The following is a 144,179-nucleotide window of genomic DNA, read 5'->3' as shown; positions in this document are numbered from 1 at the left end:
TGTGAAGTATCCAAACAATGATAACGCTTTCATTATGGCTGCTTTAGCCACAGACCTTGAGCTACTACAGTGGGTTGGGTTCCATTTAGAAGTGTCCACTTCATTCGCCTTTCCGTGATTCACAGCTACGTGAAATGTATTACTACTGATATGCAAAACTATTAACTTTTCGCCAAGAGGTGGCAGCTTGATAATGTAAGGTGTAAGCCATTGGTTCCAACGGAGATTTTATTTGGGTCGCCAGCATAGCCTAGTGACAATTTGTGTTGTGTAATAGGCCTAGCATAGCTCATATATAGCTTATAGTTTGTTAACAGTCACGGTTTTGTCATAACTCCCTCTATGCATTTTTGCATTTAGAATAGCTCTAAAACCGGGGGGCGAACACGTCGCAGGGGGGGCGCCAGTGCGTGGATATCTCAATCGCAAAATTAAACAATATTTCTATCGGGCACCTACCATGGACTAGGCTGGGTGAAAATAAAAGATTGCGTCAAAAGATTGAGCTTAACCATGGACCTCATGGTTGCAAAATGCAAGGGAACATGAATCAGCATATTATTTGCACAAACAATAACGGACAGTAGCTCTTCAACTTTGCCCGTTAAAATGTGTATGAACAGTCTCGCAACGCATTTCATGAAGGCCCTTTTGGACATAATACACAAAACATAATACATAAAACAGTTATTTGCACCACTGGGTAAAACGGCATTTTGTTTTAGACTACTGGTATTTAATTTGTGCATTGACAATAAAGCTGAATATCATTTGAACTAGATGACTAAACTTATGCATATGTAGAAGAAGAAACATTCACAAAAATCCATGACCTCTCTTCTTGATAGCTGTTGAAAACTGCATGGAACTGACAGGGATTGTTTTGTTTAATAATAAATAAATAAATACATTATGCTGCTACCTTCTGCTTTTCCCAAATACAATGTAGCCTACAGGTGTACCTTTCATCAGTCCAGTTGCAATGGATGGACTGTGATGAACTGCCCTACTTGTGATTGTTTAGAGATTTTAAAGGTTTTATAACAATGTTACAAATCTATTCACCTTTGCAGCGCCAGTAGGCTACTTTGTGTGCGGAATGTGTGCAAACACACATTCCAAACAAGCATACACAAAAGTTTCAAGAGTGGGGGATGGAGTAGAAGATGGAGACAAATTCATTAATATGATTTATTTTCGCGGAATGGATGTGCAGGACTGAGCGGCGGCCATATTTTGTACCGCTACGCGGTACATCTAGTTAGTATGCATATGCTGCATTGACTCTATGCTGATACTGAAGGTAGCTCTACTTAACTGGCTTAACCTGCCAGTGATGTGATGTGGTAAACCTAAGACAGTCAGCCTGGAGTAGTGTCTTTGCCCTTGCATCCACGGACCATGTGTGTTTGTCGACCATATGCCACACCTAATAATGGACACAGCGCTGGTGGTGAGGGTATGGGTTTGAGAAAGAGAATATGACTATAAAGAAGATCCAAAAGGAATAAACAGAAATTCCTGACCCTGTCCACTTAATCTGCTCCACCTTCTGCATGGCCTAGGCTGCAGTAAGAAACGTTTTTTAAATAGTGGCCCTAAAACGTTAATGGCCCTGGCTCCTGAACCTCCCCATTAGTGATAGCATGTTTTACTACCATATTTCTCTGGAGACTCAGGGCCAATCTCGATTCTCGATTTCCCTCCACCTTTACCTACCTCTTGGCCCTCGAAACAGAGTGGTAAGGGCTAGGGGTAAAAACATACGCCTAGGAAATGAGACACCACTTCAGTCAGTCCAAGGACACACACAAGAGACCCACCTGGGTAAATGACCATACAAAGCTGATTTACAATACTTTTATTAGCCACTCTGGGATTCCTTGCACACACAAACAAACAGATGCAGGAATAAAAACACTCAGACAAAGAATGTGATGCTATCATGCTTTATTCCAAGACATTTCTCAGAACAAAATCTGTAGAACATAACAGGTTCGGTAATGTTAACTAGGTCCACTCCACTACTCATTCCAGTGTGTACATTGCGTAGGACGTGCACTACGTGGTTGCCCAATGTAATACATTGGGTACTTTACAGGGTCATCAGACTTCCACCAGGCCTGCACACAGTCCAATAGACAGACAGACAGACGAAAAGAAAAAAAGATTCATGGCTGCAGTGCATGAAGAACCTTGATTGGTTCTGGAATCCTGAGTCATGAAATAGTCATTTGACAGCATTGTGGGAGTGGCTAATGGCAGAAGGATGATAAGATTCCATCCTTAAGTATTGTGGTTTACTCACCCCATCTCATTATGTTCAAAACATTCTTGTTGTGTAGTCATTGCACGTTTAGAGGCATATCCTAAAATTCTGTGATCTATGTGTTGTGCATGTATGGTGCAGTCAAATGTATATTAGTTTTATGAGGACTTCACGCTATTGTGTGTCCCAGGTAATATTGCAATTCATTCAGAAGTTAATTTTTAACTTTAATTTTCACTATTGGGTTAAGTAAGTGCCTCTTTCAAACATCTGTCTAGCATCACTTTCAACCTCAACTTAAGAATACATTAAGAAGAATTTCACAGTAGGCCTACCAAACAGGAGACTCTTCCAGGCGCTCCATAACGGATATAGGTAACTGTGTGTTCACAGTTGCTTGATGTATGGTTGAATTTTCCACAACATGGTGCATTATTCTCACTGTTGCCGATGTTCTTGCAGTTTTCCAGTCTTTTTGTTATTTCATTCATGTCATGTGCCAGTGAATCATCTTGGTAATTATCAACTTTGCGGGGGGTTTGGCTGTCTGCTTTCAAATATGAGATTACACATTTCTCTGTTGGAAACATCAGACATTGTGAAAACAATCACAAATTAAAACATTGACAATGGAAGGATTATTGACCTTATAAAATATATGCTACTTTACAATCTCCTACACCTTTATAGAAAACAACACATTAGATAAATGACTGGTTTCCATGATAGGCATTACACCAAGTATTATTAAGCAATAAATCTGCATCATTGATCATGAGTTCATTATGTCCTATATAAATAGCCTATTCAGCCAGTCTTGACCAGATTATGACAGAACCCCCTCAATCCACCATCAAAGGCATTTAAGAGAAATACCCAAGTACATTGCCCAACATTCAGAATGATCATTGTGAGTAAAATAATGACTAAGATTATGCTCTGTTCACTTGTAACAGAGAGTTTGGGCTGTGTGACCAAGAATCTGGGAGTTTAGGCTGTGTGACAGAATCCATCTATTTTTGTAAGGGACCGTTCAGTATTTATGGAATGGACCACCGGAGGAAAATAGGGGAGGGTCATGTCTTTTTATTCTTTGTTGAGGGGAGGTTCACCCAACTTTTTTTAGACTAGGAGTGGGGGGGGGGTCACCCAACTTTTGTAATCATGAAAACAGCAACATTTCAAAGTGGCCTGTTTGGTCCGTATTTTTCCATGTAGCTCTCAGTCTCAGTCTTCACACTTCGGGCACCCCCTCTGCACACCATGTTTACCCCTCATTCCCTTCTTTCTTGCAGAGAAGCAAGATAAAGGCCTCGTGCTGCGGCTTTCGTAGACTCAATGGAGACTGAGGGACATCTAGGCATTAGCAAAGGTTCTAGAGGGAATGTGATTTCTGGCGCCATATTACGTTCTCTTTCGTTCCACAGCTGTGAACATTGAACATTGAAAATAAGGGAGATGCCCTGGGTTTCTCACCCAAAATACGGGAAAATGTCAACATTCGTCCCCATTAACGTTGGAAGGGTTGCAGTTGTAGCAACAAAGTAGCCTACTTTATTCACGCCTAACAGCCTATTACAGTCATTTGGTCAACTTTACACAGCCCTAAAAAGGCTGCATTTACCTTTGGCTTACTTTAGTACCGTGTAACGTTAAAGCATAGGCTATCTACCAATTGACCTTGTTCCTGCCCAATCTCTAGCTTTGCTGTCTCCATCCTTTCTGTTTTTGTTGTTTGCAAAAATATATAGTATTTATTGGTAAACAGCAACAAGTGCAATTTGTTAATCGCTGTCATTCTCTCTCCTGCGCAAACAAAAATGTGTTAGGCCTAAGTTCCAAGTAGCCTATAGTGCGTAATTCTGCTTCATAAAGTTGAACAAAAACATTTGGTTATTTCACAGAAAAATATAAATAGCCAGTTTATGGTCTACAGTGCAGAGTTGGTAAGTTATGGTAGGCCAACTTGGAGTGAACATAGAAACAGAGAAAATTCTCTGAGTAGCTGATGGTAGGCAGGTGCGCACGTAGATGTACGGCCGAACACTATGCAAGCGCCAATGAATCGTGCACGACAATCACGCCGTTAAACTTAAATAGGTTAACATCACTAAGTTCGCCTTCAAGCAAGGAAAACGATGATTTGAAGACATCTGTTTCGTTGGAAGGGCGAGGGGGTAGCAACAGGGCAACACAGACACAGGCCTGATGGCAGGGATAATGTTATGAGAGTATAAAATATGAGATATTCTACGGGAAAATATTAAAACGGCAAGACAGCGGGGGAAAAGTTAAAATACGTAATAAACACGGAAAAAGTTGGCATGCATTGTTTCGGTCCCTGTGCACAGGATTATTTGTGACATTAATAATCACATATGATTATTTGTGAAATTGTGCAAACAGATGCAACACATTTGAAAAGGAAGGACTGGTAGCATGCAAGCTCCCGGGAGAGATTGATTTAAGAACGTTATCACAGTGTGTCTTCATGGCGCAAAGCAGTGCTGGAAGACAGCGACAATTGGCAGGGGAGGGTCATGTCTTTTTTGACAATTCTGTCGGAGGGTCATTGAAAAATTTCTAGCAGGCAAGGGAGGGTCATGCAACTTTTGACTGAAGCACTCAAAATCCCTCCGGTGGCCCCTTAAATAAATAACGAACAGTCCCTAATACAGTTTAATTGATTCTCATAGAGAGAAGGGTTGGGATGTTAGAGTAATAAAAATGTATAGCAAATGGAAAATGCTCAATGCATGAAAGAAAATATGGGTTTACTGTATTTCAGTATGCCTACAAACATGCACCTCTGGTTGTTCTGCATCCATACTTCCTGCCAGAAGCAAAAGACAAGCTGCAGACAGGAAATTCATCATGGCAACAATGAGTGGGAACTGGAATAAACAGTAATAGTAGTATCAACAGTAATAAACACACATTCATGATGATAGTATTCTTTATTTTTTAAGTTATATAAAAAGTAATTATATCCCATAAACGGCAATGATTCCTACCATCATAAATGAATAGCTTAACACCGTGTGAACAGTCTAGCACCATACGAATGGTGTTGCAGCATCCTTTCAGTGTCAACAATGTAAGCAACAACATACAAGCAGTCTAGCACCATTCTATGTATAAAAACATACTGAGTCTATCTGCACCTGTGTAAACCAATAGCAGTCAAGTCAACACACCAACAGTGCATCAACTTACTAACAGTATAGCCCCATACCAACAGTGGGTTAATCTGGAAAAAGTGTCTCTGAAATCTAATGTCACCTTCCCAACAATGTCCTGTCAGTGAGCATACTTTGTTCCCATAAAAACATGCAGCCCAATTTCTCCGTTTACTGCTTCACTGTCTTCTATTATACAAACGTATGCATTCTACTTTTATACTCACTTACTTATGCATTCTAATATGCTCAGTCTTATTTACAGAATCTTAAAATGCTCAGTCATGCAGCATCACTAACTGCATCCTAATATGGTCACCCTTACTCTGTTGTCAGGCCCCTGGTGTGCTCGAAGATGGAAATGATGTTAGAGGAGTCTCACTTACCTGTGGTCCAGAAGACAAGTGAATGCAGAGCTTTAGGCTAGGTACCAGGATATTTAAGAGCCCTACTTATCATAAATCAGCCAATCACCATCCTCAAATATCACCACGTCCCCGCGGTTACTGTACTGTAACTAAGGCTATAACTATGAGAGTAAAAATTATTTTGTGATTAAAAAAAATTGATAATGAAACAATGCAAAACAAATTAAAACAAAATAGAATTTAATATATAATTGGCTTATTGTAGTTTTCCCCCTCAGTTTGCACAGTAGTTGCTATACCACTTTGCTATAGCACTTAGCCTACAGTGTGTTTCTTCACTTGAAATACCACAAGTCAATGGAAGTGTCCCGTCGTGAACATGGTGTGGCTGAGACGACTGGAAAATACTCATGGCATTAAAACATTTCCTGCACGTCGTCTAAAAACTACCCATAGCATTCAAATGCTGTATACAGTCCATAGCAATTAAATTTGTATGCAATCCTCGCAAGAGGCTGGCGACCACTGTCGGTCCACTGGGGGCATGGCTGGCGGTCCACTGGCATTTTGCTCATCGGTTCGCTGGCAGGTTGCAGACAAATTGCCCAATATTTTGCCACTATTGGTCTAAAATCTTTTGCATTTTTTTTCAGTTATACTCCATATATCATTTTATCACATTTTCTAAATATTGATGACAAGTTAAATACCAAAGTACCAATGATCTAGATGCATTCACATCATCTTTGGGGCCATTATTACAGCTCCTGTTTTCCTGAAAAACCCTTTCAATGTACACGTGTGTGACAATGAACACTGATAACTCTTCAACCGTTTACAATAAGAACTGAACACATCTCCAAATGCAAATAACATAGAAGCTATAAATGATCAGACACGGCTACAATATTCAAATTGACATGGTTCATGGTCGCTGATGTCTCCTCACACAATGGATGGAGTAGCAGTTTAGCCTTATCAGCAAATTTGAAGCTTGGTGCGTATCAGTGACATTTTTGGACATCATCTGGTAAGTACTCTAATCCAGCTTTTGCCCACACAAAATGCCTCATGTCTCTCCTGCAAAATATCAAAATGCAAATGATACAGAAGATAAGAGGTTTTATCTTACCGCAGTAGCCAACGTCCAAGACTTCATCAGGGAAACGTTAGTGCAATGCTTGTGTTGGGAGAAGGTATCAGCAGAAGCGCTCCTAGGCAATTGCAGGATATCTTTCACCTCTTGGTCAGGACCGAAATTTGAGAAATAGCCCATAAATGTGGTAGGCATTTTTGAGGAAAAGTATGTGTTGTTTCTACATGATTGTTAGATTCTGAATCCATTTCTGTTGTACAACAAGGTGCAAAACTCACTGCATAATATGTGTTTGTTTTTGTGTGCTTCTGTGTGTGTGTGTGTGTGTGTGTGGGGGGGGGGTGATAATGTGGTGTGTGTGTCGGTGTGTGTTTGTGTTTATCTCTGTGTGTGTGTATGTGTGCCTGCATGTGTGTGTTTTTATGTGTATATGCCTGTGGGTGCACTCGTGTGTGTGTGTGCGTGCGTGTGTGTGTGTGTGTGTGTGTGTGTGTGTGTGCATATATCAGGAATTTGAGGTGAGGTGAAGCCAGGGCTGGTTATCCCTATACGCACACTACGCAAGTTGCGTAGGGCCCTGCATCCACCATCACTGGATATTGCACCCCTCCCCCACATGGCGATCACGAACAATGAGGTGACAACGACCTCAGTCAACAGCCATCAGACACACAGATCCCAGATGCACCCCTCCCCCTCCCCTCCCCTTACACCTCCCATCATCACAACAGCTCAAGTGAGAGCTCAACTAAAGAAACTGTATAGTATAAGTATATATACTCTTTTGATCCCGTGAGGGAAATTTGGTCTCTGCATTTATCCCAATCCGTGAATTAGTGAAACACAGCACACAGTGTACACACAGTGAGGTGAAGCACACACTAATCCCGGCGCAGTGAGCTGCCTGCATCAACAGCGGCGCTCGGGGAGCAGTGAGGGGTTAGGTGCCTTGCTCAAGGGAACTCCAGCCGTGCCTACTGGTCGGGATTTGAACCGGCAACCCTCCGGTTACAGGTCCGAAGGGCTAACCAGTAGGTCACGGCTGCCCCCAGTGCGCATCAATAAAGCAGCGGGGCCTGACAGACTATGTCCAAGACTACTCAAGGCCTGTGCTGCTGAACTGGGGGAGCTACTGAAGCACATCTTCAATTTGAGCCTACGCTTGGACAAGTTCCAACACTGTGGAAGACATCATGTCTCACCCCTGTCCCTAAGAAGCCACACCCCAGTGAGCTTAACGACTACAGACCTGTCGCTCTTACATCACATGTGATGAAAACAATGGAGCGGTCTTAGGTATGCTCAGACCCCAGGTACGCCATGCACTAGACCCGTTACAGTTTGCATACCAGGAGAAAGTGGGCGTGGACGATGCCATCACTTATCTTTTACACAGGACACATTCTCACCTAGACAAGGGGAAAAGTGCTGTGAGAATCATGTTCTTTGATTTCTCAAGTGCTTTTAACACCATCCAACCCCTCAGACTGGGAGACAAGCTCTTGCAGACGGGTGTGGATGCTCACCTGGTAACCTGGATTACAGATTACCTGACCGAGCGACCACAGTTCGTCAGACTGAAAAACTGTCTCTCTGACACTGTGATCAGCAGCACCGGAGCGCCACAGGGAACTGTGCTCTCTCCAGTCCTGTTCACCCTGTACACATCTGACTTCTGCTACAACACGAGTCATGCCACATGCAGAAGTTTTCTGACGATACTGCAATTGTGGGGTGTATCAGGAACGGGCAGGAGGAGGAGTACAGGATCCTGGTGGAGGCTTTTGTGCAATGGTGCAAACTCAATCATCTTCACCTCAACACTTCAAAGACCAAGGAGATGGTGGTGGATTTCCGCAGGTCTAAGCCCACTCTGCTACCAGTCCACATTAATGGGGTAAATGTGGAGGTGGTAAGCACCTACAAGTACCTGGGTCTCCACCTAGACAATAAACTGGACTGGTCAGCCAACACTGACGCACTCTACAAGAAAGGGCAGAGCAGGCTGTACTTCCTGAGGAGGCTGCGCTCCTTCAATGTATGCAGCAAGCTCCTCAGGATGTTCTACCAGTCTGTTGTTGCCAGCGTCCTCTTCTATGCAGCAGTATTCTGGGGAGGAAGCACAAAGAAGAAGGTTGCGGGGCGAATTGACAGGCTGGTAAGGAAAGCTGGCTCTGTAATGGGAGCTGAACTGGAGTGCATCACTTCAATATCTGACAAAAGGACCCTGAACAAACTGATCAACATCTTGGACAATGAGTGTCACCCACTCCACAGCACTATTGTTAAGCAGAAGAGCCTGATCAGCTGGAGACTTCGCTCACTGCCTTGCACAACAGACAGACTGAGAAAGTCATTTGTCCCCAGGGCCATTGAACTGTTCAATGCTTCACTTAAGGGAAGAGGAGAGATAGACTTCTCTGCATAGTCTGTCTGCCTCTTCACCCCCTCCATGTTTGGATACTGTCTGTCCACAAGCCACTTTTTACCACTAGCCACTTTTTACCACTGTCTTTCTGCCTCACTGTTTGCGTGCTATATTAGCACATTAGCACATATGCATAACCCCTCCCTCCATGCCACAGCCGAGCTGTGGCCACACTTATACCTTTTCTTAAAATAGCTATATAGATATATAGATATATATAGACGTTATTTCTGCATTGTTGCACTGTTGGACTTACTCATTTGCACTATCACCATGACCACTATCACCACTGCACTATCACCATGACACTCACTCACACAGAGCACCTTACCTTACCTTACCTTACTATGCACAGAGAATCACAGGCTCAGTCCCTGCCTCAGTCATTACCAGCGCCTCTTGATTGATTAATCACCACTATGTGGATACTGTTTTTAGAATTGATTTAGATTAAGTGTTAGTTAGTATAATTTGTATTTTAGTATATTTAGTATATTCTTTATCTTCTACTGTCCTTATTGCTTAGTTGTGTTTTTTATAATATATACTTTAATTACTTTTTCTGCTGTTAATGAATGTGTGTGTGTTGTCTTTATGCTACTGAGACCTTGAATTTCCCCTGGGGATCAATAAAGTATCTATCTATCTATCTATCTATCTAAGTTAATGAAGGCCCCGTCTCCCCTTGAGTCTAGCTAGTGACAGACAAGTATACAGTCATACATTAGGAAGATAAACATGAAACCGAATTAGCATTCAGGGCATGAAAAACGGAAGAAACTTAACGAGTTTGAACAGCGGGAACAGCAGTCGGGTAAACGTGTGTTCTTTCCATGGTTTGATACACGCATCTCTCCAGCGCGTGTTGCTGGCCTAGCCTAGGCCTACCTAACAGGGAAGTGAATATATCTGTCTGCGGCTTGCTTGCCAGCCTTTCCCAGTCATAGTACTTCGCAATGTTGTGAAATAATCGCATGTTCCCTTTGTTGAACGCGGGCGACTGGCTACATTAAAAAAAAAAATGGAAAGTAGAATGTATGGGATGTAATGCATGGGCAATAGATGCACTTCGTAAATTAGCCCTATATGAAGTATTAAAATGATTGTTTCACGTAGTCTACGTTTTAAAAAAATATTGACGGGAATCAGGGGAGCCAGTTCAGTAGCCCATGTCTTTGGCGAATAGCCTATTACAGACACACAGGTGAAGAACAGTCAGCCTCAGCCAGAAGGCTACTAGCCTTCAGATCCTTACAAAAAATGACTGCATTACTTCAAGTGTCAAACTGCAAATTACTGAGCATCAAAACTGTGTTGGGAACAGTGCAGGGAATGCAGTATTTTGGACATGAAAATACTAGGCTACTACACTGCAGCCTACTATAACTGAACTGTACTTCAAAAAAACTGCAGTTATTTTTTTGTAAGGGGATATGTACAGCAAGTATCAAAAGCAAACAGCCCCCTGATACTGGGCATTTAAATAGCTGTGAAGGTCCTTTAAGGGGGAAAACACTATATTTGGTAACTTCCGTAGACATCCAAAATGGGGTGGGATGATTGTATTGGGAGCACTGAGGTGTCAGATAATATTAAACAATACATTTTGGCCCTTGGAGTTCAGGCAGGAGGGCCCCTTAGCAGGATTTTGCCTAGGGCCCCATGGAGGTCTGATCCGGCACTGGGTGAAGCACACACTAACCCGGAGTGAGCTGCCTTGCTGCAGCGGCTTTGGGGAGCAGTGAGGGGTTAGGTGCCTTGCTCAAGGGCACTTCAGCCGTGGATGTGGGCATGGGAGAGCAGTGCTCAACCACTTCCCCCGCCCACATTTTTCCTACTGGTCGGGGCTCGAACCGGCAACCCTCCAAGCCCCAATATACCGGATCTCATTATATGGGCATTAGCCTATTGGGTTCCACGTTACAGACGGAGACAACGTAAGGTACAACGGTATGTCGTTGATGAAGATTGGACATAGACCTCTGAAGTTCGCCTACAAAAAAGATCCAAAACGGCCATCTTTGCCCATATAAGGAGATCCGGTTGTTAATTGAAGCTAACTACCTATGGCAAATTGCATTGCAAGTTAGCTCTGGAGTAGCAAAAATCTAAGTGTGCCGCCTTCACTTACCGGAGATAACAGTATCCACTCGAAGGCAGAGGACAAAAGTGTGTTCAGGAAAACGTCTGCATTTCAGACTTTTTCATCCCCACGAGACTTTAACAGGTGCGATTATTCAAAATCCCCATGTTATTTTCCCATAGGAAAAATCGCCAGATACCGGATGTCAAAGATGGCAGCTTTTTTGTAGGCGAACTTCAGAGGTCTATTCCCTCAGAGGAAAATAAGTTGTTCGGGAACGCGCTTCACTTCACCTCGTTATAAGCGCAAATTTATTTAATTGGTTGGGATAACATTTTGGGAATGGTGGTAGAAGTTTGCCGTCTCTGAAGTCCTCGGTTATTTAATGTGATGTTCATATGTGATAATAAACTATGCGAATCAATATTGAGTCACTTTAGGCTACACAAATAATGATCCCTAAATGCTATATTTGGACAGGTTGTATTACGCAATAGGCTATCCAACGAAAATGACTTTAGGCCTAATTAAGTAGACATGGGATGTAAGAAACTTGTGGATAGCTAAAAATATATGCTGCACCCTGTGTGAATTTGCAGCTTGTTAAACCTAGGCTACATTTGCAGGCAGACGAAATAAAGCCAACGCAAGTTAAACTTAAAGCGCACATCCCTTGTGGTTCAAGCAGGCAGAGTCTGCAACTGTTGTTGGATATTTGGCTTTTGCCTCGACTGACAGCCTGGCCATTTGAATCAAATGCATAGCCTAATAATGTCAATGTTGCAAGAAAGCAAACTAAATAAATCATTGATATTTGTTTAGTTCTAAATCACTTGGGGAGACATAGGTTACATGATCCAGACGTTGCGTTGTCATGGACTACAGGTAGGAACTACAACCTGTGCGTTTTAAAATAGTTTTCGGTTTTTCCCAGGCTAGGTTCTCCCTACAACCAGTAGGCAAATTGGGTTCCCCTTGCTCTGTCTCTTTCGTTGCTCTGATTGTTTTTCAGTCTCTCCAATTGCGGCAACTGTTCGCCTGTCTGACATTTCTGTATGGGTGCTTCTTCGCAGGCACGTTCTTCCAGGAAAGTGTAGCCTACATAGACTACAAAATACAGCACAGCCTGTGGTCGCCGTATGTACAGTAGCCTAACCAGTGGTCATTCATTCATATCGCTTTCAGAAGCAGTTCCGATCACGTAATTCCCATTACGAAGGGCATCTAGGTCAAAATATGGCGGAAGGTTGTCCTTAAGACAAATTCCAGTGCATATGCTAGGCTACAACACAGCATTTTGATGTGTCATCGAGGCTTTTCGTCTAGCAAAGACGGCGGCGCCACTTTTAACTTTAACCTGGTTACAAAGTTGTGTTGATGTGTTAAAGGGCAGATATAATTGCATAGCACTTCGTCTTTGTTTCGATGTGAGAAGATGAATTTACTAAATAGCTTTTGTCGTAAGTTAAGATGTAGGGAACAATTTGTTTATCAACTACAATCCAAATGTACAAAATCGATTTGGTGGCACCAGATTCGAAAGAAAAGTTCTCTTCCACAAAATTTCACCTCATACGAGATTCTACGGCAGCTTTACAACCCTCACATTCCTGAGTTTTTTAACTTTGCCAAAGATGTGCTGGATGAGTGGGAGGCCAAAGAGAAGGTGGGGAAACATCAAGAAGCATGTTATGTGTTCTAAATACTATTTTCATGTAAAATAAGTAGGCTAAATATGTAGGCGCTTTCATATTTTGTCCCGAATCACGGGCTGGTGTTGAATAGATAGCCTACAGTTTTTCTCCATTGTTCCCTGGGTTCGTTTGTGTTCACATAGCAGCATTTATTATCGGACAATTGATAAAACAAACCCAAGTGAAATTAACGTTGGTCTACAAACAAACACATATGTGCATCTGTCACATATGTGCGTGTGTTTGTTTGTGCGTCCAAAGTCTAGGCTTCTCCCGTTTTCGCACATAGGCTAACTCCGGTAAAGTTACCGCGCGCCGTCTCGCTATCCGGAGAAATAATCTTTGGTCACCGCTTACCGATTTCCTGTTACCATTGACTTCCATTTAACACATGTAGGCCTAAACAAAACGTCAATTATGTGGTTAAGCAGTGAGGTTGTGTTGTGTGTCAGGTCGTGTTGGATGCCCCCACAGAATTTACTTTTACACTGGCATGCATGTCATGGATTATAGCCTACCAGCTGGACCAGTGTATCACATTTGCCAACATTCTTCTCTTATTATCTTGCCTCTGTGTCACATTACTTTGATTTTGTTTTAATAACTGGAGAAATGTTTCATAGCCCTACATGCGAAGGAAGGAGAGAGAGAGAGAGAGAGAGATAAAATCACAGCCAGTTAGTCTTTCCCTTGTTGAGAGATCAATAGCTCTCTTTTTGTAACTGAACAGGTCAATATGACATTGAAGAGATGCTGAATAACATATGTAGCCTAGCTAGCCTACTTTATCTTCCTGTGCAACGGTTTGAGTGTATGGATGTGGTTTTATTTGTAATAGGTGCATCAATTCCTATCTGTCATCTCCTTATGGTTCAGTCTTACACACAGACAGCAAAATGTGATCATTTCTTTTACGGACAGTTCATGGTCCTGGTGACAGGCTGTTGATATTTGAGCTGAGCTCAACTACTTGCAACAACTAGTCAAATAAGACCACCGTACATGAGAGTGTATGGATTGGTCTGAGCCACTGCTTGTTCCCCATTTACAGAGTTACGTGCAATAGACCAGTAAAGTTCCCTTGAGCACACTGAAAAATTCAGCTGGAGGACTGTAAGGTGGCTAACTGTCAGACTTTTGGATGTATAATGGCAATGTCACTTTAAAACATGATATTAGACACTAACAGTAAAAGAGCGTACATGTATAAATCTACCCTCATTTGTTACGTTGTAGCGGGGAGAGAAGTCAGGGCAGCCTGCTCTCTGGTGGGTGAATGACAGAAGAGAGGAGATCAGGTGGAGTTTTGAGGAGTTGGGGTTCCACTCCAGATGCCTTGCCAACATTCTCTCAGAGGAGTGCCAGCTTCAGAGAGGGGACAGGGTGCTCCTGATACTACCCAGAATTCCAGAGTGGTGGCTGGTCAACATTGCTTGTCTGAGAACAGGTAAGCCATTAACAATATTTTATTCTCTCTGTTATCTCTTTTAACACTAACTGTCTGAGATCATGCATGACGTTTGCTCTAATCTTCACTTCAGAATCAGTATGTACCGGTGTAGTATTTGTGCTCAAAAAAGCTTTTACATCTATAACAATCATGCAATAAAGATATATTAAATATGAAATATCATATTAAAAATTCAATATCTAGTAATTAATATAGTATAATCTTCTTAGATTCCTTACTTTTTTCAGGTGTGTTCATTTGTGTAAATTTCAGAGACCCTGTTTTTGCTGAATTACTGAAGCTAAGCAGGTGTGGACTTGGTTCTTGAATTGGAGATCTCCTTGGAAAACTAATTTGCTGCTGGAAGTGATGTTGGTGGGTGGCTAGTATGTGGGACTCTTTCCTCTGGCCAAAAATTGATCTGGGGCATGCAGTGAGGGGGACACTGTGCTGTAGATGCCATCCTTCGGATGAGACGTTAAAGCTGTAGCTGGCAAGATTTTTTTTTATCATATTCGCTGAAACCGACACTATGCTCCAACAACATAAATCAGCCAGTTTTAGAAAAAAAAAACACTTCTACCTCCACCTAGAGCCTGTTATTTGTTTTGCAAAAATCCACAGCTCCCGGTTCTTCTGGTCCAGTCAGAGCAGGGCTGTGTGAGATCTGACTGTCAATCACAGTCTGGTGTAGTCTGGTGCGCACTGACGAGCACAAACTCGATTGCTCGGTGGTAATGGGGGAGAGACATGAGAGTTGTAAACATTCAAAATTTTCGCTAAGTCTCTTCAATCTGTGAGACTTGCCAACTGCAGCTTTAAACCCTGACTCACTGTGGTCATTAAAGATCCCACGACACTTGTTGCAAAGAGTAGGAGTTTCCCTGGTGTCCTGACTAAATTCCCAACCGGGCTCGTTCAGTCTGGCCTCCTAATTATTCCCCCAGTCATTTATTCCCTCACTCTCCACCTCAAGCTGGTGGGTGGTGAGCATTCTGGCGCATAATGGCTGCCGTGCATCACCCAGGTGGGTGCTACACATTAGGGATGGCTAGTGAGGTTCCCCCTTTACTGTAAAGTGCTTTTACAGTGGGTGCCTTGATAAAGCGCTTTAAAAATGCAAGTTGTCGGTGTTGTTGTTGTAAATTTGACAGGCGGAAAAAAATATAAACAAATATAGACTTAAGAAAAAACTTAAAAGAAGTTAGAAGACTTTACATACTGACTTTCCACATACTCGACCTTTAAGATTGTTTAGAAAATACTCTGTGGTTTGTCTTACATTTCAGAATGACTGATTTATCAACTGGGAAGTGAAACATGAAATGGAACTTTAAACCTAAATCCATGCTTCTGCTTTCAATGATTCCCACGTGTGTCTCTACACAGTCATTCTGCCCTTCCAGAAGTCATGCTTTGTCGAAAGTAACCTCTCTGCATGTTGTGTTGTTGTTCTTCAGGTACGGTTCTCATTCCCGGTACCTCTCAGCTCACTGCCCGGGACATCCTCCACCGCCTGCAGACCTCCAGGGCCAAGTGCGTGGTCACGGACGAGTCTCTGGCCCCTCTGCTGGACTCGGTGGCTCCACAGTGCTCCTCTCTTCAATCCAAACTCCTTGTGTCCCCAAGAAAGAGAGAGGGATGGCTCAACTTTGGAGAGCTCTTAAGGTGGCCAGTAGTGATGTATTATAAGGCTGTGTGTTCATATGCACATATGTCTATGTCAGCCTAAAACTCTTCAGCACGATTCAAAACAAGCCTTTCTTTAATTGAATCAGCTGAAGAAGAGGAGGAGGAACGCAATAACTATCCTTGACTTTGAGTGTGTTTCCTTGTCTTTTCATCAAAGGAGAGCGTCGGGAAACCATGTTTGTGTGAACACAAAAAGCGATGAGGCCATGACAATATTCTTCACCAGCGGCACCACAGGCTCTCCTAAAATGACCCAGCATAGTCACTGTAGCTATGGAATAGGCCTCACTGTCAATGGCAGGTAATTAATTGCTTAATATATCTTTTTAATCCATCTAGGGCTGTGACAATTAATCGATTAACTGGATAGTTGTCAACTATTGCATTAATCATCAACTATTTTGTTAATTGTTAATTGGGTTGTGTCATTTTTTAAGGAAACTTTGCGTTACTAAGCCTACTCCTTTATTACAGTGAAAAAAAATATATTTGGTGTGTGGACTACACAGGGCATTTGAAGACATATTCTTGGACTTGGGAAAGTCATCAACATTCATTCAACATTTCTAGCATTTCAATGATTAAAGGTACACTATGCAGGTTTAGGTATTTTTGGCAACTGTAGAGCTCCCTTTAGAGTCTCAATATATTTATATTTTACTCTGCTGTTGTAAATAGCAAACTTCTTGTGACTTATCCCCCCTATACACAATGAAAATGCTTTTGTTGTGGAGGTGAAGGATTAACAACAGGCAAAAACTATCTCCGAAGAGTTATATCTACTGACAAGGTAATGTTTCATGATTCTCGCGAGATTTGTCGGGCTGCCATTCTTGAAGTTCCATGGCTGGTTTTCTCGGTAGTGACTCGCTACATCTATGCTGTATAGCTAGAGGTGAACGATTCGCCTATTGCAAGTTTGTTTACCATGAAATTGGCTTCGTAAAGGTTATATTAAGGTGAAAATCTTGTATAGTGTACCTTTAAACAATTACACGATTAATCAGTAAAATAAGCGATACATTAGCATACTTTGCAATGACTCTGCGTCTGAAGGTACTGGCTCGACCTGACGCACAGAGATGTGATGTGGAACACCTCAGACACAGGCTGGGCCAAGTCAGCCTGGAGTAGCGTTTTCGCCCCCTGGATCCAGGGAGCATGTGTGTTTGTCCACCATATGCCACGTTTCGAGTCATCAACAGTTCTGGAGGTAAGGGTGATCCCGAGGGTCTGAAAAAAGAGACTCAAAAAAGTGAGAATTTGTTCAGTTTGATGATGAGCTCTTTTGTACTGTGTGCTAAAATACACCATGAGTAACTGTGAAATATTTGCTGCTAACTCGTTCAATATTTTTTTTGAACCAGACTCTGTCCAGTTATCCTATAACTACCTTCTGCACTGCCCCCACTGCCTATCGCATGTTGGTTCAAGAGGACATGTCCAGGTACATATTACTGCCCACACAAGTCATGTCATTATTTAAACAGACCAAGAGACAGTGTGGCTGTCATCCAGAAATGTTAGCACTAAGTATGTCCACATCTGCTTGAGCAGGTTCAGCTTCCCCAGCCTGCAGCACTGCCTGTGTGCTGGCGAGCCCATTAACCCGGAAGTGATGGGCAAGTGGAGAGAGGCCACGGGACTGGACATTTACGAGGGATACGGACAGACAGAGACAGTAGGTCTTCTCACTGGGGGCTTCCTCATACACTAGAGAAGATGGGGAATTGAGAGTGTGCATACAGATCTGCAGTTTCATGACCGGCTGTGTATTTCCTGCATAAGACAGAATGGTAAAATTGGTTTTAGCATCTAGTAAAGCACAAACAGAGGCTGGTTAAGTCAAGTCAAGTCAAGTCAGATTTATTTGTATAGCGCATTTAACATGCACAGAGTGCAACCCAAAGCGCTCCACATATAAGACATTGTCATTGACACAGACTAACAAAGACAATAGATGCCGGACGGAGCGGCGTAGTCGCCAGCGTACCCGTGACACCAAGACATACATTTAAGAAATAACAAACACAATAGATGCCGGACGGAGCGGCGTAGTCGCCAGCGTACCCGTGACACCAAGACATACATTTAAGAAATAACAAACACAAAAGATGCCGGACGGAGCGGCGTAGTCGCCAGCGTACCCGTGACACCAAGACATACAAGACATACAACAAACAAATTAATAAATAAAATAAATAAAAATTACAAATAAAATTAGTCCAATTTCCAACCAGCTGAAAATGTCCAAGGGCAAAGATGACCCGCGTGAAAACGATGCAACACCAACAAAGTTCTTTATAACTTTGGTTAACATCAATCAAAAGCTGGATGATACATATAGGGTGTAGCTGGGTATGGAGTTCCTACATAAAATAACATGGTTTTTTTTGGGTTAAATCTGGCATATCCCCTGGCTGTGCTCATAATACAGTAACACCCATTTTATTTATGTCACAAGGTGTTAATTGCTGGGACTTTCAAGGGGATGAAGATCAAGCCTGGATCTTTTGGCAAACCTTCGCCAGCATACGATGTACAGGTAGAGCAATGGTCTGAATGCAACACAAATGTTTTCTCAGACGAATGTGGGATGTACTTATAAATAACCTTATAAACCATGGGTTACATCCTGTAACAAATTTGAAATATGACTCCTATATCACCGTTCATGACCATCTTGACTGACAGGTATTAAAAGAAAAAAAGCAGAATGGCATTACATAATTTATGTTGTATAGTGATATTTCATTGGTGGATGTGATGATCATTTGCTTGCTTGTTTGTATGCTTTTCTGTCTTGAGGTCATAGATGATGAAGGAAATATTGTGTCTCAGGGGAAGGAAGGACATTTGGCCATCCGAGTGAGACCTCACAAGCCTTTCTCCCTGTTCACCGAGTACACGGTAACACCCTCTGGGCTACATACAACACTGCATCACCTTACCTTCCTTAGGATCCTTAAAGGTACACAGTTTAGAACATGACCAGTAGAGGGCACTATTCAGTTTCACTATATGATTGTGTGTTGTTTGTGTGTGTTTGAGTTCACCCTGGTCAGATGTAAACAATATATCTCTCCAGATAAATTAGTTTATGCTTAATGAATGTATTAGGATGTCTGGGAACATATACAGTATCAGTCTGTGGGCTAAAACGCAGAGTTCTCCATCTGTTCCTCTCTTCCCCATCCTCAGGACGATGCCCAGAGGACAGCAGAGTGCTTCAGAGGAGACTTCTACCTGACCGGAGATAGAGGACTCCAGGACGAGGATGGCTACCTGTGGTTTGTGGGGAGGGCAGATGACGTCATTCTCTCGGCAGGGTAGTCACTGCCTTATTATGTCCTTGGAGGCTCTCAAGAGAATCAAATTCAGATTGGGCTTCAGATAACACAAATACACAGTTCCAGTAATTGCATTAACAAAGCCATGTGTGTTGTGTCTGTGTCTGTTTGTGTGTGCGTGTGTGTGTGTGTGTGTGTATTTTCTGGAACTCTCTAATGTGCTGGTGTCTTATCTGACTGTGCAGGTACCGCATAGGTCCTTTTGAGGTGGAGAACGCCTTGATTGAGCACGATGCCGTGGCTGAGTCCGCTGTCGTCAGTAGCCCAGACCCAGTCAGAGGAGAGGTACAAAAGAGTTTATTTAAGTCTGACCTTACCTATCAGTACTAATAACATAAACATCAGTAAACATTGTGAATCAATAATCACATATAGGGAAGATGTTATCACACTTACACCTAAAAGTGCAGTATCGAAGCCTGTTCTTTTATATCTGAACTCAACCAGTCAATTGAATACACCCTGCCTTCAGTGCTACTGTTGTTGCTTGGCTGGAATAGAGTACAGCTCAGTGTGAGCCAGGTGCGCTCTTAACGCCTATTTGTCCTCCTGCTGCAGGTAGTGAAGGCGTTTGTTGTGCTGTCCTCCGAGTTTAAGACCAGGGACCATGATGAACTCAGAGCAGAGCTGCAGACGCATGTGAAAAGAGTCACAGCTCCTTATAAATACCCACGCAAGGTGAGAGCCCAGGGCCTCGTTTCCCCAAATCTGCTTACATTGTTCATAAGTTATACCTTAAACTCCACCCTAAGAACAACCTAGGGTCTAGTTTTGGATGGTAAGAAGTGCAAACTCTTTTTTGGGGACCAAAACTTTAATTGGAGTAGTTTTTAAGAAAGACTGGAATATGCATTTACAATGAAATAGTATATAGCGATAGCCTCTGGGGCAAGTAAATTGCTACTTTAAGTTACTGACCATGCTCAAAATATCATTTCACATCTGTGATACTGTGGAGAGGGTCCCTAGGACTATTTGTGCAGTCAGTGCTATTTTACTATTCCTACTATTATTCCTACTATTATTCACCTCTTGCGAGATGAAAGTCCACTTATTTACCACCGTCCTCCTTTTGCGTCCATTGGTAGTAGTTTGTGTGCCATTCAGTAATCAAATTGTATGGACTTCTAGCAATATTGTGGGAATTTAGGTAATGCACTGACTGCATAAACAGTCATTCTTATACCCATTCTTGCACTTACAAAGTTAAAATTGCTTCGGTGTGTCTGTAGGGACAAACTTTTGTTGTAAATGCATATTCAGGTGTTACTCAAAACTACTCCGATTGACGTTGTTTTAATCCCCAAAGAAAGTTTACACTTGTTATCATCCAAAAGCATTACCCTGTTTTCATAGAAGTCCTAATAAAATTCTTTTTGTTTTTCAGATTGAGTTTGTGAACCAGCTTCCAAAGACAGTCAGTGGTAAAATCAGAAGAGTTGAACTTCGAAACAAAGAGTGGGAAAGAGGATGATGCATTTTATTTCATCCAACTGTTTCAAATACAGTTTCTGCATTTGTAAAGATAAATACAGTAAATGAATTTAAATGAATTCCATGCCTGATTGTTAATGTCTCTGGCGTCTTGTGTTGTATGTTTGGAATGCATTTGATCAGTATTGGATTAATAACGCTACAGTCACTCTCAGTAACAGACAGTGTCCCTTTTCCAGTCTCTAGGTGGAGCTATTTCTATTCTACTCAGGATACAACACCTCATATAAACACTTCACTTCAAATGCATACTGATCCAAGTTATCATTAGATGTGAAGCCTGTGTAGTGGGTAAGGCTTTGTTCAAACTATCTGTTTGCATATTATACACACAGATTATTTTAATTCATAAAAATCAAACCATTTGTTTTTAGAAACAATGACTTATGATTAAATTCATATCAAGTCCTGATTTCTGAGTTCTTACATATAGTTGAACACAGCTGACTACGCTATACCCTACTCACTTTTTTCACTGACTGATGCACCCATTCAGATCTCAAATGGGCTGTGTAGTTATAGTACGCCCAGCTAATGTCTAATGCACATCAAATGACATGCGACCTTTGAACTGCCTTCATAGAAGTCAGCTGGCTCGTATCAGATTTAGGCCTGACTTTTGATTATATGAATGTTCTGTATGTCATGTGATATGTCTTCTTCCTCTGCACTTACGTTACATGTAATACTGTTTGTGGAGCTGTACCAACTTATGTTTTTACAATGGAACATGTACTGATGTCTGAATGTGAATATGAATATCCCTATTGGCCAATAAAGACTATCTATCCATGGGTCTGGGTGGGGGACAGTTTTTGAGGCTGACCTGATTGTTAGACAAAGCCAAGCAATGCCATCAGCTGTCAGCCGGGGGACACCTAGAGCCTTGATGCATATGACAGGGCCGTAGTCACCATAGACATTGAGGGGGACGTGTCCCCCCCAATATTCAAATATGACCAAAATGTCCCCCCCAATATTCGGACATAGAAAAATAAAGAAAGAATAAAGCGCTATACTAGGCCTACAGGAAACCAACACATATCTGAAATGTAATCAAACGTAAATAACGCACAAATTAGTGACCTATGGTTCCAGAGTAGCCTACACCCTGAGTGGTTTGTCCTGGTGATTTTCCGTTTTTCGTTAGTGGCGTGCGCTATCAAAATCTTCAATTTAGCCTACTGCACCCTACTGCGGTGAGGTAGGGCTGTCAACAATATCGCAAAAGCTACCGGTACAATTTTCACAAAACTTCTTGGAAAGGTGTAGCACAGGCTAAAGAAATCCCATACATGTTTGGAGCCGATCAGACTGAAAGGGAACATTTTCCATATTGTAGCCTATTCTCGCAATGATAGCGAAAGTGAAACGTTTTATTTTAAATGATGAAGTTGTGCAAGCCTGTGTCATTTCTTTCACGTGTTTCAACATAAATAATGCATTCATATGCTAGTAGTAATGCCAGAAATTACCGTGTATAGGCCTCTTAGAAATGATTGTTGCATCTTGCATATTATTTAGATGCACACTCAATCGTGCATCCATGCAGGCAAAACGTGATCAAATGTGGCGACGTTTACAATACGTGATAGCCTACAGTTAATGTGAATCGCGGACAATAACCAAAGAAAGGAATTTGCACCTCCATTCACCAATTAAAGGCTGTAGTAGGCCTAGTGTTTCTACATGTTGGCACAAAACGTCATTTCTGTCAGAAGCCAGTCTATAATGCATACAGGGGTAACATGAGATGAGTCAGACAGAAGAGGGGCCTGTCTTAGTAGCCTATTCCTGAATCCTGTCCCTTTCAAACTATGTTAAAATTGTGTGATTAGCCGCCAGCATAATAAAATCTAAATTAAAAGACAAAATCTTATTAGGCTCCAAACCTATGAGTCTAAGCCTTAGTTTAAAAAAATCTTCAGGTGTAAGTAATACGTCAAAGAACCACATTCTGTGTAATATAGAGTCACGGTGGACCAGTGAAGTTGCTTCTTCTCCACCCTTCTCTTTTCACAAAACTCACGCGGGCATCTGTGTCCGTCAAAAGTTTGGAATAACCTAATTGACTGACCTAACTAAAGACACTTGCTTGTGATTTTTAATAACATTTTTGCATGGTAGGAAATGTATTGAAATTCTGTTTGGGGGTCCCTCAGACCACACCACAGATTTGGTCCCCCCCAATGTTGACATCATGACTACGGCCTTGGCATATGATGTGGTGAATGAATCATCTGATTGGCTGGCGTGGTGTGAAGGGTGGCGAGGCGATGCGCTGACTCAGGTTCCTCTGCCCCTTGGCCTGCCATCATCCACTGGAATGAGCTGAGGGCATCTCAGAAAGCACAGAGGAAATGATCATTTACTGAGAGAGCTTTTCACCATGCAGTACACGCACACCTTTAAAGGTGTAATAAGGTAATATGTTAGTAGCCTGGTAGTTGTTAGTATGTAGATGCGGCTAGATAGGCTTATGATAGAAAATGGAACTGAGGTCACTATTAAAGATCTTGAGATTATACTTGTTGTTTTTTGGCTATTCTTTTGGTCTTGATAGAAGGTCTAAACACACTTCTATTGACCAACCAACAGATGTAGCCTACTGAAACATTACTAAATTTAAATGTGTGAACCCTGGCATCCTCATGTCTGGCAGCATTTCACTGTGATTTTCTGAGATGCTGGAGCTAATCATGTAGGCGGCTGTCAAAACACCTCCAGCAGACACTTTGCAGCTCTGGATCACATAGGGCTAAAAACAGCAGACGCCAGAACCAGGTCTCTGCACGTTTTGTCAGTTGTGTTATAATAAAAGTGATTTAGCAGCCTAAGCTGATCCATTTGTGGTTTGTGTAAATATTATTTATGAAATTTGAGGCCTAATGGGCGGTAATCCTATGTGAATAATTGGATAAGTGCTGTGGACCAGACGCGAGGAAAAGAAAGAAGACAAAAACACACAGGATTGTGCAGAAAGTAAACATGTGTTTTACATTATCCGTATGTCAGACATCTTGAAAAAAGTTTGATATGTGGAGATTTTGTTATTTCTATTGTGTTGGAGTTCAGTGTTGAGTATTCATATTCTGTTGGCAGCTTTGATGGGAAAAGTGGACTATCTGGCAGTTGTTTTATTTTCAGATTGCTTTATTGTGGTAATGGTGGTGTAAAAAAACTTCAATTTGATGAAAGGCAGTCCTTAAGCCTCTGAATGTGGACTTCTTTTGGGCATTTTTAATCAAACATTTAAGGGGAAACTTATCAACAGGGATAAGAGGGGCATTAGTGGAGAGTCCACGTGGTTAGAGAAAAGTAAGCTATCTATTTATATTTTACAAGCAACCTACAGACTTTTGTTAACCATATATGGTTTCATGATAGTTATAATTAATCATATTAATGAAATGCGTCCGGTGGTGATAGTCTACTCCCCCTCCAAAAGATTGGTCTGGCTTGGAATAGGACGATAAGACACCAAACTGGATCTGCTGACAATGGTAACTGACAACATTTCTTTCGAGAGTCACCTGATGAACAATTTTCTTTAGATATGTCTGCATCAACTAGAAAGCTTTTAGACCACGTGAGTGGAATGTGTAATGACGGTGTCCCGACACAGCACGGGCGGCTGTGCTCTGCCTGGCATTCAAGCGTAGTTACATGGAGATAGCACGCACCGCAGCAATTTTCTAGGAATGGATGTATGTGGAGAAATCTGAATGTAACCACTTCTCACATTTTCTTATTTTCTTTCTTTTTTTCTTTTTTTCGTTGCCCATTTTTTCTGTCTGGACTACATCTCCATGGCTTGGCCGTGCATTAGTAGAGTGTGCTGTTTGGCTCGGTTCTGGAACCAGTTTGATAAATCTGATCTCTCCGTTCCGCTAACGATTCAGAACTATTCTGACATCGCAGACCAAGAGGTTCGGTCTGTAACTAAACAAGTACTGACTGACAGGGCTCCCAGAAACGACTATGTGACACCGGATCACAGAGATTCGCCCACGGTACCGGATGGTGGTGGGAACCGGAGATCATGTCGTGGACGCACAGAACCGAGCTTCAAACCCCGAGAGGATTACCAACCTCCCTGTATACCTTTTCCAAGTGTCACTCAGTACAAGCAGGACTACAAACCCTGGCCCATTCCGAAAAAGGATAATTTCCCCTGGATTAGCAACGGGAGTAAGGGGGGCACCCTTAAGGAGAGCCCCATTAACAATCATTCCCACACAAATCACCCAAGAGTGGAGAGAGAGGAGCGGAACCGGCAGAAATGGGGCGAACCGACCGTGGGAACTACTAAGACAAGCTCGTACAGGTATGGATTTGGGTGCTGTCCATTCAGCACCCTTTATACACGGTGTGGTGATTGTGCGCAAAACTGTTGCAAGCTGTTGCCCGTAGATGCTGAAGTGGGTGAGACAGATGCGATGTGCTTAAAGGAAGTGTATAAGTGTATCTGCAGGAGTTACATAAACAGCGCAGCGTTTTTACACACGACGACTTGAGTGTGATAGTGTGGGCAGCGGTACTTTCTTTTACAATCCTACTTGGCTATAATATGCGCTTTGTTTATAAACTATAATACCCCAATCCATAGTCCTGGCAAGAGTTTATATTTGGGATGTAATCACGAAAAATAAGAAGAGCTTGAGTTATAGAGCTTATTCTGTAATATCATACTGCTGTTAAGTAGAGACCTGAAACACAGGACTCCATGTTCTCACATAAGCACCAGTGCCATTTTTAAAGAGGTCGTTAAAGGAGCGAACTGGAACTGCATTAATGCGAATAATGTTGAATAATTGATCTAGTGATGGACTGAAATGTATTGGAAGCGCATCATAAAGCGCTGACATTCCCTAAGGCCTGTATCACACACACACACACACACACACACACACGTGTATAAAAACAATCCTCCAACTCCCATCAAACCTGATATAATTTTCTCGTTAACGGAAGCTCACCGGGCCCGGCTCGGTCCCGACGCACGCCATTACTCTTCTGTCTGGTTGATGTCCGATTATTGCTCTTTACACGCCACCCTGCTCGACTAGAGAGAGAGACGTTTCCATTTCTTCCTCCCTCTCTCTGTTAATTGAAACATTTTCTAGGGCAGCAGAGCTCCCGGATCTCATTATAAAAGTAAGATAATTGTATGCGAAATATAACAGTTATTCTAGTGTGATTATATGTGTTCCAAGAGAAAATGTGTGAGGGAGTTTGTTTCTAGCCAAGGTGCTGGTGTTTTAGATGAAGCAGTGCATGTGTGTGTGGAGAGAGCTTTTTTCGGGGTCTTACAATGTGTCTATTTCAGCTAGGCTATAAGGTTGACCTTGACCACCCCCTGACAGATACTTATGAATATAAGCTGCATTGAGGCAATATCCCACACATTATATGTCCTTACTTGTGTAGTCGCAGGTGCAAAATAATCCTTCCTCCTAAGCCGGCTTTCAGTGACTTTCAGGGACAGAAATCTGCCTTTGATGTGATTTTCTTTCCTGACACATTTTTGTGTCACTGGTTAAGATGTCTTTGAATCCTTGTTTAAAAATCCTTTCAAGTTAGTAACAACAGAGAAGAAAAGCTTTGTTGCTGTGACAGGTACCTGTTGAATCTGTAGTGCAACTCAATAGAATTCAGAACCAAGTCCCCCTGTATAACAATGTCATTCTAATACAAGTCACTTAAGTCCATTCTAAGCACCTCTCTGCTCTATGTGCATATAGTAAACACCATGGTGTACTATTGAGCATACTAAACACCACTGTGGATTACTGTACCTACTATGCACCACTGTGCAAAACTGCGCTTGGCTCTTTCATTAAAGCTGTTTTTGAGTAGGTCGGTGCAAATAACCAAGTTTGATTGAATGGAAGTTTGATTTTTTATGCTTTGATTTGCTTATCAACAGGCAGGAGTACCGCCCTTGGACCGGCGCACGGCCGTCCAGGCCGGCCCAGAGGAGGCCGACGTGCCTGAGCCCGGGCTCAGACGGGCCCGAGCCGCATCATGCCACCAGCTACCAGGCTGCTTTCAGCGGGGGGGAGGTCCAGCGGCAGACAGACAGCCCCCAGCTGGAGCATCCAGGAGCCCAGCCCAGCAGCGGCATCGGCCTGCCCGAGAAGTCCGAGATCCACAGTCCGACAGCCAGCCGGGCGGAGGTATGAGTGGCCTAGAGAGAGAGGAGGTCATCCTGTTCCTTCCTTTTCTCCTCCCCCTCCTCTCTGGTCATATCTTGCCCCAACCATGTACAGCTTTATCATTGTAGTTTAAATGAGTCATATTGATGAGATGAATGAGGGTAGTCTACCCCCCAAATGTATATGCAGATAGCAGAAGTTTGGAGCAGAGAAGACCAAGGCAACAAACTGTATCTGTTGCTTTTTTCTTTCTCTCTCCAATTCTCCTCCTCTCCTCTTTTCTGAGTGTCCATCTTTCCAAAGATGCTGTGAAGGTTCTGCACGGTATCCTTTCAATCATCTTCCTGCCAACTCTTGATGGTTTGAGGCGATATGGAATTCCTGTTTTGAGTACCTTAACGCTGCATTGACTCGTTCCCTCTGGTCTCTAATGAAAGAGAGACACGGACGAGAAGATTCCCCATCATTACCTTCCACATGCTTCCATGAATGTAAATGAGTGCCGGAGACTGAAACATGGAACTTGATTAGGATTAAGGTCTCACTATAAACAGCTGCAGATTGTTTCATGTATGCCAGTGTACTGGTTCAGGGTGACACATTAAAATATGTATACACATTATGCATACTTGTTCTCTGATCTGCCACGTAAACTCCTCTTGACACTTGGGACATGTTCTGACGGCTCGACGTGTATATGCATGTGTGGTGGTCCCAGAGGGCACACATGACTGTGACTGAACCACATTATGGAGGCATGTGTTGTCAATGCAGCTTTGAGGTTGCAGATGAGAGATCAGGAAGGAGCTGTTGTGTTCTGAGTGAGAGTGCCAAGGCCATAAGGAATGGGTTGGCGGCATAGTTTTGTTTAAAAACCATTATCTACTCACCATTAAGATCCACTTTAGTTGAGTTTAGCCAGTGGTCAAAGACAAACCCCTCTTCATGCAAAACTATGTGGAATTAGCTGAATATGATTGGAAAAACTTGGACACTTATGTCTGCATGCTCTTACTGTATGTGTTTAAGACACCGTTAGAATGTGTTTAAGGCACAAGGAACAGTAATGTGTTTAAAGCACAGTTAGAATGTGTTTTTGGCACAGTAAAACACAGTTACTGTTTAAGACACAGTAAGGAAGAGCAATGTGTTTAAAATACAGTTAGAATGCATTTAAGGCACAGTAAATCACAGTTATGATGTGTTTAAGGTACAGTTAGAATATGTTTACAGTTTACAGTTAGAGTAAGGTATCTCGTCCTGCTCTTCATTTTAATCAGGACTTGCTCATCTAATCCTTGTGCTTTAAATTCTGCATTAACGTGTTCAATGATGTCAAGTTGAATGCATAAAAAAGCTTGATGTACAGATACAAGAGGAATTATTATCTGAATCCAAATCCAAAATTGAATAGGATAGAAAGGAGGAAAAGAGGATTACAGAATCTGAATGAATGACCTATGTTTGCCTACAAAAACTCACTAATAGCTTTGATTATTTTTATGTATTGGAGTTAGGATTAGGGTTGGGATCATAATAATGTTAGCAACCCATACGTTTCAATTTAAAGGAGCCGTTTTGCCCATTAAAAGAGGTTATGCCATGTTATGTATATGTTATGTGTGCAGAGATTAGTGTTGTGACACTAGGGTTACAATGTATGCTGCCCTATGTTGCTTGACTAGATTATGGGCCCTGCTCGAGAAGCACCTCTTTGGCAGGGGAAGATGCCCTGTAGGTAGGTCAGTGCCCTGTGAATCCCACAGAGGGGCCATCTGCTTGAAGGGGCAGGAGAAGATGCCCCATCTGTGCCCAGGAGTTTCGCTCTGGCACACTCTCTCACCTCTGATTTCCACGGCTGGCATCCAAGCCTTTAATAGGAGTTCAGTTTTTGCACATCAGATTACAGAGACTTTGAGCGGAGACTGGCACTAAAACAGTGAGATATTTGTCTGGTGGGCATGTGTAATATTTAAGCTGTGAGAGATGGCATGAAAAAGTAGTTCACACCATAGTTCACACCAGTTTTTTTCCCTTTTAAGTTTTTTTTTTTGTATAAGAGATGCGTTAACTGGATGCGCCTGATGAGCTGTATTTCTTGTGAACGGGCCTCAGAAACACAAAAAAGTTTCAGCATGGCTCTAGAGCTGAAAGTTTCTTCTGCCATTTTCTTCAATTCAACATAGCTGAGGGCTCTCTGCACATTGTACACTCATACACATACACACATCGGCTGACATTTGGCAACATGTGCAATGCATGTGTGTATGTAATGTATGTTGACTGCATTGATGCCCATGTGCTGCATTGCAGCCTGTAAGTATCTAAATTCTGCTCTGTGCCATTCCGCATGGTCAGCCAGCTGTGGTGGTCACTGCGTACGGGAGCCCTGTGAAATGGCGTTGGCCGTCCTCTCTGAGGATTTAGTGACAGGCGGGCAGGCACCTCCCTCTCTCACCCCACCCTCCCACTCCCACGAGTGTCAGCTGGACAGGCAGGGCTGCTCTGAGGACTTGACTTATTATAATGATGTTGTTGTTGTTGTTGTTGTTGATGATGATGATGATGATGATGATGAAAATTTACTCTCTTATGTGTGTAGTCATGCTAAAGTTACCACTCTTACACATGGAGCCTTTAGCCAGTGACCAAAATGCTGGCAGCTCTCAGTTGTGATCAATAGAGAGCTGATCTGTGAACATTACACAAAACATTCCAGATCAATATTAAATAATCCAGACTCTTGCACTCTGGCTGAGTCATTATCAATACTCCCTGATGGAGCTCAGAGAATAATGCCTGCACTATAAATGATACCACATTTCAGTGGTATTATTTGAGACAGTGATAGTATTTGCATAGGCATGTGAATTATGCAGCATTATTCAACAGCCTCTGTCATGAATTAATCAAACCTCTGTCAAATGAATCCAGGCTTTATTAGCGTTAATAAATTGCGTGAAATATTGGTGCCCTAATCCCTCCCTCCCTCCCATTAATCTAGTGTGAGCGGTAACACAGCGGTGCACCAGTGTCACAGTTAGCGGTAGCGGTTAGCCATTCCTTCACTGGAGGCTGGAGTGCAGACTGTCAATGAGCAGATGAAATGTCAACATCAGAGTGATCCATGACGTCTTGACTTGGGGGTCTGTGGTGCAGAGAGCAGTAGGGGGCTTGCTTTCTGTGCTCGGGGGTGGCTATTTGCAGCAGGAGCTCAGGCCGTGGAATGAGAGAATGCCGGCTGCTCCTCTTCTCATCCATATTCAGCGCAGGGACGCGCTCGCTCGGCAGCAGCACTTCGGTTTTGGATCACGGGGCCCTGTGCTGATCAGGGATGCTCTACTAGAGCAGGCGGTGAACTGTGTGATGAGGATGAGCTCTATACATGCAGGGTGGGGCTGGGGGGGGGGTTGAAAAGAAGAGATTCCAAACTTCGATGTGGGCTTGATAGTGCTGTAAAGCATTATCTACTCACCATTAAGATCCACTTAATGGATACTTAAATAATCACTTTTTATGATTATGATTTTATTTGGATCCCCATTAGCTGATGCAGAAAACATCAGCTACTCTTCCTGGGGTCCACACACAACATATAACAAACAAGAAACCAACATACAAGACAACAGATATAAAAGCAGGAAAAGAATAGATACTTTTCCTGGGGTCCACACACTACATATAACAAACAAAACATCAACATACAAGACAACAGATACGAAAACAAACAAAAGACAGGAAAAGAATATATAACTAAACCATCAACACACAAAAACAGACAACAACAACAAAAGATAAGATGACAAAAAGGGAAAAGAATAAATGAGTAAACAAAAGTAAAATTCAGTAGTAGGATTCAGTGCAATCAGCCATGAGGTGTCTCTTTACTTGTTTTTTGAACCTAGCTTTATTCTGAATGTTTGATATATGATCTGGAAGGGAGTTCCATTCAACCATTGCTCTACATAGTACTGTGCGTTAGTTAGTTTAGCCAGTGGTCAAAGACAAACACATCCACCCCACATGCAAAATTATGTGAAATTAGTCTCTGAATATGATCGGAAAAACTTGGACACTTATGTCTGCATGCTCTTATGTTTGTGTGTGCTTACTCTGAGACAACCTTTTGACTCATCATCAAACTAGGGTGTGTGAGTGAAGGATGGCTGTATAGTCCTGGTATGTGTGTGTGTGTGTGTGTGTGGTGTGAGTGAGTGAGAGAGACAGAGGTGGGAGATGGTTGAATTGTCTGACTCTGGTGCCATCCGTGTATGTGTGTGTGTAAGAGAGAGAGAGAGAGAGAGAGAGGTGAGCGATGGCTCTATTGTCTGCCTGCAGTGCTGCCTTCCTCTTGCCCTGTTGTGGTGGGGCTGGCTGAGTGGCCAGAGGCCCAGAGCTGTGTGCTGTGTGAGCTCAGGGGTGTGGGGGGTGTGTGGGGTGGTTGTTAGAGAGGCCAGGCGTGGAGGACAGCAAATCAAGGGGCCCGCTCCTCCTCCTCTCACTTGGAAGCATTCCCCTTTCCCACGATAGCCATGAGCTCACACACACACACCGTGCCAGCACAGTGGGTCTGGGAGGGGAGAGATGGCATGAGTGTGTGTGTGTGTGTGTGTGAGAGAGAAAGAGACATGGAGAAAGAGATTAAGAGACTGTGTGTGTGTATATGTGAGAGGTGGAGAGAGTGTGTGTGTATGTGTATGTGTGTGTGTGTGTGTGTGTGTGTATGTGTCTGAGACAGAGATGGAGAGTGAGTGTGTGTGTATGTGTGTCTGAGACAGAGATGGAGAGGTGGAGCAAAGTGAGTAGAGGAGTGCTTAAAAAGAGAGTGGGGTAAGCAACTAAATGATGGATGATTTTCCATTTTCCTCAAGTGTGATGCAATCCCACGACTTGCAGTGTTTTTCAGCGGGAAAGCAATTCCACAGATAGGCAGACCTGCTGAGACACACACACACACACACACACAAATACATACACACACACTTGTCTAAAATCATTTCTCTAAAGCAGCAGTCACTGTTTGCAAACAGGCCACTTCGTGTAAATTAAATCCCCTATTTCTCCTGTGACTTATCAGCTGTTTACTGGAAAAGCAAGAGAGAGAGAATAACAAGAAAAGGAGAGAGAATAACAAGAAAAGGAGTGCTAGAAAGAGAAGATGAGGGAGAGATGATGAGAATAAGTGAGTCAGAGCACAAGAGCATAAGAGACTGAAAGAGAGAGCAAGAGAGAGAGAGAGAGAGAAATAGACTGAGTTGTTATATAGCTCCCATTAATTGTCTCTTATTGTTTTCCAGGACCAGCTGGTGCGGACCAAGCTCTCCCCCAACCCCTCTGCCGTGTTCCAGAGTGGATCCCGCATCTTCAATATCTAATGGTGTGCTCCAGACACACACCCACCACATCCTCACCCCCATCCACACCTGCAATCACAACCCCCATCCACCACCAGGCCCCACACACACACAAAGAGGCTGCTGTAGCGACGCCTCAGGCCGGCCTCCTGCTGCTCCACACGTCCCCGATGTCTCTCCTGCTCTCCGACTACCTAACTAGACCCACCAGAGGACCATGGCACGATGATTTTGTTAATTTGCGGGAAAAAAAAACATCATAAAGTAGACTTGATTTGATGAATACACCTGATTTTCTGCTCCTTCACAAAAGGCATTATAATGAGGCTGGCACAGATGAATACTGTACATGTGAGGTTGGTGGGCTTTAGAGTGCCAGTCAGGTGTGTGTGTGTGGATCAGGACCATGAGGGGGGGCTTTAGAGGCCGGAGGCGAGAGGAATTCACTCCATCAGTTCCACACAATGGGAAATCTATGCAAAGGAGGAAGGGGGGTGGGCGGTGTTGGGGTTGGAAAGTGCGAAGGGGCAAAACATGGCATGTGTGTGATAAAGACGGTGAGGGAGAATAAGTGTGGGAGAGCAGTCATCAAAACACACATACACACACACATTTAGAGATGAGAGACACACGACACAAAATAAATCCCTCCCATCAATCCCTTGCTTTTATGGTCCTAGTCCTGGGGGAAATCAAATATGCATGTTGCGAATATAGTTTGACAAAGCATCTCTGCAGTGTTAGAATACTGATGAACAACATGGCTGCTCAGTAAGCTATTGTGAGTGTTTGTGTGCTTGTTAAGCTGGAATGACTTTTGCTTAACTTTTCTTTGTTTTGGACATATTCTCCATTTGATTCTCAAGGGATGTCTGGATGTGTATGCTTAAAAACATATTGATGCCCCCAATGTTATGCTGTGCTGTCTGCAAGATTTGTATTATCAACAAAAAGATGCCTGGGAATATCTATTTAATTTTTTTAATTCCACCACAAAACTCTTTTCTGACACCTTGGACCAGTTGTTAGATTTTATTTTGTAAATTTGTTGTTGAATAAAAAAAAAGGTTGAAAAGATCATATTAAATATGTTAAAATTAAAACATTAGGTTCTTACATGCGTCTTGTTTTTCTTATTTATTAATTTTAAATTGTAAAGGGTTTATTGCTGCTTTAATGGGCTTTTTGAGCTGTTCTTAATAAGGGACTATTATGTGTTGTGACAAGCTTTGAAAGCCACTCTTGTTCCGTATAAATCCCCATCAGGATTAGTGTCTAGTACTAAATATGAGATCAATCATCTCTTCCTCTCTCTAGAGTAAACTACAGACTTCTGATGACACAGTCTAATTAGACTATCAAACAGCTGTTTGATTCCCTTGCTGTCATACACACTCCCTCATCATTCCATCATACTGTGGGGTGTGGATGGCAGAACTGACACAGCGTTCCCGTCCTGGTTAGGTGAGAACCGTCTCTCCAGGTGGAACAGTGCTAGAAACACAGCTGTGTAGCGTTTGAGTTCCCTGTCAAGGAGGAAAAGCTCACTCACTACCAAACTCCTTTAGGATTAACTAGGAAGGACATTGCTTTTCTGGACGAATGTGCAGAACCTCCAAAATAAAATCTTGTGGAAAACCTTCCCAGATGAGTTGAAGCTGTTATAGTTGGAAAGGGGGGGGGGGGGGGGGGATAATTACAAAATAAAAATGCTAACGGATTTAGAATGGACTAATTGTACTAATATACATATCATTAGCGCCCCACAACAGAGAACAAGTCTCTGCACACAAGAGCACCAGTGCATACACCTCTGCCTGTAGCGTCCAGCTGGGCCCACTCTGATGGAGCAATGAGGACTATAGGGTGAAAAATGATCCGCTGACCAACACACTGGAGAGGTGGGTTAACCATTTTAATACAAGAATATTCATGATCTTTTCTTCTCGATGCACACTGGAAAGTGAAAATACAATGGTGAGATATATTCTACAATACTTACAGACGATTTTGGTCAAACTTTCAGGCAGGTCATCACTCATTAACCATGAACATGCAACAAGCATGTGTGTAACCCACCCCCACAAAACACACACTCACAGATCCAGACCCTTTCAAAACCAGCTCTCATACAAAGGCATACGCAATCAGCAGAACAGACAGAGACAACAGCCAAATGTTTATGCCACATAGCACAGGCAAAAACACATACACTTACTGTAAGTGACATACACACCACATCCATGTTGCTGGTCGTATGGATCCAACCAGGCCAAACAGAAACTGAGTCCACTTAAAAACTGCCCTCTAATCTGCTTCAGAGCTATGCCAGTTTACACCCACAACATATATTAAGACTACTGCAAACCGGCTTACAGGTTGGTCAGTGACGACAAAGCTATTCATGAGTCATGTCATAAAAAGGCCCAGACTGTAAAAAGAAAGATGATGGCTGATTAAAGTTAGAAAACAACCTGCAATGTGAGAATTCTCTTTTCATCCTTCTGTACCAGACACCAGCGACAGTGTTCCATCACTGGTCTCACAACTCGACTTGTCAGGACAGGGAGCTAAATTTGCACAAAACTGCAGCCGTGGCAGCTCTGCACCCAAGCACTCAGTCATCAATATTTGATGCCATGATGCACCTGTGAGAGGTGGAGCTGCAGAGACATGATTCTCTCAAACAGCATAATTCATGTTGGTGAATGTCGGGAGAGGGTTCCCTTCTTATGGTAACTTTAGGAGTTAAAAAAGAAATCACAAGAAATTATTTCAGATGAAAACTAGACCGGTGGCGGGATGCAAAAAGGCTGCATCGGTCGCTTTGATTGATTTCAAAAACAAGCTTTAACATTCACTTTTTGAGGAATTCATATCAATCTTTGAAGTACATTTAAAGAAGCTCAAGACATCGACTAAAGCCATTCAGAAACATATTACGTAGTTATCAGAAAATGCCAACAATGCTGGATAACAACCATTATTAGACCTAAAACATTAGTATGTGTTGAGAATAATTTAATTCATTCACCACCCTCTGATGCTGGTATAAAAATCTGCCATGGACATAACACATGTTCCATATCCAATACTCTTGCAGGCAACATAATCATCAGGTTTCATAATGTACATATACAGTACACTCTTATGCAAACCTTCCTGCGCAACTGAGGTTATCTGTGTTTGTGGGACCCAGATGATGAGGATCTCCTACAGACTCCAGGGTGCTGCAGAAACTGGGCAGGCCCACGTCTGGCCTGCTTCTGGGCCAGAGGCACTGAACCATCTGTCCATCCGTGGGCTGAGGCTCTGGACTGAATGCCAGGTGCAGGTGCTGCTGTAGCATAGGTTCCCTTCAAGCAGCTGTTTGGTAAAGGTCATCTGACCCGACCTCCAGGCCATGCTGGATGAGCTAGTGATTGGATGCGAGTGGTAAAAGCACTTCACCTGGATGCTGTTTTTACAGGGCCGAGTGACTTCACTAGTCTTAGAATACACGCGCACGCACACACACACACGCACAACCTGGAGATTTAAGGCCATATGTGCGCGCACGCACGCACACGCACACACACACGCACACGCACACGCACACACGGACACGGACACACAAACAGAGGATCATGTGCTTCACACTCCCTTGTTGAGAGTGTGATAATGTTAAACACTCATAGAATAGCCCAATCAATGCCCACTGACTCTCAGCAACTCTGCCTATATATCCACATGCATTTTATAGCGTCAGTATATGGTCACAGCCCCCCCCCAAAGTCTTGACTTGACATCAGTATTACACATAACAGTATGGCAGTAAACTGCCTGGTGAAGCCTTCAGAATGATCACCCACAGTAAATAAACACCCCCCCCACACACAGCTTCTCTTGTAACAACTAATATTTGCTTGGGGTTCACTGTGGTCGTTTGCCCTCTTAAATACAGCCAACCCCAGACTGGTTTAATGCTCGACGGGCGGGTCCAAGGCTCAGGTGCCATGGCGACGATTCTGGTTGTTCTCTGGAGCTCCGGAAGGACGCGTGTGGTTGGTTTGCCTGCTGGCCTGGCTTGTGCGTGTGTGGCGGCGTTTCCGGCAGCGACGGGCCTCAGTCCGCGTGGCCATTCTCCTTGAGCAGGACGCCCATGTAGCGGTTGGTCAGGAAGTCATAGGCTGGAATGCTGCTAACTGATTGGTGCACGTTCATGACTGACACCTCGCGAGGCGCCCTGGATTAGACAGGATGTGGGATAGGGTGGAGTTAGAAGAAGGCAGTGTCAATACACTCAATCAGTTTCAGTTCATTTCAAATTGTACTGTTCATACTGAGCTTAATCAGAGACTTTCTAATGAGGAGACACAGCACTCAAAAAATCCTTCATAGAAATGCATGGGGTTAGTTTATAACACCAATATGGCCGTTGTCTACACATATCCCAACCCTTCCGTGGCAAAACGTCGACATGTGAATACATTGAGCCAATCATGTGGTGTTGTGAATACATTGAGCCAATCATGTGGTGTGTTGTGAACACATCGTGCCAATCATGTGTTGTGATCTCGCCGCTGGAGCAAGGTTGGTGGCATGAAGCCTTGCGCACGCACATTTCTGCCAAAATAGATGCCCGATAAGTGCCCAAAAAGCGTTGCAATATGGCCGCCGAGTGGAGGGACTTGCCTAAAAGGACTTTGGCTTAATTCAGTTGGAACGCCACAACTTAACCTCTGTAGCCATGTTTTTAGAAGTGTCTGAATGTGGAGATAAGAAACCAGCAAAAACTTATGCAAGGGTAAGTCTACTTCTAAACACACACACTGCAAACAGCTCCAGGAGACAACTACTGTGTGTTTTGGTCTGGCATCTGGTAAACAGTGAGCTCGCTAGAGAGACTCACATCTCAGCTGGGTTTTGGTCTCTCTCTCTCTCTCTCTCTCTCTCTCTAAGACAACACAACAATAACAAGTGTTTACTGAGGCTGGCAGGAGACCCTGCAGCCAAGGCTGGATTAGAATCCTTCCTCTGCAGCTTCTGAAGGCTCAGGACAACAATGCGCTTCCTCACTACAGAGTCTTCACCACATTACTTACAGAGCTTGGGACTGGTATCCGCCACGTGTTCATACGTGTGTGTGTGTGTGTGTGTGTGTGTGTGTATCTGCCGTGTGCTTATATGCGTGTGTGTCAGTGTTTGTGTGTGTTTATGTCTTGTGTGTGTATGTGTTTGAAAGGAGTGCTCTGTGTGATGCACATTTGGATACGCGGTTATGTGTGTGTGTGAAATAGATGTGGGCAGAGTCTGTGTGTGTATATGAGTGCATTGTGTTATAGGTGGTTGTAGTGGAGGGGCTGTATGCGTGAATATGTGTGTGAGTGTGTGTGTGTGTGTGTGTGCTGACTCAGACAGCAAAAGCCTCCTCTCCTCCCAACAGGCCTCCACTGTCTGACACCACTGTCTCCAACTTCGCTTCCTCTGCTGTCACACACACACACACACACACACACACACACACACACACACACACACACACACACACACACACACACACACACACACACACACACACACACACACACACAAAGAATATCTAAAGATTTATATATACATCTTTCCATAAGCCTCACTTCCAAACTCACTTTGAGTCCTCCCCTGTCTATTGGGAATGATAGATCACACTCAGGCTCAGACTCAAAGGACAAACACAACTGGCCCGGGGAAAGTGGAGACAACTTAAAGCAGCAAACAGTCCTTCATCATCGTCTGCTTCCAACCTTAACAGCAGGTGACAGAGGAGAGGTGGCGTGATGATGGATGGCTAAACAACAGGAGAGAGGGGAGCATCTCACCTGTTCTGGGGGGCCTTCATGTAGGCGTTGCCCAGGGCTTCTCTTAAGATGTCACTGGCAAACTGCTCTGTGGCCTAAAACCAGACAAGGAGGAAAATGGATTGGCCTGAGGTTGAGATTCAGTAGGACTTTTTTCCCCCTTCAGACTATTTTTACACTATTTCAGACTATTTTCAGTTCCCCCCCCCCCCCCACAGCATTTAAACCAAAGCAGATAAACGCAGTGAAGAGCAAAAGGTAAAAAGTAAAGGAAGGGCATTCAGAGAGTGGCGCTGCGGCCGGAGGAGCAGGGCCTCAGGGTGGCCACTCACCTTGAGGATCATGGCCTCAATCACTGGAGCGAACACGCTCTTCTCCACCTCCACCGGCTGGAAGGTCACACCAATCTACAGAGACGGAGAGAGAGGAGAGAGAGACAGACACAGAGAGAGAGAGAGAGAGAGAGAGAGAGAGAGAGAGAGAGAGAGAAGTTGCAACCACCACCATCAAGTCAAATGGATGCACTCTGCTTAATTTGGGTCAGTCTTCTTCAGTAAACCTATGCCAGGACAGTGATGGGCATGATAATAAAAGAGTCAGTTTAAAGAAAATAACTGGTATCTACTATCTCAGTGATGCCAGGGTTACGGCCCGCGGGCCGGACCCGGCCCGACTGTATGTCACATCCCGCCCGCGGGTGATAAGGGGAGAATATATTTTTCATTTTATTTTAATTTTATTTTTATTTAATTTTCGGTGGAATCAGTCAGTTGGTCTGTTGCTGCTGCTCGCCTCAGCTGCAGCAGCGTGCTGACAGTAGACTAGTAGCTATCGAAATGTTATCAAACTTTGCTCTCCATTCACGATTGACGCTTCCGAGGTCCCAGAGGCGATCCAAATGGAACTGATAAAACTGCAGTGTTGTGCACCGTGGAAGGATTAGCCTATTATGTATCTGTTGCAATCAAATCATTTGATCAATCCTTGCCACCACAGTACCCAATGCTCACGGCCTTTGCAGGTAAAATACTTGTGTAGATGTATGTTTAGGACAACATATTTATGTGAGCAGGCCTTTTCCGTGATGAATATTAATAAATCGAAAGTGCGAAATCGCCTGACGCACGGACATCTGAATGATGTTATGTAGGCTAAATAGTCACTGCCCAGAAACTGTCCCCCGATATGGACAAGCTGGTGAAAGTTAAAAGGTGTCTTTTTGTTTTACTAATTCCTACTGGATATTCAATCACATGGCCTATTGTTGGACTACTTTATTCCTGCGCTTACTTTCTGTGACTCGTTTCCCCTAAAGATGCCAGCTGCAGCAGCAACATTTCTGGAAAGGTACTGGCTTGATGAAATTCATTCTGGACTCTCTATCCGACCACATAAAGACCTCGGGATACTTTGGTTTGGCTTTAGGGACCCTCTACTCACTACCACATAAGTGTAATGTTGTTTGGAACTGTAGAAGAGGTATAAAAATAGCGTTTTGTAGCGGCAAAATGACATGCCCTGGTCACTTCCAGGCTAACGAGTTTTGACTAAAAACGGTAAAATCGAACTTTCTCAAAACATATCCGAATGACATGATTTTGATGTCAACTCAACGTATGTACTCCCAATCATCTGTAAATTGATCTAAAGTGCATTTTACTCGGGATAATTCCTTTAATGCTCCTCCACACCGTCATAGATGTTGGGTTTCGAACTGAGCACTAAAACAAGTTGGATAGGTTGAATACTTGGATAGGCCCTCTCCTCTTTAGCCCATGATTTCCAAAAAGAATGGCAAACTTTGATTGGTCTAACCACAGGACCTTTTTTCATGTTACCTCAGTCCATTTTAAACAAGCTCAGGCCCAGATAAGAGGGTGGTATTTTCTATATCATGTCTCAACACAATTTTAGCTGTTACAATTTTGGCTGCAGTTTTTGAATTGCGTATCAAACTGGGCACATAGACAATGGTTATCAGAGGTTTTCCTGGGGCCATACAATGTCAGGTCTGGAAACAGGTCTGGTGTTGATGCAGTGCCATCTGAGGTCCAAAAGACCACAGCCATCCAATTTGTCTTTCAGCTATTTCCCCTGTTTGCATAGATTTATCTGGATTCTCTGAATGTTTTAATATTATTATGTCCTGTAGATGATGAACTCCCTAAATACGTCACAAATTTCATGTTAAAAAGCATTAAAATTACATTGTTTCATCATTTGTGCACACAGGTTTACACAGAGTGATGAATACCCCTACATCTTTACTTCTAAGAGACCCTGCCTCTCTGGGATGCTCTTTTTCATACCCAATCGTGTTGCCAGTTACCCTAATTAGTTGTGAAACATTCTTTCTTTTGTTTTCTTTATCATTACACAAGTTTTCCATCATTTTGTTACCCCCGTCCCAACTTTTTTTGAAACATGTTGCTGGTATCAAATTCAAAATTAACATATATTTTTCATAGTCAAATTTGTTTTGATATGTTGCCTGTGTTCTTTTTGCAACTAAATATGAGTTTAAGAGATTTGCAGATTATTACATTCTGTTTTTATTCACATTTTACACAACGTCCCAACTTTTTCTGTTTTGGGGTTGTAATTGTAGGGCTCATTGTGAGACTATTTTGGTGCCAATGAAATTTATTTTTGATGTGTAATTCATGAATAATTCACTTCATGAATAATTCACTTCATGAATAATTGCAAATAGCCTACCTATCCATGTGTTTTTCAGTCCGAAAGTTTAATCCAGCCCCCTGAAGTCTTACTTGAAATAATTCTGGTCCCCTGTCCAATTTTACCCTGGCATCCCTGTACTATCTAGACAAAAAGTGTATAAGACAGTCAATATAAAATAAGAAGTAAACGTAAATCTATACATGAAGAGTTTGTGAGGGGAAAAAAAACAAAGTTCCGTTTATACACACAAGGGCCTGTTTCTCTTGCATAGATTGATGGGTTGAGACAGAACTTCAGTGAATATGCCCATTGGGTCACCAGCCCATGGAGTCTACATGAACTGTAACGCCTACAACGCCTGTGTTCCCTCACAGCCTCCCCCTACTCCCACCTGTTGGGCGGCATCCCGGATGAACTGCTGGGCGGGGCCGGGCCCCAGGTGGAAGCTGGGCTCCTGCGGGCCGGCGTGGGGCTCCTGCTTGGGCCGGGCGGCGGTGTCCGAGGCCGACGAGGTGGCGGGCGGGGACAGGCTGAGCACGTCCAGCAGCTCGCCGTCGTCCTCGTCCTCGGGCTCGGTCTTCAGCAGCCGCTGGAGCTGCTCCACCCGCTGGCACAGGTCCTCAGCGTCCAGCAGCGTAGACGGACACTCTGGAGACGAGGAGGGGGGGGGGTAGAGAGAGAGAGGGAGTAGAGGGAGGTAGAGAGAAAGAGGGAGAAGAGGGAGGTAGAAAGAGAGGGAAGAGAGGAAGGTAGAGAGAGAGACAAAAGGAAAGAGAAGAGGGGATAGAGAGAGGGGGAGGAGAGAGAGTTAAAAGCAGGGAGAGGATAAGAGCATAGAGAAAGGGAAAGTGAGAGTGAGGAAGAGTTGAATAGTACAATAGTTCAATACTCCTTTATTAGACTGTCTTAAAAAATAAATGTGCTGGCATACAACATTAAAAACTCCACATAGCAAAAGTGATTAACAGGCACACACACACACACATCACTCCCAGACACATACAGTATATATCGGTATAAATACACACACACACACACTCTTAGCCAAGCACACCCAGCTGAATTACAGTGCAAAAAAGGATTAGTGCTAAAGTGTTCCCTGTGCTGTCCCTCTGTGGCCAGCTGGAGGGAGGGAGGGGAGGAGGGCTGGGCAGCGGCCGGGTCTGCAGTTCAACCGCCGTTCAGCCGCACGGAAAATAAGAGGATTTCATCCAGCACTAACACTCCTGAGCAAGGCTAACAGCATGGGCATGCTGACAGGACAGAGGTGTTCTGCAGGTCACCTACGCACGCGCGCGCACACACGCACACACACACACACACACACACACACACACACACACACACACACACACACACACACACACACACACACGCTACCTTTATCACCTCTCACACACAATCACACAAACTAACAGGTATAGCACCTAAAAAGTATAGCTCAGCATGATACAGGCACAATAAAGGTCAACCCACAGCTTCTCAACAAATAGAAGAAGAACAAATCTGCCTAAAGCCTCATTTAAAGTTCAGTCCAGTACACAGTCCATTCTGGAGCTTCTTCACTTCAGCAAAAAGTCTCCCCCTACTGTTCCAAACCACAGACTTTGATTAAGTCTATATTTTTGCAATGCAATGTTAGAAATGTGAAGTCTTCCAGCTCCCTTCAACAAAATCACTTTTGGTAACAGGTGGCATGTGATTTTGCTTTCCTTGCTGTTTTAACACGACCACAGCAATATGCTAATGCCCTCACTCCCTAAACCTTTTTATCTGCACTGAATGAGAAGTACCTCTCTGCAGGAGTGGACCCCTGAAAAACAGCCGCAAAAGGTCAGCCATATTGAAAAACAATCGCATGGCTTTGGGACCTGCATGTGTTTATTTCTTACAGCCTGTTTGGAATTGTGTTTATCACTGATTACAATTACAGCATCACTCATCGTTACCACCACTCACTCACACCACAAGACACACACACACACACACACACACACACACACACACACACACACACACACACACACCCTCTCTCTCTCTCTCTGAGCAGGTTGTGGAGGCAGGGCAGAGGCTGAGGACCAGCTGTGTTGGCACAGGGCTGAGAGTGGTAGCGGAGTGGGCTGAACAGAGGAGCTCTGTCTTGGGGCAATCGGGTGTGTGTGGGTGTGTGTGTGTGTGTGTGTGTGTAGCTGGGAGCTCAGCATGGCTGGCCCCTCTCACAGGGCCTGGCCGACAACGGGCACAGAATTCATTAACCTGAATGAACACACACATACAGATCATGGTGATGGTAGCCAAATCTACTCAAACACTGACACACACAGACCACTAATCAAGGCTGCTGCGGGCAAGAACCTGCACAGAACACACACACGTGATGTCGCACATGAACACAACTTCACACACACACACACACGAGATGTCGCACATGAACACAACTTCACACACACACACACACACGAGATGTCGCACATGAACACAACTTCACACACACACACACACACACACGAGATGTCGCACATGAACACAACTTCACACACACACACACACACACGTGATGTCGCACATGAACATAATTTCAGTTAAAGACATGTGCCCTTAGACACATGTGCACAGACTATGCTATTCAAGCATCAACTCTGGGTCTAAGAGCAACCTAGGATCTAGGTTTGCTTTAGGTAAGTTGTTTTGGTCCCCAACAAAAGTTTATACTTATTATCATCCAAAAGACTGGAGTTGTCCTTTAAGACCAACACACAGAAACAACAACTTGTACACACTAGGGCTAATATATATTATATATTATAATATAACAAATATTTACACTATTAATTTTAAACGAAATAAACAAATAAAAAAGATAGAAGTAACAAAATTCACAAACAAGAATATAAGAATATAAAAGAATTCTGAAGTGCAGTAAGCATTGCGAAAGCTAAAAAGAAAATTCCCACCAATTTTACGCACCGGGAACAGCTGTTTCAATCAGCTGCTGTGCTGCTCGTGTTTTGCCAAAAAATGGAGGACAACGCGATCAACCTGTGCGACATGTAGAGAGACGAGTGATAGGCCCTAATAACTTGAGGAGTTCGATGTGGAAGTACTTCGGATTTTTGGTATATCAAACTATGGAGAAGAACAAAGCGGTAGGCTACGCAAACTGTGCAATCGAGTTCTACGTAGGCGAAATTTGTTTGACATTTCTAATCGTACACACAGACACAGACACAGCTACGTTGAAGCCTGCAGTCATGTCACTGATGTAATGGCAGTCCACTCGGCTTACTCGTTTTCGAGAATGTTGCACTTCTGTTTGTCATTGTGCACGAAACTTCACGCCAATAAATCATCAGAAATATTGCTGGCTTGCGTCTACAAGCGCCCTCTTTACGTTCGTCCTAATGCCTGTTAGTTGTTTGTGGATTGCCCTATATTTGGCGTTGAAAATGGAAACGTCTTTAGACACGAAAAATCGATTTTACAATCGATTCAATGAACACTTATGTCTCAAAAATCGAACAGGATTTTTTCACAAAAGTGACAGCCCTAGTACACACACCTTCACAAATGCACAAGCAAACAAATGCCATTCAGATTTATGAAGAGATTGAAGCCACAAAAACACAAACACACCACACCCTGTCAGACTTAAGAACACTAATCTGCCAAACACACACACACACAACCAACTCACTAACACTCGTCCAACACACTCTCACTCCCTCATGCACTCATTCTAACACACACACACACACACACACACAGCAGCACTCACATTCACAAGACAACCCAGTGCCCCACACACATACACAAATACCTGCAGATGAGAGCTATGTGGAACAGCCAATGACAATCCCCAAGAGAACGCCCTGACTAATCACCACCCCACCCTAACACAGAGCCATTACTACCTGCCCACACACACACACACACACACACACACACACTCAGATACAACAGACAAATATCCCTAAAAGAATACGCTCCCACTCTCTCCCTCATTAACCAAACCAGTTAACCCCCACAGTTGCTGCTTCCTCCATCAGTAAGAGCTAATTACGACAGTTGGCATAAACCTGACGAGTTTCAGATGAAACCCCAACTGAGTGAGCCTGAGGGGGATGTGACACACACACACACGCATGCCCGCCCACCCACACTCCCCCTTTATCTTTTCACCAGGCTCATGGTCTATCTGGGTGACGATGTCCTCTATTAAGTCCTTCTCTGTGTGTCATACACACACACATGCTCTGTCTCTCCCTCACACACACACACACACACACACACACACACACACACACACACACACACACACACACACACACACACACACACACACACACACACACACACACACACACACACACACACACACACACACACACGCTGTCTCACCTGGCTCGCTGTCGATCTGGGTGAGGATGTCCTCGATGGAGTCCTCCTCTGTGCGGCGAGGCTCGGGGTCGGGCGGCGTGTAGCCGCGGTGACGGCACCACTGCACCAGCTGGCGGGTCCTGGGCAGGGGCTCGGCCTGCAGCCGCGGGCTCCTCTCCAGAGCCTCCTGCACCACGCGCCTCACCGCCACCGCACGCTGCAGCTGGGGTAGGGGACACAGAGGGCTTAACACACACACACACACACGCGCACACACACACACACACACACACACACACACACACACACACACACACACACACACACACACACACACACACACACACACACACACACACACACCATCCTTCACCCCCACTGCACTCTGCAGCTGGGGTAGGGGACACAGAGGGGTTAACACACACACACACACACACACACACACACACGCACACACACACACACACTTCATCGTTCACCCCCACCGCACTCTGCAGTGGATGAAACGCCGCCTAATAGCATCATCATATACTGCAGTGACGGGCCTGAAAGGAAACTTCAGCTGTGACCAAGTAGACCACTTCATCTCCACAGGCATGTGTGCTGCCTGTGGCACACAGTCCATCAGCCATTAGGCCATCAGAAGACTCTGTACAGTCCTCTGTTGAGCAGTTCTCTGTTCAGTCATCTTGAGCTGGGACACAGGGGGGACAATCAGAGTGTGGATCCACACTTTCATATTTCAGCACCCCAGGGACAGTAAGAGTCCAGAGACTGCGCATTATAGTCTTTTCCTACTCAGAGCTTGGTTGGGAAACATATCAGTCTTAACATTCCAGTCTCTTTTTATGAAGATGGACAAGATTAGTTTTAGCTTTTAGTTTTAGTTAGTTTTATTTTTTTCCAGTTGCATCCGCTGGACACTGGACCGCTGCACTCACGCTGTATGTTCGCCTGCTCACGCTGCAGGCCAAACGACAACATTTTCTGACACGCCAGAAGTCCACTCAGATAGGACCGGAGCCGGAGCGTTGACTGTGATATCTTCTAATCGCACATCGTGAGCCCGCTCAATCAACACGACGGAACATACAGGGCTTTGGCCTGATTGGAAAGTTTGGCGGATCTGACTGATCCGGGGCTAAAATATTGTCAAAAGCGCAGTATCTGCTTGGCATTACAGCCACAACTGCATGGGAGAATCATTCTAAAGCAATGTGATGGTTTCTTACATGAAAGAAAACAACTGAAAAGAAAAGCGGTGGGTGCCATGACTCCACCTCACGCCCAGGGTGCAGAGTGAGGCCTCATTAGCAAAGGTGCCCCGAGGCTGGTGTCATGGGGACCAAGGGAATCGCTGGGCCTTGATGGAACCGCCAGAAGAACGTAGGAAAGAAAGTTTCCCTGCACAAGGGATTTTATTAGTATGGCCCTCGCAAATAATCACTTCAAGGAGTGTGCAAAAGTCATATATTTTTTGCTCAATATGCACTTCATGAAGGTTCCAGCGTCCTTGCAACGAGAGCGCTGTTCTGGTTTTCCTCTGCGTATGTGTGCGGTTTGCTCTAGATTTTGTTGTGGGGAGAGGCTGATGAGGAGGAACAGGATGGGGGATAAGATAGCCAGGTCAGTTAGAGCTGCTGAATTCAACATTAAAGGCACGATGCTGCTGTCCGCAGGACCTGATTATTTCTCTAAGCACGGCGGGTCTGCAGGACACATGCCAAATAAATAGAGCACACACTCTCTCTCTCTCTCTCTCTCTCTCTCTCTCACACAAACATAAACACATGCACCCACTCACCCACTCTCACACATATATAAACAAGTGAATTCACTCACAAACAAAAGCACAGGCACTTACTCACAGGCACAAATACATTCTCGAACATACCAAACAAACACACATAAAAAACATGCACCCCCCACCCCACCCAAACCCACAGACACACACACACACACACACACACAAAACAAGTACATCCAGTACCTCGGCTGCCCGGCGTTTCCCAATGTTCCAGGAGTAATACTGCTCCATAGAGATGGCACAGAATGGGTGGGAGTCCTCATCTGATGGAGGTCACACACACACACACACACACATTAGTATCCCCACAGACAGCAGGGCAGGTAAGTTACTGCTTTATGAAATCACCATCAACTATTTGAAAATATCTTGGAAACATGGACCAAAAACGTTCTAGAGCTAAGCCTAATTAAAAACCTCAGAGCCATCATCCCCTGATATGTGAACACCTGCTGATACAATCACCCCAGCAATCTCAAAATTGCTTAAAACCAATCAAAAGTCATCTATCTGAGAAAAGCCCATTGAAAACATAGTGGTCATCATCCTCTGAGTATAAGTAAGTATAAGTATATATACTCTTTTGATCCCGTGAGGGAAATTTGGTCTCTGCATTTATCCCAATCCGTGAATTAGTGAAACACACTCAGCACACAGTGAACACACAGGGAGGTGAAGCACACACTAATCCCGGCGCAGTGAGCTGCCTGCAACAACAGCGGCGCTGGGGGAGCAGTGAGGGGTTAGGTGCCTTGCTCAAGGGCACTTCAGCCGTGCCTACTGGTCGGGGTTCAAACCGTTCAAGTCCGTAAGTGCTAACGAGTAGACCACGGAGTACACAGTGAACTGCTTTCAAAATGGCAAGCTGTCTCCTTATCTGAAGACAGCTTGAAAATGACACAAATTTCACATGACTAAGCAGGCCCATGACACATGTGTGGTGGATAGCTGGGCTTCAGATAAATATCACAGTACGTGTCTGGAGGCGGCTTAAAATGGCCGCCAGTCTCCCATCACGGTGATAAGCCCATTGCAGGGCACAGGAGGGACTGTTGATTACCTGCTTATGAGATCACCTGCTCATTTTTGTCCAAACGGCTTAAAATGGACCAAAGCTTCAAACCACTAAAGCCTATTTAAAGAGAAAGTAGGAGAAAATACATTTTCACACTATTTGTCTGTGTGTGTGCGCGCGTGCGTGCATGCGTGCGTGCAGGCAAAGGACTTTTAAAACTGTTGCTGTCAAATGTAACTATGGAACTGCAAAAATTCTGTTGTCTGCAATAAATGGATTAAACTGTTTAAACTAAGTGACCATTAAAAAACGAATTAGGATTTTTCAATTATGATAATTGCCATGTTTGGTTATTAGTAGATATTAATTTATAGATAATTCAGTATTATCTTAAATATTCAGTAAAGCCACATAATGAATACTGAAAAAGCCAAGCATATTCTGTTTAGATGTTGCAGAGATATGCCAACGCAGTCTATTGTCCATACTGTTCTGATGCAGAAAATATATTATAATAGCCCTCTAGCAGATCCAGGGCCGGTTTTCTGTGAATAGATTGATCCTTGTCCTAAACCAACAGAACACTTCAAATCAAATCTCTTGTAGTGTGGGAGCCGGCGTAAGCCATGTCTGGGTTGGGGTTGGGGCAGGGGCACTCACTCTTCTCAGGCACAATGAGCGGAAACTTCTTCACCGCCGCCGTCAACAGTTGCGTCAGGTTCTCTATGTGTTCAGTGCTGGAGAGAGAGAGAGAGAGAGAACAGGGGAGAGAGGGAGAGAGTGATGGAGTGGGAGTGAGGAAGGAGAGAAGGAGTGGGGCAGGGGAAAAAGGGAGAGCGAGAGAGAGAGTGACAGAGCGTGGGATGGAGAGAGTAGGAGGCAGTGGGAGGATAGAGAGCAAAATAGAGATCAGCTGAAGGTGGCAGAATTAGTCCTATAACAGTCCACATCTCCACAGACCTGCACACCTCACCACTAGCAGCCAGACACACACAAATCACCACTCATGCCAGACCACACATCATCTCTGCACAGTGCACACACCCCCACACTGGCTTAATGAACCACACTCATTCTTGGCCATCTCACACCTAATTAAGGCACAACTAGTTATGGCTTCACTGAATCAGGAGCTTCTGGCTCAAACCAACTTGAACTTCCTGAAAACAGCCCCGCTATACATTCCCTGATGGGGATTCATTTTTAGCGCACCTAGCAGCTAGTCCATCTACTGTATGCTGCTCAAATCAAATGTTTTATATTTAATTTTATTTAATTTTATTTATTTAATATTTATTTGAAGTGGCATACATCCTAAATGTGCATGCAAAAAAGGTTGTACTTTGTTCACAGATTCCAAATGTGCTCAGATATAAGACACAAAAATAGCGGCATTCCTGTCCCGCATGGCTATCAGCCTTGGGGCCGCTGTGGCGCGTGTCGTACTTGAGCTCGTGGGCGGACTCGGCCCCCTGCTCCACTTTGACGCTGGCGGTGGCGGGGGTGGGTGCAACGCTGGAGCCCGGGGTGGATGAGGAGGTGGGGGTCTGGGGCCCAGGGCCGCTGCAGCTGTACACACCTGGCTCTGTCTTCACTGAAGAGAGAGAGAGAGAGAGAGAGAGAAAGAGAGGGGGAGGGGGAGAGAGAGAGAGGGAGAGAGAGAGAGAGAAGGGAGAGAAAGGGTGGGGGGGGGTACAAGGAGAGAGGGAGATAAGTAAGGGGAGAGAGAAAAGGGGAAGGGTGGGATGATGCAGAGAGAAGAACAGTCAGAGGAAAGATAGAGAGAAATGGAAAAAAAAGGGAGGGTGAAAGTACAAAAAAAGGGGAAAGGGAGACAAGAGGGGGAGAGAAGGAAGAGACAAACGTGGGAGTGAAACACAGATAAGGAAGGAGACAGAGACAGGGAGATGGGGGAATGAGACAGAAAGAGAGAAAGAGAGAAAGAGAGAGGAGGGCAGAGAGACACAGAGAGGGAGGAGAGAGGAGCGAGTGACAGTGTGTGAGCAAGACACTTCCTTACTTACAAAACCAGCACTGAACAGTGAACATGTGGACACACAAGAACAGCACAGAGTTAGATTGTACATACGGAGAGAGGGACTGGAAGCAGGGATTAGTGAAGCAGCAATCAATTTAATGTCAACACAGACTACCATTTCAACGGGCACCTACAGGCACCGCCAGTACCCCAAGAAGGCAAACACACACACACACACACACACACACACACACACACACACACACACACACACACACACACTAAGTACGTACACACAGTGCGGCAATAACGCATAAATATAGAGTACACATAAAAGCTCAAAACTGCCTGAGTATATGTATTTATACATAACACATATCAATCCACAACAGCCCACACACCAGCTGCCTAAAGCGAGGGAATAGAGAGTGCAGGCAGGAAGGGAGAGAGAGACAGAGAGAGAGAGAGAGAGAGAGAGAGAGAGAGGAAAGAGAACGGCAGAGAGAGACAGACAGAGAGAGAGAGAGAGAGAGAGAGAGAGAGAGAGAGAGAGAGAGAGAGAGAGAGAGAGGGAGGAAAGAGAACGGCAGAGAGAGACAGACAGAGAGAGAGAGAGAGAGAGAGAGAGAGAGAGAGAGAGAGAGAGAGAGAGAGAGAGAGAGAGAGAGAGAGAGAGAGGAAAGAGAACGGCAGAGAGAGACAGACAGAGAGAGAGAGAGAGAGAGAGAGAGAGAGAGAGAGAGAGAGGGAGGAAAGAGAACGGTAGAGAGAGACAGAGAGAGAGAGAGAGAGAGAGAGAGAGAGAGGGAGGAAAGAAAGCGGCAGAGAGAGGGGGCAGACAGAGAAAGGTGTAAGGTCGGGGACATATCCTCTCACCGTGAGCTACGTTTGGTGTGGAGGAGACTGCTGGTGCATTGTGGGTAGCAGTATTGCTGCTGGTAGAGGATCCTTTACAGGAGGAGGAGGAGGAGGAGGAGGAGGAGGAGGAGGACTGCACAACTGCAAACCATCACACACGTGGAGTTATACCTCAACTACTATCCAGAACACACCTCTACACAGGCTATGGCTCTTAAGTGACATGTACTGCAACTCCATCATAAATCATAAACCATACCATGTGTAGAGCTATATCTCAATAACCAACTCTGACAAGAGAGGAGATCACAGTCTCAACTGCAGACTATAACATGTGTGAGTTCAGTCCTGACCACAAACACACATGGATTTAAAATCGATTGCAAAGTCATTAAAACAGTCCATTACAGTACATTTATGAAGTTGTGAGGTGTTGTCTGCAAGTACAGAATACATCAGAGGAGTCAGTATCACTACATTTAATGATATTCCTTCCATAAGGACCAAACTAGGCCTTTCTGTGTTGAATATTATATCCCCTTCACAACACGGTCATATCACTGTGCAGACCACTGGTAATAGATGGGCATTAGATATTAAGTATTCTGACTATGAATACCCACAGTCATATATAATAGATACAGTGGGTTGTTATGTGTGCCAACATTGGTGAGTTACAGGTCCTAAGATTCCCAGGAGTCAGGAATTAGCAAACCTGATGCATCTATCACCAACACACACACACATACGCGTGCACACACACACACACACACACACACACACACACACACACACACACACACACACACACACACACACACACACACACACACACACACACACACACACACACACACACACACACACACACACACACACACACACACACACACACACACACACACACACACACACACACACACACACCCCTCTATAATTCAGAAGCACTGAAGCTCAGCTAAATGCCTCAGACTCAGCAGAAATTACTTGCACAGAAACACAAGCACACACACACAGCCCTACAAGTACACAGGGACACAACCACACATTCAGGAGGACAGAAAAGCACTAGCACACACACTCTCTCAGACAGACACAGAAACATACAACACGCACACACACACATTGACGTCTCCTCTCTACCTTCCCATGGCCAGATCTGACTACCTATCTTCAGGAGACCATACATAAGTTGGCTAAAAGTACAGTCTATGGTTGCAATACATGAATCATCATACACAAAGTATGCAATGCACATCTAGCAGTACAAACGGTCCTGAACTGGTAAACTACGCTCTCACCTCTCTACCAGAGCAACAGCAAACCTAGAGAAGACACTGGACCACTGGGAAACTGATGGGAGTCCACTGGAGAAGATGTGTGGAGTAGATGTGTGTGTGTGTGTGTGTGTGTGTGTGTGTGTGTGTGAGATATACATCTCTCTCTTCATGATGGACAAATAAAACCAAAAAAATAAGAACCTTGATGGCTGGGTCTGAACCACCAGAGATCTTTACTGCATGCCAGAGAGTAAACAAAAAACATGTAGCCCCGTGTTTCCTGCTCTATATTCTGTGGGCCTCCATGACTTCTTCAGAGGTATTTATACACAGGTTGCTGTGTGTGCCAAATTAAATCAGGGACTGCAATCCTATTCTGGCTGGGACGCAGGAGAGTACGAGTCACTGACACTGGATTCTTCTCGGAACATCCGCTCAGAAAAGACTATTAGGACATGGAAAAATATGCTTAAAACAATATAAAACAATTTCCCACTTAAAGCATCTTCTGATAAACAACTGCTTTTGGCAATCATCTTCAAATTAATTTTAAAGATGCACTCCAGCCATCGATTAACCCCTAAAACCTCATCTTAGTTTCTGAAAGATATATATCCATGTTTTTTTCCCCCATGAAAAAAATCCCTTCATTGCCTTGAAACAGCTAATTATGCATCTCTACTCCTTCTGCCTCATCTCCGATGAGGAAAGCTCATTGGCCCCGCCCCCAACACGGCACCTGCTTGACAATTCGGTTTGACAATGTTATCAACGTTGCGCAATGCTAATGTAAGATAGTTAACTCTGACATGTTAGCTTGCTTATCTTGTAAAGTTATATCTATTTATCTATCTATCTAACTATTTCTTACAGCAATGATTAGGAAAAAATCTGTGGACTACTGGTTAGGGAATCCGACTAGTGACCGAAGGGTGGCCTGACCAAACCTGCACATCACCAATAGTGTTGCAAAGAGACGACAATATAGCAAGTGTTAAGTGCTAAGGGATGGCTGTTTCTGTTTCCAAGGTTTATCATTTCAGGTTGAGTAGCTAGAAGCTGTAAAACGAAACTCAGTACAGTTTATTTAAGACAAAACAGAGCACATTACCTCATCCCCCTCACATACACTAGGATTGACTGTGATGAAACTGAGTCATCTCAAACGCCTGAGAAAACTTCATAAAACTTCAAAATCAAGGTCTCTTCTTGCCAAAATCTAGGTTTGCGATTGAGTGCTGAAAAGAGAGGAGGCATTTAAGAGGAGAGAAGTGTGTGTGCTAGTGTGTGGAACTGCAGTGTGTTTGTGTAGAGGTGTGTGTGCGTGTATATGTGTGCGCATGTGCATGTGTGCGTGAAAGTATGTATTTCTGCATCCTGAAAGATTGTGGAGGCATGTGTGTGTGGGTCTGTGTGTGTGTGTGGCAGGGCATGGAGGTGAGCGGGTACCTTTGCCCACGGGCATGAGGATGGTCTGGAGTCCCCCAGCGCCCGTGCCCACGCTCAGCTGCTTCAGCTGGTTGGCAGGGATGGTGAGCACAGTCTGCTGCGCACTGGGTTGGCCCGCATGCAGCTTCAGCATGCCTGGGAAGGACACACACACAGACACACTAAGTGCAATACACATATGTACATGGAAAACCCCATATATATATATTAGCATGCATACAGGCACAGGCACACACACAGGCAAGCGCGCGCGCGCACACACACACACACACACACACACACACACACACACACACACACACACACACACACACACACACACACACACACACACACATACTGTATATAATCACACACACAGGCAAGCATACACATTTATATATAATCATGCACACACACACCAGCCAGCAATGCTCAGAAATGCACAGTGCTTTGGTTCAGCAGTGCACTCAAGGGCAGATACATCTTTAACACGCCATCCTATTCATCTGCCAACAGGGAAGTATGCATGCAATAACAATAGACCTGGTGCCATCCTACAACATGGCTGCCACTTTTCCACTACAGCACATGAGGGGAGGGTGAGGGCAGGAGATGAAGAGATGAAGCCACAACTGGTTGACCACATTCACAAGAGCTGGAGCCAGACTACACAGTAAGAGCCTTTTGTGGCCAGAGCAGATCTGCTCAGAACTTTTGCAGAGTGGTTGAGGCCCAGGTTCGATTCTCAAATATGTTTAGTTCAAATTGTCTGCTAAATACTAGTAAACTTTAACTTTGAACTTTTTCAGGCTCAGGGTACACCTGCATTGCAATATAGGAGTGTTGATTTGTACTGACATTTAAATTATATGAAATAAAATAGTAATACAATTATATTCCAAATGTTATCTAAATATTCTGTAGCACCTCTGGACTGGTGGCCTTGGTATCCACTTTGAGAAGCCCGGAGACGAAAATTTTTCTGTTTGCCTCGAGTTTGCTGTGAATGAGGAGGTAATTCTCAGGGGTGCTGGCCGAAGCTTTACGCTTGAAATGGAATGTTTCGTCCAACAGTAATAGTTCAAATGAACCATGTTTACCGCAAATGTTCACCTCTGTTCAAAGAATTTGAGTGCACCTCTGGTCTCCATAGTTACCTGAGAGAGCGGCAGCTGCCTTACCGCTGACGGTGCCACTACTGCCCACCAGCGACGTTGCAGTGACCAGCGAAGGGCTGGCGCTCTTGGGAACGCTCACCACCGCCGGGCCGGCCCCCTTGCCCAGGCTGATGACCGGCATGTTGGCGGCCATGCTCTTGGCGACGGTCATCATGGCGCCCGTGGGGGTTTTAGATGCAGTGGCAGCTGCAGCGGCGGCCGCGGCGGCTGCATTGCTGGCGTTCTTGGCTGCGTTGATGACTGCCGCCTGATTGGCTGCCACGAGCAGAGGGTGCTGGGATACGGGTTTGGCCCCGGACGAGGAGGAAGAGGAGGAAGAGGAGGAGTAGGGGGCGGGGGAGGAGGGCACACTGGCGCCATCTGCAGTCTGGAGAGAGAATGGCAAGAAAAGTTTGTTAAGCCCAGTAGTCTATCGCTGACTAAAAAAAAACACATTGAATATCAAAACCAAGAAATACGTGACAAATAAAAGATGCAGTGCACAAAAACACGTCATGTTAGGCGTGAATGTAAACAGATTATACCAAGAGATGTACAGCGGCATGTGATTTTGCCATAGGTCCCATGCAAGCATATGTGTGTGCAAAGAGTATTAATGCAAATGTGCTTGTTCATGCATGAGTGAGCCAATGAAAGTGTACGTCTCTGTGGTGTGTGTATGTGAGTGTGTGTGTGTGTGTGTGTGTGAATGAGAGCTGAGGCATTAAGGCCCTGCAGTGGCCATGTGAGAGAGCATGCCAGCCCACAGCATCTTAGTGGCATACTGGTCTCCCGGTGTTGCCATCTGCTGTGACAACACACTGCGGCAAAGGTACACACACCAACCACAAGTTTACACACACACACACACACACACACACACAAAGCACGCACGGACATTCAGATATGCCCCGTCACCTGTGTGTGTAGCCTTTGCAATAACGGCCCTTAATTGTGATTAAGAGCGGAGGCTTATCGAGCTGGTCCAAGTGCATTTGCAAAGTTGTGCCGACAAAATGGAAATGAGTTTCGGCAGCACAGTTAATGATCGGCTCCTAAAAGCTGTATTTCCGGACTGAGGATCAGATGGAAAGAGGAGGGTGTGTGTGTGTGTGTGTGTGTGTAGGTGTGTGTCTCTGTGAGTGTGAGTGTATTGGGGAGTTGACCTTTGAAATGGAGAGGTACTGGAGGACAGCAACAACCACCCCCCCACCCCCCCCACCCCACACACACACACACACACTGAATCACACACACACAGCAATCCTGATTGCAGCATTATGGTACTGCAGCAACACGGTGAAATGTCATTGGGTTCATCATCACTGTGCAGTGGGAAAAACAGTCCAGGTTGTGTGTGGAAATGCTACCACTGCGGGTGAACCTAATTTAGCTTTTGGAATCAGTTTCTGTAGAAGTCCATCCACCCCTGCACACATACCCCACAGCAACCACGGAGACCTTAATTTCCTGTGCATCAAACCACTATTCAATCACAGCCACTATTTATTATGCATAGGACTAGTAGAAGATAGAGTATCAACATTTCACAGCAATTATTGGATGTCAGTCTGACGACCAAACACTAATTAATTACCGTCCAGTAATGCAATAAGTGCACTAGAGTATGAGTGTGCGAGTGAGTGTGAGTGTTTATGTAAAGGACAACCTGGTACTTCCCAACTTGTACTGCTGTTCAGATACAGTAAGCGGAGACATGGTAGGAGTGCACACAGGCAACGACTTACATCCTTGAAATTTAAAGGATGGTAGGTTCCGTATGGGTAAGAAGGGGGTCATGGAACTGCTTGAGCCAAGGACTGCTGGTGTGTGTGTGTGCCCTACTGTAAGTACTGAGCCACGTCAATTCAACCAGGGCCCAAAAAAATCTGAAAAAATTAACAGGTGTGTCTATGTTACCCAGAAGACACACTGTAAAATTACTTTTATGTAAGATCAATACTTTCCAAGATACAGCCAGTTTTACGGAGGGAGGTGGGTGTCAATTTTGTTTGGCCTCGACACGTTTGGTCTGGATGATCCTGCATGGTCATAGCTGTCCCTCAAAGTTGACCAAATGTTATTCACTCAGCACACAAGGCTAGACATACAGCTATGAGGAGCTGATAGAGATAGAGATAGATAGATAGAGAGAGAGAGAGAGAGAGAGAGAGAGAGAGAGAGAGAGAGAGAGCTACTGCTATCACCAAGTGAGGAGGGTTTACAAGAGAGCCTTTCCATTCTAGAAAAGTGAATAGAGAGAGAGAGAGAGAGAGAGAGAGAGAGAGAGTGAGAGAGAGAGAGAGCGAGAGAGAGAGAGTGAGAGAGAGAGTGAGAGAGAGAGAGAGCACAGGTCTGCCATGTAACAACACAATGAGTGTGACACAGACACTGATGTGAGAGGAACAGCCACAGCACAGCTTGAGCAGACCAGCTGTTCCACACACGCTCCACATGGAACACAGATGGACAGTGTTCACCAGCAGCAACAACGCCACACGCCACACATGAGGTTCACTTCCTGTCTCTGCTGATGCCCACTAGGCCTCCCTCCCTCCCTCCCCCAAGGCCAGCACTGTCCTGCATCTGGGCTCACCAAAGCCTGTGATCTCCAAACCAAGAGATTACACATGGACACCATGCAGAAATAAGGACTTCTTTCCTATATATAATAGACCTGTTATATCATATCACAATCAGTTCCCATGTCCGTCTATTCATGGATTTACCATTTTAACATTTAGCATTTACACACAATCACACACACACACACACACACACACACACGCACACACGCACACACGCACACACACGCACACACGCACACACGCACACACACGCACACATACACACACACACACACACACAGGCATACCTAACTGGAGCAATATTTAAGACCAATATATTTATCATGATTTATATATTTACACACACACAGAGGGAGGTGACTCACGTGTTGTGTGGGAGTGGTAGCAGCTGAGGCGGGGGTGCCCGGCATGGTGCTGGTGGCTGTGATGACTCCCCCCGCCATCCTCAGGGTGGTAGTGCCCGGCTTGGACAGGTGAGTGGCGGCAGAGGCCGTCACCGTCTTCACCGAGCCGTCCGACAGCTTCAACTGTGATGCCTGCGACCCGCCCACCACCTGTCAGTCACACCAAATCAAAACACAGGAAGTGTTAAAATGCAACAGGGGAATTGGTGCGCAACGAATGATCAACCAATCCCAGCAGCATCAGAGGTTCAGTGCCAGAACCCTAAACCCAGACAGTGATGTATGGCTAACACACACACACACACACACACACACACACACACACACACACACACACACACACACACACACACACACACACACACACACACACAAACACACACACACACACACAGATTCAAGAAGGATTGTTTTGACAGCCAAGGCATTAGTAAAGTAAAAGAGTAAGAGAGAGAAAGAGAGAGAGAGAGAAAGCACACAATCTGACACACTGATGGCCCCCTCTCATACTGTCATACAAACACCAACACAGAGAAATAAACAGATGTAGCCCCTACCCTCACCCTCCCACGGGCAAATGCACACATATGCACAAACACACACAGACAAACCTAGACAGCAGACAGAGACACACACATCCACAGAATCGCAAACACTACAATACTTAGACAGCACACACACACACACACACACACACACACACACACACACACAGACACAGACACACACACAGACACACGTGCTCTGCAGACACTCCCTGTTTAATGGCTGTGAGAGGAGTATGGACCTCAGAGATAGGAGACTGCTGTGCACAAATCACCACACAGCCATTAAGCTGTCCCTCAAATCTCTCTCTCTTTCTCACACGCACACACAAACACACATTCTCTAAACCTGCCTCCAAAACAAACGCACACACACACACACACTCTTATCTGCCTCCAAAACACACACACACATCCTTTTATCTCCCTCCAAAACACACACACACACACATCCTTTTACCTCCCTCTGAAACACACACACGCACGCTACAATTTCCCCATTCCCATAAGGGTCATCTCCCCATCAAAGAAAAACTTTCTTTGTATCAAAACAAAGTCAGAGTCAGAACCGAGTCAGAATGAGCCAAAGCCACGGTAAAAGCTAAAGGTAAGGCAAGACGTGTAAGAGAGGCAGAAGGGTGGAGAAAATTAGATGAAGGCGCTGAGAGAGAGAGAGAGAGAGTGGGGGGGGGGTAGCAAAAGGGAGTTAGCAGAAACGAAAACTTAAAACCTTTGCCCCAGGCTTAGTCATTAGCCCTAATCTGATAATCAGGACATATACACTCTCTCACACACATTGGAGTATGTGCTCATTTACACAGACACAAACAATAATAGATATACATGCACTCATATACACACCCACGGTAAGCAGAGACAACACACACACACACACACACACACACACACACACACACACACACACACACACACACACACACACACACACACACACACACACACACACACACACACACACACACACACACACACACACACACACACACACACACACACACACACACACACACACACACACACACACACACACACACACACACACACACACACACACACGATCTATCCACAAGCACATCCATGGCCCCTCAGTTTAGTGAGGACAGAGATTTGATACTGTGAAATTATTTCAGACAGAGACGGTAGGCAGCTGTGATGATGGCAAACTAATCACACAGCTTAGCTGGCACTGCTCTTACACCGGTGCTCTCAGGTCTGCCTGCCAGAGAACACACACACACAACTATAATCACACACACACCCACACACACACACACACACACACACACACACACACACACACACACACACACACACACTGAAACAGAAACACTCCCCAACCCACAGACAGAGACTGACACATAGATACACACGCACACGCACACACACACACACACACCTCTGTTCATCGCTTTGGGGCAGTTAAACGGTTTGGGGAGGAGAAGCCGAGATGTGATGCTGTGTTTGCGCCATGACTCCCTGAGCTCCTGAGCCCCCAGCAGCACAGGCTCAAGGGATCATCATCCCAAACGCCCAAAGTGAACACATCAACTATTCTCATCCCAAACGCCCAAAGTGAACACATCAGCTATTCCCTCCCTCCCTCCCTCCCTCGTGCCAGCTGATTACACACACATCTCCTGCCAGAACTATTGCTTTCTGCTTTGATTTAGGGTTTCTGCTTAGAGCCACTAAGGACACAAAGACTTTGTGCTCGCACTCTCTCTCTCTCTCTCTCTCTCGCTTGCTCGCTCTCTCTCTCTTGTCCCATTACCCCTCTCTTTCTTCCACCCCCTCTCCCCACCCTAATACTGTTAGGGAGTGCGTTACGCAATGTAAGCTGAAGTTACGTGTGCAGGGATTGTCCTGGCATCTGGTGCCAAATGGCTGTTCCGTGAGAGAGAGAGAGAGAGGGAGGCCTTCATTAGAAGCAGTCAACCCCCCGTTAGACCTCCAGTTCATCAGCAGCGCTTAAGCCCCACACTCACACAGGCCCAGGGCACAGGAGAGAGATGACCCAACACTCACACAGGCCCAGGGCACAGGAGAGAGATGACCCAACACTCACACAGGCCCAGGGCACAGGAGAGAGATGACCCAACACTCACACAGGCCCAGGGCACAGGAGAGAGATGACCCAACACTCACACAAGCCCAGGGCACAGGAGAGAGATGACCCAACACTCACACAGGCCCAGGGCACAGGAGAGCAGTGTTGGGAAAGTTCACTTTCTTTGTGAACTAGTTCAAAGTTCAGTTCACAAATTTTAAAATGAACTAGTTCAGTTCATAGTTCATATTTCAAAATTTTGAACTAAGTTCACACTTTCCAAAAATGAACTAGTTCATAGTTCTTTTTTTTTCATATGTTGCTGCGAGCTATTATTTTTCAAAATTATTGCCACAGCCCATAGAATGCAGTTAATTTGGGTTGAGGATCTGTCTTGACAGTCTTTTGATTTTTTATTGGCTTGCACATACCTTGAAAGGCTAGCCAGGTGCTTCAGTTCAATGTGCCGTTTCAGGTTTGCTGTGGATGTGACTGAAGTGCGGGCAAAGTTTGCACAGAAATGTACGATTTTTCCCATCCTCACCGACCTTGTCATAAAACTTGTTTAAATGATCATACGACGCCTCCTTGCTGCTTTGTCGTCTACATCAGCCTTTCTCAAACTTCTTTGACCTGAGGCCCAGTCAAGGCATACTTTGGGGTCATAGGGCCCACCTACATGAACCCACCCCTCCTCCCACCCCCCATCAAATTATCATAATGATATCACAATTATTATTTTTTTTATACTATATTGCTATACATGCACTTCAAAACAGTCAATGTTTAAAGTGCTAAGATTGTTCAGAAAAGTTTGTGAAAACATGCACATCAGAGTACTGCTTTACTAATGTAAAATGTAATTAGGCAGTTTCATTGTTTTTGCATTGTTGCATGATGCTTGCATGAGAAATTCTTAAAACAACAGCAATTATATGGGTGCCGTTGTTTTGGGATGTTACCCTCATGCAAGCATCATACACTGATAGAATATTTATATGCTATTTAATTACATTTCATTTGAATGCCTGAATTTAAGGATTCAGGAAACACAATACCAGCTTTTGTGAATGGTAAATGGCGGATCAGATCATGCGTAAATCACTGGAGATCTTTAACTATCTTTAACTAAGACTAATTAATAGCTTTTGGCTGACTTTATACTTAATGCTAGACAGTGTTTTATATAGTCTGTGCTGTTTTTTATGGAAGTTGCATAAATCCACGTCGTTTTATTAAATGTCGTTTCATAATTAAATAGCCTTCCAATAGGTTGAAGCTTAGCTTTGCTAACGTGCACGCGCATGCATTGAATAAACGCTCATACCACGACTTAACCACGACTTAACCACGACTCTTAACATGTATTTCCTACTAATTGCAGAAACTGTTTTCTTTTTCTGTCCGCGGTTCCTTGATCAATTGCGCAGCAAATTATCAGACGAAGCCCCAGGAATAATTTCACTCGGCAGACCAGCATTGTCCACGTTGCGGACCGCGGCCCATAGTTTGAGAAATGGTGACCTGCATGCTGCCATAATTAAGGCCTTTTTACGGTGTGTTTTAGCCGGGTTTTCGCATGGAAGGCTCTGTAGAAATCTGGCACCCTATTGAACGAAGTTAAACTGAAAGAGTGTGCCGTTCACAGACACCAGAATGAACGAGTTCACAGTAACGTTCATCAGGCAGTAATACAGTACGTTCAGTTCACGTTCGCTCAAAATATGAACGAGTTCATGAACTTTCGTTCAATGAACGCGTTCAGGCACAACACTGCAGGAGAGAGATGACCCAACACTCACACAAGCCCAGGGCACAGGAGAGAGATGACCCAACACTCACACAAGCCCAAGAACAGGAGAGAGAGACGGCCCAATTCAGTCGTAAACTCCCACTTCGGACTTCTCCCTCGTCACTAACTAAGCAGCACGGTGATGAGTTTCCAACCCCCACTGCAGAGGGTCCAAGCCAGTTGGCTACAAAATGACTGAAATCAGCTCCAAATAAATGTACTGAATTGAGCTGAACTGAATTCTACATAAATTCCTTTAACAGAATGAAGAAACCCCTAGATGCGTGTGTAAATGTGAGTAAGAGTTTATAACTAATAAGAGAATAAGATGAAAAGTTGGAGGAGGGGGCAATATAACAGTATACATAATATCACACTCTGTAATGAACCCAGGGCCCTCATAGGCAGGTTGGGATGGGTGGAACAACGGCTACACAGCACAAACTCCCACAGGCAGGATCAGAAGAGGTACGTTTGTTACTGTATGTTCTTACATACCTGAGCCAAGATGGCGGCCTTCTGGCCCGCGGTGACCCGGATGGACTGCTGGTTGCCGCTGCCCGTGCCCGACGCCGTGTGACCCGACGAGGAGGTGGAGGAGCTGGACGAACTCTGCTTCCCCGAGCCGCCAGGCTGGCCAACCAGAAACGTGCCCTAGAAAGATCAATGCCATTGCCCTCAGTCAAAACAGAAACCTATGGGGGGGGTTTAAATGCGTCTGGCAGCTCTGGCATTGGCAGGGCAGACTATGGGGTCACTGGGTGGAAAACATGGGTCAATAGAGGCATTAGAAGGACACCACCGACACTATAAAACCCTACAGGCAAGGCTGATAGATTTGAACTGGGCCAGAGAAATAAAGAGAGGCACAGACAAAGAGCGGTGTAGCTACAGAAAAGAGACTGAAAGGGTGGACGGAAAACACAAACAAGGTGGGACATGGGTGGCAAGAAGAACTCTTGTGGGGAAAAAAACAATGGAACACAATGTGAGGGGAAGGAGCTGAGATATCTTGTGTAAATACATTTTGTAAAAGAAACAGTGTCACGAAGACAGACACAGGAAAACGTGCGAAATGGGCGTTTATTAATGGTAAATGGCATTTATTAAATCTGCATGTCCACAGCCGGTTCACACTAAACACACAAATGCACACCATCTTAAAGTGATGATGGGCAGCAGTAATGCCTGAGTGTGTCAGTGACTAGATGGCCAATCCTTGTGACAAATGAAGACTGGCAGTTGTGGATATAGCTGGGCATAAAGTAGCGTGGCACAGTGTGGCATGGCGTGACATTATCTCTCTGAAGTCCAGAGTGATGGACGGCTGAGGATGAGCCCTGGTGCCCTGCTGAGGGGCCGCACACGCTCATTAGCAGCCCGATGGCATCCACGCACCGGTGCCCTGCGCTCAGCGATCGATGCCACTCTCATTAGGGTGCCCCCATTAAGCCCTAAATCACTACCGCTGCCAGCCTTCTCCTGCCCCGGGCAACGCCAACGCAGGAAGCGAAACCCTCCGCTGCCACAAGATGTGCCGCTCTCAAGACACGGCACACTCGTCGCCTTGACGACGGGATTTTTTTTCCGCCACTGACAGCAGATTAAGAGCCACAGGTGTGGCGCCAGGTCCCTTAAGCACACATTTACCCAACGCACCTCTCTCAAAACACAGCCTGCTTAAAGTTTAATGCGCTGTAAGAGGCGGATGGGGAAGGCTGCTTACACTGCGTGAGCTCATGAGAGAATGGGAGTATGAATGAGACCGCAAAGGAGGGCAAGAGAATGAACTTCAATAAGGGGGAGAGAGAGAGAGAGAGAGAGGAAAGGAAAAGAAAAGAGGAGAGGCAGAGAGAGAGGAAGAGTGAAATAACGACATACAAAATGAACGAGGTAAATGAGTTAGATGAGCAAGACAGACAGCTAATGAGAGACAGAGAGAGAGAAAGAAAGAAAGAAAGAAAGAGAGAAAGAGAGAGAAAGAGAAAGAAAGAAAGAGAGAGAGAGAAAGAGAGAGAAAGAAAGAAAGAGAGAGAGAAAGAGAGAGAGAGAGAGAGAGCAATGTACATTATCCAGACACATTTTACAGAGGGCTTTTTACTATGGGGAAAAGCTGTGAAAAGTGGGCCATTCTGTTGCTTATAGAGGGGAGGCTGAGGCTCCATGCCTCTAAAGGCAACACTAGAGATGAGAGACTGCCTCTCTACAGAGTGAGCTGTACTGAGGGACAGGCTGCTCTCCACAATGGCCTTGTGTGGTGGCTGCTTCTCTGCAGAATAAAATGCATTAATGGCTTTGCGGATTATAATTACAGGCTTTCTTTTGTGTGTGTGTGTGGTGTGTGTGTGTGTGTGTTCATACACACCTGTGGGGTCTGTTTGAGGATGTAGGAGGTGTAGGAGAGGCTGGATCGATCCAGACGAACTACCAGAGGAGCTCTGTGACGAGCCAGAGCCTGACGAGGATGCACTCTGAGACTGCTGACCTGCACACACGCGCACACGCACACACACGCGCACACACACACACACACACACGCCCACACACACACACACACACACACGCCCACACACACACGCCCACACACACACGCCCACACACACACGCCCACACACACACGCCCACACACACACGCCCACACACACACGCCCACACACACACACGCACACACAGGCCCCCGCACACACGCAATCACATAAACGTAAACACAAACACAGATATACACAGACACAAATATTTACACAAACATCAACACGTACACAGACGCACGCTTCCACACATACACAGAGGCATACAAACAAAATCCAGAGCACATTGGAAATAAACAAGACACACAAGAGAGGCGTGAGAAGGAGAGAAAACAGACAGAAGATCCTGTTCAGTGAAATGAGTTGACATTCTGCTGCTAAGTCTACAGAGTCATCAATTATTCAAACGCCCACCCCATCCCTGTGCAAAGGGGACAGCATGGCCGCTAATTCACCCCCTACTGCACACCCCTGACTTCACAACAGGGAACATGTCGACCACTCCGACATCCCTCTGTGTGTGGTGTGTGTGTGTGTGTGTGTGTGTGTGTGTGGTGTGTGTGTGTGTGTGTGTGCGCACGTATCTATGTGTGCGTGTGTAGCATGCTGTGCTTGTGTGTGAGGTAGAGATAGAGGCGCTCACCTGAGTTGGAGGCCCGCAGGATAGCTCCCTGTGGGATGAGCAGCAGCTTGCCCTTGCCTGACGGGTTCTTGCTGTTGGTGGTCAGGTAGAGCTTGGTGCCCGGCGGCAGGTTGGCTAGGTTGGCCAGGTTGTTGGCTGGCAGCTGCAGGGTGGCCATGACTGACCGCGACAGAAAAACAGGACACAAGAGAACCACGTGAGATCACAAGTCAAAGAACACACACAGGGAACACCGGAGGAACATACGGAATGACAAGCTAGCACAAACACCGTTCTCCCAAGTTTCATGAAAAATCCGGCTGGTAGTTTTTCTGAAATCTGACAAACAGACAGCCAAGCAAACAAACATGTCCCCCATCCCATGTCTTTTATAATGAGTATGTATTTCATTGATGCATTACATGCTAATGCTATCATTTTCATAGGAACCATTTTACAGATGTGTGCAGATCATAGGAACCATATCAGGACCTCAGGACCATAACAGCCGTATAGAACAGCAGAGATATTTGAGAACCAGGGAGGGCGGTTCTACTGACTAGTTGGCAAGTGAGTGCTTGACAGTTGAATGCAGGGGACACTTGATGTGATGAATGTCTTGCGACGGCTAAGTTAATGCGCCTGTCAAACGTTTGGGGAGCGGGCGCTTGTTAAGAGCAGAAATGCCTGTTTGCATTAAGAACAAATCACAGCAGAGCCCAGCGTGCAACACCTCAACAGTTATCATCAAAGCTACAGAAAGAGTGCTCTGCTGCCTGCTCAGCAGAGTATACAGGCAGCACCTTCAAATTGCACTCAGAAACACACACGCACACACACACACACACACACACACACACAAATACACACATCCGCATACATACAGTCACACACCACCCACCCCACACAAATCTAAGATTCCACAGTGATCCTCCTAAATGGTGTGCTTATCTGTAGTGCTACTGTAAGACAGTAAGGGTAATATTTGCTCTTAAATCGAAGAAAATGAAAGGAGTACAGATTGTTTTCTCCAAACTCTATTTATGCTAATACAGACACTGAGAGAGAGAGAAAAGAGCGAGAGGGAGGGAAGGAGGGAGAGAAAGAAAGGGATAGAGGATGAAGCAGAGGAATGAGACAGCAGCAGCTGATCTAATATTCCTAACACCACATCCCTATCAGCACCACTCAGCCATCACACACACACACACACACACACACACACACACACACACACCACCTTATCCATTCACTGACAGTAAATACACTGCTTAATTTACTTATGACACTCATAGCTAGAGAGGTCATGTTTCTGTAATATACTTTTAGCACTCCTATAACTCTAACACCCTCCCAATACACACACACACACACACACACACACACACACACACTTCAATTTCAACCCCTCCCACACACACAGCTTAATATAGCTTTCACCAATATAAAAAGTATTCATACGAATATACACACACATCATACTACACAAATGAATACATGACCACATGCTGTGTGTGCTTGTGTGTGTGGAGACTGTAATGCAGTGTGTGCTTTGACAGGTGAGTGCAATGTTACACGTTTACCGCTGACATCACGGCAGCTGTGTGACCCCTCACCTCCACTCTTCCCGCTGCCCGACGACCCTCCCGCCTTGGTGACGGTGTGCACCTGCTGTCCCATGATGCCGCTGGCTCCTCCGGCCACGCCGCCGCCGCTGCTGCTGACGATGGCCTTGGCCACGCCCTGCGCCACCACCTGCTTCTGGGCCATCACCTTGGAGGCGGCCGCGCCGGACTTGGCCACCAGGATCTGACCGCTGCTGATGGCCACCTGCTTGACAGCCGACTGCAGGGTCGAGCCCACCGGGATGCCCAGCACCTGCAGACGGGGGCAAAAGTCACAGAGGTCAGAGGTCACAGACTAGGTGAGACCAGGGGAGATGAGACCATACGGGAAAAGCTGGCAGAAGACCAGATGAGATGTTACACTAAACAATATGAACATAAAATATGTGCTCTTGTACTCTAAAGGTAATGACATGAAAGAAGAAACAATATGAAGAGCATGGGGTGACCGCTGTACCAGAGAGGGCTAAATATGAAGAGCATGGGGTGACCGCTGTACCAGAGAGGGCTACATATGTCAATGTCTGCTACCATGCCTCTTTAGGGGTCAGGAAGTGAGGAAGTCAGGGGTCAGGAAGTGAGGCTCTTAACATGCAGTTTGAATGAGGGAATAGAAAGTTTTGCCTATTTGACCAGAGTCAATAGTCATGCACATTAGACATTTGAGTATTTGTGAGTGTGAGTGTGTGTACAGTATGTGTGTGTGTGTGTGTGTGTGTGTGTGTGTGTGTGTGTGTGTGTGTGTGTGTGTGTGTGTGAAAGAGTGAGTGAGTAAGTGAGCGAGTGAGTGACTGGAGAGAGAGAGAGAGAGAGAGAGAGAGAGAGAGAGAGAGTGAGTGAGTGACTTGAGGTTGGCACGAGATGAAAAAAAAGGCTCTTCATTTAACAGAGGGATGGAGGCCAGCCGCACTATGGATTTGTCCATGGGACATGAGATGGATGCAGCACACATCCCATTCAGACAGGGAACACAGGGAGAGCAAGGGATAGAGAGAGAGAGAGAGAGAGAGAGAGAGAGAGAGAGAGAGTGGGTGAGAGACAAAGAGAGACAGAGAGAAGGGAGGGGGAGAAATGGAGAGCAAGAAGATAAGAGAAATAAAAAAGACCCAGAGAATGAGCGAAAGAGAGAGAATGAGAGAAAGAGAGTGACAAAGGGAAGAGGAGGACGCTGTGACTTTCAGCAGCTAAAATAAATCTCCCCTCACACTCCTCCGCGGCAGACAGGGTGGCTGTCCGAACTCAGAGAGGAGCCACCTCAGTTATTTTGGGGGGATGTAGGCCACAGAGAACCAACCTATTTTACCCCAAATACAAATGTGTGTACTGTGTGTGCAGTTGACCATTTGCGTTTGTGTGTGTGTGTATGTGTACAGTGTGTGTGTGTGTGTGTGTGTGTGTGTGTGTGTGTGTGTGTGTGTGTGTGTGTGTGTGTGTGTCTGCCCCAGAGAGTGAAACTATTTCTACCCAAAGCCAGCATCTCTGAAAGGCTGTAAATTTATCGGACAGAGAGGAAAGGGCTTGAAATTGTGTAAGTGGAGTTGACTTTCGATAATCAACAGCCCTTTGGCACAATCCGCTGTCCTGGTTTTCACTGAGGGCATGCAGGACGGGCTCAAATAATCCTACTGCTAATGCCTCGCTCACACTCAAAGCCATGCAGGCAAAATCAATTCCCCAAAGTACCGCCGACAAAAAAACACCATCACCGCCGTTTATTTTTATCCAGCAGCCCAAGGGGTCAAATGATCCTCAAATGCAAATCTGCGGGTCAGAATTCAATTGAACTTGAACTTTGACACAGCTGACACACATGGACCGCGACAGTGACAGTGGAGTAAGAGGGGGGGGGTGGTATGGAGTGTGAGTGTGTGTTGTGGGACAGGGACGCTGGAGTAAGAGGGGGGGGGTGGTATGGAGTGTGTGTGTGTGTTGTGGGACAGGGACGCTGGAGTAAGAGGGGGGGGGTGGTATGGAGTGTGTGTGTGTGTGTTGTGAGACAGGGACGCTGGAGTAAGGGGGGGTGGTATGGAGTGCGTGTGTGTGTGTTGTGGGACAGGGACGCTGGAGTAAGGGGGGGTGGTATGGAGTGTGAGTGTGTGTGTGTTGTGGGACAGGGACGCTGGAGTAAGGGGGGGGGTGGTATGGAGTGTGTGTGTGTGTTGTGGGACAGGGACGCTGGAGTAAGGGGGGGTGGTATGGAGTGCGTGTGTGTGTGTTGTGGGACAGGAACGCTGGAGTAAGGGGGGGTGGTATGGAGTGTGTGTGTGTGTGTTGTGGGACAGGGACGCTGGAGTAAGGGGGGGTGGTATGGAGTGTGTGTGTGTGTGTGTTGTGGGACAGGGACGCTGGAGTAAGGGGGGGTGGTATGGAGTGTGTGTGTGTGTGTTGTGGGACAGGGACGCTGGAGTAAGGGGGGGTGGTATGGAGTGTGAGTGTGTGTGTGTTGTGGGACAGGGACGCTGGAGTAAGGGGGGGGGGGTGGTATGGAGTGTGAGTGTGTGTTTGTTGTGGGTGTGGTCAGGACCTTGCTGGGCGTGGCTCCGGACGCCCCGGCAACTTGCTTCTGGGAGGAGGCCATGGTGATCACGTGACCGCCCTTCACTGCGACAAACTGCTGTGCCGGCGCCGCCGCCTGCTGCTGCTGCTGCTGGGCCGTTGCCGTGGAAACCATGGCTTGCTGTGGCGGCGGCTGCGGCTGGGTGGGAACCTCCCCCGGCTCCTGTTTTATGATGACCTGCAGAGACGGAGAGAAACATAGGAGCAAAGAGTGAGAGAGAGCCGGAGCGAGAGAGGATGGGAGGGAGGGAGAGAGAGAGAGAGAGGGAGGGAGATGGAACAAGGAAGAGAAAACAGAAGCAGACAGACAGAGAGAGAGAGAGAGAGAGAGAGAGAGATGGAACAAGGAAGAGAAAACAGAAGCAGACAGAGAGAGAGAGAGAGAGAGAGAGAGAGAGAGAGAGAGAGAGAGAGAGAGAGAGTGAGCAGTTAGTAAGAGAGTGAGGCACAGATTGAGCGAGAGAAAGAGGAGGAAAGAGAGAGGACAAGAGAGGAAGAGATGAAGTGAGGAAAGGACCAGGAGAGAATGAGAAAAAAGAGGAGCAGACAGAGAGAGAGAGTGATACAGAGGAAGAGTGAAAGAGAGGGCGAAAGAGATAGGGTTGAGTCAGACAATCCTACTTAACATTCATATGATGTCAGCTTAGAGGCACATCAACCACTTGGGCCGACAAAAAGCCCCAGCGACAAACAGCACTGTTCAATAATGGAGCCTCACAACACAGCAGCTTAGCACACACAGCCTAGTGCTGCACACTACTCATTCACACTACTGCATACAGTACTACTCATACACACTACTGCATACTACTCATACACACTACTTCATACACACTACTGCATGCTACTCATACACACTACTGCATGCTACTCATACACACTACTGCATACTACTCATACACACTACTGCATGCTACTCATACACACTACTGCATGCTGCTCATACACACTAATGCTGCTGTGCTGTCTGAGTTGTCTCTCAGCAGAACGCGTTGTGCTAATCCATTATTCTGATTAAGCAGGCTGTTTGATGGTTAGTGGACACACACATCTCCCGCCTGTCCATTTCCATTTCATACTGGAGCAGTGGAGAACACAGATGACTTGCGTTCACAAGCACACACACACGCGCGCACACACACACACACCCAAACACACGCACACACAAACACACGTCCGAACACACGCACGCACGCACGCACACAAGCTGTGGTGGGGATTGGAGGGGGGTGTCCGCATCGCTTGCTCTCACACACACACACACACACACACACACACACAGAGTAATGTGGAGTGCTTGTTGTCCACAGACACTGACATTCTCTGAGTGCCAGCAGCAAGGACGAACACACACACACACACACACTCTAACTTCAACACACACACACACTCTAACTTCAACTGAACTAATGAGTGCTGGAAATTATCTAAAAGACTGAGAGGTATTTTCCAAACATATACATACAGAACTGAGAACATACACCACACACACACACACACACACCACACACACAGGCTTATCAGAATGTGTCAGACTGGCAGATAGCTGTGTGTGTCAGCTCTGCTCCTGTCAGGGATTTCACACTGAGAGATCACAGACACAGAAGACAAACAGAGTGGGAGACAAAATGAAAGACTAGAAAAAAGAACGACAGACAAATAGAGAGACAGCGTGAAAAAGATAGATCCAAGCAAAAAGGGATAGAATGGAAGGCAAAATAGAGAGCAAGTCAAAATAGAGACAGACAGAAAGAGTGGCAGAGAGACAGGTGGAAGGACAGAGAGAAAGACAGAAAAGGACTCAGACTCTACTGGTTAGCCTGGCCCTACTGTACTTTAATGCGCACACACACGTACACACACACACACACACACACACACGTACGCACACACACACACACACGTACGCACACACGTACGCACACACACGTACGCACACACGTACGCACACACACGCACGCACACACACGTACGCACACACACGTACGCACACACACGTACGTACACACACACACACATGTACGCACACACGCGCACACACACGCACACACAGAGATTGATGGGTGTCTCATTGCAAATAAGCAATGAGACACACATCAGGTAATAAGAGAGGGAAGGAAAAGGGTCCATTAGATGACATCATGATTTAGCTATAGTGCCAGAGTGAGTGTAAGTGTGTGTGTGCGTGTGTGTGTGTGTGTTCCTGTGCCAGTATCAGTCTGTGGGTGTATGAGTGCATGTGAATGAGTCCGTGTCCCCGCGTGTGCGCACGCTGTCTGATGCTGTTCCCTCAAGAACGATCTCGCTCGCGTCACGCCACAGAGAGATGGCCCATTTAAACAGCTTTCCTGCTCTCCGCACATCTGTTGCGAGGCGGCCCACTATTAATAACCAGAGGGTGCCGTTAGTGTCTGCGTTGGAGAAAACAGCACCACTGTCCACACCCAAACCAGACACACCACACCACACCTTCACAACCTCCCCCGCACACTGGGACTACTGGGACCAGGCTCCAAAAACACACACACACACACACACCTCCACATGCCAAATCACATGCACATGAAGTGAGATTACACAAGCGGTAGCACGCAGCACCTCTACTGCTACAATAGGCAGCGCTTAGCTCTAACATCAGTGACATGACATTGACATGCCACACCTAGTGAAACTTTCCAATGACTAATAGGCATTCTTGCAGACACTGCCTCTCCATCTTTTCTCCAACTTTCTTCATCTCTAATGGAGAAGACGCAGAGGTGGCGGCCGCCACAGGCTACTGTTTTGGCACCATCTTCAATCCCAGCAATTATTGCTCATCTCTTTGCCATTTTCTGACATGCTAGTCTGGCCTATGGGGCTGTTCAGCTGGCAGGAGAGCAGACCTCAGCTGATGGGCACAGGGGAGAGGAGGGAAGGCCACACCCACAAGCCCGAACCCAGAGTAAGGCTGGCTGCTCTGCTCAAAGACTAACCCAGAAACACGCGCACAAACACAATCAACCACTAAACTCACAATCATATGCACAGACAATCATGAACAACTGAACAACCATACACACCCACACTCTGTCTCATGTTTGTGTTTGTGTGTGTGTGTGTGTGTGTGTGTGTTTGTGTGTGTGTGTGTGTGAGAGAGAGAGAGAGAAAGGAGAGAGGAGAGAGAAGGAAAGAGTGTGTGTGTGTGTGTGTGTGTGTGCAAGAGAGAAAGTTGATGTGTTTTCAGAGATGACAGTAGGCAGCCAGAGAGAGAGCCTGTGTCTCGGAGTGAAGAAGCTTTGCCTTCCCTGCGGCAATTTAATCAATCATCACATTTTTAGGAAGCCAACGGCAGGCAGAAGTTGAGACAGAGTGGGAGAGACAGAGTTTCTGTGTGTGTGTGTGTGTTAGGAAAACAGCTGAGACAAAGTGTGTGTGTGTGTGTGTGTGTGTCTGTGTGTTTGTTAAGAAGAGAGTGTGTGTGTGAAAAGTGTGTGTGTGGCTGAGAGAGCACTAACAGGACAGAATCAAAGCTGTCTGGGGCCTTGTTTGTGTTGTATCTCATTAGAGAGAGGGGGGGGGGTGGAACAGTGTGAGGATGACTCCAGTATGGGCATCTGATACAGCACAGACACAGACACACACACACACGCCTGCTTGACTCCTACTGACACACAGAAATGAAAGAAATGAAAGCATCACAGTATACCACCCCCTTCCTTCCAAACAAAACAAATAACCCAATCCTAAACTGTGTGGTCACTGGTCAACCTTAGCCGTATGAGAAGTCCACAGGCCATAAAGAGCTGACATTTTCACAGGAAAGTCTGGTCACACTCTCTCTCTCTCCCTCTCTCTGTTTCTCTCTCTGTCTCTCACACTCACACACACACACACACACACGGAAGGGGAAGTAATAGGGCCATAGGGAGCTCAGGGACATGTTTTGTTGGATCACTGTGTTTATGAGAGGTCAAAGAGATGGAGATATGACTGATGGACGCCGCTGGCCTCTTTCTGGGCCAGCCTTCAGGCAGTCATGGACAGCCTCTGCCTTTTACCTCTAGTACCACCTCAAGCATCTGGGACATTCATGAACACAGAATAGCAACACTAAGGACAGTCTGCTTGGCTCTCTATGTGTGTGTGTGTGTGTGTGTGTTTGAGGATGTCTCACCTTGACTCCTGAGGAGAGGAAGCCTCCTGTGTGGACTTTGGGGGCGGGTGATCTGGTGCCGTGGGCCGCTGCAGACTGCTTGGCCGTGGGGCTTCCTATTCAAGACAAAGAACCACACAGTCAGCACACTCTGCTGAAAATACGCCCATTAAAACCACTACAGACACACAGGCACACTCTCTTAACACACAATCGATCATCTATGAGTTCAGCCTTGGTCTAGAATTCTGGCAAAAGTATAAACTATCAAACAGGACATCATTTTTTATTTTTATTTTTTTTTAGGATCATAAAAAAGGGGTACTGATGATGGGAGGAGATCCTAAACGTAATTTTATAAAAACCTTTAACCTTTGAAACCTAATCTAATTTTATACACTTGGCTATGTTTTCATTCAGATGTGTCTGGGAGGTTAATGACAGCTTTTCTGTGGTGTGACGAGCTCAGAACATATTTACTTTCGGCGTGCCCATTAGCACACACAGCAGCGGGGTGTTCACGGCACTGTGGCCCGCTCCTAGCATCATGCTCCACTGGGTGTTCTGGATCACTGCTCTGAACGCACACATCTCCCCCTGCAGGGAGGGACGCTGGCATGAGCGAGCCCCCAGAACCTGCACTTCCACATGAGTGTGTGTGGGAGGTGAACAGATCAGTGTGTGTGTGTGTGGGGGGGGGGGGGGGTGTGTGTGGGTGCTGAGCAGTTTCCTTGGGGGGGATCTATGGGTGTATGACTGGCTAAGCAAATCCTTGTGGGTGTGTATGTGGGTGCGTGAGTGGATATGACGCAAACAAAACAAAACAAACAAATGACTCAGACAATGGCCGCTACCCAGCCAGCCACATCTGTGTACACTGGCACGTAGTGTTGATTGGAGACTACACCTTAAGCAACACAGAAGGCTCAGATAGGGGGCACCTCTTCATGTTTGTGTAACATGCGAACAGGGCTTAAAGCAAGGAAAATGCCCATGATATCAGATTCTTTTCATTCATTTTTGGCGAAATAATGAGCCATTTCAAAATTTTCAACAGCCCTGGTCCACGCTTGACACTGCCAGAGAGCTTTAAGCACTGTGAGAAGGAGTATCCTGCAATGGGCTAAAATGGACACACTTGGGTATGGGAGGTAGGCATGCCAGCAAGGAGGCTGAAACCTGGCAGGGGGGTGGACCGTCTCGGTCATTAGAGCACCTATTAGCGCAACTCATCAGGAGACCACAGCACGTCCATCACTAGGCTGTGTGGTCAACACACTGGGAGTGGGAGATTTGAACACTGCACAGGTCCGAGCCCACTGGCCGCTGAAAGAAGCTGGGTGGAGCAGTCTAATATTACAGCAGAAATGCCGCCAAGAGCGGAACCAGAGAAGCTACATTGATCCTTTTGCTCTGGAACTGCATTACATCTCTCATTACCACACACACAAACACCCACAAGCGTGAGCGTGCACACACACACAGACACAGACACACACATAGACACACACACACAGCACACAGACACACACACACAGGTGATTGAAGACTCCACCTCCACTCCCACTCACTCAACCTTTACATCCGCTGCTTCTTCGAGCCAGCAATCTCATCTCCATGGCAACCTCCGTCATACTGCAGTCTCATCACACATCTTTATTTGTGTGTGTGTGTGTGTGTGTGTGTGTGTGTGTGTGTGTGTGTGTGTGTGTGTGGGGTAAGAAAGGGAGAACATGGAGAAAATCAGGAAATAGAGAGAAGTAGAGTGAGAGAGCACAGGAGTGGGAGGACAGCTGGGGCAGGAAGTAATTTGGCAGAAGAGATGACCATATTCTGAACTGGACAATGGAAAACACAATGAGTGTCCTTCTAGCCTGGGATGAGAGCCACACAGATCCACTTCATACACCTACACACCCCAGCTCACAAATCACTCTAGAAACACACACACACACACAGACAAATCTACTCATCACAACAACACACACTACACTCCCTCTCACAAACTTGCAAAAGACACCCAAATACACTTGCACACACACTGTGTCTGATCCTGCTCAGAACCCCTCACTGCAATACAGCACTTCTGGAACTGCGGAACTGTTCTAGAGCGCATCCGCCCTGGAAAGGCCACACATTAGACCTAGTATTGTCTTATGGTTTCAATGTTTCCAACTTAGAAATTATGGATGTTGGGGTCTCATTTTTTGATTTTATTTGAATATATTTTGTTTTGTCCCCCTGTATCTCCCCCTAAGTCCTATTCCTTTGCCCGTTCTATTAATTCCACCACAGCCACAACATTCTCTAATACTTTCATCCTCTCTCACTCACCTACTATCTCTGTTGCTATTTCCACCTGCTCTGACATTGAAGAATTAGTCACTCTCTTTAATGCATCCTGTCTTGAGACCTTAGACTGTGTTGCCCCACTAAAACAAAAGCGTGTCAAAACTATCACCACTCCATGGTTAAATGCCACGACCCGTTCTTCTTGCAGGAAAGCAGAGCGCAAATGGAAAAAAGAGAAGCTTCAGATCTTCTATGACCTTTTCAGAGATTCTCTAAAGATCTGCCAAAACTCTGTTAAGGCAGCAAAGGTTGAGTATTATGCTCAGCTTATCAACAATAATGCTCATAGGCCAAAAGTTTTATTTAATACCATTAATTATATTATAAATCCTGCCTCTGCGTCATCTACTCTTGCCCCTTCAACAGAAATCTGTGAGAAGTTCCTCAACTTCTTCATCGATAAAATTGACAAAATAAAATCTCAAATCTCACCTCCGGATTCGGATCCCTCAGTGATAGAACTTTCACCAGTTTCAGGCTATATCTTCCACCCAGCTTTCTGAGGTGGTCTCCCATATGAAATCTACATCCTGCCACTTAGATGTTTTACCTGCACGCCAAGAAGTTTTTACCATCATCTGCCCTCTTGTATTGGCCATAATTAATCACTCACTAACCAACGGAGTGGTCCCCTCAGGTTTTAAACGCGCAATTGTGCAACCTTTACTGAAGAAACCTAACCTTGAGCCCAGTGACCTGAAGAATTATAGGCCTATTTCTAAATTACCTTTTCTGTCAAAGATACTAGAAAAGGTTGTCCTCTCTCAGGTTTCTTCTTACCTGAGTAAGTTCAATATATGTGATAAATTCCAATCAGGTTTTAGATCTCTGCACAGCACTGAATCGGCCTTGCTTAAAGTCCAAAATGACATTCTGTTGATTCTGGCAGTTGATTCTGGAACTTGCGCCCTCTTGGTGCTTCTTGATCTGAGTGCAGCATTTGACACCATCGACCATAACATCCTATTAAAACGCTTGGAGGGTGAAGTTGGTCTCCAGGGTTCTGTTTTGCAATGGTTCTCTTCTTATCTTAGTGATAGATCATTTTCAGTTAGTTTAGGCAATTTCTCCTCTTCCTCTGCCCTTATAAAGTGTGGTGTTCCTCAGGGCTCCATTTTGGGCCCTCTTTTATTCTCTCTTTATATGTTACCCCTTGGCTCAATTTTTAAAAAGTATAACATTCAGTATCACTGCTATGAACTGCTGAATGCAACTGAATGAAAGTAAAACGGATATAATTATTTTTGGCCCTCCAAGTGATGTTTCTATATTGAAAAATGCACTAGGACCTCTCTCTGCAAACTGCCACAGTGAAGTCAAGAATCTTGGGGTTTTCTTTGACTCCTCTTTAAATTTTAATAAGCAAGTAAATAGTGTGGTCAAAGGCAGCTTTTTCCAGTTAAGAACCATTGCAAAACTGAAGCCCTTTCTGTCCTTCTCCGATCTTGAAACTCTTACACATGCTTTCATAACATCTAGACTAGATTATTGTAATTCATTATATGCAGGCCTGACCCACTCCACTCTCAACAGACTTCAGCTAGTTCAAAATGCAGCAGCTAGATTATTAAGTGGCTCTAAGAAACGTGAGCATATAACTCCTGTGTTGGCTAAGCTGCACAGGTTACCTGTGGAGCACAGAGTTAATTTAAAAATTTTACTTTTTGTCTTCAAAGCCCTCAGTGGTTTGGCACCTAGTTACATAGGTGACCAACTAATTCCGTACAGCACTTCAAGATCACTTAGGTCTTCATCTCAGAATCTTCTCTATATCCCCAAAACACGCCTTAAAACTAAGGGTGATAGAGCCTTCTCTGTTGTTGCCCCCCAACTCTGGAATAGTCTACCTGTACATATTAAGTCCTCTCCAACCATTGACTGCTTTAAGTCTAACTTAAAGACTTTCATTTTCTCCCAAGCTTTTGATCTACCTTAATACCCCCCCCCACACACACACACACACTCTTTATTCTTTATTTTATTTTTGTCCAATTTGTTTATTATTTCAATTATTTATTTATTTTCCCCCCATGTTATGCTATTATTGTTGTTGTGCATTTTCATTGTTTTATGTTTGTTTGTAAGCACTTCAGTTCAACTCAGTTGTTTTTAAATGTGCTATAGAAATAAAGTTGACTTGACTTGACTTGACTTGGAACCGGTGCGGTTCTGTTAACCGTAGAGCCTTGCAGTTAAGTAGGGCACTGCTTGTGTGTGAAAGTGCTGATATGTTCCCTGAGTGTGCGAGGCTGCCTCCTGATGAAAGGCCTAATTCAGTTTGGAGGCATCAGGGGAAAACACCAGGGCTGTGAGAAGAAGGGAAATCAACACATGGGCCTGACACCACACCAGCCTTCAACTTGCTTCTCATGCTTAAAGGAGCGATTTGTAGGATTGTTACTGAACGTTCTGTAGGCCAAAATCGAAAACACTGGTGAACGTTCTCAAGACTACCAGACGCGAGCCTCTTCTGGGTTGCCAGATGTAATGAAGACTTAGCTAACGTTAGTTGACCTGCATCTGCTTTAACGTTTCTCCAACCATGACCCAGCTACACATTACGGAAACAGTGAAAACAAAAAATACCTCTCTAACCAACGTAACATATTTAGCTGAAGTTAGCGATGCAGATAAAGTTCAGCATAGGCTACCTGTTGTGGAGAAATATGGCCAGCTCTGCGTCAGACTTGAGTTCTTCGTTTGACGAAGACGTCATCATCTCAGGAAGCTCCTCCGATGTCCACTTAATTTGTTTCTTGTTTTAATTTTGGAAATTTGCCTGCCTCTCGTAGGCGTTCATGACTACAATTGACAGCAAGTTGACAGTTGGTCGTTGCTAATTTGGCAACACAAATAGGAGGACACAGCCCATTATTAATACGCTATTCTAGAATTAATCGTTCAAAACATAAACAAAAATTCCAAGAGATTCCGCCCCGTAACTCATTTTTTTCATGGGTTTTACGGGTTATAGTAATGTTGTCAAATAAGCCATTACTTCAATTCATCGTGTTTCCTTACTCTCTGACAACATATGGTGATCATTTTTGGAATGGTTACAGTTTATTTTCCATTATTTCCTACATACTGGTCCTTTAAGCTAATAAGAGGACTCCACCAAAATGGAGTCCACCACAGCCTGACCAATGGAGTCTTTTGTTATAACATCTCTCCCTCCCTCTATTGCTGTAGTGCTCTTAAGTTCCTTGGCCCCCTTCTCAAGTCTCATTCCAATTCAGAATCTCTCTTATTAAAAAAAACACATGCCAAGGAATCAGGAGGTGCATTTTTTGAGCACTTTGGTCAACCACAGGTTGTTTTAAATTGTGCTATATAAATAAACTTGACTATGACTATGACTATTAAAATGCCCCCTACCCCCTACCCGTAACTCTCTCTCTATGCCCTTTTCAATCGTCACTTGTTCTGTTGCCAGCCTTCTCTTCTCATGTCTCACATACCAAGGTGCAGCAATACACATGACAGTGAAGGTACAGGTGGTCGATTAAAAAGCTTTCTTCCTTTCTTTTTTCCCCACGTCTTTTTCTAATCCCTCTTTCTAGGCGGGCTGCCATCCGTGTGCCCCCCCCCCCCCCCCCCCCAATCTGTCGTCCCTCACCGCCCTCACCCCCAACAGTGCTGCCGCTCAGTCTCTCTCCCCGAGGAGGAGGAGGAGGAGGAAGAAGAGAAGGAGAGTTGGAGGAACAAGCCCTGATTAGTTAACGATCACTTAACGACTCTGCATCCTAGAAGGATGCTTCCGGCTCCAGTATGGGAGAGATGATTTGAGATTTCAGATGAATTTCACTTCGGAATTGTGACTACGGATGCACATTTTGGAACATTTTTTGGAACATTTTCCATTTTCCAAAATGCCTAAAAAACGGTCCCAACTTATAATCTCTTGACATGTTTTACCACTCATAAATGTGTCAGCTAATAATATAAAATACACAGTGTGAATCTGAAAACAAGTTTGTCCAACAAAGTTGCATGAATCATCTCTGGTTTGTTGGTGGGCAATAAAAGGAGAAGTTTTATCATATCTCCACATAAAGGGGCGCTGTAAAAAAGAGCTGTGTTCTCTGTGAGGGCTTCAAACCTGTGGCAGAGGAAGAGGAGCCGGCTACGCTGATGACCTGGCCCGGCTTGTCCACGATGATGTAGGGGTTGCTGCCCGCAGCCGAGCCCTGCTTCATGTGCACGGGCGTGGAGGTGGGGGTGCGGGGCAGCGGGGAGTGGCTGGGCGTGGAGATTGGAGAGCCTAGAGGGACGGTAAACAAACACACAAACAAAATAAATACTGAGAGCAGAAATACACACACACACACAGAAATACGACGTACGGCAGACTTCACACTGATGAAAAGAAGTCTCAACTCCAGCTTTCCAAGTTCACTTTCTTTCAAAATGATTGAAACACAATTCCAGCTTTTTTTTGTTGTTAAAGGACCCACTGCATCTAGACATGTTACCATGCCTTTCAATCTGTATTGAAATATGTATGTGTTTCAGTGGCAGTATTATAACCATCACTGGAAGTTAATATGAAAGTAATATCTGCAAAGAGTGTAGGATATGTATATGTATATGTATACGTATATGTGTGTGTGTGTGTGTGTGTGTGTGTGTGTGTGTGTGTGTGTGTGTGTGTGTGTGTGTGTATCTCTTTCTCCTTCGTGCTGAGCATCCTGAGGGACTGACCGGAGACGATCTTGCAGCTCATGGTGATTGGCTGGAAGGACTTCCCGGGAGACTCGGAGGGGCTCGGCGCCTGGCCCTGTGGGATGATCTTGCAGCTGGCCGTGATGGGCTGGAAGGCGGAGTTCCCGTGGGAACCGAGCGTGATCTTTTCCGTGAGCTTGGGCCGGGACGGCGTCCGCTCGGAGCAGGACGAGCGACCCGACTCGATTTTGACGGCCACGCCTGAAAAGAAGAGAGAGACGAGAAGAGAGAGAGTAAAATAGAGAGGCAAAAAAACAAAAGAGAAGAGTTGTTTATGACCACGGAATTTTTTAATTAAGACTGTTGGAGGGAGAAGAGTCTCTGGTCCGACCACATCAATAATTCACATGAGTGCCTGAGGAGGGAGATAACAAAAGGGATAAAAAAAGAAGTGATGAGGTATGCACAACTGTCTCAGTCCCCAGAGCCTGTGCTTTGAGTCACGACTCCCCAGTCCCAACGAGCCGTGTGCCGCGTCTGATCAGCGAGGCCAGAACAGAGCCTGGGCCTCACAAGCTAGCTCTCTGGGATTGGGTGGGAACAATCCCAGACTTCTGTCTCTCCGCACGCTATCCGGGAGAAAAATGATCCCAAACTAGTCTCAGTGTCATTACCAAACAACAACACACAACAAAGAACAAATCAAATATGTCTGCTACAAAAGAACACACTCTGGAACTTCTCACGGCGGATTAGGGCCTCATGAATGCCAAACCCAGGCCAGACCCACCACCAGCAGCTATCTGTGTAAGCGTCAGTATTAGTGTCATATTTGTTTTTGTGTTTGTTTTAGTGTTAGTGGGGTGCCTAAGGCCAGCCTTGGCCCTGGTTGCATCAGGGTCATCATTACATTAGGCCTCTGTGGCTCACTGCACATCAAAGCCAAACACACTTCAAACTCCATCAACATGTTCAGCAACAGCAAATGCACACTCACACACATCTGAGCAACCAACCAAGGCGCTAATGAAAGGTAGTCCAGCAAACTGATGTTGTATCAAACCATGGACAAAAAAAAGAAATAGGGTCATTCCACGTCAATTCAACCAGGGCCCACGCACTTAGGTCTCAAAAAATTCTGGAAAAAAATACCAGGTGTACCTATGTTACCCAGGAGACACACTGTAAAACTTATGTAAGATCAATACTTTCCAAGATACAGCCAGTTTTACAGGGGGAGGGGGGTGTCGATTTTGTTCGGGCTCTTTTTTTTGTCAAAGTTCACAAGCCCGCAGTGCAAGAACTAAACCTTGTAGGAGGCTCAAATTTTGCATACATAAATAGGAATAGTATGTAGCAAAATCGTCACGTTTGGTCTGGATAATCCTGCATAGTCATAGCTGTCCCTCAAAGTTGATACAAATTTTATTGGAGTTTTTGGCTGGGCTCTGTTTAAGCCTTCAGAAGACATATTTGTACTCAACATAGGCTCTTGATTTATTTTCCTTACTGAGATAAGTAGAAAATAAATTCCTTCAGGGTCTGAACAGCAGACCTTAGAAGTCTAAAAAATCATTTTGGTTCTCATGTTCAGAGCACCTAAACACCTTGTGGGAATATACAAAGATTTTTTAAATATTTTTTTCTTTATTCTCCATGATCTTTTCTTTTTAAAAACACCAATTTGACTTGTCTTATGCAAATCTTTCTTTTTCACTTTCCACCCTGAACATGGGCAAAATGCACCATTGACATCAATATGTTTTGTATAGAGCTACCACAGGTTACTCTATACAACCACAAGTGGCAGTGTGGTGACTATATAAAACATATTGATGTCAATGGGACATTTTGCCCATGTTCAGGGTGGAAAATAAAAAGAAAGATTTGCATAAGACAAGTCAAATTGGTGTTTTCAAAAAGAAGCGATCATGGAGAATAAGGAAAAACATATTTAAAAAATCTTTGTATATTCCCACAAGGTGTTTGGGTGCTCTGAAAATGATAACCAAAATGATTTTTCAGACTTGTGAGGTCTGCTGTTCAGACCCTGAAGGGATTTATTTTCTGTTCATTGCTTTTTGTGAGAGTGTTTCACTTATCTCAGTAAGGAAAATAAATCAAGAGCCTATGTTGAGTACAAATATGTCTTCTGAAGGCTTAAACAGAGCCCAGCCAAAAACTCAAATAAAAAGTCCCTCAACTTTGAGGGACAGCTATGACCATGCAGGATTATCCAGACCAAACGTGACGATTTTGCTACATACCATGCAAAATTTGAGCCTCCTACATGGTTTAGTTCTTGCGCTGTGGGCTTGTGAACTTTGACAAAAAAAAGAGCCCGAACAAAATCGACACCCCCCTCCCCCTGTAAAACTGTCTTTATCTTGGAAAATATTGATCTTACATAAGAGTAATTTTACAGTGTGTCTCCTGGGTAACATAGGTACACCTGGTAATTTTTTCATAATTTTTTGAGACCTAAGTGCGTGGGCCCTGGTTGAACTGACGTGGAATGACCCAATAAGAACTACAGGTGGCCTGATATTGCTGATTGAAAAACACACACTCAAATATACAGTTAGATTCCTGCAGATAACAGCACTATTTAATGTGTCTCTCTCACACAAATAGCCATTACACTCTCCCTCATTATGGTAACACATTGTGGAACACATCCATTAATCTAAAGTGGAATGAGTCAATGATTCTCAATGCCAATGCTAGACACCCACAGCTATGGTGTGTGTGTGTGTGTGTGTGTGTGTGTGTGTGTGTGTGTGTGTGAGTGCAGGTAAGGGCTCCGCACCTTTCTCTGTGCCTGGGAAGGAGTCCTGGGAGAGTTGACCGGGGGAGGGGGCGGAGGTGAGATGGGCACTGGTAGAGCCCATGGCACATGACCTCTGAGAAGAGGAGGAGGAGGAGAGGGGGGTGGGTAGGAAGTCATCGCCAAGGGAGTTTCGATGGAGTTCCACATCCACCACCTGAGAGACAGACAGACAGACAGAGAGAGAGAGAGACAGAGAGAGAGACAGAGAGAGAGCGTCAGACATGGTTGCAGGGTCACACCACCGCTAGGCTGCACTGTTTTCTGCACAACCCCCAGCGTAGGTATAGAGCAGTGTTTTTCAACCTTTTTTGTGCCACGGCACACTAACATCCTGTGTGAAGAAAAAATAAACATACCAAAGCCTAAAATTTCAAATAATACAGTACACAGATATGGCCTTATTATGGCTTCTATGCAAGACCTGCTCAATAAAACAAGCGCCCTCTGTTTCATTTGTAGGTGACTATATCTAATTTAATTGTTGTTATGAACTGGATAATGTGATGATTCTGTGAATACTGGATATGGGGCCCCCGTTGTACAATGCCTGCATACCACAAATAGTGCAATCATACAATCAGTGGGAGCATGTGGTTATAAATTCTTTGATGCAACAGTTGCTTTTCTGGACCAGAAAGTGACATTTGGGTAATTTTCTGCGGCACACCTGATGATCTCTCCCGGCACACTAGTGTGCCCGGCACAGTGGTTGAAAAACACTGGTCTAGAGATTAGACACAGCCACTGTTAGGATTCAATTCGGATTGGCTTCAAGTCTGCCCTTTTCATGTGCTGTCCCCAGACTGTGAACCCTCATCACAAACACACCAGTCTAGTGCAGCCAGTGGTTGAGTGACTGAGCTCTGTGCTTGACGCTGGTCGGACTTACACCAGCTCTTTTCGGGGTCACATGACCTGCGCCTGGAAACTGACGGGGTTGCAAGGTTGTTGTGGAGACTGCACTCACACACTCTGTCCTACTGGAGAATACACAATGGACATGAGGAGAAATAGCCTGACAGAAGCGTGGCGTGACAGGGAGAGTGTGTGGGCCTTCAAAAGCCCCTTAGACGCATGGATTGTGTCTCCCAACACACACACACACATACATCTCAGACACACACACACACATCTCAGGCAGCTTCAGACAGCCGTGGAGGAAAACATCTCCGCCACAACAACCAGGTGTCACTCACTGTTGGTGTTGTTTTCATTTCTGTTCTGCAAAGCATGGGTGTGGATGTCAGACATGTTTATTCAGCAATGACTGTGCTGCTGGGCTGTAGAGCTGGCAGCCCAAAATCCACCCAAGACCCCCCCCCCCCCCCCCCCCCCACACACACACACACACGCACACACACGGACTTGGATGTGCCTTACCGTCTCAGCTCCAAGTGTCTGCAGTCCCGTATACGTTCTGTCAAGCTGTGAGGTACCAAACCGCGGGGAGCAGAGAGAAAGAGAGAGTGGAGATTACAATCATTACAGCAGCCCTGGGGAGTTAACTATCGCCAATAAATTACACACCACTATAAATAAAACTTACACCACAATACATTTAACGACTTTTTAACAATGTGGGATATATCATATACAATTTTATAGACTGTTATAGATCACCTCTACAGCAAACTAATTAATCATCACGCAGAGAGAGAGAGAGAGAGAGAGAGAGAGAGAGAGAGAGAGAGAGAGAGAGAGAGAGAGAGAGAATAGCCTTAAATAGGCTTTTTTTCTTCCTGATGGTCATTAGCTGGCCGGTCTTCACTCCTATGGGCAGCGGCGGCAGTGGCCCAGTGGCATGCTCTCTCCCCCAGTCCAGTCAATACTGCTCCCACAGCTTTGGCCTCTGGGCAGCCCACATCAAAAGGACTGGACCCAGGCCTACTGCCTACAGGCCTCCCTCTGTCTGAGTGAGTGTGTGTGTAGATATCAGAGAATATATTATATATATATATATATATATATATATATATATATATATATATATATATATATAGTGTGTGTGTGTGTGTGTGTGTGTGTGTGTGTGTGGTGAGCAATCAGCAGGAGAGATGCCTGAGATGTTGTCATTGTGTGTGTGTGTGTGTGTGTGTGTGTGTGTGTCTTTGGGGGAGGGTGCTGGGGTCAACTGACCTTTAAGTTGTGGATGATGTCGATGCGTTTGTTGCGTGGGTCCTTGAAGTGGATCTGACAACGGACAGGAAACTCCCCCCAACCTCGCCGAGTCAGGTGGAACGGGGGCTCACTGAGAGGATGAGCACACACGCACACACACACACACACACACACACCCTTTAATATTTCATAAGGATTTTTTTCCAATACATAATAGACACATATTGGCCTCTAACAGAGAACAGATTTAATGGTTCTAAAAGAAGCTTTCTGTTTCCACTCACACTTCCACAAGCCTTTGCCATGTAGCTAACCTGCTCCCTCACGTCAGAGCGAGGGGCACATTCAACAACACTGGTGGGGAGGGATAGCATCTTATTCTGTTTGATATAGCAAGACTATTGTATAACTAGGTCAAACCTGACACAAGTCATACATTTTTTGACAGATCTATTATTCTGAACTCAATGACCCAGTACATTGCTAAAATTAATGTAGTGACACAATCTGCCACTAGAGGGCTCAGTTGAGTCTTGTCCCACTTTCAGAACAACAACATAAGTGTTGCCTCCCAGTGATTGTCCCTGGGGGGAAAGACTTACAAATGAAAACAATACACAGCTCAACGAGGCCATCAGAAAATGTGGGACAACCTGAACTCAGTTTCCTGTTGACTCATTTGTCTCTTCAGAAAAGTGCGCCTTTTTCACTTTTTTTTTTTTTAAGAAGGATACTGAAGAAAATGTCAACAAGAGCTGAACAAAAACTAGGGAGGCCTCACACGCTCACACATACCTAACATACACAAACGCACACCCACACAGACACACACACAGTCACATGTAAAATACACACCTGACTTCTACCAGGTCATTAGGCTTGTAGCTGGGGTGCAAGAAGAACCAGACTTTGCGCACAAAGTGGTCAATGCTGGGCTCCTTCTTGGAGCCCCTGACATAGACCATCCACTTATGGGTGGACTGGTCATTCTCCTCTCTCTTGTCAGGGGCTATATACCTGTCAGTGGGGAGGACAGAAGTGGAAGGGGGGGTCAGAGAGGAGAGGTCAGAGAGAGAGAGAAGGCAAAAAGGAGAGAAGAGATGGACAGACAGAGATGAGAATTAAACGAGAGAAGAGCCAGAGAAAAAGAGAGAAGAGAGGCCAGAGTGAGAGAAAGAAAGAGAGATGGAGGGAGGCAGAGAGAGTAATATGTCTTAGTGTGCTTAAATGTGTCATTTCAGAGTGCAAAAGTAGTCATGGTGCTTGTTTTCCACTGAATCTGGGAGACAGTCTGGTCTGGCAGGGAGAAAAACAAGCAATCATGTGACATCTGAACAGCCTGGCCCTGCAGCTATGTCAGCAGGGCGCACCACCGAGGCCTGCCACCGCTCTGCTCCGCACTCATCAACACCCCAGATCAACACCGGCAAATCACACCGGCAAGACAGAACACTGAGCACCGAGCCAGTCAGGGCACGTCCCCTGGCTCTCCTACCTTATCTGCACAGAGTTCATCATGCCGAGGAGGGAGGAGCCAAACAGTCCAAAATCAATAACAACAAAATGCAACAAAAATAACACTAATAAAACTATGCATGTGACCTTTATCTTATCAAGTATATTTTCTGAGATCAGAAATATCCCCAATACTCCACAGATTTATCTGAAGGTGAGATTAAGTAGCAACAACAGTATATATATCACCCTAAGCAATAAGACATTTTAACTAACATTTTAACATGGCATCTATCTGAAAGAAGAGGTAGGCTAATACACTATTAGCATTAAACTAATGAAAGACCTGTGGTTTCACAATACTGCCTGAGATTAAACGGTTGATAGTCACACGTCATACAAGACTTCCTTTGTACACATTAACTGGGTGTTATTAACCATAACAGAGTAGCCCCGAGCAGAAGTCAAGATCCATCTTGATCGCCCATGATCAAGCCATCACTCATAATTCACCTGTTTCATCTATAAGTTATGAGTAATAATTCACAGTCAGAATTTTCACAAAGTCATCTGACAAAACAAAGGTAATCTAGAGATTCCTGCTGTATTAAGTCATCCCCTAAAGCTGTGTCATTAAATCTCTGTCTTACACACACATACACATACCATTAGGCGCTGACAGATGTAAAAGTCACTCACTTGGAGACATTCCCCACAACAATGGTCTTCTTGACGTACAGTCTTGAGGCCTCCTCTCCGGTGACGTGATAGGTGACCTGCTGATCCGCGGCGGCTGATGATGGCACTCCAAACGTGTCCTACAGGCAAAAAAACACACAGGATTATGTTTGTATGTCTAAATAATACAAATACTCGTCATTATCCCACCTTCCACTCCAGGCTCTCTCAGTCATAGTGCTAGGACTCCCTGCAGCCTAGGGCCTTTAATTCGGTTCCAAGAGCCCCCTGCTCTGCATGCTTACCTGTGTATCAATGATCGGTCCCTCCCATCCCTGCTCCTGCAGTCCATTCTGTCATGCATGTTGTAAGTCTGTTCCTGATCTGAATACCTGACTGAACCTTTCATTGACTCTCTGCATTAGCTGAACACACATGGTTTGGTTAGTCAAAGGCTTTATATTTACACTGGGCTGTGTGGAAGAAATGGGGTGAAGGGGGTAGTTGTTTTGGCCAGTGGCGGCCGAAGCAAGTCAGAGGGCCCCTGCATTAAATATTAAAACAACTTACTATTGTAAAAGCACCAATTACCACCCCTTTCGTTTGAAAATTCTAAAACAATGATGTTTTTTAAATACTTTAAAACAAAATAACATTTGATAAATGAACATTTTTCAGTAGCCATAGGTGTGTAGATTTGAACAAAATCTGGTTTGGTTCTTACCGGGGCTTTTACTGCCTGAAATATCCGATTTTGTTTACCACGCTCGGAGTTTAGTGCTGGGCTGGTGGGTGCCTATTTCTGCCCTTTCTCACGGCACATCAACGGTTAGACCGAGAATTCTCGTCGCAAATCAAAATTCCACTGGAGCTCCAAACGGATTTGTACAAGCAGCCTTACTACACTGTTTACAGCTCTTTGAGTCACGGTAAAATGTCATTTTTGGTACATAGGTAATTTAGATACACTTATGGTGTGGGTGCTTCAGTTTCTTTAGGAATCCGTCGTCTTGGTTTGTATAGAAATGAATATTAAGTGACTCATAAGATGGCAGAAATAGGGGACGGGCGGTAATAGGTGACATTCCGATAGGTTCTTTACAGAAACAATGGCCTAGTTACCTGACCAAACAACACACAAACACAAAACAAACCCTGTAATTAGAAGGGCACTCAGGGAGAGTGCAGACCTGTACTTGGGCCAAATTGCAATTCAGCCATTTAGTGACAAGCCTGGGTATGTTCCCTCTAAGAACCCTATGACTTTGTTTCCTACGTTGGGCTCCAGCCTTAGCTTGGTAAGTGGCCGTAAAAACATGTGATGAAACCAGGGCTTTGAACCGATTTTTTTTCCCAATCGGTTCGTTCCGAACAGAAACGGAATTATTACGTTTCCGGTTATGAGTTCCACCAATAAATTGACGTTCCCGAACCGGTTAGAACAAAAAAATACTGTTCCCGGAACGGTTAATTTCGTTCCTGTCAGCTGTTTAATGCTATAGAATTATGTCACATCTTTCTCATCCAGCTTAAACAAAATGTAATAATATTACAACCATTATTACATAATAATAATTATATTAATAATAATAATAATAATTAAATAGGCCTACAATTATTTCAAATGTGTAGTTTATTGTTAAAAGAGAACATTTCCACACAAACGTAACAACATTATTAAGACAGGTGGTTATGCCACTCAGGCAACAACAAATTCCAACTGCCGGGGGGAAAGGCCATCCAGTAGGCCTAATGTTCACTAGTCCATCATTAACGTGGAGTCGACAAATATAGCTATTGATATTGTGTTTGGAATGAGCGTTTTAATTAACGATGGATCGTAATTTACCTCTTATTTAAGATGTGGAGTGGAGACTTTGTAATCCACCGCTCTCTCTCCATTCAGTCAGCGAATGTCTGATGTGATGTCACACAGGAAGTGAACCTCAGCCGTCATGGTAACGTGCGCAGGAAAATAATTATTTTTTTTTTTGTTAATTAGGCAACGAAAACTTTGAGGAACGAAATAAAACCGGTATTAACCGGTTACCATTATTTTTAAATAAGTGTTCCTGTTCCAGAACATAAAAAATAATAACGTTTCCGGTTTCGTTTCTGTTCCCTGTAAAATACAAAAAGTTCCCGGTTTTCGTTTTCGTTCCTTGAACCGGTTCAAAGCCCTGGATGAAACCAGCTAAAACATGGAGCACCAACTCTATGAAGCCAACTGGGTGGCATAAGGAGACGTGAAAGTCATGTGACTAGAACTAGAACAACACAGAGTCGGATGGGTGCCCAAAAGTGCTGTGAGATATCCAGAAATTCCAAAAGATAAATCCCCTAAGTGACAAAGTCACACCCAGCCAAACAGTTACAAAACTTTAGCGATGGTGACAACAACCGCAGACAATACAAGCCTGCTTTTAGCATGTCAGCCACTTGTCCCGACTGGTTCTATGACAATCCGAACGGAATATTCACACCCAGTATTGTCTGACTGTTCCATGCTATACTCATGCTTGCATCCACCACGCACCACCCTTTCATTTATTCATTATCTTAACACGCATGTGTGTGCTTTGAGATTTGTATGTACACTGTTTTAACCTTCAGCAGGCCATCAGGTTTTGCCCAATGAAGCCCTGAAGTATCATTACATTTCACCACAACATTTGGAAGCATTATATGAAGTTTGAGGAGATTTCTATATTTTCCCTGATTCACTTTTACCAATGTTTTACAGCTGTGTCTGACTGTGTGCACCTTCACATAGATCTGACCACCATATTCCCTCCGATCCAAAGCCGCCTACCTTCCCTGTGTTGCGTCCCGGCCGTCGCTCCCCGCGGCTCCCGGCCTCCCGCCAGATTCCGTCCCGCTCGCGCTCCCCGTGTCCACCGTCCACGTGCTGGCCCAGCGACTCGCTCTCCGAAGGCCCCAGCGAGGCTGCTTCCGAGCCCTGGTTGAGGGGCGAGGACGAGCGAGAGGGCGACTCCAGGAAGCGCTTGATGGCCGGGTGGTTCAGCACCAGGGCGTCGCTCTTTGACGCCTGCCGTAAACAAAACAAGAAAGGGACAGGTGAAGTTACAGTATGCGATTCTGTTGAAGACATACAGAATCAAAGACATAAAACAGAAAAAACAGTCATTTAGCACACTCAATGTGTGGTGTGATGCTTAGTTCTGTAGTCCTGTAGCTCGACTGGTAGACCCAGGTCAAATCAATGACTGTGAAACACATGAGGAGCATGTCATCATGCACTTACATCCTGAAGAAATGGGAGCCAAATCCAGTTAGTCATACAGGCAAAATGGGAGCCAGAGTATGTTTTGCAAAGAAAAAACAACCATTTCTGCCCAGGAATTACCATTTTTGGTTAAATCTGACCAATATGTTTTGCCTCTTACTGGTGGCTTCCATTTTACCAGAGTACACACTGTCCAGTCACTGGGTTAGGCTCCCATAGAGCTCACATACTTATGATAAGTGGCGCATCTAACCAGCACTGTAGTGGAAATATCTTTGTATAAAAGTGCTTTCCACGTTACTGAATACAAATGCAATGGAAATGTGAAGACAAACAGTGTGAGTGATTGTGTTATAGTACCTCTTGGACCTTGGGCTGCCCAGCATTGGCGTAATAGTTGGCCACAATGCAGGCTCTCAGCTTGTCCATCATCCGCCGAGCTTCATTGAGACGCTGTTAAAAATAATAATAATAATAAAATAAAACACAGAGTTTGCACATTTTTACAAAAACTGAGTAGCACAGCTCCTTCTGAGTATATTGAACATCTGGTTCAGATGATACTTACTTGGCCAATCACTTCAATCTCATGTTCTTTATTCTTCATCTCCATGGAAAACTGTTCTCTGATGATGACTTCAATTTTCTGCACCGTCGCATCCCGTGCTAAGATATTTTTTTGTGCAATAAATGATAAAAACACATATTTGTGTCACGACATATGCAGCTGTTTGGAAAGTTTTAATGTTAAACTATCACATTTATGAATTCAATGATTAATAACTATAAACTAAATCAACTCTAGATGATTACCATTCTGTTCCACAATTTTGTTTCTCTTATTCTCATGAACTTGTGATATGTCCTCATAGTCTGGGTCATTGTCTTCAATTTTCCTCTTGATTCCAGACATGGTTGTTTTGTCAACTGCAACAACAGTTTATCTTATGTCAGACTTCAGAAAAAGACATTGGCCTTCCCCCTGTTTGGCTTCTCTTTGCAGAGATATCCATCCATTATAAAACGATAAACACATTAACCTTTCCATTAATATTGGTAACGTTGCCTACTTTCCCCAAAGCTTTTTCTTTCTTCACATTTTGAATGGAGGTATGGACGTAAACAACACAACAAAAAGTACATGCACTCTACTCATTTCTAATAGCCTGAATGAGAAACGCAACACAAAAGTAACAGTTTGTCGTGCAGTTACTGTTTACAAAGTGTGTTAGTTGGCTCTTCTCTGAAATCTTACTGACAATGCTATGCTATAAGTTATCAATGATTAGTTAGTTGACGCTGAAATAATTAACGTTACTTTAATGTCTGAAAACATCCGTTATATTCGATTCATCAAAATCTGTCACAACAATGTTTACAGTTAGCACAGCTGAAAGCAACTCAGTGCGCTTCAGTAAGATATTGCATTTAACGTTAACACAATTTTGAAATAGCTGCTAACGTTTAACGTTAACATCTTATTTGGTAATCCACTTGGCTGCTTGGTTTATTAGCTAGCTCTTATCAGAACATTACATTTTCTGCACTACTAATAATGAGCAAGGTCCACTCCATTGTGATTGTCTATGGCACGGTGCAAGACATTACCCAAATTTAATAGAATAACAGAAAAGCTTAAAATGAAAACGCAAACATGACAAAGCTAACAATTTGACTTGTACACAACGTGATTTGTGAGATAGCATTAGCATCAAACACGCTACCTCACACTACAGCGTTAGCTATTCAGGAGATCCACTGCTAACAGCGTCATCTCCGGTACAACCAACACTCCACACCGGCAAAACCCTTTGGCCTGAATTAGCTAATCATGTGTTGGTCACTTGGCAATTTGTTTAGACCATTTGCAAGAAATTATACATCATAATCATTCATGGTTAGACTTCTAGACGTATAGTTTGAAGTAATACATTGAGTTACTGATTGCACTGAGTTAAATAAGGTTAAACCAGTCTCGACAAAATCACACAAGTGTTGCTGCAAGCTAGCTAGCCATATTCCATATAAAATCTCACCCTACCTCTCTTTCACCATGGACGGACAGCAACAAAACGCGAGGCCAGCGAGAACGGTTTGTGTAGAAGTAATATGGATGAAACTGGATGATGATAATGTGTCGTTCTGCAGGGTGCTAATTACTCTACACCGGGAATAATGAACCTGGGTCCATACGTGCTATCAGGGGCACTGCTACACAGGGTTGACAGGGGTACAGCTACAGTTGCTAACACCATAGCGCTGAGAAGACTTAGGCCTTGCAATTCCTAACTGTTCCCAGCAGGTGGTGCTAAAAATCAAAGTGTCTTCATGATACATCGTCGCGGATGCGTAGGGGTCAGTTTGAAGTTGAGTGGCCAGTAGCTTGATATTCCATGGGCCAAACCAGATGTCGGTACCACTCAAGGTGGCAATGGTTACTTAAACATTTGGAAAAGATCCATGTCTGTAGATAACATTTTGGTATGATAACACCTCCTGAGTCACAGCTAGGCCTATATTAGTGTTATCAGCTGTTAAAGTTACCCTCCCCCATTGAAAAATTGCATTTTAGATGCTGGTGTTAAGTTGTTTGCATTTTGAATATAGTTTGTTTAGTTAGTTTAGAATTAACCTACAGTGTATGTCTATTGTATTTCTCTGTAGACCCCACCGACGCAGACCATAGGTAAAGGCCAAATATATATACCGGTAACTGTTATGCGTGCTTGTGCATAATCATTTACTAAGGTAAGTAGTACTGGTTCTGTATTTCTGTTTAGGAAATCTAAAGTACTAACTTTACATTAAATAAACTGTTAATGTACATGTTGAGACATTAGTTAAGATACATTTTGATTTATGGTTTCTGATGAACTGAATGATTATGGCCACCATTGAGCAAGTAACAGTCTACAACCAAAGTAATTAAAATGGAATGCATTATGCATGCTAATATAAGGACAATCAGAACGAACCTAACACGCCACTCAGCTCCTAGTACGGACCATGGCTATATCACGCCTTGACTACTGCAACATCCTCCTCACAGGCCTTTCGGCTTGTGTGGTAAAACCGCTACAGATGGTCCAGAATGCTGCGGCTCGTCTGGTTTTCAATCAGCCAAAAAGGGCACGTTACCCCACTGTTCACTGAGCTCCACCGGCTTCCATTAGCTGCCAAATTCAAGTCACTAATGCTTGCATACAAAGTGATTACTGGATCTGGTGCTGCTGCCCCAACTCCCACGGCAATCCAGGCTTTTTTCATCTGTGGTCCCCTGATGGTGGAACAATCTGCCAAGCTCCATCAGAACAGGGGTGTCCCCCCTACTACACTATTCTACCACTTCACCTCCATACTTCTATTAGTACTTCTAGGCAGTCCTATCCTCTAGTACTAGTATTGACAAATACAGCGATAACATTATCTGTAGCCTTAGTTTTAAAATGCTTAACTGTTAATAGCTTAACTTTTATTATATTGCTGTAGTGTAGCTCTGTGGCCTAAATCTAGGATGCCATCAAGGAGTTTCTTCTGAAGCTTAGTAGAGCAACCTGATCTGGGTTGGGCCATTTCTAGGCTTTTCCCTACGACATTGCACTGTGCCTATACTTCAGAGGGCACTGTTCCCACTTATTTTGGCCTACCATCAAATGCTTGACCTCTTTAGAAAGCTAGCTCAGACCCTGCAGTTTCTTAGGAAACAATCACAATAGCTGTGTGAAGTACTGGCACAGAGCTACAGAGGCTAGAATATTGTTTTTTCTTTCTGCCAGATAAGAAGCATCTCTGAACTGACCACATTTTAGCCCTCTAGGTCACTAGATATGACTTTAGAAACACAACTGAGCCCTAGCACCAGGTCTTGTGAAGCTGTGTGCAAAAGTAGATCAATAGCATGGAATATGAGTACTTTAGACTCTATAGCATTATGGTGCATACAATTGATTTAGAATGTTGGGGGGAGGTGTGTGTGTGTGTGTGTGTGTGTGGGTGCCGTATGATGGGAATTCTTTTTATGACATTTTCTTGCCCCAGACTAGATGGAGGCTTAGCTCCATTTACATTGAAAGTGTATTCTCTCTTTCTTGCTTTAATCTATTCAATGCAGATGTAGGTGTGAAATGTTCCCCACTGGCTGGGCACCATTTGCTCCTACCATCTGTCCACAAGCTCCTTTGTTCTGTCTTTGGGTTAGACAAAGACCTTAGGGTTCACTTTAGCTGAATTATATGTTTGTGTTATTAACTGTAAATGTATTCATGTTTGGTATGATTTTTATAGTCTCAGTACAAGGAGTACAATGATTTAAGTGTAAGAATGTTTAGAACATCCTGTATAACATTTCTACCTGAGGAGCCTGCCTAATATGTTAATGAAAAATAGGTGTGTGTAGGTGTGTCTGGGTGTGGCTGACTGAACGGCGGGAAGAGAAAGCCAATCACAGGACGTTGTACCTATGACGTCCTCTTGAACCACACCCTTGCAAATTGAGCATAAAAGGCCAGTCTCCTCCGGTAGTAGTTAGAATGGTAGTCGATGCTTCTGAGCTGAAGGTAAATTATTATTATTATAAATTATTATAATTAATAATTATTAATTATTATAAAATTAAATATTGTAAAGTAAAGCCTGGATCTTGGATATCTGGAATTCTGCCGAAGTCTGCTGTGTTTTTGTCAAGTAATTATATCCACCCACAATTACTTTCACGTAAAAGGCCAACCTTCTCTTAACAGGATTTATGTATGATAAAAAAAACGCCTAAAATGTATGCCCAATGTATTATGCATGGGCAGAAAACTCATGATGAGGATGGGAAATGTCAAAACCTATGTTAGTTCATATCTTGAGGGTATATGCTTTCAGAAAATATATGGTTTAGGTGATTGAATCAGTTTTCCCTAAATGGCAGAGCCCAAAAGGTATTAGCCATACACCTGATTTACCTATACCCAATGTATTATGCATGGGCAGCAAAGTCATGAGGAGAGTGGGAAATGTCAAAACCCATGTTAGTTCACATGCATTATATGATTTGGGTGGTATTGGGTGGTATAATTCAGTATCAGCCATACACTAATACCCATATGTTGAATGGGCAGTAAAGAGGAGGATGGAACATGTGAAAACCCATGTTTGATATCATCCTGAGGTTTATGCTGTCAGAATATGGTTTGGTGGTTGAACTAGTTTTCTCTTAAAGGCACAGACCCGAAGGTATCAGCCAAATACCCGATTTACTTATACCTTATGCATTATGAAGGGGCAGCAAAGTACAGTAAATGGGAAAATGAGAAATGTATGTTAGATCACATCATGAGAGTATAAGCTTTCAGAAAATATATGGTTTATATGGTTGAATCAGTTTTCCCTTCATGGTACAGCCCAAAAAGATATCCATCATATACTCTATTTACCAATACCCAATTAATCCTTATCTAAATGTCTTTGAACTCCTCTCACAAGGCAGAAATTAAAATTCAATATCAGCAGCATCATGAGATTGTTATCATTAGTCTATCGGAAAATCCTGACAGGGCAAACCCGACGTGACGCCAAAACAAGACAAAAACAACCCCATAAATGATGTCTTTTTAAATCAAATAGTTCACCACACACAACACTGAACTTGAATCAAACATTCTTTATTGTACAGCTGATCAACCCGTCTGGTTTGACTTTCAATAAAACCCGTTGCCATTGACAGCGGTCTGTTACACATAGCAAAGGACCTCCGAACGTCGCCGTTTGCACCGATAGGCTGAGCTCTGGGCTACCTCTGCTGAATTCATTCTTTTCATTAGCCTAGGCTATGTAAAGTAAAGAGTGCCCAGGGGTCAAGATTGTAAAATAGACACGCCGCCATCTATTGGAATGTTAAACTCATAAGGGAGCTAAACTCATTTCAGAACAATAGTTTATACACCATTACAAACCCCTAGTCTCTATTGGTCTCTGTTGACAAATAGTTTAATTTTCACAGTTTTGTTTAGAAGGCTATCACATCACATCATGCATCTGAGGGCTGACAGAGAGGAAGGAACATTAGCCTACAAAATAAAGTAGTAGGAAGCCCACATCACTGGTTTGCGTATGAATACTGCCATGCCTTGTCACTGATTAAGTAATGCTTTGTTCCCAAAAGCAGGATGATGTTTTAAAAGGTACAAAGTCCAAAAGTCATCAGGGCTTTTTAAGTTACTGAGGCAAGTCAAAGTGGACAAGGATAAAGAGATGAAGATAAATCAGTTCCTTTGAGCTTTCTGAGGAATAACTTTGTGTCATAGTTAAAATATGTCAACAAGTCAACAATCAAAGGAATTATGACAAATGGAGCATAGCGTTAGTTCAGGCAGGCCATGGAGTCACACCCAGCAACTTGGCTAACTGCTCAGCTGACCCAGCTGATCACTCGCTCTTATATTGGTGGACATTATTCAGAGCGCCCTTTTTGAGCTGCTGTAGCCTGCCTACTCTTGCCGCTTTCTCTGCAAGCCTTTTTGCAATCCACCTCCACCCCATCTCCTCCTCATACATCTGACTTATCAATGTCTAGTGTTGACATTGATGTCTGGTCTGTTCTGTACCCTATGGGGGTTTATCTTGCTGCTCTCTCTGCCTTAGGCTTTCCACTTGAATTTCCCCTGGGGATCAATAAAGTATATCTATCTATTTATCTATCTATCTATCTATCTATGTTTGCACGTGGAAGGGCAGGGGGCTCCCCGAACAGAGCCATACCGCCAAATGAAACATTATGCATTACCAATAACCTTCTTGACAAAGTGATCCTGACTGAAATCAGTTTCTTGGAAATCTCTGAGGCATATCTTTGTGCATGTGGGTGTACTGTAAAAGAATAATGTCCATAAGACAGAGGCCAAGACTTAAACAGTGACATGATAGCAATATAACATGCAGTCAAAGCAAGTTTAGTGCTTTAGTTGATTCTGCATGCACAGGCATTGTGCTCATGCATGTTGGAGCGCTTTCAAATCAAGAAAGTAAATGAAAGGAGACAAAAAGAAATCTTCATGTCAGCGTGATCGCAGCTGCAAAACAGGCGAAAAGGGGAATGAAAACACATTTCAAAGAGTCAAGCTTTTGGCCTATGATTGTGATGTAAGAGTCTGTACAGTCTTAATATTATAATATTTATAATAATAATAATATATTACTATATATTATAATATATATTATGTAAAATATACTATATATATATATATATATATATATATATATATTATATTTAGGCAAATTAAATGTATAGCATTACCAACAGCAATGGAACAAATCTGATGTGTTTTTATGGTGAGATATTGAATTAATGCATTGATAAAACATGATAATGTTTTAAAAGGTTCAAAGTCCAAAACATACTATAAAAGTCATCAGGGCTCTTTAAGTTACTGAGGCAAGTCAAAGTGGACAAAGAAAAGAGATGAAGATAAATCAGTTCCTTTGAGCTTTCTGAGGAATAACTCTGTACAGTATAAAAGTCATAATTGTCATAGTAAGATGTCATGTCAACAAGTCAACAATCAAAGATATAACGATAAACCAGTTTCTTGGACTTCTCTGAGGAATGTCTTAGTGCATGTGGGTGTAGAAAGAAAATAATGATGTCCAAGTATTTGATTATCAGACATTTCTCCAAGTTAACCCCCCCCCCACACACACACACACACACACACATCTGGTCGCAGGGCAAAGGTTAAAAAACATGAACATATGCAAATTTGCCTGACCTCACATGCCAGTCCTCCCCTTCCCACTACCCCCCCCCCCACCCCCCCGCCCCCAACATACCACACCTGGTCGAGAGGCAAAGGTTGCAAAACATGAACATGCAAATTTGGTGGACCTCACACGCCAGTCCTCCCCTCCGCAGACAATCTTTTAGTAGTTTTTGAGTTGAGGTGGTGGTATGTGTGTGTGTGTGTGTGTGTGTGTGTGTGTCTGTAGAGGGGTATATGTGTTCAATGGAAGAAACCTATAAAGGTGATGAGCATATGAAGGTATGGTTTCACATTGGCTAATTATCTGTGGAGGGTTTTATGTTAAATGGAAGAAACCCCATAAAGATGATGAGCATATAAGGTTTATGGTTTCACAATGGCTTATCGGTAGTCATACGGAAGGCACCAACACAGAGACGGAAATTAGTGACTACTTCAGTATTTCTGCAGAACTACTAATTATGGCTAGAAGCCCATCATTTGTCATTGTGGTATTTCCCCTCTCCACACAGCTACCATAACATTGAGGCCTTTAGGAGCCCCTTTCTGATAGACCAAACAGTCATTCATGAGACAGGCCACAAGTCATTTGATCAGTATTTTTGTCAAAATATGCTTGTAGACTTTATTTTGTAGACAATTATGTTGGATAATTGTAGTTGATAGCCACAGACATAAATTCACGTTTGGAGGGTATGGGGAAATCACATGATTTCTTATATGCTTCATCAAACGTGGGACTAAAATATAACATTTAATTTTTTATTTATATTTATGTGCATATATTGGATCTTCCATATAAATGCCACTAATCCAGCAGGAGGGATGTATTGAAACATCTCTGATGTACAGAGAAACATATCTGCTAGATAGAGGCCTGTCATTATACTACTGAGAAAAGAATAATGTCTTCCCCTGGGGATCAATAAAGTATATCTATCTATCTATCTATGTTTGCACGTGGAAGGGCAGGGGGCTCCCAGAACAGAGCCATACCGCCAAACGAAACATTATGCATTACCAATAACCTTCTTGACAAAGTGATCCTGACTGAAATCAGTTTCTTGGACATCTCTGAGACATGTCTTTGTGCATGTGGGTGTACTGTAAACGAATAATATCCAAGTATTTGATTATTAGACATTCATCTTGTCAAGCCATCTCTTTCCAGATTGTTTTGTTCAGCTTAAATGTCATTGAAATTTAGAACAAGGATGAGAGGTAACAGAAGAAATCATGCAGGAAGGAACATTACAAAATAAATTATTAGGAAGCCCACATTGGTGATTTTTTCAGAAAAAAATCCTGTTTTGTTCTGGTGAAATCAGTGATATACGGAGTCAATCTACCATCAGCTACATGGCTGTGTGAGTATGTGGAACGTAAAGTATTTGAGTCATCTCAAATGCGCATTGCATTCATGACATCCTGTGGTAGTACCAGGTTAATAAATCTTCCCTCCAATCACCATCATTTACAAAAATGAGAAAGGCCATAAATTATTTGCATACAAACAGGCTTTATTGTAGCATTACAAACATACCTGTCAGAAAGAAAAAACAAAACAATTAGCAAAGAAGTCAATCATCAGGCATGTTAAAGAGAGAGAACAAAGGCACTCAAATTGATCGTTCCATTTCAACACAAGATCTCTGAGGCACATTTTACACACTGTCTGGTTCAGGGCTCTTTTCTTATTGGCTGACAAGTGCTGTGTATGAGTGCATTATATGAAGAACACTACTCCATAAATCCATGAATTATCTCAGCATTGTGCAGGAAGCTGGCGCACCAGGCCCTCTGAGTTCTTATGCTTACATCATTTCTAGATGTCCACACCCTGCAGTTATCTCTGGTATACCACACCATTTTCCACGACTACATGATAAAAATGTCCATTCGCACAAGGAAAAGGCACTAATTTTACACTAGGTCACCCATTCATACACTCCTTCCCTCATCCCACGTGCTCTATCACTCCAAACAACTGTCCAGTAGTCTCCCCAGACTAAAGGCAGCTCTGACTGACTTGGTTCCTGGTGATATGACAGCACATGCTCATGCCTGATGCTCTTGATTAAAGCTTTAACCATGCAGCCCTACACATGTAGTTGGCCAGCAAATAAATCGGAGGTGAGGATCACACTCAATCCTTCCCAAAACAAAATATCACCCTTACAAAAAAACAAGTCACAAACACACCACACACACACACATTTCCACAACCCTAAAAACACAAAAAATAAGCAAAATCAATGAAAGGCAGGAAAAATGAAATAAGACAAAAAAAACTTGATTTTATTAGTCATAAAATGCTGACACCCTGATAGTTGGTTGAACTCTGTGACGATGACAGTCCGCCAGACTCATTTAGCCCTCTCACGTGTGCATGCTACAATATGTAAGCACACACCAAAGGCAGTCTGTCTCCAGGGGCTAAAGACCTCAACAGTGTGTGTACTCTGTCTGTGTGTGTGTCTATGCCTCTCTCACTGTTTTCCTCATTGTATGTGTGTGTGCATGTATGTTTCTCTTATCACTTTGTCTTTGTGTATTTCTACAGTATTTTTCTGTGTGACTGTGTGTGTGTGTGTGTGTGGAGATCTTCCCAAGAGAGGAGCTCCAACATTTCCGTGAGCAGTGCCAGCATTCCTGCCGCTATCTGTGGATGACGAGGGGAGGCTGGCATGTGTGGCGCTGCTAAACTGGGCTAATTATGGCTTCAGCTCCATGGTAGTGCTATCTGTCAGAGTGCCTCTGACTCTTATTTCCCCTCGGCTCAAACTAGGCCTGAGACATTCCTGTGGCGGTGTCATGTCCCTGAATGTGTACAGATGTTAGCCAGTTCACATCTTCTGGCGTGCTATTGGATCAAGAGGAGGCTGTTTGACCTCCTCTGTGCCTCCTTCACACACACACACACACACACACACATTTGAAAATCAGAAAGCCTTCTATGCATCTCCAATCCTGACATTCATAAAAGAAATAAGTTGGATCCCATCCACACAAGTGCATAACTGGGGCTCTTAAGTTTTAAAAGGACATTTAAAAGGCACGATTGGTATTAAAATGCAAAATAGAAACATTTAAATACAAAAAAAAAATTGTTTCACAGCAATACAATTCTATTCCAGCGGCATACATTTACTGACCGTTATTGAGAACGCATTCAATCCTCATTAACCAGACATCATCAATCACACAAACAAGGCCCACACCAAGACTACATCACTACTAAGCACACCTGTATGTATGTATGTATGTGGGTTACTGCAAGATACATCCACCACACACAGTTTTTGTTTCTCTGCAGAGCGAAAACAGCAATTCAATAAATACTGTTCTCCAGGGCTTTGAGCGCTACAGGCTTTGAATCTTAAAAGTTCCTTCCAATGAAGGTTGTTATTTTTAGTCTTAAGAACAGTAAAAGATGTGTCAAAATGTAAAGTTCATATACAGGAAGTTTAGTTCTTTCACACAACAAGAAAGGTTATTGAGGAAACTTTTTGTCAGTGAATATTACATAACCAAATGAATTTTGGTATGTCAGCCTGTCAGAGAGCAAGCCCTGTGTGCAGTCTCACAATTGTCCCACAGAAAGAAATAGAAATCACTCAACCACTCACCCAGTCTCTACCTAACACTCTAAACTACTGTCAGTACAAACAACATCTACACATGAATACCATATCTAATTATGCTACACGTAGTAAAACAGCTTACAAAACATAACTTAAGATGATATAAAAAAAAATCAATAAAATCAACACATACTTCACAACATGAGGTTATAAACACAATGACGGAAGAGAGAGGGGGGGGGGGGTAAAATATATTGACTAACAAAATAAGGAGCCATGTGAAAAGAACAGTGCCTTGAGAAACAACACTACCAGAACCCACTGGCAGCTGCTAGAACCCAGTAGAACCAGGTGGAACCTAGTTCTCTCGTTACTGCTTTGATTACAAACAACCCGAGATGAGGAAAGTAATGATACCTTTCATAGTCACCCTCACAATTCGGCCTGTTCCGAAGAACAGGTCATTGTCCTTTATGAGGGCGATAAGGATTCATTTTTAGTCTCTGGGCTTATGGGAAACATGACCTTTTGACCTGTGAGCGTGCTGGTGTGCTGAGCTGTGCGCCATCGTACAAAGGTGAGGCGTACTGACCACTCTGAGGAAGGCCAATCGTGTAGGAAAGAGAGAGCAATCAGCCGAGCATATATAGTTAAACTGTAAATGAGTTCCAAGGAGCTTGTGAAGAAATTACTTTATGTATTTGTGTCACTGTACATGTGGATTCTAGTTTTTTTTCTATATACATGAAAATGGGTCCATTATTGTATCTTTACATGTGTGTTTCTGAGTCCTAGGTTATTTTCATGTGTTTATGTGTGTGTGTGTGTGTGTGTGTGTGTGTGTGTTTATGTGTGTTTGTGTGTGTGTGTTCAGTGCTGTTATCAAGGCCGGTGGAACTTGTCGTTGTAGCGGTGGATGGTGACACAGCCGTGGTAGGAGATGGGCCGGGGCATGGCGGCCACGCCGGTGATGATGCCGGAGGCCGGGTCGTAGCACAGGATGGTGTCCGTGGCCTCGCCCGTCTCACCCCGACCGCCCAGGATGAAGATCTTCCCGTTACACACAGACATGCCACAGCTCTCCTGCACAAGAGAGAGAGGGAGAGAGGGGGGGGGGGTGAGAAGATGAGACAAACTTACAAACAAAACACTTTAAAATCACTGTCAATCACTTAGGTGACATTTAGATGACATTATCTAAGGAGGCACTGGACTGGGCGACTGATGATCGATGAGCTATGTTTAAAGCCTTTTTTAACATACAATATTTGTGTTCTTTTTAATTATGTTCCAAAATAAATGAGCTCTGTGAAGAGCTGGTTTGAGATGCTCCGATGACATTCAGCATGGCAGTGAAAACAGCTTACGTGAGACTGAATAACCAACTACAGGGATATATGACCCTCGCGGCCCAGTGAAAATTGCTGACAAGTCATTATGAGCTACAACAGGGTTCCCAGGACATGGGGTCATCTGAAACATGGCCCGGGGTCTCACCAGTTTGTTGAAAGTGCTGGCCACGTGCATCCAGTAGTCCTGCGCCGGGTCGTAGCAGTAGATGGCTTTGGTCAGCCCACCGGCCACGTAGATGAGGTTGTTCAGGGAGACGGCAGTGATGCAGCGCTTGGCGATGGGGATGCTGGCCCTCAGCAACCAGCTGTCTGTCTCTGGGTCATAGCACTGGACCTGGGGGGAGAGAGGACGGGGGGGGGGGTGCACGTGAGCTACCCGGGGTCTTTAAATAGCACTCATCAGGGTCAGACACACAACCATACCAAAAGAGGCTTGCTGGAGAGGACCCGTGGGTGCATGTAAACAGCTGCTGTGCTTTTCCATTTTTGATTTTCATGTGTTGTTTGTTTTAATGTTTCAGATCCCTCTGTAACACAATGGAGACTTTGTCAAACTGCTACGGCGGAGTGGGGGCCTACTAGGAACATGCAGGTGCATTTCACTGAAACTCCACACTCTACTCGAGAAAATATGTGGGCTCACATATTTCAGATCAAGAACGCAAAGGAATTTTCGCAATGCAGGACACACTGTACCAGATAGAAGCTTTCTCCACTAGAGCACGACCCATAACCAGTTGGGCCACAGGCACTATCTGAAGCGCTGAAGACTGAACTGACTGTCTCTTGACATTATAATGCGGCTCGTCTTTCTGCCTACGCAATCACACGGCTCTCTGAGGCTCTGATCTCCCTTCGCTGGCGGTCAGTAATAGCACTGGCCAGCGTAGCAGGTGTCATGCTGAAATCTGAGCCAGGCAGACGAGAAGCAGAGACCTGTGACGATGATAATTTGAACAAAGAACGACAGAAAACAAAGTGTTCATCCTGCATAGCTGTTCCTGAGGTCCACCTGTCACTCCGGTAGAGCTCAGAAGCACACACACACGCATAGACACTCTGGCAAATGTGCACATGTACATAAACACATACAGGTGTACACCTATATACACACACCTAGGCAAATTTGTACATAAATACAAACAGGTGTGTACACATACAAAGGGGGAATTTCAAATGTTAGCAGGTGGTCGAACAAAAACAGAAAAGAAAATCCCTGCACGCAACATGTGTGCCATTGTCAATGTTTGGAGACTGTTCAATTTAACATAGTGCCTGACAACCGTAATGACGCCGACTCTTTGTTGAGTCAGAGTTGGAGTGTTGACCTATTTTTAGGGCTTTCAGGCACCATGCGTCATGTTGACAGATTTCCTCTTGATGAGAAGGTTACACAAGCCGGCACATAAAGGCCCAGCTCAGGTGAGGCACGGTGAGTGCACCTGAAAAAAAAAAGTTGCTCAAAGATACCGGCTCCAGGTTGACTAGTCTCCACCAGTGCCAGTGGATAGACAACAACAGACACTTGTCATCAAACATGCACAGCGACCTGACACAAGGACAATGTGATGGGGGCTGCTCATATCTGTCCAATCAGTGCTGTACACACATATTGGTGAAGATGGTCACTTGTCTCCCTGTGGCCACTGTGTAGAGTGAGTTCCCTGATTTACCCCTAATAATCAGGTGTCAGTGTGGATTGGTGATGTATGTGAACTGAATGAAAACTGAATGTCTGATCTGCTTACCTTAGTTACCTAAGTTTTCAGCTTGCCTTGAGTTCGGTGTGAACATTTACTAACATTTGCAAACACTCTGAAAAGGTAGCTCTCTGCAAACACATAGTGCTATATACTTATCATTAACGGTAGCCAAAATTAAATTTTTACCCCACATCATTCAAATTTTAATTTCAAATCTATGTTGCTGTAAGTCGTCTTGGGTAAAAAGCGTCTGCCAAATGAACAAACGTACATGTAAATGTAGCAAATGTTCCTTGGTTCAATTAATCTGAACGCACCTCTTATTTAAGCGCGTGTGCATGACCAATACATTACCGTTGTCTGATCTTATCTGAGGTCTGAATTTAAAGCCAATGACAAAGACTAATTCAAATTCAAAGACAAAATCTTGTCTGAGATCTTCTTCCTAACCTGCCAGTTTACAGTATGAGATCAGTTGAATGGAAACAGGAAACCAGATGGGGGCTTTTTGACAGAGGAGTCCGTTCTCAAAGAGTCAAAAGAGAGGAAGAGCCGTTCTGGCAGTCCACTAACCTTGTCTGAGCAGTTGTAGTCGTCGGGCCCACCCCCGATGACGAAGAGCTTGCCCGCGCAGCTGGCTGTGGCCGGTGAGCTGACGGCCTCCTTCATGGGGGCCACCTCCGTCCAGCGGTTGGAAAAGGAGTCGTAGCACTCCATGCTGCTCAGGCGGCACTGCCCGTCATAGCCTCCTACAGCATACACCTAGACACACACACACACACACACGCAGACAAAACAAAAACATGTCAGTCAGAAACAAAGTGTCGCTGAGATAGAGCAGCCAAACTGATTAGGGTTTTTTTCTGTAGAATCCCTCAACAAGTAGGGACATGTCACATACATATTGAATCTCTGTGCTGCCCAAAACATTTATCAAAAGGACCACACACACACACACATGCATTTTTATAGACATTGCTGTGGTCATAATAATGGTAAATGATATACCGTTGTTCTTAGTGCAGTCTTATGCTATGCTTTGGCACTGTTTATGTCTATGAAGTGCCACAGTATGCCAGCCAAAAGAAGATCTTAGAGATGGGTTACTGCCACCTCACATCACCTTTTTCAGATAGGACATAAGTTCACAGCCCGCATATTGTCCTTATCAGTTCCTGCATGGAGTCATGCATTCATGCTAATCTGAAGAACCTCATTTCTCGCAAGGAAGTGGAATGGACACATCAAAGCGCACCATCAAGCAGCCACTCTAAAACCAGGAAGAAAAAAATGACGACAAAGTGGCACGAATATGTGGGTCGATGTGATCTGTTCTACCTACTTGGTGGCGTGCTCCTACATACACGCGGTCCTTTGTGGTGGGGTTTGACGGCCGGGCCGGAGGAATGCTTTTAGAAGCTGCAACACCAACAGCAGGCATTGCTTCAGGCCCCAGAAGATGGAGGGTCTTGAGTGTGTGGGTGTATGTTTGTGCGGTTCGGTGTGTGTTGGGGGTGTGGGGGTAACAAAAGTGTGTCTATCCAATCGCACGCACCTGTTACGGAGAGCAATATCCCACAAGTATTCCATAGACGCAATTTGAACCATCACTCTAACAGAAAGACAGACAGAATGTCTAACTCCACCACAAATGAGTTTCCGTCAGTTCGTCTCAACATCAAGTGGCCTGCCAGATGACAGACGTGAATTAACATAAAGCTGGAGATTGGCACCAAGCGCAGAGTATACACAATATCTAATAATCAAGATTACCAGGGCACTGATGGCTCTGCACACTGCCTGAGGAATAGTTTCACAACTCGCACAGAGAGAGCAGAGGAAGGAGGGAGGGAGGGAGGGAGGGAGAGAGAGAGGGAGAAAGGTATTTGTAATAAAATTCCACCCATGAGATCTAATCAGCAAGGGGGATCAACTGTCTCTCAGTGTACGACAGTATGAAAATATGTGACTGATGTATATAGAGAGAAATCCCTACAAGAAAGAAATATAATAAAATGCTATTGTTGAGCTTCCGTGCTTCCTGTATAAAAGGAAGGTGTCTATCAACGCTGAACACTGACAGGTGTTAAAACAGCAAAACAAGTGTTATGACATTTCAGTGAGGTTACATACCTGCAACAAGTGGCCCAACATCACCATTGGCAAAACACTTAAAGCGATGGTTCGGAGTAAATTCACCCTAGGGTCCTTTGCACCATGACCAGCAAAACACCCTCCCAGAACCTATTTTCCATTGGTCGAATAAATAAATAAATGTCTGTCTGTTCTCTCTCTCCTCTCTCTCTCTCTCTTTCTCTCTCTCTCTCTCTCCTCTCTCTCTCTCTCTCTCTTTCTCTCTCTCTCTGCTCTCGCTCTCTCTCTCTCTCTCTCTCTCTCTCTCTCTCTCTCTCTCTCTCTCTCTCTCTCTCTCTCTCTCTCTCTCTCTCTCTCTCTCTCTCTCTCTCTCTCTCTCTCTCTCTCTCTCCTCTCTCTCTCTCTCTCTCTCTCACACATTGGGGTACAGTACACAGTGGCTCTGTCATTGCTTTAGAGGACGGAGATCTCTGGTGTATGACAGGAAGGGGGGAGAGAGGGGGAATGTCTTCACTGTTTTCCTAGTCACAGTCCAAAATATACAGGGGGGATGAAGAGAGAGGTAGATAAATAGAGGGAGAGATAGAGAGAAATGGTGTGTGAGAGAGAGAGGCCCTGTTGTTATGACAGAGGACTCCTGGGAGGAAAACAAAGAGAGCTGACCTACAATCCCCCATCTGCCTCCAAAACCAGTCCAACAGGAAGTGAGAGCACACGCACACACACACACACACACACACACACACACACACACACACACACACACACACACACACAAATACACACACATGCACACAGAGACATACACACACACACGCACACAAAAGTTCAGAGTTCCTTTATGGCACTACAAATGTTAACATGATCTGGCCACCCAAGGGTAATCTCCTTTTGCAGAAAAACGTGCAGGAGGCATAGGCAGTAACTTGATCCCTACACGGAAAATAAAACAACACACATTTCCCTGGAATTGCTGACACATAACTTAAATGACAGGCCAGTCTATCTAATGGCACAACTGCACATGAATTCAAAAAGATAAAAGGGCTGCACATCTACCCCATGACCGCCAGATAAGAGGCCAAACAGTGAGGATCGTTACACACTGTTTCCCCTTTAATATCAGGGGGGGAGAAGTTCACAGTGCTAGTTCCTCTTCTAATGGGGGAGGGAGGACGTTATCCAGGTGGACGTTTTTTAAGAGGGGGTTAATTTTAGAGTAGACTGTAGTAGACCCAAAAAGCCATAGGTGAGGATAGTAAATCAGAGAGACGCACACATCTCCTCTGCAATCCGTGAGTGTTTCTACATGAAGGAGAGCAGCCAGATAGCATACCAGAGAGAAACACCAGCCTGAGACCCCCCCCCCACCCCCTTCCCAGACCCATGGGGTCAAAAAAGGTAAAGCTAGAACAGTGTCAACAGAGCTTCAGAAAAGCACTGGCGCTGAGCTGGTGAGGAGGGATAAACAGAGCTATAAACAGGCACCCGGATAGGGGCTGATTACGGACACGGCTCGGCCCACTTCTTGCAAGGAGCTCAGCTCCAGCTCTGGGCTACGCCTGTTGCTATGAGGTCGAGAAAAAGTGATGTCAGTGTATGTGTGTGTGTGTTTGTGTTTGTGTGTGTGTGTGTGTGTGTGTGTGTAGGAGTTCATACTGGCCAGGTCCAGCGTGGCATAGATGAGTAATGTATTCAGCCTTAACCTGTTTCTTAATGAGTCACATATGTAGCTACAGTACATGGAAGTGCTAAGAGGATATACTTTGTTAAGTCAGTTGTATCCAAAGTTCCAATGCACTCTTCAATACACAAACACACCTAAACAGAATCACATGCAAGCTGTACACAAACACACACACAGATACACACACAGACACACACACAGACAGACACACACACACACAAACACTAATGCTCACACAAAAGCACATACACTCACAAACATGAACACTCTGGAACTGAAAACAACAAGCAAACAAGCTGCAGAACTAAGATAGAAGTATACATTTTTAACATCTGGAACCTACAAAAATACCAAGCCAACAGACACTTGTAAAAGAATGTGTTTTTCTCTGGGTAATGTACACATGTCCACGCTCTGTTACCCAATTCCACTTTAAGGCCACCGCACATCTGTGGCATACCCACCCTCACCCTTTCATCACCTCACCACCACCACCACAGACACAGACACACACAGTCTTGTGTGGGCCCAGCTCTGGCCCCCAGCTAGCACGCGGTCCACACGCGTCGTTCCGCAATCGCTAAGGTAGAGTGGTGGCTCCCACGTAACAAGGCGGGAGGCATCAACAGGTTCTGCCAGGGCACCACTGACCCGTGTCTGCGTGTGAAAACAGAAAAATGCACAGCCGGAGAGCAAAACAAAACCAGCTGATGGGGAGGATTTTTAATCCTTCTTTTGGCTTAAAGCACTCCTTTCTGAGTGCATTCCCAGAGATAGAGAGAGAGAGGGCGGGAAAAAAACCCCAAAACAACAGAAAGCCGATTAAGGCAGAGCGTACCGCTCACTCCCGCTGCAGAGAGCAAATGACTAACCGCAGGGCCCAAGTGCAGGGCTGGTGTTTGGCTCGGGTGAGCTGTGCCAGGGCCACATCACTTAGCAGGGCCCTCTGAATGCACACATGAAAGCATGCTTCTTCACAAGCCCAAACCATCGATCAGAGCGGACCCGAAACGAACTCACAACCACATCTGAGCCCTCTCAGACAGCCACGAACAGGAATGTAATTGAGATGTGCATAAACATGCATTTGTTTGCGTGCCAAAAAAAAAAACAGCCTTATATCTAGTTATGTGAGACACAATGCAGTGCATTGTCTTTGTCAAGTAAAAAAAAAAAAATCCCTTAATGCATCTATTATATTCTGCACCACACATAGAACACATAGAGGCACAGTCACACAGAAGAAGTCCTGTGTTTGAGTGACTGACCATGCCCTTCACCAATCCTCATGTCCCAATTCCACACTTGGTGGTGGACCAGGGCAGTGCAGGTCCCAAGAGGACACGAGGGCCTGTCTTGATGACTCTCTCCCTGACCTGGCCATACTGTAGTAGAGGCTTTTTACGCCCACAATTCAGCGTTTCCCTACTTATTTAAGTGCGTTGAATACTGTGGTCCAGTGCGGCGTGTTTTCAAGAGGGCTTGCCTGTTGATTTAGCCTGACCAACATGATGTCATCTGCTGTCACATGTATTACAACAGCATGTCCTCTGGGGCCAAAGTTAACAGCGAGTCCAGTTGATTTCATTCGACCAAACACTTGAGTTAGCATTACTGGGGTCGAGATAACCCTCAAAGATGCTGTGACCAAATGACATGTTTTCAAAAGCGTATAGATTCAGCTTCTTCTACACTGCATGCATTAGTCTGCAGTGTCATCATATGTAAATATGGGCATCGCCTACTGCACTGTGTGTAAGTAATAGACCTCCACACCCCAGACACACACATATTTACATCAACACTCACATGCCATGCATGGGCAGATGTGCAAGCGATCTGGAGTTGATCAGAAGACTTGATGTGTGAAAACGTGACATGAACGGAGAGTCCTGATTGGCTTACCTTCCCCAGGAGGACTGCCATCTTGTGACGCCAACGCCCCTTATTGAGGGAGGCCACTCGGATCCACAGGTTGAGCTGTGAGTTGTACATCCACACATCCCTGCTGTTGATGCGGCCACCTGAAAGAACAACAAAAGCGCTCTCTTAGACGTACGTAGGTATCCATATGTCTCAGGCCCTGTGGGAAAAAAAAAAAACTCAGAAAAAAAAGTAAATCCCATCTTTTGTTCAAGTCTTGTTAGAAAAACAATACACATTACACTGGAATAATGCATAGCATTGTTAACTGATATTATCTTTGCCCGTACAACATCTGTACATCATACATAGGTTCCAAGCACTTTCCGCCAATAACAAATCACATTACAAGGAATCTATTGTTCTGCTGTCATCTCCGCCCTTTACCTGTGCATGCAAGACACATTATAGTGCTCTGAAAAACAGCCAGAAAGCAAACTGTACTTTGCTATGATGAACTTTCTCCTAGAAAATACCCCCCCCCCCCAGTTTCCCATTCCCTGCCTAAAGCATCCAATGCAGACTGTAAACAAACAAAACATTATGTATGTGGCATATCCCAACTGTGAGAAGGAACACATATTGACTCTTAATTATACTGTGAAATACGGGGCACAAACAGAACGTGTTATGACAGGTCCTATTCTTGCTCATTACATTCTTTGAACAGGTATTAACACAGGATCAGAAACTATGAGGCTGGATTGAGACTTCCTGCTTCCCTCAATTTTTTCATGTTGGGGGGGGTTTCTCCCTAGAAGGTTGATAACATTTGAGCCAGACAGGTGATCCTCTGTTCCAGTCACGTTTCTTACAGGCCCAGGCACAGCCCCTTGCCTTCACACCCGCGCATACAGCACCTGTCTCCCTCACCCTCTACAAAGACACACACACACACATACACACAAACAAAGGCACAATCACAAGCACAAACATTCAGGCGCATGCACACACACACTCACACAAAGGCACAAGCACTCAGGCACTTGCGCGTGCGCGCACACACACACACACACACACACACACACACACACACACACACACAAACACACAAACACACAAACACACACACACACACACACACACACACACACACACACACACACAAACACACAAACACACACACAAACACACACACACACACACACACACACAACAGCCAGACACAACCTTGGTAACAAAGAGTCCCGTAGTGAAAACAGTGACAGTGTGGCGTCAGTACTTTATGTGTGAACAAAGCCTTCTCAAACCTACCAACCCACACAGTGCAGTCATCTGTTTTCTTTCCTCTCCTTTTTTCAAAAGAGCTGAAGTGTGAAGAGGAAGAGGAGGCTGCGGAGGAAGAGAAAGATCCCAAACGGGGGAAATTCTAAATTGAACCAAGTATGTGAAAAGCCTAAGGACACATGCGTCAGAGCAGAGGCGGTGACAAGACGTCAATCATCAACACTGTGTGTATCTATCTGTGTGTGTGTGTGTGTGTGTGTGTGTGACCACCTTCTCCTTCCAGGAAGGTTCACTAGGACACAGTGTTACCCAGCACTAAGGTATAGGCTACCTCAGGAAGGAACAAAAGCTGCCCCTAGAACGCGCCAAACCCCAGAGTACAGACTGGTCTTTCTGGACTAGCACTAAGGAAACCTGTTAGTAACAAACTGGTTGAGGTACAACTGTTCTCTCACTCAAACTACTTCTGCTATACACCAGGTGTTAAACATCCGTAAAAATGAGCTGAGAACGTGTTTTGCTTAAAATGGAAATGGCTTCTCATAAGACAGGCCACACATTAACGTAAGAACCTGTTTTACATGACTAGTAAATAAGCACATGTAGACTCTCCCAGACACAAAGCAGACACTTTGGCTGACACAGATTGACTGATGACAGAGGGGATACAGGGGCGAAGAGAGAGAGAGAGATACACACACACACATTGACATTTCTAGAAGTCTGCTCTCAGGCACGTAGGAACTTTTTTTCTGAAGCCTGAAGTGATGTCCTGGGCCAACGCGCACACATAGATGACAGACAGACAGACGACACCTAAGCAAATGCATAAACAATGCACACACACACACACACACACATCACGTACACACAAACACCTGAATTGAACTTATCAACGGCAACAGGGAAATACATGTTTGCTTTTAATAGGACAGCATTCAGACCTTAAGCAAGTTTTATTGTTTTGTTTTGACCTTGAAACCCCAGGTCTTGTTTTTAAAGGCAATCCCCAGGGCCCTTAGATGAGAGACCTCTCTCTCTCTCTCTCTCTCTCTCTCTCTCTCTCTCTCTGGGTGAGTATGGAGGGGCAGTGGTGTGACCGGGTTAGAAGTGGTGGTGTCTGCTTCTCGCCTCAAACATGATCCAGTTTAAGCTGCAGCTCAACATAGCCCTGTTTGGAGTGGAGCCAGCACACGTGCACAGACATATTAGGCCAGGGAGGAGGGGAGCGAGGGAGCGAGGGAGAGAGGGAGAGAGGGAGAGACGACAGGAAGAGGGATAGAGAATGTGAGAGAGAAGGAGAGGAGAGAGAGAGGGAGAGAGAGAGAGAGAGAGAGAGAGAGAGAGAGAGAGGCACAGGCACAGGCAAAGGAAAGAATGTTTACAAAGTTGAGTGGTAAAAACCGTACAGTTGGGGGGGGGGGCGGAGAAGATATGAAAAACAGAGTCAGGGTAGAGACAGAGGGAGAGCGAGAGAAACAGAGAGAGAAATAAGAAGGGTGGGAGAAACAGATTACAAGAGAAGAATAGAAAAACAGCAAGAAAGAGAGCAAGAGAGACCCAATAACATCTAGAGAAACAGACCAACAGTACATCCAGAGAGAGAGTGGGGGAAAGAGAGCAGGGAGTAGGGGGGAGGGTAGTGATCGCCTTTTTCAAACAGCTGCTGGCAGGTCCACTGACAAAAGACACGTGAGAGCAAGAAGTATGAATCCCCCCCCCCTTACTGCCCCTCTCCCACCCCGAATCTGTTCTCCAACCGCTCCCTCTATCCTTGTGCCAGCTCTTCTTCTTCAGTGCGATCTCTCCCTCCTGCCCCCATCTCTCTCTAGGCTATCTCCCTCCCGGATCGCTTTCCAGCACGTCTGGCAGCCTGTACTGGCAGTTTGCTTCTCAGCTCTCAGGCTGCTTTTAAAATGCAGTCACTGTTTTAGCTTCAAACACTATCAACGCTCCGTGGGCAAAAACTCTTAGTGAGATTGATATGGATATTTATGGTATTATACATGAACACGAGGTCTTTAGCCAACCATACTGACTAGGCCCTTCGGCACGAATGACTCATATAATATGGCATTACGTTATTGCATTACTTTAAATGATCTGGATAAACATATCTGTGTCAAAAACTAACTTTGTCTGAATCTAACCATAAATGGTCCAAAGTGTTAAGTTCCTAAACCACAATCAGATTAAAAAAAAAAAAAGTGCATAGATTGCATATCGAGAAGTGAACTTGCACAGCGAGTATGTTTCCCTGAATGACGTGATTGTTCCGTTCATGTAAAAACATGTGCCAGGGTTGCTTTTCTTTATGAGCGAGGTTATGGCACGACTTTGGTGCCTGTGCCCATCCCACAATGCATTGCACTGGTCAACACAGCTCCAGTGAGGCAACAAGGTCCTGGGGCAATTGAAGTTGAACTCGCTCACGGTGTGAACAACATGTGTTGCTTCACTCTTTTGTCTGAAACCTTGCACACGCTGTACTTAAGTGCTGGTGACAAACCAAAAAATTAGCACAACATATCAGCTCTTTTTTTTTCTTTTGTTTTTGTTCCTTTTTTCTCTCCTTCTTTGCTAGCCAGGATCACTTCACACAGAGTCTGGCAGTGGTTATGGTCCACTTATCACATTTGTCGCTATGGGAAACAGTAACCACAGCGACCTCTTATCAAGCAAACCAAAGTATGGCTTTCACACTGCAGACAGGCTTGCTCACCTGAGACCAGGATGTCGTTCCTGAGGGCGCAGACTGCATACTCCGACTTGGTGAACTCGGGCAGCTTGGCCAGAGACCTCCACTCGCCCGTGACGGGTTCGTAGCACTCGGTGTAGGGCAGGTTGAAACCGCCCACTCGCTCACAGCCTCCCACCACCACAATCACCTCAGAGAAGCCTGTGGACCTGCAAAGGGGTGGGCACATGTTAGACAGGGGACAAAAGCCACAATGAACTTCCTAAAAACATTTCCATTTCCAATTAGAGAGGAACTGGGTGGGACTTTGTCTCCAAGCGTTCAGTCATATTGAGTGTCATTCAACGATGGCTGCCAAGTTGGCAAATCAGAGTGCTCAGAGGAAACACTGAGGCAGCGCTAACACCAGTGTGGAGAGTTCAGACACGCTTTTCAAGTTGGTGCTGGAAAAAACGGACTGTTCGTTTCTTACAAGTTCTAACATTATACAACATTAAGCAGGATCTAGATAAATATACATGAAATGGAGAAGATGAAGGACAGTATTTACGAGGTATTTAGTAAATACGAGGTGGGATAATTGTAGATTGCTGCTTCTTTTTGAACCATCTGAAAGTTAACAGAAGAAGCTCCCCAGACAGGTAAACACACAGTCACACACACACGCGCGCACACACACACACACACACACACACACACACACACACACACACACACACACACACACACACACACACACACACAACCACAGGTTGGGTAAGGAAGCCAACTGAGGAGGAGTTTGTCCCCAGGGCTTCCTCTGTTGACTCCATGGGGGTGGGGGCAGATGACACTAATCTGCCTGGATACTGACACTTCATGCTCCCGCGGGCCAGGGAACGGAACAGCTCACAGACGGTCCGCCACGTGCACCCCTCCTAAACTAGAGCTCGTGCTCGGTGATGGGAGAGCGCTGGACGCGTGAGGAGAACTCTCTGAGCTGTGACGCCTCGGTGCCCAGTGTGTGACTCAGTGACTAAACACATCACAACACCTCAACTGAACCCTCTGCCATTACACTAATACTGCCATATCAGCACAACAGATACCACACTCTTTCAGAGGTCTTGAGGAGAGATTGTTTTTTCTTTAAGTCCCAGAAACAGACTGTGATGACAGTGTTGCGTTGCTATGACAGGCACTTCTGCACTAATAGAAGCTTCACACAAAGTGTTTAAATAAAGGGTTAGTGATGGAAAGAAATCAGACTGACTTCACTGCTCTACAGGTAAGCCAGGAGAGGTGTTTAAGGAAAGGAAAGGCAGGGCACACATTATGGTAGGTTGCAACACCGCTGTTGCTGGGCGGAATGTGTATGAACAAGTCACAGTAGTTTCCTTAATCAGGTGAGAGAGAAAAACAGGTCTGTGAGAGATCTTTGCCCTAACGAGGTAATGTCGTTGGGTCTGTTCTGTTGGCCCCAGCACAGAACCGTTTACCAGTTTTGCATTTATTTAAACTCTTCACCCCAAATCCAGGACCAGATTTTTATCTCTTCATAGGTGCTTCCCTGATGCCCCAGCCAACACAAACATTTTAACAACAGAAATTACAAAACACCTGTGTTTACAACAAACATGCAAGGACAAGCTTTTAAACCTGCAATAGGCTTTGCTTTACATATATCCTTCATAATTGTGCAGCTCAAGTTGGTAGGTAACAGCCAAAATCACATTCCTGAGGTTCAGCAAAGATCTCCAGGAAACTGTAACACCAACGCCTATTAACAAGACCTCATTTAGAATATAATAAATATAAATCCTTCAACAGGGAATCACTGCTTGAAAATGTTCCTCAAACAAAAAACTTCACCAAGTTGGCACCCTGCTTGAAAAAATATCCCAGGTACGGGGAAAAAATATTTTTGCCATGAAGAATTTAAACTTCAAAGTAGCTGCCATTGAATCTAGACAGTCAGTCTCAGACTTTAAAGTCCATACGTTGTAGATTGAAGTCGACATGATATTCCAACTTTATTCTTTATAGTCTTTATAGACTTTATTAGTCAGTATATTGTCGAGTTAATGGCAAAAATATTTGGCACCCAGGTGAGTCGCCATCTTCCCCTGCTGATCTTATTACCCACCTGTTGGCCAGGTCCTGAGTAGCATCCTCATTAAAATAAACCAAAAACTTCCCCAGGTAAGTGTTGTTTTCCCCAGCTTAAACTCTTTGTAATATGAAGACCCCCAGGTAAACCACCCTTTGCCCCTCCTGACAAACACCCCAAAGGTCACCCACCTGCGTGGCCGGGTCCTGGGGGACATCATCTCGTTGCCCAGCACGTGGTAGCGCCGGGCCTCGTGCAGCAGCTGGTAGCAGTCGGGGTCCACCTGGATGAGCTGGTCGCCCTCCACCGTCTGGACAAAGTAGTTGGGGTGCAGCAGCGGCAGGCGCACGTGCTGGAGCAGTTCTTTGAGCACGGTCTTGCGCTCGGCCGTGCTGTGGTACACCCAGCGCATGGCCGCCTCGAACACCATTTCCTCCTTGCCGATGGTCAGCTCGTCACTGGCGATGTACTCCTCCAGCTCCTCCTTGCGCAGGTCTAGGAACTCCTCGTGCTGCGCCACGTCGGCGAAGTTCTGCAGGGTGTAGGCGCGGCAGCGACTGGCCAGCTGCTTGAGGGAGTGGGTGTCGGCAAAGCGGCGAATGCCCAGGCAGTTGCACGGGTCCAGCTGATCTTCCAGGAACTTGGCGCAGGCGTCACGCAACGGGAAGATCTGGAACAGGCTGGAGGTCTCGAAGAGGTACTGGACGTTGTGTGTGGTGATCTTGGCACGGCCTGAGTAGACGTACTGCAGGAAGGTCTCCATGGCCTCGGCCAGGATGCCATTGATCTCCACCAGCATCTCGCGGCTCTCGCGGTGGTCGTTGCAGAACATGGCACGAAAGTAACTGCTGCAGGCCGAGAGCACGGCACGGTGGCAGTGGAACTGCCGGCCCTCCACGCAGATCACCACATCAGTGAAGAGGCGGCTGTCGCGGAACTCGTTGAAGGCCTGCAAAATGCCCTCGCCATGCAGGCCGCCCGAGCAGAAGTCGAATGCATCGTCATGGCCGCTCAGGTTCTTGGAGTCCACGTCGAACACCTTGCGCTTCACTGCAGGGGAGTCGCGCACCCCCGAGTCCTCCCGGTTCAGCCTCCGGCCCAGGATCAGCACCATGGCTGTGCCTCTACGTCCAACAGAGTCCTGACGTCAAACGCTGGCTCTGCAAACAGTGCCTGAGGAAACCCAAAGAGACCATTACGTCATGAACACCCACACACACAGATCTTTCAAATCCCCTATGAAGTGCTGAGGGAGCCTCTGCTGGATCTGACCTGCTGCCAACTTTTATTGGCTATTCTCTATTATCACATGCCTGTACACTGAGTTGCTATGATCAAGAATATGGTGTGTCTATTTAGAATCTAGTTGTTTCAGAGAAAAGAATCCTAAGTGCTTAAGCAGTTGTAGCCTACAGCCTCAGGTTGGCAAATTCTTGCTTATCACTGGGGAATAGACAGGGAAGATTCACAGAAGACCCTGAGGTGCCTCACACGACTGAAAACAACTCCTGAAGCCATGTCGTATACCATGTCAATAGCAGTGGTGCCCCAAAGCAAGGGAACATTAGTTGAAAAGTTCAGTCAACTGTAAAAACGAAAAACAGCACTCCAGGTTGCGCAACTGGCAGCGCATAACGCAAATGTGTCAATCAGGTTTGTTTTGGTTGTAGGAGGGAATGGGGTAAAGGAAACTAGAGCCTTGCGTCAACGGCCATGCTCATTCAGCCACGAGGAGAGAACAATGCAACACCTGGCGCCAATAAATTGATTACCTCAATATAGCTCTATTTGTTTTGGATTCTCACTTGATTTGAAATAAACAAATAGTTGAACATCTATGTAGATTCATTGTGTTAAATGAAACCATATTTTTTGATTGATGTTGATATGTTGATGTTGCACACAGAAATCCCTCAACAGGCTTTTTGTTTATCTTGTCTTATTAAATAGACTAATAAATAAAGACATACTAATCGGTAGGCTACACTTAATACCCAGGCTCTACGCTAAAATGAATCTGTTTGTATAATTTCAATACGTCTGGTTCACCTTTACATTTAGGACAATTTCAAGTTGTCCGACATTAAAACCAAAACTCTCGGCTAGGCTGACTCCTCGCAGCGTCACTGATGAGGAATTGTTCTGTTTACATGTGACTGCAGTCCGTTATGATTATCAATACAATTCATATCCAATGACGACCCACATACTAATGTGTTATAAACATGCGATATTGTGCCAAAACACATGTTATAATTCATTTATTGACAATATAGGGTAACTATTCTAAATATAGTTCACTATTTTTGTCGACTCCAATTACAACTCAAGCATGTTATCACCAGTGTACTGTATAACATTTGTCCGGTTGTAACGTTACCTGTTGAAAAAGGTGAAAACGGAGGGAAACTGTTTGCCGGTGCAAAACAGAAGAAATTCACCAAAAAGCGGCAATATATGCATAGGCCTACTTCTGCCATGGACCAAATATAGACATGTTTACTTTACACAACCTGAAATATTCAGATATAAAACTGTGTGTTGGGGGCTATAGGCTAAATAGGCTGTAAGGCAGCGAACAACAACACCGGACTATGTGACGCATTTCATAGGGTCTTGTCTTACCTTCAGTGGTATCAAAGACTCCTGCTGGAAATGCAATATTTGGAAAGTTGAAAAACAAAGTCCATAAGAAAGAAAGTGTCAGATAGTTGCTTGTCCAAATTGTATAGTATAGGCTACGTTGAAAGGTATATATTCCTCAGTGACCGTGTCATGTTGTCTCGGAGAAATTTAGTTGGCACAAAGAAGTATGGAAAAGGACAATAGTGCAGGGTTATTTATGTCACATCCTCAGCACCTCTCCAACTTGACATTGGTTGGGTATTCATGGGAAGTGTATTTTTCACAGAGCGCATGACTTAGACTGTCTATAAGCTCAGAGACAACACTTCCCACAATCCTCCAGAGGAACATTCCACGTGGATAGCTTGTTTGCAAACAAAACAACGAGGAAGACGGGTCGACCGTTTGAGGAAGTTGAAACTAGTGAAGTTGCCAGTCCGGTGTTGAGGGAAGTTGCTAACTAGACAATAGGACTTAATAAAACGGTGACAATGTTGTGAGATGCAGTAGCATTTCTTCTCCAGATTTTATTTGGACACAAAGCTAGCATATAAACAAAGAAAAGCTTTAATTAATGAAAAAACACAAGCCTATGGACTTGTCCACTCACCCCCATGGGCCTATAATTAACATTTATTGACACTTATGTGTACAGTGCATCTGGGCTCAAAAAACTAATGTAGTGGCCTATCCTAAACCTTTAAAATACATAAATAATACTCATTAGACAGTTGGGGTGCACATTAACATACTTCGTCTGAGAACACTTTGTCCTCCAGTGCAAAGAAAACGTGTGTTAACCCTCTGTGAGACATTTGGTGGAAAACAAGCCTAGGCTACTTCATAGGACACTGGCACCCTCAGGTGGTGATTTATTGAAACATCCTACCCAGAAAAAGAAAGCCTGGTATCACTGAAATAGCAATAATGTTGAGTTACATATAGTTGAATAACAAAAAGTGTAAATAGCATCAATAGGCCCATCATCAGATTTGTACCAATCAGGGGTTATAAATGGGGAACTCATTACATCATCAAGACCCTCTTTTAGGACCTCCCAAAAAAATGGAACACTGAAAATGATGTCATCTTGCATAATGGTCTAACTCCACAATTCAGTAGTAGGCTTAGGCTACCACACAGTTTAGAGTCCTTTGTTTTCAGGAGTGATTTTCTGAACTACACAAGTTGTTTCCAAATGAATCTCTGATTTTGGTTAAAAGAAACTTTAACAGCTGGGTCCAAGGAAGTGCAGTCATTGATGTAGAGGGAGAAGAACATGGGGGAGGTTACTCTGAGGAGAGGAGCACCAGTGCTGATTGCCCATTACAGAAGTGGCTTCTCCCAGTCTCACCCATCACTGGCAAATGGCAGGAGGTATATTGAGCTGGAAGAGCTTGAAGGAGAAAATGTCAGGAATGATGGTGGGCAATTCCATGGAAAATTACGTTTTTTGTAACATCCATAATGCCAATAAAATGTGATGGTATGGTATGATGTGAATGATTACATGACATTTGAGCATTTGCTATTTTTGTCTGAAGAATGGACACGAGAAAAAATGCACAAAAAATGAATGTTATCATTCACATCATACAAATGCCAAGGCATTTCACTGGCGTTATGGATGTGACAAAAAGTCAATTTTCCGTGGAATTGCCCTGGTGTTCAACAGCAATCTGTGATGTGTTCAATAATTATAAGTAGGATTGTTTACAATGAATTTATTTTTGTTAGTTGAGACAATGAGCAGCTAACGTTATTAGTTTCACTTTGAATTGTGTTCGCAATATGCTGACATGTTGCATGCAAATGGCAACACTACAGCAGCCTCCTTCCTTGTGGCTATACTGTTGCGTTAAGATTGGGAACCATACAATCACTGATTTTTGAACAACATTGATGAAACACAATAGATTTCATCAACCACATTGGTTTGATGCCTCTGCAATGCAACACTTTATTTATCAAATGTAGACTACTGCATGTTGCAGAAGTTGGTAAGAATAAGGAACACTGTTATTGTTGCCACAAAATACTTTATTCTGATATATTCTAGGTAATATTGACCATCACCAGTGAGGAAGTCATAAAGGGCTGGCAGACAAAAGGAACCATAAGCTATACTAAACATAGAAAAGGTGTCACTTCACTTCACATTGGAGATGTAAATGTTGGCCCCTAGCAATCTGATTTGGCTCCTATATATTTAGGGTTTAGGAGCAAATGGCTCCTAGGGACTATATTAACCATAAGTTAATCACAACCAATCACAACCATTGAGGCAGGCTTAACATAATAAGATCAAAGCAGTTTAAAAAAACAAAAACAAAGCTCTTTTGTTGAGATGTTTTTCCATTGCTCTGTATGTAATCTCCTTCATTGCTCTGATTGGTTATAGGTCTATCCAATTGCGTCCAGAGGCATTTTGATCGGCATTGGTTGGTGACGCCCCTTGGAAATGGGAGATGAATGAAGCTTGTCCAGACCCAATCTCAATTTTAATTGAGATAAGGTGTGGTGCTAACGGGGCTAGACAAAAGGAAAAATTGTCAGATGTCAGATAAGGTTATATGCCTGAATACCCATCTGGCACGCCAGAGGGCGGCTTGACTGAATCTGCAGCTGACTGTCTGAATTAAATAGGAAGAGCAGTAAAATAAATGTTGTTTTTGGTCATGGTCATGCAAGCACAATTAGAGTGAAGGGCATTAGGGTGCTTACCCAGGGGAAACAAATCTGCAATTTAACAAGCTAGTGCAGAACCAGATGCCTGTAATGCTCTCACCATAGATATATATGCATTTATATGTATATATATCTATGGCTCTCACAGGCACACCACCTCTGAAGTCCACCTCACCAATAAGTAGACCAAAATCCTCTAGATATTATTCTGAAAATGGAACCAATGTATCAAGTCCCTCATAATCAATCTGGATTTTAGTGGCTGACATCTAGTTGGACATAGGCAGTCCACTGACTCTTGCCTACAAGCAATTCTTCTCATAAATTATTAACTTGTGGACCAAGCAGAAAAACAACCAACACAAACAAAACTAAATAAAAGATACACATGAAAATCATAAGATGCAATAAAATTAGGAAGTCCCAACCAGCCTGCTGTCTGGCTGGGTAGGTGAACATGCAGTGTGGCAGAGTTATATCTCAGGACTGACAGTAGATGTCCGTTTGCACCTAAAGAGGGCAAACAATGCCCCAGACAAGTCCCTGTACCTCAGTCCGTACAGGTACGGAGCCAGGGCTTTGGGCAGGACCAGCAGCACATTGCAGACTACCATCGAGACCCAGAGGTTGGCGCGCAGGTCCAGCACGCTGTAGTGGCAGTAGAGCAGCAGCTCGATGACCAGCAACAGTATTGGGCAGAAGGAGAGGAACAGGTGCAGGTAGTGGATGAGGAAGGTGCCCCTGGCACGGGACGAGCGCTCGCCCTTCCACATGCTTGTCTGCCGTGTCTGCCAGCACAGCACCAGGTAGCCCGAGAGCACCAGCAGCAGGATGACCAGGATGCCCGTCACCGTAAGCAGCATGGACGCCTGCAGGAGCCGGGAGTGGCTGACCGTCAGAACCAGGACCAGCGGCAGCGAACAGATGTGCATAGAGCAGGGCGCCGTGGCATGGTACCACAGGAAGGCACCAACCGACGCTGCTGGGAAGAGTGCCGACAGCAGCCAGATGGTAGCGATGGCGCCCCGGGTGCGCGAGAGTGGCCAGAGGGCCGGGTACCGCAGCGGCGCCAGCACGGCCAGCGACGTGTCCAGCACCATGGCTTTTGCGCTGAGGATGCCGGCCATGTATAGCGCCCCCAACAGGAGGAGCAGGGTGGCACAGGCGTAGTCGGACATGAGCACGCCGCCCACGTTCAGGCAGGTGCTGAGCATGTAGACGGACAGGAAGAGCAGGTCACTGAGCAGAGCGTTGGCCAGCAGGAGGAAGCGGGTCTGCTGGCGAAGGTGGACGCCGGCCAGCACGCGCACCAGTATCAGCGGCGTGGCCAGCCCCGACGCCAGGAAGCCCAGGATGGGACACACCTGCAGCAGCCGTGAGTGGCGTTCCGGCAGGAAGATGTTCCACTGGCTGGCAAACAGCTCCACCTGGCTCTGGTTCGAGGTGTTGGCGCCCAGCAACACGCGACTGTGCTCCTCGGCGAACCCCGAGCCATTGTACCAGTTCCCAAATGCGCACAGCAGAGACATGAAGAAGTCCCCGGCTTCCTCTATTGTTGACATGGACATTACGCTGCTCGGAGCTGGAGCGCCCATTCTCACATCCTGTGCTCGCAGCTTGCGACTGACCGGTGGAAACACGACTGCTTCAGTTGGCTGGGCAGACACACACTAAAGCTTAGATGTTCAGGTGACAGTAGGACAGCAGGGATTGATTGAACAGAGCTGCATCTTGGTGTCTCCTGGGAGACACATGCTTAAGTAAACATCTATGAAGAGTGCAAATGGACACAAGTGTTGTTTTCACCATTACAGGATCAGGATGGGCCTGTGGGGACAGAAGTGGCACAGTTGCATAATATCAATGATTCTGAGGCTGACACTGAGGAATATAGATACCAGACTTTTAGTTGCTTTATTATACATTATTTACAAATGTAAGATGATATTACAATATGATCATATTTTACCATGACATGGTTCACCAACATAAATACAGGCAATTTCAATGGCAGTGAAAAGTTGAAAAGAAGATTAGATGGCATATTTATATGTTGACATTTATTGTTCCACTTTTCAAGTTTCTTTTTTTCATTATTTTTTACTGAGTAATTATGAATGCACTTATACAAGGTCTGTTTCATATCACGACTAGTTATGTACCTTTAGTATCATCTGTCTTTACACTACAAACCCACAGTGGAGTAACCACGTCCATGCCTTGAATTCAGTTAATTTGGTTTTAGTTTATTTACCTTTAACATTACCATTACAGTAGACATGGTTTCAGAGCACTTCACAGAGTTGAAGTACTGAAGTCCACAAGGTCAAATAGGCAAGGGAAATCTCTTTTTTTAAAAGTGAGGAACTCTGAGCAGAACCCAGTTTAGTTGGGGTGCCTATCTGCTTGAGACTGATTTTAGGGGTGCTGTAAACCAGCAATGTTGAAGCCTTCTGTCAAACTTGTCCATCAAAGGTCTTCACCTTTACACCTTCAGTATGCAGTGCTCATAAATAACAACTGACAGGCAGGGATGCCCATATTTCAGGTGGCTGTCTGGCTGGTTGATATAAATCATCATTCCGAGCAGAAATTGTTGCTGCTGATTACAGACCCATGGGGAGTCCCAGTGGCAATTTTTCTTTATTCATCTATCTCAATGAAAGCCATCAAATATTAATATGATGATTCAGCTAAAGCCACGAGGAATCACTTACAGCAGTGGCACCGGTATCAACATGACATGAGGCACAGTAGCACAACACAACAACACAGCCTGTCTGCAGCCCAAACATCATGAATCATATAAGTATGGGTTCAAGGAGAGGCAGTTCAGTGTGTGTGTGTGTGTGTGTGTGTGTGTGTGTGTGTGTGTGTGTGTGTGTGTGTGTGTGTGTGTCTGGTTAGGACACCGTGCTGACCTGGCTAAGCTGGCGCCTCTTGAACAGCAGCTGCTTGAGCATGGTGTAGATCTCGCGGTAGCGCAGGCCGTAGAGGAGCGGAGCGCAGGCCCGCGGCAGCAGCATGAACACGCTCATGTTGACCATGTTCACCCACACGCTGGCCTGGCCCTCCATCTGGTGCCTCTCGAACAGCGCCAGCTCCACGATGAACACCAGGCCCGGCACGAAGTAGAGCAGCAGCAGCGTGCCGTGCGCCAGCATCGTGAGGCGCGCGCGCGAGTAGCGCTGGTGCCAGATGCCCGAGTGGCGCGTGACGGCGAAGAGCCGCGCGTAGCAGTAGACGATGAGCAGGAAGCAGAGCGCGGCGCCGATGGTGAAGTACATGTGCACGCCCACCATCATCTCCTTGCCCAGCGCGCCCACGGTGATGAGCACCAGGCAGAGGGGCAGCTGACGGGGCGCGTTGTCCTCCAGCAGCTCCAGAATGATGACCAGCGAGAGCGGGTACAAGGCGGCCAGCAGCCAGAGGGCCGCCGAGATCTTGCGGGCGCGCGCCGGCGTCAGGAGGCTGTCGTAGTGCAGTGGCCAGCGCACGGCCACGTACGTGTCCACCACCATGGAGGTGACGCCCAGCACGGCGCAGCAGTAGGCCGTGACGGTGGCGGACAGCGCCACCTCGCAGGCCACGCGCAGCAAGGCCACGCGCAGCACCGCGCATGTCACCATGGCCATGTTGACGCAGGCGAAGGCCACGTCGGCCGCCAGCGTGTTGGCCAGCAGCAGGTAGCGGGTCTCCTGCCGCAGCGCCGGCGACCACAGGATGCAGGTCACCAGCAGGGGGTCCAGCAGTAGCGTGCCCAGGGTCAGCAGCACAGTGGGGATGAGGAAGAGCTCCATGCGCTCGCCCGCCATGCCGTCCAGCCACTTCTCCGACACGTTGGCAATGATGGCGTAGGCCATTTAGATGGCAGCAAGCTGGGAGTGACGGCTTTCTGGCAGTGGAATGCATACACAAGCTTGTTCTCTTTTAGGCCCTGAGAGATGTCGATCTCCTCAGATATGATCCTCTAAACCCTTAAAAAATAGAAAGTGAGATTTTGTGGAGAGCATTTTAAACTTAAACTTAAACTTTGAAATATTTGAAATAATAAAGTCAAATAAAACATAAACATGGGTGTTTAACAAAGGAAGCAAAAACTATTGCTGGGATGTCATGGTTCACATGTAAATATGAGTCAGTTATTGGAATGCAAATTTTCAGTCTGTTCTGTGAAAAGCCTTAATGAACAATAAACATGACAGCTGCTGTTGATAGTGTTTCTTATCATGCATCTGATTCAACATTTTCTTTTTTATATGTAGTTTTTCCTATATAAACTAGGTTACGTAATTCATGTTTTACACAGTAAGTGACATTAGTCATACTAAATTACAGACCCAAACAATTTAAACTCACTCCATCAATTTACAGTATACCAGAGCTATGGTTCACACAACCAGAACAATTAGGTTACTTCTCTTTATTTCTGGCTGGTGGTTTACTTCCATAGTCTGCAGCCAAGGAAAGATGGATCTTGTAGTATTACTTCATTCCAAGATCCTCATACTGAGCTTCAGATATGTTTGGCGCTGTACTGTATTTCTCCACAGACTGGTGTGGGTAAGGGCAATGCTGGATAACTAATGGTTGTTGATTGGAAATGTAACATTACTAATATTGTGTAGCTAATATGTCTTTGAAAATATTGAATTGAACAGTTTTTCACTGTTACAGAGTATTATTTAGTCTTTTTTAGTTCTTAAGAATTGTTTTTATTATCTTGCAAACTTATTCAGTGATTATTTTGTACAAAATGAACACCTCTTCAATATGTATAACTTTTTTGAAACATTTTGAATTATGATTACAGTCACATCTTCTGTCTGTTCCAACACTTAGCAGTTGTTTTGGTGAAGATTATTGAACGGCAGAGTGCATATAACAAATAACAGTGTCTGGTTCGCATGAGCAGAAGCAAAACTGCTTTGTAGAAAATGGGCTGTCCTACTTACAAATGGCAAATATCACACTGAAGTTATAGGCTTTCATAATCTGTTTGACTTTCTAGACCCATATGTTCCAATGTCTCATCAATTTCAGTCTAAGGACAGTAACCCCCCGACACACACATAAAAATTGACAACATTAAGAACAAGCAGAACTTATTGACAAATGATCGATTCAGACAAAAAAACAGGACACACTCACATCCCCACCTTGTTGAAATGGTGCAAACAGAAATCCTGCTGAGGTTCCTTCCCGTGTCTCTCAGAGTTCTGCTGCTTGGGGGCCACCCGCTGGTGCTGCTGCCATGCTGTTGGTGGGCTGGTCGGTCAACCATTAGTCTAATGGCTCTGTAAATCAATACTGCCCAGCCTGCCATCGCCACACTTTATCAGTCCACAGACACACTGTTGACTCATAGGAGATAATGCAGCATGATACACCTGAAAAACCATACACGTATGCCATGGTAACGCCGTATCTCAGAAAAGAGCTCCAAACTCCCGGCGGACCCCCCCACCCCCTTACCACACATACACACACTTCCATTCAACCCCCTTGCGCAGGCTGAGAGTTTTTTACAATTTGTTGCTTGCCATCAGACTGATAAGAACTCATATCCTGTTATAAACTACTTGTTATACAGCTTGGCATTTTCTTTTATGGTAATACTCACAAGCCCACAGAGTGGCATGTCAAACCTCCATGTAGTGGTTCTGGTGAGATTGGCCATACTGGAACAAGTATGAGAGAACATACTCATTAATATTGTGGGTGAAAGGTCACAAGCACAAAGCTTCAAGTGTGTAACCAGGTTTCTGCGTGGTGTGAAGCCAGTGAGGTCATATATTAATGTTTTTTCAAATGTAATCATAGCTTTGTTTTTAAACAATGTAGTGGCATAATGAAACGACTTGGGGACCGGTACATCTTTAAGTGCTTTACATGACTAATTATATTAAAGCAAAAGGTCAATGATTCAATATCGTCCAGAAGTCATTTATTGTCTGAAAGCTACATTCATGTTCCTGTGTGTGACTTGACAATGCCCTGAATTTGAAGGATGAGGCAAAAACTGGATTTCAGCAATAAAGGAGTGGACTTTATTTTCTATAAGAAACTAAACAGTCCTAACAGAAACAGGATTGTCCTTTGATACTGAATTCACCATAGATCTCCAGGGACTCATTTTTTTCTTTTGGTCTTCACATATCCCAACTGTCCCATGCTTCCCCTCTTGAAGTCAGTCAGATCCTCCTCTGCCTCCTCCTCATCCTCTTCAATATCACAATGCTCCAGCGTGTTGCCTTTCTCCTCGTCTTCTCGTGCAACCAGCTTGCGGAACACGTCCAGCTCCTCTTTGGTCGCCTTGGCGAACTGGGATAGGTAGATGTCCTCCGTGGCCGAGAGGATATCCTTCAGTTTGGGGTTGATAATGAGCGTCTGGCCCTTTTTGTCCGGTGTCTGATAGAAGCCCCTGCGCTCCAGGAAGCAGTGCCTACAGCGCAGCTCCTCCATGCTCACCTTGAACAGCTTGGCCTTCACCATCTCTGCTTGCTTCACCCCCATACGGAAGTAGGCATACTGCAAGCATGGGACAGGACCACAATAGTAAGTCTGTGTCTGACTTTTTTTTTTTACCTAGCGATAACTAATTGTGAGGACTGAATATTTTAGTCATTTGTGAGGACTACATAACCTCCTGGCAGATAATTTATTTGTGAGATCCATTAATACTATGATAAATGAGATAACATTCATGAGGTGTATGGAAATCAGCAATTCCACTTCTGTATGGTAAGTAGTGTAAAAACCATCTTTATAGAAGTGATCAAAAGAAAAGAAAAATAGTGGGCCCACCTGAAATTTATGCTCAAGTTCATTGAGGTCCTCCTCTACCACCTCAGGAGAATCTCGAAGAATCTCCCGCATTTGTTGGGCGGTGAAAAGACATTTCGTTCTGATAAACTGGACCGCCGCATTCACTCTCTTGGCAGGAATGGTGAGGATGTGTGGATAGTAGCTTATCACCCTCTGGATACTGCCTGGATAAGACATACGAGGGCGTATTATGATATGTTCCACCTGTTTTCTCAAGAAACATTTGCTTAAACATTATCGTCCCTGAGGAATTGCCAACTCACCTTCAACAAGCCCCAGTTTCCACAAATTCTGAATTCTTTGTTGCACGACTGCTCCCTTCTCTGTGTACAAAGCTGGACATTTATCAAAGATCTTGACGATGCTGGAGGCATTCAGACCCAGTGCCAAAAGGGCCGTGATCGTAGAGGTGTCATGCGTAACAGACTTTCTTCCCAGAATTTTGGTGGCGCCTTCGTACACCTGGTCAGCCTGTGTTTCAGTGAAACCCATATCAAGCAGAGTTCGTAAAGACAGCTCACTTCCATGTCGCTGTGCAGACGCTCTTGAGGTTTGAGACTCTTGTGTGTGAGAGCACATTCGACAGGCATATGCCAGCTGCCGTGCATTCTGCTCGACAAGAGCAGACTTCAGGGCAAAACCAGGAGACAACCTTAAACTCCATCGAACAACCTGCATGACAAAACGCAGGGTTACGGACAATTCTGCTGAACACCTTGAAGAACGCTTGCTTTGTAAACAGGCAACCTTCACAATCGCTGCAGTTGTGGTTTGCCAAATTAAGACGAATAACTTAAGCGGCGCTAATATAACTTAATACAGCGACCAATAACATTTCTAACCCCTAATAGTTACCCGGTACATAAAATCTCTCTCTACCGGCCGTTACCTGATGTCCGCAAGTCCGGATCATGTTCGTCCCTCGACAAAATATTTTCGGTTGAAACACGAACAGCAAACTACAGTTCCACCCTAGCCCGGTACCCTATGTTGGAAAATACCGTACATTTCAGTGAACTGGACTGATCTTACAAGAAAGCAAAATGAAAAATCCGCCTGAATTATCATTTTTATTGACAGACTGTACTCGAGTATCATAATTGTCTGTAACACATAGCACATTCAGTAAATTCAGTTACATTTTTGGAAGCAATTTTAGGCATGGGAAAATAATAAGCTGGATGGGTTAAACCTTTATTCATATAATAAATATATATATATATATATATTTAAAAGATTAAGATGCTTGAATACAAGTGAAATACAACAATTTAAAATGCTAATCCACTTACAGCCATAAAATTACTGTACACATTTTCTTTAAAAACACCATAATGCAAACTTGTGGAAGGCTTTGTGGAGGCTCTGTGAACAAGGCTTGACCACAGAGTCACGTGCCATCTTTCATCCAACAGAATGTAGAAGTAGAATTTTTTTAAATTGCCTTGTGTAATTAAACATATTTAAAAGCCTCCATTCTGCTGACAACACCCATTTAGTTACAAAATAAGTAAATCAAAAAGTACCTCATAAAGAAGATGTATCGTACTTTGTCCTATTATGACCATTTTCATCATCAATATATAGGCTAGCAGCGATAATCCTTCACCCTGCACTACCATCTGATAGGCAAATAATGGAAAGTCTATGCTCCTGAGTGTTGGGCTTGGGGATCCCGGTGTCTCTTAGGATAGTCTTTTACACCACAGGACCAATATGCTCCCGTAGGTGCACGGACGGAGTGTTACAATCACTTTGTCATCAAAGAGGCCCGAATATCTGCAATACATTTTTGCATTAAACATGTTTTCTTTTGTGATTCTATTTAGCTCGAGTGTCTTGACAGTGGACCAGCCGGGTCGAGCGTTTTCAGTCATCAGAAAGATACTTTTGAAGCTCTGCCTCCAAGGCAGCCATGGATTTGTGCTCTTCCTCATCTTCCTCTTCATGCTCATCTTCGAGCGGGGTATCATCGTTGAAACGGAGATGGCCCTCCAAATTGAGGGATAGGACATCATTTTCATGAGGCTTTAGACTGGTGTCCTGGTGATTCTGCGAATCTGTCAGAACAACATGTTATTTAGTCGCAAGAAACAACTGATAAAAAAGGGGAATATGTAAATCTTATCTCTGTAGTTTGTTGGTCAATATTATTGATATAGGCATCATTAATAAGCGTGGAAATCTTTTGTGGACTTTCATGAAAATACTATAATGTAATTTTTGAAAAATTGAACCAAGTGACTGGTTTTGCCATGGAGAGTCATATTTCACAAAGTTTCATGACTTCCAAAACTTTCAACAAATTCTTGAAAAAAAAAGTTCAGAAAATTGGAACTTTAGAACACCATAACTTTTCCAAGACTGGGAAAGTGAACCCTGCATCCTGTCGGACCCAGGAGTGTGGGCTGCAGTTCCTGCCCTAACTCACCGTGGCTGGCGGGCAGCACCTCGCTCCAGCTGTACTCGGCCAGGTTGATGGGCTGCCGAAGCCAAGGCTCAACAAGCAGCTCCTCCAGGGTGGTGCGCAGGCCTGGCTGGGGCTGCAGCAGACCCTCCAGCACGCCACTCAGTCCTGAGGAGAGAGAAGCCAAAGCTGTCGGAATGACTCATCCATCAACTCACTGACTGTGTTGATTTCATGAATGAACGAATTAAAGCCTACAACAATTACATGAATTAATAACTAGAACGTATGAATGACTGACTGAAAAAAACTACAAGGAATAAATTAACAGTTTGAGTGACTGAGCAGAAGATCCTGCAGCAGGCCACTCAGGTCTTACAGTATATTTTACAAGCCATGTCCCAGACGGACTCCCACAGGGCTGGAAAGTAATTGTGTCCCAGTTGATGAAAAAGTTGAACCATTGAAACAAACGAACCATTCCATCACAACACGAATATGGGGAATGCCATTTTCACAGAATTACATAATTTGTTACTCAATCAGAAATAAATATAGGCCAACACTGCTTCAGAAGGTTTAAGTAAGCAAAGGTCTGCATAGAGTCTTTTAAGAGGATACAGCCTCCTGTAAAATAGCTCAGTTTATTCTAAGGATGAGGATGAGTTCCCTCTTTCTGGGCAAGTACCAAATCTGTTGACGTAAAATCTGACATTTCCCTTTGACATTTCGCTGGGTGTTCTCTGACTCTTACCAGAGGATAGGGGGAAGGGGGGCTTGAGTTTGGCCTCCAGTGTCTCCTCCACACTGCAGAAGGGGTTCTCACCGAAGAGCAACGTGTACAGAAGCACCCCTAAAGACCACATCTCCAGCTCCGGGCCCTCATATCTGCAGCACAGACAGACGTAAAATAAACACAAAATAAACATCCTTCAAGAATGGAGATGTGCAAACACACAGACACCAATATTGCCGATGCAATTTTTAACCCAGTCAGTGAAAACTGCAAAGTGCTCCCAAAGTGCAGTTTTCACTGACTGGATTAAAAATGGCATCGGCAACATTGGGTTGCGAGTTGTTTCTAGACTGAACTACTGATACACTATTGGAACTAACGCACCCACCAGGCATGGAGTCGTTGGCGCGATACCCTGTTTGCCCTATACCAAACACACAGACACACAGAGTACACACCCAGCACTTCATCCCTCAATCAGCCAACTTTTACTCTCAAGTGATTTTTTCAATGTAATCAGTGTGGAACACAAGCAATGCATACACTAATTTAAAACAAATGCACTTGAGGGTTAGAGTGGCTAGGTTTCCCACGCCTAAAATGCCACTAAAATGATCTCTACAAATAACAATAACTCAAGTTTGAGTTAAAGTAGGGCTTACGGGTTCCCTTGCAGAACCTCTGGAGAACAGTACTCCAGGGTGCCACAGAAGGCGTAGAACAGTTTTCCAGGCTCCATCACTGTAGCTGAGCCAAAGTCAATCAGCTTGATGTAGAAACTCTGATTGATGATGATGTTCTCATCTTTGATGTCTCGGTGAAGAATACCTTTCTGACGCAAGTAGCTTACTGCGGCTACCAACTGCAGAGATCAAATAACAGTGGAATTGTAAAACTCATAAAGTCAAAACAAACACAACACAGACCTTTACATCTATATGTACACAATATTTCCCAGTTACCCGTAGTCATATGTAATATACAAAATATAACAGAATCATAACAATAACCATAAACCTATACAAACGCGACACTGTAAGGAGACTTAATTAGTTAGATAAAAGGTTCCGAGTGACGTATACACACAGCTCACAGATTTGATTACAGATTTGATTGGCACTCTCTTAGTAATACTAACAGCTTTATCTAGCACTCTATTCTATGTGAGTAGCACTTATTGGTGCACAAACAATATCTTGGTGGCACTGTACTTTTATTATATCTTGACTGTTGTGAGTCGCTTTGGATAAAAGTGTCAGCTGCATGTAAATGTAAATCATTGGTGTATCCCCTTACAGCTGTTATTTGTGTTCACCTGCCCCGCAAACATGAAGAAAGGGCTCTAGTTGTGAGTTATCTGTGAGTTGTATTTCTAAGCTCTGCATACCTGTCTGAAAATGAAGCTGGCCAGAGGCTCGTCCAGACATGGCTGCTGCTCGATGAACTCAAACAGGTCCATGCCATCGCCGTGCTTCTCCATCACCATCTGGAAGAACAGCTCGTTCTCAAACACGTCCAGCACCTGGGAGAAACACAGCAAGGGACATCAGTGGCAGTCCAACATCCAGTGCTTCAGAGCAATGTGGTACACAATCAAGACAAAAACAAACAAACAAACAAACAAACAAACAAACAAACAAACAAACAAACATCCAACAGCTCTAGAGAACTTTATCCAAAATGTTTACATGAAAGATCTGGCATTTTTCAAAAATGAGTTTCACACGTCTCTCCGTCCCACCTTGACGATGTTGGGGTGGTCCAGCCGGGCCAGGATGGCGATTTCCTGACTGACACTGCCCATGTTGGGGTCATCCACCCAGCAGTCGCTCACTATTCGGGCTTTCTTAATGAACTTCACCACCACCTGAGGGGAAAAGGAAGGAAGCACAGGAACCAACTCAATGTCAACTAGATGTGGGTGTGATCTGCTGATAACCAAATCTCATTGAAGCAGCCCTTTCACCTTCACTGTTCATGACTTGACTTTTCATTTACCTCGCGTTGGGGCTCTGTTTGCCCTGTTGGGACTTGTTTTTCAGATAATGACTGGCAGACAATACATTATCCCTGACATATTTCATGGGATAATGATATAAATGACTATATGAAAATTTTACCCGCTGTTTTAAAGTCATCATCTTACAGTCTTGAGAAATGCGCAAAAACAAAAAAACTCAATTCACCATCAGGATAAACTCTTCAGTGAATTCATTAGTGACTTTTCTTCCTTGCTGACAGTTTGAGCTCTGCCTTCTACCATGCTTGGTCTCCTTCTACTTGTGAGTTGCCCACCTTGCGGCAAACATGTCATCAGCTATATTATTAATATGACAAATTCTTATCATGAGGAGGAATTCTACCGCATCGATAGTGATACGATATGGCACATCTCTAGTCTAAAAGTCCACTGTAAGCTTATGTATAAACAAATCACTCATCAATTCATGGCAAAGGTCTTCATATTTAGTAATTTCTCTATTCTGTCACGGTACTTCACAAAAAGTGTAGGATATTCCGCTGCGCTTTATATGCCTGGAGCTGCTATAATTTAGACCAAAGCATGCTGGCCGCATCCCCTCTCACCTCCTTGCCATTGTCTCTCCTGCAGGCCTGCCAGACGAAGCCGAAGGCTCCTTTGCCCACGGCGCGCAGTGGTCTGTACTCGTCCTCAAACTGGCCCTTGCAGGCCTGTGACTGCTCCAGGTCAGCGGTGGAGCGAAGGGCCTCTCCTTTACACGCGTCCCGGATCGCCTGTCTCACACACAGACACATACACACAAAACAACAAATCAGAATTACAGCCATTTTACTCTTTATCCTGGCACTAAGTGCTTATTAACACAACAGAATACAGCACACTGACCAACACACAACACTCAAAATGTTCAACTATGGATTTTAGATATACTCCATAGTCAACTGTACATATCTGTATATACTGTTAATACTGCACATCTACTGATTTTTACTACTCTTAGACTGTTACTGTCAATACAATGCACATACCTGTACACACTGTACATATCTGTCTATATTGTTCATGCTGCATATTTATCCATATTTATTCTGCTCTTATAATGTTACTTAGCACCTAGAACACCCAGACCTTCACAATTGTACAATTGGGAGTGGGTCTGGAATGGTTCATTGACTTAAGACTTCCAGCAGGGGAATAACTAGCAGTGCAATTAGACTTAAATTGGTACATTAAACTCTTACCAAATTGTTTCAAAAGTCTTGTAAACAAAGGTTTTCAATGCAGTTGTTTACTCAACTCCAAAGAAATACACGTCCATGTCGGATTAGCGATTGTATTTGCGTGCCCATGTTTTAGGGACATTGGAAATGGGATTCAATGGCCTCTTGGCCAGACGGACCTGCAGAGCAAATCCCAAATTTGCCAAAAGTTCGTATGGGTATTCCTTGGCTAAATGTTACTGTTAATACACTGCAGATGTCCCTACTTGATTAACTGTATACTACTGGCTACACTGCACTGTGTCATACACTGTTTACACTGCACTACCTGTCTATACTGTTCACATTGCACTTTTCTGCACTTCTGGTTAGATGCTAACTGCATTTCGTTGTCTCTGTACTTGTACGCTGCACAATGACAATAAAGTTCTAATCTAATGTAACCTAATCTAATCTAAATTTACAAACGGACACACTTGCATGCATGGTGAATTTAAAGCTGCAGTTGGCAAGATTTTTTTGAACATATTCACTGAAACCGACACTATGCTCCGACAGAACAACATAAATCAGCCGGTTTTAGAAAAAAAAACCCACACTTTTACCTCCACCTAGAACCTGTTATTTGTTTTGCAAAAATCCACAGCTCCCGGTTCTTCTGGTCCAATCAGAGCAGGGCTGTGTGAGAGCTGACTGTTAATCAGTCTGGTGCGCACTGACGAGCACAAACTCGATGAGAGGGTGCTCGGTGGTAGTGGGGGAGGGGGATGAGAGTTGTAAACAATAAAACTTTTGGCTAAGTCCCCTCAACCTGTCAGACTTGCCAACTGCAGCTTTAACAGGAGCTCATAAGCGCAAGTTTCTCAGGAAGTGAAGTTATTAAGTTGTACTGGAGCCTGACCTCCCCTAGGCTGTAGCTGGAGGCGTCCTGTGGAGAGGCCAGGCTGCTGCCTGTGTGCTGCGGGCTCAGTGGCGCCCCCTGCTGATCACCAAGGGGGAGTCTTCCGGTCAGCCAGATGCAGAAGAGGGGACCGCTGTCTGGGAGGGTAGCCCGCCGGATTTCACACTGAACCTCTGCAACAGACAAACAAGCAGGGTCTGGGTTAAGCCTTTGACTTGACCTGCCTGTGAATAGGGATGACCTAATATTCAAAGCATTGCTGAAACTTTCATCTCAGTCTTACAAATTAATGTAATATTTATTTTCAGACATCCAGTATGCTTTATGTGCCACCATAGGGATTTTTTTTGTCATCCTTCAAGGCTAAAATTGAGGAAATTAAAGTCTGCACATAAAGTGGGTACACACCAAGTCTGGTTCCATCTCTGTGGTAGCAATTCCCTTCAAATCGTCCCTCCAGTATCTCACTGTTTGAGTTGGTCTGCGTTCTGTTCTGCAGCGCTGGAAGTGGCAGTGGTTTCTTTGGTGTTGATGTTGCTAGGTTGCTGCCTGGCAACTGTTCACCTGGATGGTCAATCCTCTGGAGTTCCTGAACTCGGCCATTGGGATGTGTAGAGAAGGTGTCCCACTGCTGGGTGGGTCCAGTCCTGTCCTCCACGCCCTCAGCTCTGGAGTTTAGGGACTTCTCCTCCTCAGGGTCGGACTCCACCACGAAAGGGGATGGGGTGCGGAGGAGCTCAGTTGTATCGCAGGAGGCCTGGGAGAGGTTGAGGCGGTCAAGGTCGCCGTTGGCCCCGGGCAGCTCCAGGCTACCACTAAGGTCCAGCTCTCCCAGGGCCCGGGTCACCGCGTCCCCATTGGAGTCGATGTCCAGCAGGCAGCTGCCCGAGTCAACAGGGGCAGAGGAGGGTGCAGGAGCCGGTGGGTGGGTGCAGTCCAGGCGATCTGGGCCTGACTCGCCGGCCCACTGCTCGCAGAAGCCCGAGGATGAGCGGCTGCCCAGAGAGATCACCTCGAAGCTGGAGTCCTGCAGTGCATCATGGGAGGCCGACCCCTTCTGTCCCTGCGCCCGAGACGGCCCACGGGGCTTGGTCAGGGCCTGCTTGGTCTCTGTGGCTGGCCAGGCAGAGTGCCCGGCCTGATCTTCAGAGTCCGAATCGGTCTCCTCTGGGCCTCTGGAGGGCCTGTGGCCCCACACCTCCTGGGACTCGACCAGGGCGAAGGTCTGCAGGAGAGCCTGCGTGCTGTCCGTGTGCTCGCTCAGGCTGGAGGAGGCCGCCGCCGCCTCGGCTACCTGCCTGAACAGCTCCACCGTGTCATCTGGCCTGATGGGCACACAGCACAAAACACACACATCCACTGCAGTGCAATGCAAACATGACGAATGACATTCAGCACCAGGCCTGAGAGGCACAGTATTAAACAGACCTTTATATCTTTGGTAACAAAGCTAATCCATAGAAAGCTAAGGGGCAAAATCGAATGTAACTTATTTCTGCATTTACGCTTCATATATTTAAAGAGAATCATTTTACCCGTCATCATGGGATAACTCATCTAGTGGATCTGTGGATTTGTTCTGCTTTAGATTTACTGTCGCACTTCAGTCAGTGACGTACATCGAGTGATCTATGGACACGTCTGATGTGTGACTGTCCTACAATCTCTTGCCTTTAACACAGTCCTATTTCACAGACATGTGATGACAGAGGCAGATGTAGGTTTAATCCTCTACCTGTCCAGCTGTGTGGAGGTGGCCGCCGGTGAGGTCATGGTGGATGGGACACTGCTGGGCACCTCCAGCCTGTCCGTGTTCCCAGTAAAGATCCGGCCCTTCCCTCCAGAGACCCTCCTCTGCAGTGCCTGCTGGACCATGGCCATGTCCCCAGCCAGCACTGTGTTAGGGTCTACAGACGGCCACAAGAGCACAGATTAAGGTTGCGTCATTTTTGAAATAAATGAATTCATAAATAGAACTATTTGTCTGAGATGATGTCCACATGACAGACAACATCAGACAGTCATAATCCAGCGGGAGAGAGGTCAGCTCATAAAACCTTGTGAGTCATGACAGCACTCACCATTAGTCTCCCGGCTGCTCTTCCCAGTGAGTGAGTCACTAGAGAGGGTTACTGCACTCCCAGGTGCAGGGTTAGAGTCACTACTGGGGTCTACATATGACAGAGAGAGGTGGTAAAACAGAGAGGTGCAAGGCCGTTTTAGTGGGAAAAAACTACACTGTGCTACAGTAACCTAGTGTCTAGTATGTGAGTACAAGGTACAGCGTTAAAAGCTATTATAAGGAAAATAACAAATATAAGAGTACTGCCGAAGCTGCAGTATGCTACAGAGACCTACTGTGGAGGGTGCAAAAGCCATTCTTGGAATGAAAAAAATGGTCAAGGTAAGGTATTAGGTTGATATTGAGCAACTGGCTACATCTATGCAGTGAAGAGGGTGGATTGGGAGTGTGTTAGTGGATTCTGTACCAGAGTTATTACTAGCAGGATCAGAGGTGTCCTCGTGCTTGTGAGGCACTGGACTGGTGCTGTGGTCGAAGCTCTGCATCCACTCGAAGAACCCCGGCATCAAGAAGGTCACATTCTGCACACACAAAGAATGCCAGTGAACATGACTGTACCAACACATCACTAGTTCTGTTCATAGTGCATTTCATCTTTAGCCAAACCTCCAACATTGCCTTTGTAGAACAAACCCATGATACAAAATAAACACTACATTTATTAAATCAGGACTACGTTTACCACCTCTCAAAACAAGAAAAGCCAACAGTCATATTTATATGCTGTGAATGCAAGAGACAGTTCTGTTTTAAAACAATATTACAACTTACAAGGCAACCCATGACTTTTAGTACACCAGTACAACACAAAAGTTTTATTTGGATAACTGTACTTACCTTTCCCATTAGTTCAGACTTCCTGTACCCAAAAAGCATCAAGGCAAAGTAGTTGTTGATACTATGTATACATCCCTCGGGAGAGAGGGTAAGCAGTCCACTGAGAGGAGCAAACAGCCACACAGTCCCAGAGTACACCAGCCCTGAGCCCGGAGACGCCAGGCTGTGACCACAGTCCTCTCCTACAGTAAGACAACACACAGAGCGCCAAAGAGCATTTTTATGGTAATGATTAACTTCAAGGACCCTAATTTGAATGATGAGCAGAGTGCAAAGGCTTAAGTCACAGCAGTACAGCTAATTTAATAACTAAGCATAACCAATTTAACACCATTAGCAATACCTTAACTGCAAACACTGATGAGCCAGCACAATGCTCCCCTATGCCACACAACAGCTATACACACACTGCTATATCTTTGGCTATATTGGCAAATGCAATTTGGCATTTGCAAATACTGCTGCTTTAAGCAGAATATCAGAAGGCAATGGCCATGTGATATTACTGAAATGCTTGAAGAAGCCTAACTCTACCCGTATTGAGCGCAAGAGAGGAGCTGAGCTGTGGTTGTTCAGGGGAAGAATCTGACGAGCAGAGATCTGCTGAGCCGTATGAGACACGTTTGGCATCACTGCTTCCTGTGGCGACTCGGCTTCCTGGGTGCCCATTGGAGACGGAGACCTCCAGCGGTTTCCCACAAGCCACTGCACCTTTAAGTCTCACACAGAGAGGCAAAGATGTGCCTTCCCGACCTCTGGTCCTCAGTCTCTGCACACGGTGCATCTGCAGAAAGGGTAAACATCATTAAATAATTCAATACGGTCTGCACCTGTAAGAAATGAATCAGATAACTGCATCTGTAAGGTATTCCCTGAGATAATTAACATTTCATGAGCTTCTTTTCAGCTGACTCGTGAGTTTCAAGGAGTTCATCCCTTTCAGGCAACTACAGAGATGAGCACAATTATCTGTCAGGGAAGGCAAAAACCGCCCCTCAGTGCAATAGGAGTAGGCCTGTTTCTCCACTTAAGATGGAGAGACTGATTAGCTGGCACTGATGAGATCTGACCTTGGGCAGGGGCCGGCAGTGGAGGGGGATGTGCAGCGATGGCATCAGCTCCATGATTGACAGCCCTGTCAACTCCTCGGTATGCCCGTAGCCGCTGAGATGGGCAAAGGCAAGGTCACAGCTGATGATGCTCCCCTGTAATGACAGAGCAGATCCCAAGATTAGTGAACTGGACCAGAGCCGGCCAGGATGGCTCCAGATCCAGCTGTTATGGTCTGTGTGTAGGCTTTACCAATCTACCATATCTTGCTCTATACATTTTAGCACCCTGACAAATTCAGTTTACCAATCTAGTCCAGTGCACCTATAGCTCAGCAAATGACCGAGTACATTTGAAATGTTTTTTGACAAAGTGCATCTTTAGTCACAGTGTTTTGGAAAATAAGTCCTGCTAAAGCTTCATGGTGTACAACATGATTTATAAACACTTCACATTTCTGTGTTGTATGTCTGCATGAAAATAAACATTATAACAAGCACTGCAGCATATATTTGTTGCCCACACACATTTGGACAAGAGCCATCGTCAGAAGAATCTCAAATGTAGGTTTTGGCACTGCCTGTGCGAACACATGCCCACACAAAACTGGGAAATGTGAACATATTCAAATATTTGTTACTCTAAATCTGCAAAAGCCTACATTTTCCAAGAAGGAGACATGAGCTGACATTCTCTCCACTGGCTCCAACAGAACCAAGCAGAGGGTCGGGTCATGAGACTGCCTGCAGGTCCAGACAGACACAGGAAGCTCAGCTCCAGACTTGCTCACCGCATCAACCTGCCGCACACACACACACACACGCAACTGTAAACAAAAGTTTTTATGTGCATGTACAACATCCACACATAGATGTCCTTCCATTCTAAAGCCATATACAAAGGCAATCAATTTGGTTACTGTGAGGGGATTATAATTTCTTGCAGCAGCAACCTGTAAAGTCAGTCAAGGTCATGTCTTACCACTTTTCCTGAAATCGTGAGCACATTTCCATCAGTATTCAGAACGTCCCCCGTCAATGCATCCTCTGGGCTCTGTCTAGTCCTCAGGATGCTGGACAGTCTCTGGCCAACCAGGTTATTCCTGTTAATCTCCAGCAGCTTGCAAGCCTGCTCATTCACTTCTAGTATCTAGGACACAAGAACACAATGACAACACTTTAGTCAAACTAACTTTATAGACATCAATTTATTTTTAAAACAGTATAGTATGACCTTTTTAGTTTTGGGGCTGGTACTGTACAATTTGAAAAATCTGCATTAAACACACTTGTACCTCTGTGGTTTTGCGATTCACAGTGAAGGCAGCCGTGTTTGGGTTATGCACCAGAGAGTGTTCAGTTGACCCCGAGCCCTCAGGGGCCAGCTGCCTCAACAGTGTAGCGTCCAGCCGGCTTGGGCTCAGCTCAGGATATCTGGGTGGAGAATCTAGGTGATGCAAGTTGGATATATGCAGGTTTCTCATGGCCACAGAGCTATGACCATTCTGGGAATCACCTGGATAGAAAAGTGCATAAGGGTTTCAGGTGAATTAGGCCAACACTACTATGTAAATGTGAAGGATCACTTTTCAGTTACAAATGACAAGTTACAGTTGTTAAGGGACATTTTCATCTGTAACGGTTCTCTGTAGAGGTCTCACCTGTGGAACCCTCGCACCATCGCAGTGAAAGGTTCTTTTTGACGGCGGGCCTTAACGCACACGGGTATGATCTATTAAGGACAAAGGAATCATCTGCCGAAGCTGTATCAGCATCACTGCCCGAGGCCACACAAAAACTGTCACCTCTGCCATTTCCCCAAGGGTCTTTTGACGAGGAGCACGACAGTGACATTGTTTGCTGAAGGAATCAAAAGAGAGCAGACACGGCTTTAGAGGTCGACGTCTTGTGTTTACATTTCCAGCGGATCCGAATACAAAGGTGGGATATGGCAACAGGACACGCCTCTCTAAACAGGTTGCAATTAAACTAGATTAGAACTGCTAGCAAGCTATCGCTACGCATACACAACTGTTTTCAGTTTTCAGTCTCCATTCTTGGAAATGGATATTAAACACAATCGCAAAGCACGTTTGTTAACGTTAACTTGCCATGCCAACCTGGATATCTCACATTGGTAACCTGTAAAGTTAGAGGGTTCACAGATAGATGTTTAAAAAAACGGGCTACATTTTGCCATGCAACTCACCTTGCTTGATGTATCGTACGCGTTAATGTTAACAATACCAGGTTGAATCTCAATTGAACAGGTAACAAACTAGCTTGTTTAGCTAGAGGGCAAGTAAATGTAGTTAACATAAGCCAGCTGGCTAGCTGGTCTAAGATAGCAAACAAATGAGTGGAGGGCTAAGTTAGCTTACTAGCCTACTGATAAATGACAACGACCCGCCGCTAATATCACCAGTTTTTGTAATTTAGAAATGTACAGGTAAATTGTATAGAACTAAACAAATGTAGTTAAAACACTGGCTCAAATATTGCAGTAATTTTCATACAACCGCGGTCTGTAGTGTTTGGCGCGCGGGCACTCTTGAGTATAATAAGATTAGATGGGACAGCCAATCAAAAACTAGACTTTTGAAACCAGAGAAGCGGTCATCCAATCATAAACCTTTAAGGGTGGAACGAACGCAATGTTTGGACCAAATAATTTCAGTTTCTATAGAGATAGAGGGTTACTATTTACATCATCATTCTGATTACAAAGTATTTCCAAGAACAGCCTTTTCCTCAGGCTTAGGTTTTTCTGTTTGTCGCCATTGCAGATTGTTTTACCAGCACATATTGTAGAAACCATACTCAGTTATTTACTTAATGCTGATTTAGCATACGATCAGAGGGAATTAAAGAATATACATGATACAGGACTCCAGGAAAATTTGTTTTTATTGTTAAAAACAAATTATACAGTTCAGTTCACTATGTACTGTCATCATAATACTACAATTTTACAGTATTGTAAACAATATAGCAATTTATGCAGTGGAGGCAAAGCCTCCAAGCAAAACACATGCACACAGGTATCTGATCCTATGAACTTCAGGATCAAACATGTTTGTGCTTTGCAATTAGGTTCCACTTCACAAGTGCAGAAAAGCTAGCATGACTTCATAGCCATTCTCAGGTAATTCTCAGCAGACTGAACCGTTCTCATAAGGACAGTGCAGAGCATAAAGTCTTAGGAAAAGACTTGACACTTAACAGCAAGGGAATTTGTTTTTGCCATTTATTTATTAACACAGACAATATGTCAATCAATTTTTCTCCAAAATCCACAGCTGCCAAGGAGTGCTTTTTACTTAAGAGAAAATAGCAAGAGTTCATAGTCCCAGAGAAAGGGTTTACTTTGGCTATTATGGATGACAGACAGTTAACGGCACATCAGAATAAGATACTGTTTTCAGAGTTCCCAACTTGCAGGCATTTGGCATGAGGTTTACATTTTCAAGCCATTTCAAAAGGGCAGCCGTGGGCTTC

The 144,179-nt window shown here is 44.7% G+C and overlaps 8 protein-coding genes across 11 annotated transcripts; 2 read left to right on the top strand and 6 right to left on the bottom strand.

Annotated features, from left to right (window-relative positions):
• Positions 1-12,224: 12,224 nt before the first annotated feature.
• acsm3 (acyl-CoA synthetase medium chain family member 3) lies at positions 12,225-21,897 on the top strand. 4 transcript variants are annotated; one of them, XM_076294541.1, is made up of 13 exons: positions 12,225-12,308; positions 14,354-14,564; positions 16,028-16,235; positions 16,417-16,560; positions 17,316-17,472; positions 17,627-17,706; positions 17,817-17,940; positions 18,724-18,804; positions 19,068-19,169; positions 19,461-19,588; positions 19,795-19,894; positions 20,168-20,287; positions 20,997-21,897. In XM_076294541.1, the coding sequence occupies exons 1-13, from the start codon at positions 12,276-12,278 to the stop codon at positions 21,081-21,083; spliced, it is 1,575 nt and encodes a 524-aa protein (XP_076150656.1). In that variant the 5' UTR covers positions 12,225-12,275; the 3' UTR covers positions 21,084-21,897. The 4 variants fall into 4 exon arrangements, 3 of the variants coding, with proteins under 3 accessions (XP_076150656.1, XP_076150657.1, XP_076150655.1); XM_076294540.1 differs by lacking the exon at positions 12,225-12,308 and adding an exon at positions 12,557-13,089; XR_012988633.1 differs by lacking the exons at positions 12,225-12,308; positions 20,168-20,287; positions 20,997-21,897 and adding an exon at positions 12,553-13,089 and having other exon boundaries at positions 19,068-19,230; positions 19,795-19,885.
• Positions 21,898-24,823: 2,926 nt separating this feature from the next.
• map6d1 (MAP6 domain containing 1) lies at positions 24,824-32,766 on the top strand. The gene is made up of 3 exons (XM_076295928.1): positions 24,824-25,430; positions 27,033-27,282; positions 32,559-32,766. Exons 1-3 carry the CDS (start codon positions 24,913-24,915, stop codon positions 32,634-32,636), a joined length of 846 nt encoding a protein of 281 aa, XP_076152043.1. The 5' UTR covers positions 24,824-24,912; the 3' UTR covers positions 32,637-32,766.
• Positions 32,767-34,515: 1,749 nt separating this feature from the next.
• On the bottom strand, positions 34,516-93,452 carry yeats2 (YEATS domain containing 2). Its single transcript, XM_076294539.1, is given in 31 exon segments — positions 34,516-36,840; positions 38,456-38,529; positions 38,767-38,841; positions 41,508-41,764; positions 45,515-45,716; positions 47,484-47,563; positions 48,976-49,052; positions 49,762-49,909; positions 51,170-51,292; positions 53,881-54,015; positions 55,020-55,407; positions 57,973-58,161; positions 62,915-63,070; positions 64,782-64,826; positions 64,828-64,901; positions 65,588-65,746; positions 67,183-67,444; positions 69,716-69,925; positions 73,904-73,998; positions 80,337-80,498; positions 80,939-81,160; positions 83,709-83,883; positions 85,110-85,154; positions 85,866-85,977; positions 86,703-86,864; positions 88,002-88,120; positions 90,793-91,029; positions 91,588-91,680; positions 91,796-91,893; positions 92,041-92,154; positions 93,269-93,452. Coding segments are annotated over 30 exon segments (4,395 nt in total). The 5' UTR covers positions 92,141-92,154; positions 93,269-93,452; the 3' UTR covers positions 34,516-36,719.
• A 7,016-nt stretch (positions 93,453-100,468) lies between these two features.
• On the bottom strand, positions 100,469-120,147 carry klhl24a (kelch-like family member 24a). Its single transcript, XM_076294537.1, has 7 exons — positions 119,952-120,147; positions 117,518-118,499; positions 115,262-115,446; positions 111,295-111,413; positions 106,182-106,370; positions 104,051-104,239; positions 100,469-103,636 (listed from the first exon to the last, which is right to left on the bottom strand). The coding sequence occupies exons 2-7, from the start codon at positions 118,438-118,440 to the stop codon at positions 103,436-103,438; spliced, it is 1,806 nt and encodes a 601-aa protein (XP_076150652.1). The 5' UTR covers positions 118,441-118,499; positions 119,952-120,147; the 3' UTR covers positions 100,469-103,435.
• A 2,965-nt stretch (positions 120,148-123,112) lies between these two features.
• Positions 123,113-124,258, bottom strand: LOC143133458 (putative G-protein coupled receptor 148). Its single transcript, XM_076293221.1, has one exon. The coding sequence runs from the start codon at positions 124,232-124,234 to the stop codon at positions 123,113-123,115; it is 1,122 nt and encodes a 373-aa protein (XP_076149336.1). The 5' UTR covers positions 124,235-124,258.
• A 1,284-nt stretch (positions 124,259-125,542) lies between these two features.
• LOC143133457 (putative G-protein coupled receptor 148) lies at positions 125,543-126,505 on the bottom strand. The gene has a single exon (XM_076293220.1). It carries the CDS (start codon positions 126,500-126,502, stop codon positions 125,543-125,545), a length of 960 nt encoding a protein of 319 aa, XP_076149335.1. The 5' UTR covers positions 126,503-126,505.
• Positions 126,506-128,666: 2,161 nt separating this feature from the next.
• On the bottom strand, positions 128,667-130,392 carry mterf4 (mitochondrial transcription termination factor 4). The gene is made up of 4 exons (XM_076295927.1): positions 130,357-130,392; positions 129,731-130,139; positions 129,447-129,631; positions 128,667-129,170 (listed from the first exon to the last, which is right to left on the bottom strand). Exons 1-4 carry the CDS (start codon positions 130,378-130,380, stop codon positions 128,772-128,774), a joined length of 1,017 nt encoding a protein of 338 aa, XP_076152042.1. The 5' UTR covers positions 130,381-130,392; the 3' UTR covers positions 128,667-128,771.
• A 131-nt stretch (positions 130,393-130,523) lies between these two features.
• On the bottom strand, positions 130,524-143,211 carry pask (PAS domain containing serine/threonine kinase). Its single transcript, XM_076294536.1, has 20 exons — positions 142,891-143,211; positions 142,343-142,541; positions 141,977-142,197; positions 141,664-141,831; positions 141,344-141,481; positions 140,703-140,837; positions 140,167-140,416; positions 139,633-139,814; positions 139,202-139,316; positions 138,794-138,883; positions 138,448-138,619; positions 137,121-138,037; positions 136,713-136,885; positions 135,197-135,364; positions 134,352-134,477; positions 133,998-134,132; positions 133,273-133,472; positions 132,629-132,762; positions 131,899-132,042; positions 130,524-131,527 (listed from the first exon to the last, which is right to left on the bottom strand). Exons 2-20 carry the CDS (start codon positions 142,533-142,535, stop codon positions 131,337-131,339), a joined length of 3,852 nt encoding a protein of 1,283 aa, XP_076150651.1. The 5' UTR covers positions 142,536-142,541; positions 142,891-143,211; the 3' UTR covers positions 130,524-131,336.
• Between the last annotated feature and the right edge of the window lie 968 nt (positions 143,212-144,179).

Source organism: Alosa pseudoharengus, unplaced genomic scaffold (assembly GCF_046254945.1).
Source record: "Alosa pseudoharengus isolate Yale_2024_CS ecotype anadromous, Long Island Sound unplaced genomic scaffold, YU_APseudo_1.1 YU_APseudo_1.1_scf_2, whole genome shotgun sequence".
In the NCBI taxonomy this organism is placed as follows: Eukaryota; Metazoa; Chordata; class Actinopteri; order Clupeiformes; family Clupeidae; genus Alosa; species Alosa pseudoharengus.
The sequence above is the reverse complement of the archived record's forward strand: the minus strand, read 5'-3'. Positions and strand labels throughout refer to the sequence as shown.

Bases quoted from the DNA above. Each gene is read 5' to 3' on its own strand.
- mterf4 (XM_076295927.1), bottom strand. From the start codon at position 130,380: ATGATCCGGACTTGCGGACATCAG. The intron at 130,140-130,356 runs GTAACGGCCGGT...TTTGTCATGCAG, and splicing joins TCCGGACTTGCGGACATCAG to GTTGTTCGATGGAGTTTAAG. The intron at 129,171-129,446 runs GTGGGCCCACTA...CCATGCTTGCAG, and splicing joins AACTTGAGCATAAATTTCAG to TATGCCTACTTCCGTATGGG.
- acsm3 (XM_076294540.1), top strand. From the start codon at position 12,859: ATGAATTTACTAAATAGCTTTTGTCGTAAGTTAAGATGTAGGGAACAA. The intron at 14,565-16,027 runs GTAAGCCATTAA...GTTGTTCTTCAG, and splicing joins CATTGCTTGTCTGAGAACAG to GTACGGTTCTCATTCCCGGT. The intron at 17,941-18,723 runs GTAGGTCTTCTC...TTATGTCACAAG, and splicing joins GATACGGACAGACAGAGACA to GTGTTAATTGCTGGGACTTT.
- LOC143133458 (XM_076293221.1), bottom strand. From the start codon at position 124,234: ATGGGCGCTCCAGCTCCGAGCAGCGTAATGTCCATGTCAACAATAGAG.
- LOC143133457 (XM_076293220.1), bottom strand. From the start codon at position 126,502: ATGGCCTACGCCATCATTGCCAACGTGTCGGAGAAGTGGCTGGACGGC.
- klhl24a (XM_076294537.1), bottom strand. From the start codon at position 118,440: ATGGTGCTGATCCTGGGCCGGAGGCTGAACCGGGAGGACTCGGGGGTG. The intron at 115,447-117,517 runs GTGGGTGACCTT...ACCCCTTTGCAG, and splicing joins CCCAGGACCCGGCCACGCAG to GTCCACAGGCTTCTCTGAGG. The intron at 111,414-115,261 runs GTGAGCAAGCCT...TTGTTCTTTCAG, and splicing joins GAACGACATCCTGGTCTCAG to GTGGCCGCATCAACAGCAGG.
- pask (XM_076294536.1), bottom strand. From the start codon at position 142,535: ATGTCACTGTCGTGCTCCTCGTCAAAAGACCCTTGGGGAAATGGCAGA. The intron at 133,473-133,997 runs GTATGCAGAGCT...TGATCTCTGCAG, and splicing joins CCAGCTTCATTTTCAGACAG to TTGGTAGCCGCAGTAAGCTA. The intron at 132,763-133,272 runs GTAAGCCCTACT...TCTGTGCTGCAG, and splicing joins GAGGTTCTGCAAGGGAACCC to ATATGAGGGCCCGGAGCTGG.
- map6d1 (XM_076295928.1), top strand. From the start codon at position 24,913: ATGGCTTGGCCGTGCATTAGTAGAGTGTGCTGTTTGGCTCGGTTCTGG. The intron at 25,431-27,032 runs GTATGGATTTGG...GCTTATCAACAG, and splicing joins ACTAAGACAAGCTCGTACAG to GCAGGAGTACCGCCCTTGGA. The intron at 27,283-32,558 runs GTATGAGTGGCC...ATTGTTTTCCAG, and splicing joins CGACAGCCAGCCGGGCGGAG to GACCAGCTGGTGCGGACCAA.